The 108,664-nt window shown below is 35.7% G+C and overlaps 12 protein-coding genes and 1 pseudogene across 21 annotated transcripts; 4 read left to right on the top strand and 9 right to left on the bottom strand.

Moving 5' to 3' along the window:
• Positions 1 to 11,753: 11,753 nt before the first annotated feature.
• Positions 11,754 to 14,262, bottom strand: LOC132625132 (rust resistance kinase Lr10-like). 2 transcript variants are annotated; one of them, XM_060339950.1, is made up of 3 exons: positions 13,185 to 14,262; positions 13,064 to 13,093; positions 11,754 to 12,972 (listed from the first exon to the last, which is right to left on the bottom strand). In XM_060339950.1, the coding sequence occupies exons 1-3, from the start codon at positions 13,897 to 13,899 to the stop codon at positions 11,861 to 11,863; spliced, it is 1,857 nt and encodes a 618-aa protein (XP_060195933.1). In that variant the 5' UTR covers positions 13,900 to 14,262; the 3' UTR covers positions 11,754 to 11,860. The 2 variants fall into 2 exon arrangements, with proteins under 2 accessions (XP_060195933.1, XP_060195934.1); XM_060339951.1 differs by having other exon boundaries at positions 13,064 to 13,090.
• Positions 14,263 to 14,587: 325 nt separating this feature from the next.
• LOC132625131 (rust resistance kinase Lr10-like) lies at positions 14,588 to 18,139 on the top strand. Of its 4 annotated transcripts, none has more exons than XM_060339946.1 (4): positions 14,588 to 15,515; positions 15,623 to 15,643; positions 15,743 to 15,778; positions 16,993 to 18,139. In XM_060339946.1, exons 1-4 carry the CDS (start codon positions 14,840 to 14,842, stop codon positions 18,129 to 18,131), a joined length of 1,872 nt encoding a protein of 623 aa, XP_060195929.1. In that variant the 5' UTR covers positions 14,588 to 14,839; the 3' UTR covers positions 18,132 to 18,139. The 4 variants fall into 4 exon arrangements, with proteins under 4 accessions (XP_060195929.1, XP_060195930.1, XP_060195931.1 ...); XM_060339949.1 differs by having other exon boundaries at positions 15,398 to 15,515; positions 15,743 to 15,765; XM_060339947.1 differs by lacking the exon at positions 15,743 to 15,778.
• Positions 18,140 to 18,187: 48 nt separating this feature from the next.
• LOC132625135 (nibrin homolog) lies at positions 18,188 to 32,617 on the bottom strand (annotated as a pseudogene).
• Positions 32,618 to 33,920: 1,303 nt separating this feature from the next.
• Positions 33,921 to 37,047, top strand: LOC132623092 (protein ROOT PRIMORDIUM DEFECTIVE 1-like). 4 transcript variants are annotated; one of them, XM_060337794.1, is made up of 3 exons: positions 33,921 to 35,392; positions 35,494 to 35,556; positions 36,152 to 37,047. In XM_060337794.1, exon 1 carries the CDS (start codon positions 33,989 to 33,991, stop codon positions 35,267 to 35,269), a length of 1,281 nt encoding a protein of 426 aa, XP_060193777.1. In that variant the 5' UTR covers positions 33,921 to 33,988; the 3' UTR covers positions 35,270 to 35,392; positions 35,494 to 35,556; positions 36,152 to 37,047. The 4 variants fall into 4 exon arrangements, with proteins under 4 accessions (XP_060193777.1, XP_060193776.1, XP_060193779.1 ...); XM_060337793.1 differs by lacking the exon at positions 35,494 to 35,556; XM_060337796.1 differs by lacking the exon at positions 35,494 to 35,556 and having other exon boundaries at positions 36,056 to 37,047.
• Positions 37,048 to 38,372: 1,325 nt separating this feature from the next.
• On the bottom strand, positions 38,373 to 44,011 carry LOC132622228 (F-box/FBD/LRR-repeat protein At1g13570-like). 3 transcript variants are annotated; one of them, XM_060336794.1, is made up of 5 exons: positions 43,880 to 43,988; positions 40,235 to 40,364; positions 39,238 to 40,096; positions 38,976 to 39,140; positions 38,373 to 38,876 (listed from the first exon to the last, which is right to left on the bottom strand). In XM_060336794.1, exons 3-5 carry the CDS (start codon positions 40,063 to 40,065, stop codon positions 38,565 to 38,567), a joined length of 1,305 nt encoding a protein of 434 aa, XP_060192777.1. In that variant the 5' UTR covers positions 40,066 to 40,096; positions 40,235 to 40,364; positions 43,880 to 43,988; the 3' UTR covers positions 38,373 to 38,564. The 3 variants fall into 3 exon arrangements, with proteins under 3 accessions (XP_060192777.1, XP_060192775.1, XP_060192776.1); XM_060336792.1 differs by lacking the exon at positions 40,235 to 40,364 and having other exon boundaries at positions 43,880 to 44,011; XM_060336793.1 differs by lacking the exon at positions 43,880 to 43,988 and having other exon boundaries at positions 40,235 to 43,866.
• Positions 44,012 to 45,726: 1,715 nt separating this feature from the next.
• LOC132622254 (uncharacterized) lies at positions 45,727 to 48,894 on the bottom strand. The gene is made up of 2 exons (XM_060336829.1): positions 47,153 to 48,894; positions 45,727 to 46,204 (listed from the first exon to the last, which is right to left on the bottom strand). Exons 1-2 carry the CDS (start codon positions 47,373 to 47,375, stop codon positions 46,023 to 46,025), a joined length of 405 nt encoding a protein of 134 aa, XP_060192812.1. The 5' UTR covers positions 47,376 to 48,894; the 3' UTR covers positions 45,727 to 46,022.
• On the top strand, positions 48,884 to 51,968 carry LOC132622252 (ATP-dependent zinc metalloprotease FTSH 6, chloroplastic). Its single transcript, XM_060336828.1, has 5 exons — positions 48,884 to 49,604; positions 50,077 to 50,617; positions 50,718 to 51,031; positions 51,183 to 51,423; positions 51,520 to 51,968. The coding sequence occupies exons 1-5, from the start codon at positions 49,021 to 49,023 to the stop codon at positions 51,859 to 51,861; spliced, it is 2,022 nt and encodes a 673-aa protein (XP_060192811.1). The 5' UTR covers positions 48,884 to 49,020; the 3' UTR covers positions 51,862 to 51,968.
• Positions 51,969 to 52,935: 967 nt separating this feature from the next.
• LOC132622255 (uncharacterized) lies at positions 52,936 to 53,568 on the bottom strand. The gene has a single exon (XM_060336830.1). The coding sequence runs from the start codon at positions 53,306 to 53,308 to the stop codon at positions 53,108 to 53,110; it is 201 nt and encodes a 66-aa protein (XP_060192813.1). The 5' UTR covers positions 53,309 to 53,568; the 3' UTR covers positions 52,936 to 53,107.
• Positions 53,569 to 53,944: 376 nt separating this feature from the next.
• LOC132623193 (probable metal-nicotianamine transporter YSL7) lies at positions 53,945 to 59,319 on the bottom strand. The gene is made up of 6 exons (XM_060337920.1): positions 58,700 to 59,319; positions 56,095 to 56,258; positions 55,902 to 55,999; positions 55,676 to 55,810; positions 55,312 to 55,501; positions 53,945 to 55,216 (listed from the first exon to the last, which is right to left on the bottom strand). The coding sequence occupies exons 1-6, from the start codon at positions 59,079 to 59,081 to the stop codon at positions 54,119 to 54,121; spliced, it is 2,067 nt and encodes a 688-aa protein (XP_060193903.1). The 5' UTR covers positions 59,082 to 59,319; the 3' UTR covers positions 53,945 to 54,118.
• A 2,207-nt stretch (positions 59,320 to 61,526) lies between these two features.
• On the bottom strand, positions 61,527 to 63,347 carry LOC132623497 (F-box/kelch-repeat protein At3g23880-like). The gene has a single exon (XM_060338262.1). The coding sequence runs from the start codon at positions 63,196 to 63,198 to the stop codon at positions 61,909 to 61,911; it is 1,290 nt and encodes a 429-aa protein (XP_060194245.1). The 5' UTR covers positions 63,199 to 63,347; the 3' UTR covers positions 61,527 to 61,908.
• Positions 63,348 to 65,922: 2,575 nt separating this feature from the next.
• On the bottom strand, positions 65,923 to 69,838 carry LOC132621793 (protein LEAD-SENSITIVE 1). Its single transcript, XM_060336216.1, has 2 exons — positions 69,543 to 69,838; positions 65,923 to 66,884 (listed from the first exon to the last, which is right to left on the bottom strand). Exons 1-2 carry the CDS (start codon positions 69,670 to 69,672, stop codon positions 66,199 to 66,201), a joined length of 816 nt encoding a protein of 271 aa, XP_060192199.1. The 5' UTR covers positions 69,673 to 69,838; the 3' UTR covers positions 65,923 to 66,198.
• Positions 69,839 to 75,185: 5,347 nt separating this feature from the next.
• On the bottom strand, positions 75,186 to 76,296 carry LOC132624401 (uncharacterized). Its single transcript, XM_060339185.1, has 3 exons — positions 75,798 to 76,296; positions 75,508 to 75,737; positions 75,186 to 75,434 (listed from the first exon to the last, which is right to left on the bottom strand). The coding sequence occupies exons 1-3, from the start codon at positions 76,294 to 76,296 to the stop codon at positions 75,186 to 75,188; spliced, it is 978 nt and encodes a 325-aa protein (XP_060195168.1).
• A 20,124-nt stretch (positions 76,297 to 96,420) lies between these two features.
• LOC132621185 (uncharacterized) lies at positions 96,421 to 99,519 on the top strand. The gene is made up of 2 exons (XM_060335353.1): positions 96,421 to 99,047; positions 99,134 to 99,519. Exons 1-2 carry the CDS (start codon positions 96,625 to 96,627, stop codon positions 99,219 to 99,221), a joined length of 2,511 nt encoding a protein of 836 aa, XP_060191336.1. The 5' UTR covers positions 96,421 to 96,624; the 3' UTR covers positions 99,222 to 99,519.
• The last annotated feature ends 9,145 nt before the right edge of the window (positions 99,520 to 108,664 follow it).

The raw sequence follows: 108,664 nt of genomic DNA, 5'->3' as shown, positions 1-108,664 counted from the left end.
AAGCTGCCACAGATGAAAAACGTACATATGCAAAATTCTTAAAACACTTTTTTTCCACTTTTTTTAAATCGCTAGAATGGACATAATATTTTTTTGAAGTAATATCCACACTGGATTGACAAAAGTTCAAGAACCAAGCAACAAAGATAAATCTACGTCAATTTAAAATAATGCAAATGCAAAACAAGAAGGTGAGATTGAATTTTGTCTGAAAACTGAGATTGTTGAAGAAAAAGAAGGAGGAGGAGAAGAAGAAGAAGAAGAAGAAGAAGAAGAAGAAGAAGAAGAAGATATGAAGAAGAGAAAGAATGGCTCTGGTTGAGAAGAGGAGGAAGAAGAAGAAGAAAAAGGGGAGAATATGTAGGTTGGAAGAGGAGGAAGAAGAAATAGCGTGCAAGATTTATTTATTTTTCTGGTAAAGAAATGCTTTTATATTTGGGCCTTTGTGTACATTAAAAAACTTAGGGGTATATAAAAACTTAGCTTTTAAATGAGATTATCCTCATTAAGATAAGAGTCTCTTTTACTCAATTTTTAGAACTTAAGTCTTCATTCCTTAAATAAATAACTCAAAGATCTCTTTTAATTCCATCTCCCTTTCTCCAATTCATCTTCTTCCTCAACTCCATCCTTCTCTCGTTTTTCAGATTTCAAACCTAGGAATTCCAACTATCAACAATGGTGGATCTCGAATTTCGCCATCAACTTCTCTCTAACAGCAACCTAATCACTGTTTCAAGCTTCTATTAGCATTGTCCAAACAATATTTTCTGTTGAAGAAGTTACTCAACCAACTAGGTAGCCTCACTCACAGATCTAAAAATACAACAAGAAAATGGTGAAAATCGAAAAAATTTGGTCAATTTGCGGAAGAAGAAATGATTAAGTTTGCTCAATATATAAATCTTATTTTACTTTACAACCTATGTACTAAATTCTACTACTCACAGTGCACCGAGGCAACAGAGTGTATTGTCTCTCCTGATTCATTTTCTTTATGTATTAATTTTACTATTCACAATGCACCCATTCAATAATCTTTGAATTAACAACAAAAACAGTAGCTTGTAACTCGGGGATATTGCACAATACGATCTGCAAAAGAAATCTTAGACTGAGTTCTTGATCTTATATGTTGTCTAATGTTATGAATTTACCAGTTGAGACAATTTAGCAACTTAAACTTGACAAACTTTGGAATATAAAGTTATGTCTTAAGCAGGGGTGGATCCACAGCGTTGGGTGTGGGTTCGCGGGAACCCACAACTTTTATCCGATCCTTGTATTTATAATATAAAACCCTTCAAATATATACGAAATTTGAGCTGAGAACTCAGTAACAACAGACACTGTTAGCTGGGAACCCACAAGCTTCAAATTATGAATTCGCCTCTGGACTCTTACGCTCCGTTTGGATGGTTGTTTCCCGTGGTTCATTAATGTACAGTACAACATGGTGTTGTATTGTATTGTACTGTATTAATGAACACAATGTTTGGATAGACTGTATCGTTTGTTGTGGTTTAATAACATTTGTATTGTTTGGTTTGACTGTATGGTACTTAGTATAATAACTTATAAGTTTACTAAAATACCCTTAACTTTTAATTAGAAATTAATTTTTATATATTAATAAAACTAAGGTAAATAATAAAATAGGAACTTTAAAAAATAAGTAGGTAGTGGGTGGTAGGGTGGGGGTGAGGGGTTGTGGGGGTGGTGGAGAGGTGGGTGGTTGTGGGATGAGAGTGGGGTAGTGGGTGGTAGGGTGGGGATGAGTGGTTGTGGGGTGGGGTTGGGCAGTGTTGAGAGGTAGTGGGTGGTGGTTGGGGTGGTGGGAGTGAGTGGCAGAGGAGTGGGGTAGTTGGGGGTGGCGGTGGGTGGTAGGGCGGGGGTGGGGGTGAGTGGAGGGGGTGGGGGTGGGGGTGGGGTGGATGGTGGAGGGTGGGGTATAATGGAGAAATGAAATACGTAACCACGGAAAAACCACAAAATCCGTGGTTACAAAAATTGGGACTTTTCATGGTTATATAACCATGAGATGAACCACAATTTTACAACACCATACCACATAATTTTAAGAACAATGGAAACAAACATGGTTTCATAAAAAAACATACATTAATGAACCACGGGAAACTACCATCCAAACAGGGGGTTAAGGCCTGACTTGACTAACTTTAGAATATAAAGTTAGGCCTTAAGACCACTAACTTTATAATATAAATTTAGGTCTTAAGGCCTTATTTGACTAACTTGGAAATATAAAGTTATGTCTTAAGACCTGACTTGATTAACTTGGAATATAAAGTTATGTCTTGAGGCCTAACTTGACTAACTTTGGAATGTAAAGTTATGCCTTAAAGCCTGACTTGACTAACCTCGAAATATAAAGTTAGACCTTAAGGCCTAACTTGAGAATATCAAGTTATGCCTTAAGGCCTAACTTGAGAATATCAAGTTATGCCTTAAGGCCTAACTTGACTAAATTCAGAATATAAAGTTATGCCTTAACGCCTGACTTGACTAACTTCAGAATCTAAAGTTATGCCTTAAGGCCTGACTTGACTAACTTGAAAATCTAAAGTTATGCTTTAAGGCCTAAGTTGACTAATTTCGGAATATAAAGTTAGACCTTAAGGCCTATTCTAAAAAAAAAAAAAAGTTAGACCTTAAGGCCTGACTTGACTAACTTTGAAATCTAAAGTTATGCCTTAAGGCCTAACTTGTCTAATTTTAGAAAAATAAAGTTAGGTTTTAAGGCCTAACTTGAAAAAATTTGAAATCTAAAGTTAGGCCTTAAGGCCTAACTTGACTAACCTTGTAATCTAAATTTATGTTCTAAGGTATAACTTGACTAACTTTGAAATCTAAAGTTATGCGTCTGACTTATTAATTTCGGAATCTAAAGTTAGGCTTGCTTTAACTTGGCTAACTTTGAAATCTAAAGTTATACATTAAGGCCTGACTTGACTAATTTTGGAATCTGAAGTTATGCTTTAAGGTATAACTTGACTAACTTCTGAATTTAAAGTTAGGCTTTAAGACCTGACTTAACTAACTTTGGAATAGGCCAAACCCATCAACAGACACCTGTGGTCGTCCACTTCTTTCACTTGAGCACCTAAAGTGCCCCTTGTTCCATTTAGACACTTCAAGTCGACACTTCATGTTCCACTTAGACACTTTTTATATTATCAGTCAAGTATATAGAATGAGTGTAATACAATCACCGATGACGTGTCAAAATGGCGAATTAAGTGAAGACATGTGGCATATATACTAAAAATAATTATTAAAGAATAAAATATGAATAGAAAAATTATTTTAAAACTATTTAGTAAATTAAAAAAAGGAGCCAAAAAAAAAAACTATTTTCACCCCACCCACCTAACCCCTCCCCTCCGTCCTCCACCTCCGTTCCCCCAACCTCACCCTCTTCCTCCATGTTTTCTTTCTTTCTTTTCTCTCTCGTCCATCTTCTCTATTACTATCGAAATTTCTACTAGATTTTCTCTCTCCTAATTTTCTTACAGATTCATTTCATTTTCAACAATGATTAATTTATCAAGTAAGTAATTCTAAAGAAAAATAGCAAACCCAGATGAAAAATTATGCAAAACTCATCACACACAGTCATCTACATTATCCAAGTTGAGAGTATAGCTTTATGAATCATGAAGATATTTTGGGTTACAATTAATACTTTACAAAGTTCTTCCATATTTGGGTCCAGCAACAAGTTCTGAAAACTTCTTCAATCCAGCCATGATTCTTTCTTCTTCATCACCTCTTTCTTGTAGCAAAGAATTTGATTCACCTTAGCTAAACACATTAATCCTATTTTTGGCAACAAACTTCAAATAGTGACAAAATTGAGTCTCAAAAGGCTGAAAAGGAGGCAAAGAGAAAAGAAGAAAAAGGAACCAAAAAAAAATGGAACTAAAGCTTTCAGAAGTACTACTGTACTAATGAAAAAGGAGTTAGAAAAAGTAATTTAAAAAAAATAAAATAAAACTTGTTCGAAGGAGAGAGGGAGAGAGAAGGAAGAAGAAAAGATTAAAACAAAAAATTGTAAATTTAAGGTCCTCACGAGTCTGTTTAATGTGCAATTCACCCAAGTTGTCATGTCAGCAAAAAATGTCTAAATGACACATTCGAACTCTAACTCGGGTGTCTAAATGGAACAAGGGGCACTTTAGGTGCTCAAGTGAAAGAAGTGGATGATCACAGGTGTCTGTCGATGGGTTTGACCTTTGGAATATAAAGTTATGCCTATATGCAAAACTTCCCATTATTTACACTTCCCATTATTTACACTTACTACTTTTACCCAATAGGGCAAATCTGTTTCTGAAACAGTGCCCCTCTGCTGTATATTTGATCTGTTGAAAATTCAATTGCATAAGTCTTCATAGGCAGGTGAATTCTCCATGTTGTCCGGAGAATCCATTTGTCCACATTAGTGTGGATAATATGCAACTGTACTACTGCTGTGTCAAGATTTGTTGTCTACTTTTATTCTCTTTTACATTTTTCGGAAAATTGCTAAAGCCCAATTGTCATTACTAAAATCAGATAAGGGAAAAAATATGATAAAGTTCCAAAATTTCATGCTTAATATTTTGTCTAACCCAATTGTCATTATTAAAACTAGAGTAGATAACGAAGAAACTTCGAGAAGGGTCCAAAATTTTCATGCTTAACCAAAAATGCATAAAATAGGGGGGGGGGGGGGGGGGGGTGGGGGTCCAATTCCTACTTTATTAATGAAAAAGGGCCTTCTTGCTTATCTCTTTAGTGACGGTTTATGATAAACACAAATTTGGCCGCCTCAATAATGAACAAAAACAGTGGAAGACAAGTAAGTCAGTCCTAAAGTCTAGACGGTATGCATTAGTAAATTGACTTTTTAAACATTAAACAGATAAATAGTGCCTATGAATCATCTGGTTCAGTTCATGGATTCAGTGAACACATTTTTTTAAAAATAAGGTAATTTTATTAATAACAAGTACAAAGATGTACTGTGGATTACAAAAGTAGGGACTTTAAGCCCTCTACATGTTGAAGGATTGCGGCAAATCCAGCATGCTTACAAAAGGATTTACGATAGCAGCAACTTCATCAACTGCTAAACCTACGCGGGTGAGGACAAGAAAAAATGAAAGGAAGGCCAAAAGTTAAAGACCAGCCCATTTAAAGGCCAAAAACTAAAGACCAGCTCATTAGAACTCCAAACCGTGCAATTTTGTGCGCAAGCTTTGGAATTTGACAAGCTAGCTAGGCCGGGCCGGCTCACTACTTCAACGAGCCTTACAATAGTTAGCCCCCTACATAGGCCACCGGCCGGGCCAAGCGGCCAACCTTTAAAAAACATCTTTTAAATATGTTTTTAAATTTAAATTCTTAAGTAAAATGCTAACATAAACATTTACAAGACAATACATAATTTTGCCAATCAAATCTCAAACCACAATTAAATTATTCCAAGAATATTTGTTAAGTACTAATTATCCAATGCTTCCTATTATTAGTAATGCTTATTAGAATTTAGAACTTAGAAATTGTTATTTATATATTTTATAAATATAACATTGTATTTAAATTTTAAAACTTTGGTTTTTAAGATTTGCAATAGGAATATATGATGGGTTATGTAGACTTTGACTCTTCTTGTTATTTTTAGTACTCTAAGACCTTTTTATTTGGCCCAACCCAACCTCGCTCAAGTCTCACTGGCCGCAGGCTTACTTGAGCCGGGCTAAAAAGTTTGGGCAATTTGCACGATTTTCCTTCAAAGGCGTTGGTCTTTAAGTTTTGCCCCTAAAATTGCTGGTCTTTAATTTTTGTCTTTCGCTTAAAAAGGTGACCGAAAATATCCCAAGGTTCTGGATTCGAACCCCTGCTTAGTAAAAAAAAATTCGCAAGGCATAAGTTCATATGAAACTATGCCTATTCACTATGTAGTTACATAGAAACTATCCCGGACATGGTAAAGGTTTATATGAAACTACATAGAACCTATGCCTATAGGCATAGTTGTGAAATTAAGGTAAAACTTCATTTCGACGAACCTTTGCCGGACGAGGCATAGATTCTATGTAACTTCGCCCGAATAGGCATAAGTTCATAGAAACCTATGTCTTGCGAAATTATTATTATTTTCGACTATACTGGAGATCAAACCCATAATCTTTAGTGCAAAAAGGGTACTTTAGCTCAAAATTTTCATTAAATGAGATGTAGGGGCAAAGATTAAAGACCAGCGAATTGAGGGGAATAAATTAAAGACCAGTCCGTATTTCTTAAATGAGCTCCCAAAATTTTAGCCTAACTCCATCAAATCACGGGTTGGGTTGAGCCGGCCCAACGGGCCAAGGCCATACTGATGGCTCTAGGGCAATTTGCAAGATTTCCCTTCTCTGGGGGCGGTCTTTAATTTTTGTCCCCCAAATTGGTAGCCTTTAACTTTTACCCTTAAGGCCCAAATTCTGTCTTGCATGGGTAGATTTGCAAAATTCTGGCTTGCGATTTTTTATTTTTTATTAATTGAGCTGAGGTTCGAATCCATAACCTCGGGGTATTAGGCAAAGGACAAAACTTAAAGACCATCAATTTGAAGGCCAAAAATTAAAGACCACCCCAAATGAAGGACAATCCACGCAAAAAAAAGATGGCTCTACCCTTGCTGTCCAATTTGGTTTTATAGTGTTATCTAAGAGAGACGTTTAAGGAGAATACTCTTATGATTAAGGCTATCCAACATCATTTTTAAGGGGTGTGCAAAAAAATTAAAACACAGCAAAGAGTACCTTTCAAAGGCTTGTCCTTCAAATTTCATTATTTGTAAGAAAAGTTCTAAGGAAGTCTTTGGCGTTTACCTATCAATCATCCAGTGGGGTCTTCAATTTTCTTCTCCCCATAATTTCCAACTAGCAAACAAGGTAGTGGGACACTCATATAGTCCACAAATTCCATTATTTTGGAGATATTTAGGATACGAGGGAATCATAACCAATATTCATTTGTGTGGAAAAGTCCAACGTGGGAGTTATTGGATAATGCTACATGATGCAATTGATGCATACAGAGATATCTATAATTTTTAGAGTGTAACTTGTATAGTTTCCTTTTTGTTGCTAATATCTTGCATATGGGGATAAAAATTGTACTGATTCTTTTGTTTTGCTAATTGCTTGAGAAGATTCAGAAATAGAAGTGTTGATCTGATGCTTAATGGGCCAAGAATTCCTGACCCTAACTTCTTCCTGCACACGTAAGACTGACTTGAAATGCTTTCATTTGTCCCATCTTCGTAGGACCAAAAGTCCAAGTCTAGTAGTCTTCGATTAACGAGTGAGATGGGGCCGGGAATACCATGCTTCCGTGTTGAAAATTAGTAGCTACTAGTATTCCGTGTTGAAAATTAGTAGCTTTCCCATGTCTCTATCAATCATCTCCTTTAGTCGTGAATAGTCTCTATCAATCGTTTCCTCTAGTATTGAATATACAGGTCAAATGGACACGCTGGTTTACAATTGTACCGGGTTAAATGAATCAAATAATGAACGCGTTGTATCATAATTCGCACAATGTTTTCCTAAATTTTTCATTACCTGTTCCATTCCAAGTGATTTTATCTGCAAAAACTACATTATTAGAAATAAAATGAGATAAATGGAGTAATATTTATTCGAGATGTAATAGCTCATTCACCATCAAACCAGTTGAGTACGCAGGATTTTTTGTAAGCGGTGTCTGTTTACCCCGAATTTCGATAACAATTAAATTTATAAGTGAGGTATAGGATATATGGATGAACTTTAATCTATTAGGTTAGTTTGAAGTGCCAATGAACTTGTTTGTAGCTATATTTATATGAATTGGTGCTTGCGATATATATATATATATGATGGTGATTGATTTATGCCAAATATATTAAGTAATATTGAAAGGATAAACAAACTAATGAAGAACACCATGAGATCTGGACCAATATCTTTTGGGTGTGAGCTTTATATATTTGACTATTACAATATTGAGATATGAAAAAGAAGCTAACCTAAAAAATGGGAGGAATGTCCTCTTTATAGGTATGTCTTATGGGTCATGAATGCAATAAAAAAGCCTTTATGAATAAAAAAAACCCTAAAAAAGATAAGGTATGACCGTACGGTCTGACACCCATACGATCGTCAGTGCAAATGGCAGAATGGTTTCCTGACTCGTGACAACCTCACAACCGGTTATCTAGACCAACGGACACATTGATTTAGGCTCGGTCTAACAGGACCAACGGACACGTTGATTTAGGCTCGGTGTATCCGGACCAACCGACACGCTTTTCTTATCTTGGGTCAAATGCATCCAATACGACACCCCGGTGTGAAGAAAAGACCGAACATGCTCATGCTCATTTAGACTTATCTATATACGGTAAAAATCGGGTCAATGTGTGACCGGTGGGACCGGAGCTGGGGATAAGTCCAACTGAGCATGAGCATGTTCGATCTTTTCTTCACATCGGGGTGTCGTACCGAATGTATTTGACCCAAGATAAGAAAAACGTGTCGGTTGGTCCGGATACACCGAGCCTAAATCAACGTGTCCGTTGGTCCGGATAACCGGTTGTGAGGTTGCCACGCGTTAGAAAACCGTTCTGCCATTTGCACTGACGATCGTACAGGTGTCAGACCGTGCGGTCATACCTTATCTTTTTTAGGATTTCTTTATTCATAAAGGCTTTTTTATTGCATTCATGGCCGATAAGGCATACTTATAAATAGAGGACATTCCTCCTTTTTTTTTAGGTTAGCTTCTTTTCCATATCTCAATATTGTAATAGTCAAATATATAACGCTCACACCCAAAAGATATTGGTCCGGATCTCATGGTGTTCTTCATTAGTTTGCTTATCCTTTTAATATTACTTAATATATTTGGCATAAATCAATCACCATCATATATATATATATATATATATATATATATATCGCAAGCACCTATTCATATAAATATAGCTACAAACAAGTCCATTGGCACTTCACACTAACCTGATAGATTAAAGTTCATCTACATATCCTATACCTCACTTACAAATTTAATTGTTACCGAAATTTGGGGTAAACAATGTCGACATTTAAAGAAGTAAGATGAATGAACAAATTACTATAACAAAATCATGTTAAGAAAATAAAAAATACAATTCAAATTATATGAACAAGACATATTCAAGTACTCCCTCCGTTTCCTTTTATTATATAGTTCAACTGGTCACATGAGGCGCGGGCACTCATGCTAGAAAAATAATAATTTAATTAAAGATATATAATGATGCATTAATTATATCTTGTCGATAAGTCTTTATAATTATTAAAATTTCTTAGTCACATAATTAAATATTATTCAAAAGAAAAAATATTTATGAGGAAGAAAGTTTGAAAGAAGAATTACCAAATACAAAGGAATACAAAATCCAATATTACTTTATGATATAAAGTATGAAACATAATTACGACTCTATGAAGATCATAAATTGGAAAACATAAGCTTAGTTTTAAACGAAATTAAGGGAAAATAAACTCATTAATTGAACTTGGATAATAATCAATCTAATTCTTCATATATATTATATGCTTGAAAATATCCATTCTTAGTTAACCAAACGATAGATTTTCAAAAAATAATAATTCATCTCGACTAATAATACTATCATTCATTTTCAACACTATATGATACTAGTTAATTAGAATAAAATTACTCACAAAATCTTTTATGCAGTTTAGATAAATAAGTTAGGACAAAAAGAACCAACTATTTGAGAATCGTACTGATTCAACACGAATCAAATACGAATCATGCAATCAATAGGTTTTGATTTATTTTATTTTTTTTACTGAAAAATATGAAGTGAAAGTGCATCAAGAAACTAGTGGTATATAAGATAAAAAAATAATTAAAAAAAACAATAAATCTATCTTAATTTGATAAAATAAATAAATGAAAAGAAAAAAATATTTTTAATATAATGGACAAGTAAAAAAGAGTAATCTAATACTTCCTCCGGTTCAAAATAAGAGTCTTTCGCATACCGCTTAAGAAAATATTAATTCAAAAAAAAAAAGATATGTTGACTAAATTATACTTAATTAAAGACCTAATTGTATAGTTTCTTAATTACATAAAAATTCATTTATCTAAATAGGGGTAAATTTGAAAACAAAAATTATTTCTTGATTATGTAAGCAGACACTTATTTGATTCAAAATAAAAAGGCTAAATGAACACTTATTGTGAATCGGAAGGAATAGGGAATAGGAAGATATCCACAAAAGTTGTTATATAGTATCAACAATGCATCGTACAATTTACAAACGCTCCCACAAGGTTCAAAGTGAAAGGTGGCTGAAGCAATTGAATGAGGGCAACATGCCTTGTAGCCACGTGTAGGACCAATTAGTAATGTGAGGACAACAAAATTTTTTTATCAACACTTATATATAGTAGTAATATTTTAAAAAATATTTTTTCTTCTTATTTGTTCATTTGCTAAAATCAGTAGAGATTTTTTTTCAATTTTAAACCCTCATCATGTAATTATTTATCAAAATTTATTAGAATACTAGTAGTCGAAGTTAGATTTCCAAATCCAAATTACTAAGTATAACTTAATAAAATTAGTACTTAATAAATGATTTTTCAAAGGGAGTACAAAGTCTATACTGGACTATTAAAAGGAAATAGAGAGAATACGTGATTACAACTCAACAATTTTAAATGTAATTACAATAGTCTAATTAAAAATGTTAGTAAATATTTTTCTTTTATATAAGGCATCAACTCAAAAACTCATAATTAATTTTATTACTAAGAAAGAAGATGAAAGAATAAAATAGCAAAAAGCTTAAAGCCCATTAAAAAAGAACAGAAAAATATAAAACATGCAATTGGCTAAATTCAAACCCCTGACCACACTGCACTTAAGCATTAACTATGTGCTAAACCAGCCGTGCTAGAAGCCCTCTTTGCGTAGGAGTGTCAGCGAATATTATTTGTACCTGTTGTTAATTTTTCATGCTAACTAAATATGCATATTTAGTAATTTTTTCCGGTGAAGGGGTGTCAGCCCACGTGCATCTGTTTCTGCATCAAGCAAGACGTCAGAAACGTTAATAGAAGTGTCAATCTAATTAATACCAGCATTATCTGTCTGAATGGTTGGCCAGTCATTGACACAACCAATCGAGCCAAAAGTTTTTTGTAAATACTTATTTCTAACCACATTAGCCAAAGATCATTTGAATCCATAGCCAGTTTTCTTCATATTTCTCAATCATCAGATAGTTGGTTTCTTTAAACTTCTAGCGAAGATCATATTCCATAATTTTTCCATACATACAAGTTAAAACAAAAAATATAGAGCTTTGAGAGAGCAGCTGACTATTCTTTTGGTTGCGCATTTTTTTTCTTTTAACCCCCCTACCCACCCATTTTGGAGGATCTTTGGTGTTTTCACACTTCCCTCCGCGTGACAAAACCCTGGATCTACCGGTCGTGGGTGGAAGTGCTTTGCTAACTAAGCAACCCTCACTTGTCTTTGGTCGAGTATGATTGTTATGAAAACTACTAATTTATTACAGTAGTTCCATTATGACACGTCAGCTTATTGCTTTCCCTCTCAGAAATTCGATAAAATTTCAATGACACAGAAAAGATTTACATGGTTGCAATGCAAGGATAATACGCACAAATCAACAAACAGTCCAATTATTTATATCATTCAGCTTGCTGATCACTAATATGAAACAAAATATTTTTGCAATTCTTATACTATTTGCTTTCAATCGACTCTGAAGTGTTATTCAATTTCTAATATCACGTCTAGTTCATCACTATGAGGACTTGCATTTAACTTAGGCATATCAGTAGCCATAAAAGGATTCGGGGACAAGTTGAGATGGCTCCCATCTCCTTCCAGCATCTGAGTAACTTCTTTTATTGAAGGCCTATCAATTGGATGCCACTGAATGCACCAAAGTGCAACAATAGCTAACTTTCTCAGAATTGCACCATCCCCTTCTTCCTCTAGACGAATCTTCAATTCTTCCCGATTCTCCAAATGTCTATAAATCCATTCCAATGAATTCACTTTGCTTTGGTTATTCGTCTTAGGAACCATCTTCGTCCTACCGCCAACCATTTCTAACAAGAGCATTCCAAAGCTATAAATATCAGACTTATGAGAAACTTTACCAAAGTTTCTTGATAAAACTTCTGGTGCAATGTAGCCAATGGTTCCCCTAGCAGCAGTCATAGTGACTGCACTTTTTTCTTTTGAACACAGCTTGGCTAGGCCAAAATCACATATTTTTGGGTTCAAGTTGTGGTCTAAAAGGATGTTTTGTGGCTTGATATCGAAATGGAGGATTTGCTGATCACATCCCTGGTGAAGATACTCAATCCCTCTTGCAGTGCCAAGAGCAATATATTGAAGCTTGTTCCAGCTGATTACTGAGACACCATCGGAGCTCGAGCTCACTGGCAAAATGAACCTTTCAAGTGAATCATTTGGTAGGTATTCGTAGATCAAAGCTCGTCTGTATCCATCAGCGCAAAAACCAACCAAGCGGACCACGTTAACATGGTGGATTGTCCCAATTGTTCCGATTTCATTGATAAATTCTTCCCCTTTACCCGTGGAATCGCGTAGGACTTTTACTGCAACATAGATTTCACTGGAAAGTCTGCCTTTGTAAACAGTTCCATAACTTCCTTCTCCTAACTTCTCATTGAAATCTTCTGTTATCTTCTTGACATCAGCATAAGAATATCTAGTTGGTCTGATGGCCTTGTAGTCTTCCAAAAACCTTTCAAGTCTAACTCGACTCTCTCTTTCATTTTTACTTGTCAAATATAGCTGATAAAGTGAGAAAACAATAATGCCAACAAAAGCTGCACCTAAAATGACACCTACAACATTGAATAAGTAACATGTCATAAGTATGAAGAAAAAACAAGTGGGAATTATAGTGAGAACTTTGAAGAAATTGAGAAAACTAACCTGCAACCAAGGGCTGCTTAGTAATACCTACTACAGACAAAATAATAGTCTTTGTTAGGTGCTTTGTGATCCATATTAATGATTGAAGTGAGAAAAAAAATCTAAGACATATAAATAGTACCTTTTTGGGTCATAATTCGATTAAAACAATGAGTTTCCAATAGCTTGGTTCTATCCTTGAAACCACAATCCATTCCTTTGGACTCGCAGTTCCCACAGAGTGGTATAGGCCAATTCAGCTGCAGCTTGTTGTCACCAAATGTTGACTGTGAGTATGGGTACTGATGAATTTTTGTGCAAGGCCCAGACAAGAAGTCGTCGAGGTTAGTAGTCGAAGAAACAGCATGTACTTGGTAACCAGAAGAACCAAGACATGGAACCAAGTAACCATCATAATCTCTTGTGAATGGAACCACGTAACCACCATAATCTCTTGTGAATGGTTCAGAACAATTGAATAGGACTGTGGGATCTTCAACATATTTTAAATAAGATTCTGATAAATTCATACTTGGCAGCTTGGCTGCTATGCACCCATTAGGATCGAAAAGGTGAACTTGCCGCGAGACATAATCAATTTCCTCAACAACTAAGTGAACAGACGAGGGAAGCTCGAGGATGGTATCGTTTTTACTGTTACATCGTAGTTCAAAGCCAGGATACCCACAATGTTTTTGTTGATGACTGAGTCTGAATGGGAAATGAATGATGGGACCATCAGTTTTGCACCTAGAATCCTCACAACCCTCTAGTCTGTCTCCTAGACTAAGCAATGGACAAAATACTAAGAAAAATAAGATGGACATTTCTAAAACTCTAATTAGAGATTTACTCATGAGGCATCATTTGCATTCTTTAGTTTGATGCTGCTGCTACTATATAGGATGAGCAACATTTTCCAACTCTTTATATTGACTTTTCCACACAAATGAATATTGGTGATCTAATTTTCTTCAAAACTAAGGAACTTGCGGACTAGACCAGTCTCCCAAGTCTACCTTGTTTGGTCATTGTAAATTAATGTGAGAAGAAAAACTCAAAGCCCAAAAATCCAATGACTGATTGACAAGGGGAAAGGACATAAGAAAGGTCATAAAAACTCAAAGCCCAAAAATCCAATGACTGATTGACAAGGGGAAAGGACATAAGAAAGGTCATAAGACTGATTGACAAGGGGAAAGGACATAAGAAAGGTCATAAGACTGATTGACAAGGTCATATCCTTTAGTCATGAACACTGAAACATGACATATCCATTTCCATCATTAATAAATAGGTTAAACGGCAAAGTCTTCCTCTAGAGGGCCCTTCAAGTTGGAATTTTATCACGAAGGACCAAAGAAAAGTCTTGAAACGTGCTCCACCCGGTTCATATTATCTGTCTTTTAATACTTTTGTATATTGTTAAAAAAAACTTTTAATAGCATTAACCTTACTAGTATTTACATAGAATACTCTTTATCTACCTTAAATGTCTCACTTTATTAGCTCGACATTACTTGGACCAATACTAAAGGTAAATTAGGACAAATGTAATACATGGTAGCTTGTTTCTCTAAAGTGTCAAATATATTGAAACAAACCCAATTTTCCAAAAATTATTAAGTGGGACTAGAGGAGTAATGTTGTTAATGAAAAGTCCCCACTTCAAGTTTGAAGCATCTAGCTAGTTCACAATACTACTTAAACACCCGCGTTCATTGTAATGAAGCCTTAGTTATTTGTGTAGGTTTCAAGGGCCTCATCTCTCTATTCTTGTAATACTCACTCTTCAAAATGTGTAGGGGAACCATTCTGCTAAAATATTTCAAAATACTATACCTAATCCTTGTCATCCTTCTGCAGATTTTTCAAACATGCAGTGCTAGGAAGAGCAAACACCATTGTCCACCCTATTGTCCCCCTTCTGCTTGTGGTCATATCCGTAATATAAGTTACGCTTTCCCCTTAAAGACCGATCGAAGAGATTCCGGTTTTCTATCATTTAAATTAGCTTGTGAAGGTAACCAAACGGTTATATCGATACTCTCCAAGAAGTTGTATGTGCAAGCCATCAACTATGATAACCGGACACTTCGCCTGGTAGATCCAACTTTACAAACACAAGATATATGCTCTCTGAGACCTTGGCTTCCCTTCCCACTATACGATAGAATATTTGAGTCATCATATTATTATACCAATGGATCTCTTAAAAGAGTAGCAGAACCTATGTTCAAGTTCAACTGTCCATTTGCGATTAATAGTACTTCTACATTTGGCTGCATATTAAGGGGACACACTTTCTTAAAGATTGGAGAAATGAATGCATCTGAAGTCATTGATGGATGCAGGGCAGAATTTATAGGGCTGACCTCTTGGCCTAATATTGAAGGTGACAACAACATTTCCCTTTCTGATTTTCATCAAGCAATCAGCTATGGCTTTGAGCTCCGTTATATGGGAAGGACAAGTAAGCACTATATGCTTCAGTAACATTCTTTTTCATCCTTGCTAAATAAAATATTAGGAAAACAATGGATTCACTCACTACAATTTAATTTCATCATGTCTTTGTAGGTGTTATTGAATGGATTTCATGTGAGGACTCTAAACTTTTCATATTTTCTCTACGTAATATTAATTCTCCATTGATCTCTCATTCTAAATCTGCTAATTTTTGTATTTTAATCTAACCAGGGATCATGAGAAGATATCTACCTGTGAGTTTCATAAGTATGCTCTTTTTACTTTAGCAAGCTGTATTTATATTGATTGGTTTGCCAGAATAATTCTCGTATCTACATTCGGGCGTCAATTGGTTAACAACTTAGGATGGAGAATAGAAAAAGAGTTTTAACCTCTGTGCTTACAACATCAGGTTAAAGTAACCTACTGAAACATGTAACTATCTATAATAAACCTAATTCTGTAACCTAGAAACTAAAGTTAATGACCTACTGTGATGGTTTAATTATAAACACACCTCGAACACAAGTGAGCACAAGATGAAAATTGAATAATTCTAAATATTCTTAATTTTAGTAACTCCATTAATTGCAATCTTTGTGAAAATAGTTTTCTTCCAAGTCCTTGATATTTCAAAATAGAGCAAAGTTTAAGAAGGATGTTAATAGCAATGTCTATGAAAATATTTATTTGCAGTATTTAAGAAGTTCAATCCTTAAGATTATACGGATGTATGTTAAGAAATAGACACTGGACCTAACTCATTCCTAGGGGCGGCTCAACAGATTTGGTGGCCTAAAGCTAAAATATATTAAAAGACCCTTAAATTTTTTTTTTCATAAAATTCATTCTATAATGAGACACAAAAGAAGCACACGGCTTTGATATAGCGGCGAGAGCGCAAGGCGCGATGTGTACGTTAGGCGCAATTCATGGCATGGAACTCTCTAACATATAAAAACATGATATTTAAGTGGGAAAAAGTAGAGAGGTGAGCCTATTATCCATCGAATTTCGAACCTTGTGACACTTGCCATGGAGATTTTTTAGTTAAAAAAGATGAGACACAATAGGACTTGTTTTCTGATATATGGATCAATTAAGGACATGTATGACCTTAAGAATTATTCACTTTTTTTCAGATTTTTTTTTCATTTTTTTCAAAAATTAGTGCTTGGTCATGAAAATTTCATTTGGAATTTGAAAAACAAGAAAGACTTGTTTTTCAAGTTTTTCACCTTTTTCACAACTAAGGCAAAAGCTTCACTTGCCTGACCTTAGAGCCAGCCCTGTTCATCCCAAAAGCTAGCTGATCATGAGATGAGGATTGTTCAAGACAGATAAACATCCATTCCCTCAACTAATGTGGGAGACTTAACAATGCAATTGTCAATATTTTTTTATTTTTCCTGATCATCATTCATCTATATGTTATGTTGGCTTAAGAGGAAGTTAATTTGTATGAAATCTCAAACGTGCAGTGTATTCGACAGCAAAATTTGTAATCGGCCTTCCATTCATAATTGCATTTTTGGTGTTCAAATTCAAAAGGAGGCATTTATCAATGTACGATACGATTGAAGGCTTTTTGCAAACACAAAATAATTTCATGCCAATCAGATATAATTACTCCAACATAAAGAGAATGACCAGAGGGTTCAAACAAAAATTAGGCGAGGGAGGCTATGGCAGTGTATATAAAGGAAAGCTTCGAAGTGGAAGAGATGTAGCAGTGAAGATGTTGAGCAAGCCTAAAACTGGTGGTCAAGATTTCATGAATGAAGTAGCTACCATTGGAAGGATTCATCATGTCAATGTTGTCGGACTCGTAGGGTATTGTGTTGAGAGAACAAAGCGTGGTCTTGTATACGACTTCATGCCCAATGGATCACTTGATAAGTACATTAGTAAAGAAGGAAGTCCTCTGTTAAGTTGGCAGAGGCAGTATGACATTGTTCTTGGAGTGGCTCGAGGAATCGAATATTTGCATCGAGGTTGTGACGTACGAATTTTGCACTTTGACATCAAGCCACACAACATTCTTCTGGATGAGAATTTCATTCCAAAGATTTCTGACTTTGGGCTTGCGAAATTATATCCAACAGATAATAGCATTGTGACTCTCACAGCTGCTCGTGGAACGATTGGATACGTAGCTCCTGAGTTGATTAGTAGGAGCATTGGAGCAATCTCTTATAAAGCTGATGTTTATAGTTTTGGAATGCTGCTAATGGAAATGCTCGACTTGAAAAGAAATGTAGTTGCAGATGAAGACAATTCCAGCCAGTATTTTCCTTCTTGGGTTTATGATAAGTTGAACAAGGGCAAGGAGATAGTGGTGGATGAAGAAGCAAATGATGATGAAAAGAAGATGGCTAGAAAGATGACTTTAGTTGCGTTATGGTGCATACAAACAAATCCGGTACAACGCCCTTCAATGAGTAAAGTAGTAGAAATGCTTGAAGGTGAAGTTGTAGTGCTAGAAGTACCTCCTCAGCCTCTTCAATCTCAACCAATTGCTTTGTTTCATCAGATGGAAAGTTCCACGACGTTTTCTTCTGATTCAATGGCTTTGTTAGAAAATTCTGTTGATAATCTCGTTGAATTAAATATGTCATGATTGATTCACAGTTGATGTAATGTTTATGTGAGATGACAAATATAGCTGAACCGACGTGTTTCGGAACTGAGGCATTATCATTACTGTTTTACTAGTTATGCAAAGGGCAGTTGCAGTGAATGACTGTCCACTTTATCACAGAGAAATTTCCATTCCTTTTCTGCATTTGCTGGTAAATGTATAGCCCATTACCTGATGCAGAATGCAAATAACAACGTTATATTAGGTAATGACCTCACAACAAAAAATTTCAACTGATAATGAGCCATTTCAGCGCCTTATTATGATCCAAATAATGAACCACTATTTGTTGCCATTTTGATAAAAAGGAATTCTTTATTTCCATTCTTCTCTCCTTTTTAAAATTAATCTCTGATGAATATGAAAAGAGGGGAGCAAACTTGAGGACATATGTCAAAAATGATAATATTATTTATATGCCTCTGCTCTATATCAAAGATGCTAGGCTGCGTCAGCAAATTGATTCATACGAACAGAGCCTTTTCGAAATGGTAAGTATTTTATAATTAAATAAAAGCACCAAGAAAGTGCTGTCAAAAGAATCTACAATCTGCCCAAAAGAAAGAAAAGAAAAAAATCTTTTCCATTCTTCAGGGGATTCAATAAGATCTATAACGACTTCATCACCACTAACAAAGTTCTATTTGCACCAAAAATAAAACAAAAGTAAACAATCTATTTTGATCTTCTGAATGAAATTTCCTTCATCTCTGAAGCATCTAGCGTTTCGTTCCCTCCACAAAGCACAAAGCTGCATGTGCTTTGCATCTAAGGAAAAGAAGGTATAGTTCTTCAACTCTGTAAAGAAACTTACCATATTATCTACGAACATACAACCCAGGCAGGGAACCAGCTACACCATGTCGTCTTCCCTATGATATAGAAATAGAAGCACTGGCTTAAGAGATATATTTGCTTCAATTTTAGCTACAATAATATAAGTCATATTACTGACCTTTTCACTGATAAACAGGTCCTCAGCGACAGCTTCCATCTGTTTTCTTTTTTCCCTCTTCTTTAATGGATTCAGCAACATCCTCATTCTTACACTCAGATTCTCTGCCACCATGATCACGGACGGATCAACATCGAAGGAATATAATACGCCATAAAGACTATAAAAAACCAGAGATCGACTTAGCTGCTTACTGATATGGATACTTGGAGAACGAAATGAAGATCTCAAAGCTATTCTGGGGTAGAGCATTTGTCTACAAAATTAGGCCACAAGAACAGTAAAATTAGCATTTAAAGTGTAGCATAATAATCAAATCCACTGACCAAAGAAGAAGAGGAACCAAACCTAAAATGAAGTTGCATCAATTTAGAATTGCAGTTCATGGACAGAACTTAATATACTTTACAGAAGCAATAAAGTTACAGAGAACTTTAGAAAGCAATTTTTTTAATAAGGACCTTCACTAAGCAATATTATATCTACAGACTGATATGCTTCCTGGACTTGCAATCAAATCAAACCTAGGATTTTACTTGACCGCCTGCATATTAGACAAGTAAATGCCACATGGATTGTCATCATAGGCAATATTAGCTTTCCAGCGCTAATTTAGACAGTTAATAGGGCAAGATGAAGCTGAAACTGCTAGCTGAACTCTGATGCTGATTGAACTCTGACATTTCAGCATTAAAGGAAAAGCATGTTGAAGAAAGTAAAGTGGGAAATTTTCGCTCTCTGGTATGAATATATTTCATATAACACATTGCAATGAATACAAACCTTACAGAAGCGCTTAAAGTTTGTAACTCCACCACTTGTTGAAGAAGAGACTGGTAATGACATGATAGAATCTCTAACAATTAAATCTTGGCTATATATGATGTCCAACTTCCCATTTTCCCGCTCATCAGTGATATCTTCTTTTGCCACTGTATTATCACTTTTGACACCTAAACGCCTGATGTAACCACCTTCAGGGTCATGGATGGTAGCATCATCATGGGGTATGTGACCTCCATCACGTTTACCAGGTTTTGTTGAACCGGGAGATATGTCCCTCATGGATGCATTATCACTAGGTATAACTTTTTGAACAGAACACTTATTCTCATTATAATATTCTACAGATTCTAATTTGTGTGGAGAAGTTGTTCTCTTGCTTTCATGCTCTGAAGATTCTATTGAACAGACAGCAGCAGCAATGTGATCTGATTTTGCACTTTCTGTTTCTGCATCTGAGTCTGCAACCACTGTCTCATCTGTGGAGCATGAAGATGTCACGACCACTGCAGAGGACAATTATTTAGACATACTTGGCAGATAACATAGATTCATAACAATGCACATCTTATCAGCACTGAGTTGTACCAAAATGCCCTGATAAAGACCAGTGAATTTTCACTTCTTTTGTAATCTTTTTGCATAGACCGACTATGTTGTATGGGGCGGAGTGTTGGCCAGTTAAGGTTTCTCACGTTCAAAAGATGAAAGTTGCTGAGATGAGAATGTTGAGATGGATGTGTGGCCACACCAGGAGTGACAGAATTAGGAATGAGGATATTCGGGACAAGGTGGGAGTGGCCTCGGTGGAAGACAAGATGCGAGAAGCGAGATTGAGATGGTTTGGGCATGTGAAGAGGAGAGACACGGATGCCCCAGTGCGGAGGTTAAACCCAAGCTAGTCAATGGTTCATAATCTGTTTAACAAGCTTCAAAATAACGATCCTCTGTAAATTAGTGGTCAATACCTTAGCAATATCATGTTTTGCAGTCCAAATCTACTGGTAAAAGTTTCAAACCAAAAATTAAGAGGGGGGTGCAAGGGTTGGGAAGGAGGCATGCAAAGAAAGCCGATTGACATGTCAAACGCAAAGAAAAAGACATAAATCCTGAAGTTAAACCACACTCACCCGGTGGGGATGTGATTAGAGAAGGATCCAAGTATGCAGATAGAACCGCAGAAACCAGATCTATCTCGCTCACCGAAGGCAAGGAACTTTGGTTAGAAAAACACTTAAAGCTGCTTGATCCTGCTGGAACTACACATACCAGACGGTCATTTCCATTTTTCTCCAAGGCCTAAAAGTGAAATGAGCCAGTAAAGTTAAACAGTAATACCTACAATCTTCTGTGGCTCAATACTAAATAGTATGCATCTTGCATGCAAAACCATAAGCAAACATCTCTAGTCTCTATAATTTGCACCTTGAATGCCAAAACCATGAGCACCCCATGCACACCATGAAAAAAGGAAAAATAAAGAGAAGTTGAAACTTGGCATCAAATCATAAAAATGGGAATTTAAAGGTATGATTCAACAACCAAGACTCATGCAGTATATTTGGAGTTGTATGAATCCAAAATCTCATCCGTCTGTGTTTAGCCATTCCCATAATAGGTCATCTTCTCTCTCTATCTCTTTCTTTATCTCAGTTTTTTTTTTTTTTTTTTTTTGGGTGGATAATGACCTCTTCGCTCTTATAAGGTCACTTCTTAACTTGGTTTGTCACTCCATGTTAAGAGAGTTTCTCACCTTTCCGAGAATTAATCACTGAAACAAATTTTTAGTCTAAGTTTGCTTAGCAAGCCATTATGTCTGACTTAATAAAGCAAAAATTAGGGAAACACCCCACACGAAGTGTGGCAGCCACAGTTAGCTATCCCAAGCCTTGTGGTCAGGGTATTTTACTAAGGTGTTACTCTTTATGATTACATCCTACCCCCAGACACCCACTTGTGGGATTGCACTGTTGTTTGTGTTACTATTTATGCACCTCTGTGAGTTACCGTTAACCTTTTTCACTTTTCTATCCTCGAATCACCTCAACAACAACAACCACCCAGTGTAATCCCAAAAGAAATTACCACCACTTTGCTGACTGTTGAAGAAACCTTATATACTAAAAGTAATATATTTCTGGTACAAGTACCAAGGGTGCCATTTACCAAGTCCTATGCGAAAAGAGAAAAGGACAACAAGGATGAACTTATGTTAGTTGACAGTTTTTAATATGCTTCTTTAGGCAATTTGTATCCTCAAAATATTTGTCGTTCCCCCTTCCAACAAGCATTCTGATTTATGAACTTGACCCCCAATCCATTAAGAAATACATCATTCAAAGGGTTGTGCCATACACCTTTCTCAAACATGCTAGGATTTACCACATTAGTTCAATCTTAAGGGATGAGCAATATAGAAGATGCAGAGAGGAAAACAGAGGAAAGCGGGGAAGGGGGAGTAGGCAACAATAACACAGGCCATTAGGACAGACCATTTCAGCAGAAGAAACGTTGGCACCCCCAACTTCCAGTATGGACTGCAACCTGCCCTCAAATTTATACTGCAAGGAAAAGGGAATAATGATCTTAGTCAAGCACAAATATCTAAGTAATTACCAATCAAGTCATCTTGCATGACTTGCTTGATGTAATAGCAAAACAGTAGCAAAGACGCTGAATAAAGGCAAAGAAATCAAAACTTTCCAGCATTACTTCTGACTATCAGCTGAACTAATGGGATAACTAGTAAAGCTTATTATGCATAACTACATCACAACAAAAATCAAGATAAGCTATAGACAACTCTGAACTGAACCCACAAGACAGCAACTGGAATGCTAGAAGAACTAAGGAAACGAGCACATTGTTTTGTGGTTCCAACAAAAAAGTATATCCTTTCAAACAACACTCCCTAGACTGAGGGTCTACCACTGTCACGGACACTCCTTCCAGCATCAAGTTTGGTGCATGACTGGGTAAAACAAGCACAGCTAATCTTGTTAGCATACAAAAGAGAATGTTGTACATGGCATTTCAGAGCAGCAAAGCATAGTGTGATTAATCTTAATGCAGTACTTACGAGCTGCAGCCTGGAATATTGGTACAAACATTTTTCCCTGCAATTAGCTGAAATACATAGTTAACCAATTAGAAAATGATTTCAGATCTCAAGTTTGAATGAAAAAAAGTAATAAACAAGAGGAAAATAACTTTCTTCATGGTTGGATATTGTAAGAGCTTGATGCTACGAAATGAGGAGCTAAGGGCTAAGTTCACTTTTCTTCTGTTTTCTGAATGAATAAAGAGTATCCATTTGAACAACTCGGCAAAATGAAGTTATGAGCTCAAAATTACAAAAGGTACAAAAATGTAGGTCTCTTTTCAAAGAGTAAAGAGCCACTAAATCCACGAAAACATTTATGTCATGCACGCTTTTGAAGGTGCACCAGAAAGCTGAACTATAAAGTAAAAGTGTTTCAAGCTACATAAGGAATTAGGTTTCAAAGAATATTTGGCTTCTCTTCTATATAACCCATATAGTGCATAATCCATATAACCCATATGATGCAGAAAGATAATATTTCAGATCCTTTCTCAAAACAAAAAAGATTATATTTCAGACCACACTTGTGCTTCTTCTCTACATAGGTCCCTTTTCAAAGGGTAGGGAGCCACAAATCCAAGAGAACTTCTCTACATAGGTCCCTTCTCAAGGGGTAGGGAGCCACAAATCCAAGAAAACATTTATATCATGTACGCTTTTTAAGCTGCACCAGAAAGCTGAAACTGTAAACTAAAGTATTGCAACCTTTTTTTCTTGAAAAGGTAATAATTTTATTAACAGTTGGGGGAAACAGACTCCGTCTGCAAGACAAAAATGTAGGTCTCTTTTCAAAGAGTAAAGAGCCACTAAATCCACGAAAACATTTATGTCATGCACGCTTTTGAAGGTGCACCAGAAAGCTGAACTATAAAGTAAAGTGTTTCAAGCTACATAAGGAATTAGGTTTCAAAAAATATTTGGCTTCTCTTCTATATAACCCATATAGTGCATAATCCATATAACCCATATGATGCAGAAAGATAATATTTCAGATCCTTTCTCAAAAACAAAAAAGATTATATTTCAGACCACACTTGTGCTTCTTCTCTACATACTTGTGCTTCTTCTCTACATAGGTCCCTTTTCAAAGGGTAGGGAGCCACAAGTCCAAGAGAACTTCTCTACATAGGTCCCTTCTCAAAGGGTAGGGAGTCACAAATCCAAGAAAACATTTATATCATGTACGCTTTTTAAGCTGCACCAGAAAGCTGAAACTGTAAACTGAAGTATTGAAACCTTTTTTTCTTGATAAGGTAATAATTTTATTAACAGTTGGGGGAAACAGACCCCGTCTGCAAGCCGTGTACCAAAGAGAGAAAATACATCGAAACATGATTCTCAAAAAAGGAGACCCTGGGATTTGCTTTCTAGGTCGAGCTCGTCGCACGGGGCTTGCCTAGTGCGGGTTATCTCTCCTGTGTGGTTTGCGAGCTATTGCACAGGAGCTGGGTTTACCCTGTGCGCACCCGAAGGGTAGCGGCTGTGGGTTCCCATGTCATCAAAAAAAAAAAAAAAGGAGACCCAATCTTCTATACAAACAGGGGTCTCATGGGAACACCAAAAGCAAACTAGAAACAAAAGACTTTTTTGCAACTCTACAATATCTAGTTCAGCCCCTTCAAATGCTCTCCTATTTCGCTCTTTCCGAATAACCCACAACAATGCTAGTGGGGCAACCTTCCAAGCCGAAGGACTCCTCTTGCCCCTTCTGTAGCCCCAACTATGCAATGACTCCTTACTGTCCTTGGCATCACCTATCGCACCCCAAACCAATTAAGAACTACTCTCCACAGTCGGCTAGCCACTTGACAACTGCAACCTATGTAGGGAATTTTTAATTCCTTCAAAGAATCTTTGGCTTCTTCACCAACATAATGCATAGAGATAATACTTCAGACCACACTTGTGCTTAATCTTTGTTTTTTTTAAAAAAAAAAAAAAAAAATGAAAAAAAAAGTAACTAAACCCATTTTTTTTCCTGATGCAACAGGAACAGAGGATTATCTGATGTTACTGAACATCACAGAAATAAAATCATAACGCTACCATTGATTATATCACTCAAATTATGACGTCCAAAAATAATGATACCCACATGTTTATGATTGGATCTCTCTGGAAGATTGAATAACTATCTCAAATCTTCAGACTAACGACGGGAAAGGACAAAGATCTGACATATAAGGTAGGAAAAGCAAATCATGAAACAGTAAAATCATATTCCTCACGTTAGTAAATCTTATTTACATTCGGTTACAGTCTCACAACATTAAACTACAATTTTGATCTAGATATCAGCAACTCCAAATGCAAATAGACATGTTTGTTGGCAGATTATACTTACAAAAATCTTAGGTGATTTATACAAAGAATACCTCAACCCAACTATATTGAACCAAGGGTTTTCTAGCGACAATAGCATCAATCAGATCCTCAGTCAGTGGAAAGGAGTCATCTACAAGCACATGTGAGCAGTCCAAACTCCACTTTTTAGTTATAGTGGCGCCTGCAATGAGATTGATAATATTAGGAATACGATATCCTCTGCGCATATATATACAAATAGCGGAAAGAATTGGCACTCTGAATTTTGATATTATAATATAATCTAGGTATTCCCTGTTCCTTGTGCTTTTTCAACTTTAGACTACTATGATCAGGGCATGCTAAAATGCATGAAAGCATTCAAGATACTTTATATGTTTGTAAACGCAAATTATATAGGTATTTAATCTTTTTTGATAATATATAGGTATTTATTCTTTTAATGTAAAAACAGTAAAACAAGTAGCAAATCTGGTCTCGAGGGTTATCTATGAGGTCAAATTTTGATATTCTCTTGTAGTTTTTGGTCCTTTTGACCACAGCAACATAATGTGTGCATCGAAGACAAATATGATTCACATCAAATCTTTATTTTATTTTTGGCTTCTGAATTGTGATAATTCCGTGCATCATTTTCTCCACCGCGTAGGAAACAATCGTTTAACATTAGCAGAAGAAAAAAATTGAACAAAGACGCATCAAGAATTCAACAGATCACACTGGAAATATTATAAGCAGCCTGAAACACAAAAGTGCATAACCATCTGAACAGATATTTATGTACATAGCATAAATGATCACTCACCTATTGATGACACCTTCTTTGTAATAAGTTGATTTGTCTTTGAATGCTTTGGGGAGCAAATGAAAAATATGGGCACATAGGAGAATCTGTTTAATATAAATCATCACATTAATTTGCTGTGCCGTGGGCTTGATGGTCCACTAATTAAGAGGTACTATATAGGAGGTAAGAGTTACAATATGTAACTTTAATCACCTGTAAGTTGCATTACCAGTTCCAAAAGAAACTAGATCCCCATCCTTAAGCATTTTTTCTTTATTTGGAAACTCATGAACTTTCTCCTTTGAATCCAGATCCTTGTTGAGGAATGTACCATACTTTGAGCGGTCTTTTATACGTACTTTAGACAGAATATTCGAGGGTTTCTTCAGCGAATGATCCAAAGAAATCATCTCATCTACTAAAATCTCTGCATGGATCCTTGAAACTCCTTTATCCTTGTTGACAATGACATCACATGCTGTGAAACAAAACGTTTAAGGGCAGTACAGGTTACCTTTCAAGCGTAACACCTTAAGAGTACTATCTGAAAAATATGCACTTTCAAGTGACGGAAAGTAAGGCACAACAATGCCTCTCAAATCCCACAACATAGATGTAAAATAGCCTACAAATAGCAATGGTACAATACCGTAGATGAATTGTCGAGATTAAGATTCTCAAAAGCTTACAGAGAAAAGTGGACCTAGGATTTGAAAGTCCCGGGTGTACCACCGCCTTTAATGTAAATATGTCAATCACCATACTTTTTTTTTTGGGGGGATAGGTATGTCAATCACCATACTGACTAAATAAGAGTGTGCATTTGGTCGGTTCATCAGTTTAGGATTAATTTCGGTCTGTATTACTAGGGTAATCTTCACAAGATGAAAATAAGTCTGGTTTGTTCTCTCTTAATTCATATTTACTAAATAAATTAGAGAAAAAATGAATAAAATGACAACAAGGCAAGAAAGGGCATTTATCACTTAGATAATTTGATGAAAAGAGTTACTAAACTTCAATATGTCTTTGTTTAATTACATTAGTTGCCCTTTGAATTTTTTATATATTTCTCCATCTCAATTCGAAAGAAATTATGTTTTTCCAACAAACTGAAAAGGGGCTGTCTGTTTTGTTACATATCAATGGAGTCTTGAGTAGAATAAAGTAAAAACAAGAAAAGAATAAAAGAAAAAAAGAGATAAAAGTTTGCTTGTTTACAAGAAACAACAAAAAGAGTAACAAGAAATCAAGAAAAAAGTGAAGGCATAAATAGAGGGGTCCGGGTTGAGAAAAAAACAAGGAAAAAAAAAAAGGAAAAAGGAGAAGATGAGTCCGCTGGAGGATAAAAAATTGAAAACTTCAGTTCATGGCAACTTCAAATTCCGATACTCTAAACTCTGGTAGGATGCATAACAGACATTAACAGGCCTCCCTCTGTCAGCTATGATGGCAGGTGCCAAAGCTTTTATATATCAGTTTTTAGGTGTAAATGTGCATACATATACTGAAACTTTCTGGAGCATGAACAGGTGCCAAGGCACGCTAAGCCTCATATGTAAGTCCGCCTATGCTTACAGATCAAGAAACTGCCAAAAAAGATTATCATCTCTCACACAATCTTATCCTTCCATCACATTTCCCTCACCACTTGTCTTCGTTCTTTATGTGTATACAGAGACCCCTACCAGTTTTCCAGTTCTTCCGTTTTTTAAGTACTCCATTCATTTCTTATCTTTCTCTCACTAAGACAGCTAACAAATTTTGACTATATCAAATGTTTTGCTTCTTGATTCTTACTCGGAGACTATGTTGACTATATCAAATGTTTTGCTTCTTGATTCTTACTCGCAGAATATTACAACCCCAGCACCACAAGGTCCTATTAGCCATTAAATTTGGATCGGTAAATATCTGTCTATTTATGGCATAAGAATTATCCATTATCCATTTAGTGCTCCTGTGCTTTTCTCTCCAACTAGAACACCGTGTGAGCTGGAAACAAGAAGCTACCACCAGGAAATAGTTACATCATCACATCCAACGGTCCCCTTCCAAAACGCACTATTGACTAAACTTCAAAGAAGATGAGTCATCCATTTTGACCAATAGATAGCCAGCCACTCACCTTGTTACAAGAGTACCAGCAATTTTCACTCTTTAATATTGTCAGAAAAAACAATCAGTTAAGACACCAGTACCAAAAGGCAGATCATAGGAAAAGAGTAAAAACACCCAGTTAAGTCATTTGAGAGACTTGGCCTGATGGCAAAACTGCTGCTCTCGAATAAAAGATGTCCCACGAGAGAGAGAGAGAGAGAGAGAGAGAGAGAGAGAGAGAGAGAATTTCTTTACAAAGAACCTCTACGCAAAAGTCGATCTAATGCATTGCTCAGACAACCTGTGTCTCCTATTCCCAAGTAAAGGGAAAAAGAACAACACTTAATTTGGTGGCTCTTGGAACATCTAGAATGGAAAAAGTAGCTTTGTTTCAGATATTAGTAGCAAAGGCTCCAGGCGAGCTCTTTGAGTTCACTGCTCAATGGACTATTTAAGTCACTTCTTTTGTTGATGTTCTTCACATCATTATATTACTAAGATATTAGGATAATTAGTACTTAGTCATGGTAAGCATTGACTGCCTCCATCTTCTTTTCATACCATGGTATTTACAAGGCTTAATACATACTTTCCCCTCCGAACTTGTAACAAAATCCCTTTGACACACCCCTCTTTCACGGAAAACCTTTTACTATCCAAACTTTCCACAACTGTGTCTTTTTGATAACCAAAAATAATAATAATAATAAAAAATAAAAAAAACAAGTTAGTGTTTGATCACTTTTTTCAAACAAGTGTATGTCACACACCAATGAGTCTGTGACACGTATCATTAACTAAAAAAGGATAACATTTTAAAATTACAATTACAGCCTCATCTTCCCCATCTCCCCATCTTCATCTCCATGGCAGAAAACCACCCCCGCATTTTCTCTTTTGTCCTCCCAGAAGCCATGGCAGATAAAAATAGGAGAGATGGTAGCGGAGGAGATCATACGCATCAAACGTTTCAACTTAAAACAGCAAAAGCTACATGATTTGACAAAATGTGAGTTAGGCAGTAGCGTTGCAACAGAGTTGGGATATAAGCCAGTAATTACTTCCAAATCATTCCCTGTGAGTGCTGCCAACAATTATGACCAGAGGTTTACTTGGGGGAAGATTTTAACCCAACTCATTGCACTTTCTGGAGACCATGGGAGCTGAAAACTGGAAGATTTTATGAGAGTGCATAATTGGGAATGATTACCTTTTCGACCCACTTTATATGCACCTTTATTGATAAAATAGTAATTATCTTCACCTGTCACATAAACAACGAGCAGTGTATCGGTGCATTGACAATACCAAAAGATTAATAAGATGATAAATCAGTCAGAATTCTAGTCTAAAATGAAACCAGCCAACAAAAGTCATTAACAAAATGTGATCAACAAAAGCCATGAACGGCTTGTTTCAACTTTCCACATTAGTAAAACTAGTTCATACATGAAATTTTTTGTGTTGTAACTATGACTAAAACAATTGATTGTTTGTGCATATGTTTATTAATAGGACATAAGTGCTCAATCAATCAGCCAATTATGCCTCAAAGCCCAACTTGGGTCTTGCTATATTGATATCCATCCTGCTATATTCAGTCACGTTCGGTTCCAATACTAGCAGTTGAATTTGTCTTTTTCTTATAATGGAGGTGTCCAGACCAACTTGTGTGTACCTCAACAATTCGACTGGATACCTACTACCCCACCAGCCCAGGTGCCACGTAACTCTGCCCACGACGGCTTAGATAGTTACAAATAAATCACCTAATCTTTTTTGCCATTAATGGGATTTGAAACTGATCTCCCATGGTTTTCATCTCAATTAATTGACCATTATGCCAAACCCCAAGGTGCAATTTGTCTTTTCAAGGCAAACTTGGAGGTAAGCTACTATTTCTATAAATCATCCTACACTAAAATACAAGTCTCTAGTCAGACCAAAGAGACTCTTGTTAAACACCAAACCTAATATAAGCATAGTAACAGCAACTAAGACTTAATCCTGGTATCATTTTCTTTTATTTAATCTTTTTCTTTATTTTATGATGGTGATGCCCGAGCCAGCTTGCACACGACTCTCAACTATTCTACCGAGTATTTGCTACCTCCCACCAGCACAAATACCTACTGGTAGAGGCCACCAAGGCTTAGGCAGAGAAATAACCTGAGACATCATGGTTCTCCTTCCACTTCATTGATCACTAGGTCACACCCTTTTGAGTGCTTAATCCCAAATATCACCTACATAGATTCTATGCTTTTAAATATGCTCTAAACTTAGATAAAACCCCATTATAGGTTGTCAGTGTTAAGATAAAAAAAGGGATAATAATCAATATCAATTCTAGAAATTCCTAAGTGTCATTGCTTTCTTGGTTACTAGGTAAAGTGTACCCCCATGTGAAGAAGCCATGAGCAAATGATTTTGGCATTAACGGCAATAATTTTGAAGGAAAGAATACTACAAGTAGAGAGAAACTTGTATAGAACCTGGAAGTGGGTCAATAGGAAAAAGCCCCCAAACCATAGTCTTTAATTTTTTCTTTACGAGATTGTACACCAAAGAGGACGTTTCTAGTAACAGCGAATTGGTGGTTCAATGATCAGAAAAGTAAACACAAGTTGTATTGATACCAAAGAAATTTTGTTTAATACTTCAAGAAAGTTGAGTGCCTTTAGTGGGAAAAAGAAAACTTCATGCATTAGTATGGAGAAGGAAAAAGTAATTGTAAAGTTCCAATTTATACACTCTTTTTCCCGTCTCAATAATTAAATTTATTTTATACTCTCTTATCTTTACTTGTCTTTCTCTTAACACGTCTCTTAAAAAAAACATTAACTAAAAAAAGTAATTTAACTAAATTATTTTTATTTATTCTTTGGTCTCAATTTAATTCTACTCTTTTTCACCATATTAATCTTTTTTCATATTATTGAGTAAGCGTAATGATGAAAAAAAAATACTTCATTATGTCTTGATTATCTAAAATGACAATTATTTTGAACCGTCTATTTTAATAAAGAGAACAAGTAAAATGGACCGGGGAGGAGTAGCAGAATCCCAACATAAAATATTACGCCACATAGCCATATTTTTTGTTTATACAATATTAGACACGAAACAAAGCATTATACATATACATAATGTATCAACCTTACATAAGAATCTATAGCAGCTCATAAAAGACGTTTATACACAAATATAAGGTAAAGCGGATAATAAACTCAAAACATGAGTCATAGCGTGTAAGTATTTTTTCCCACTAGACATAGAGCTTAATTTTCCCTATTATCTATAATCAAAAAGCCCAACAAGCCTTATTAATCATTTTGGACTAAATCCAAGTTTACATCCACAGCTAATAGCAAACACGTCTCAGTCAATGTTTCAGGAGGCAGGGACACAGAGAGGCGATTTATATATGTCTCCACGAGAGTAAGCTCAAGGTATAGGTGGAAGCCCATGGGTATTTTAGTTTTTAAAATTTTATAAGATAATATAATTATAATAAATATTTTTAAATAGATAAAATTACATAAAAATAAAAATAAAATGTATATGTGTGTTTGTGTATATATATGTGTGTGTGTGTGCGGGAGGAGGTTTTACCTATTACTTAAATAGTAAGTTAGCATTGTACCTATATTTTATTTTTTCAAAATACCCCCATAATACATGACAGCACATTAAAGATGAGGGCATTTTTGTCTTCCACCCAAATCACCCAAAATTCCCCAATTCTCTATCTGCATTTACTCTCCCATCTTAACTTCCCGATTAAACTTCAGCGAGCCAAATCCTCCTCAATCTTCTTGTAGGAATATTTCAGCTAAACTTTCCGGCAACATAACAAATATTGACGTCAAGAAAAGGTCAAAATTTGGTGAGTGAAACTGCAAATTGAATTTTGCAAAATTCTCCGATGAACGATAACGGCCTAAATAGTGAATCTGTGTAAGCCCGACTCTTCCGCCTCTACCTCCAGTTTCCGCCTTTGTTCTTGCTATCCTTGACAAAGTGTGTATTGTTGGATTTGGTAAAAATAAAAAACAAAGACAAATTAAGAACCAAAAGATAAGAATTTATTCGATTTGCGACTGCATTTGTGCAATATGATTGAAGATAAATATTAAGCCAACTGGATAAAAATATATGTCTGAATTCTCTCTGAAATAATCAAATGTTGGGCACCCCGAAATCAGATGGCAAGAAAATAGAGGAAAATATCATATACATAACCTGATAAAAATTGAGAGGCACTAAATATTTAGTAGAATTTGAGAAATTGTGGATGATGAAGATTTTTCTTCTGTTGAAGCGCTATAGAGATAATATTTGGGAGCAAAAAGCAGATAGAAAATTGGACAATTTGGGTGATTCGGCTGAAAGACAAAAAAACCTCCATCTTTTATGTGTGGCATGTATTGTTGGGGCTATTTTAGAGAAGTAAAATGTGGGTACAATGTTACGCCGCTTACGACTTATAATTATACATAACATAATTTTACAAGTATAAACAGTATAATAAAATAAAAGCTAATATGAAACGCAAATCAACTCTAACGTCATAATTTTCAAGCAATGAAAGAATCACAATTTTTTAAAATAATATTACTATCATACTATTTATTTTATCTCCCTATAAGCAAATAATCAATAAATCTTATCAGTATTATAATTAAAATGTAACTCCTTTATGAATAAAAATAAAATTACTTTCAAATAGCAAAATAACAAAATTGATAATTTTGATACATAGAATAAAAGACCAATAACAAGTGAAAATGTACAATTAGCTATGCATTTTTTAAAGAAATATTAAACGATATTGACCCTCACGATGTTCTCAAATAGTAAAAAATTAAATACTACGATTGTTATTTGAGTTACACCTAATCTTTTTATTTTCATAGATGAAAAACTATTAAGTACCATTCATTTATTAAAAAATAATGAGGGTCAACTAATTAAAGAATTTAACATATAATTTTTGTAAGAACTGTTAAGCGAGGCGTGTTTAGGGGTACAGTCGGATGTTTAGGCATAAGCCTCACAGAAACTAAGCCCCGCATGTGACCCATAAAGCATTTTTCCAGTGCCTCATTCCGAGACAAGTTCTGAAACTGTCTTTTAAAACACTGATCTGATCAAGCTCCACGAAAGCTCCGTAGTGAAGAAATTGCACGGTTTGTTCTTCAAATTGGCTGGTGTCTATTTTTGCCCTCTAAATAAGTATGGTCTTTAATTTTTGCCTTTCAAAAATCTGCCTCGTAGCGCATAAGATTTGTAAGGTATCTAGTAGCTTAGTTGGTTAGTTATCTGAACTTTCATCTTATCGGTGAAGATTCAAATCCCACATGTAATCCCTTCCCCCATTTTCCCTTCTCCTACCCATATATAATAAAAAAAAATTAAAAAAAAAAGATTTGTAAGGGATCTAATGTGAGTTATTAAATGTGAAAATATAAATTTATGTTCCGCAAATAAATTACTCCCTCTGTTTCAATTTATTTGAACCTATTTCCTTTTTAATTTATGCCAAAATGAGTGAACTCTTTCCTAATTTGAAAATAAATTCACTTTATGAATGATTTACAACTACATAAATTTTCAAGGCTTATTTTGAACTACAAGTTTAAAAAGTCTCTCTTTCTTAAATGTCGTGTCCAATCAAATGAGTTCATATAAATTGAAACGGAGAGAGTATTTATTTTGAGTGGTCAAATAGTAAAGACCAGCACCAAATAGGATCAAAAGCGCAAACGACGCCCTTGTAAATGCCACTCCTCCGTCGCGAACCACCACTAGTACTACCACCAACCACCAAAACCACCTTTTACACAATAAACAATGCTGACCCATCTCCTCCAAAAGCTAAACCACCCACCACCACCATCCTCATCCGCCATAAAACCACTTCATCCGAATACGTATCTTCAAGAAACCGTGACCCAACTTACGAAAAGCTAATGGACAAATACAAAAACCTCTTTAAAGTCATCTCAATTCAAGACCTCATCCTCGGCACAACCACTAACGCCGTCTCCATCGACTTCCTCAACCGTTTATCCCAACGCCTCCATCTCAACCGTGGTGCCACTCATTTCCTCCGTAAATACCCTCACATTTTCCATATTTTCCATCATCCCACAAAACTACAACCTTATTCTACACTCACACAAACTGCACTTAATATCGCTCATCAAGAAGGTGCAGCTATTAATGCTGATTTGCAAGTTGTGGTTGACCGTTTAGTGTGTTTGTTGTCGATGTCCTTGACTAAAGAATTGCCCCTTAGAGCTATTTTTAAGGTTTTTAGGGAACTTGGGTTGCCTGATGATTTTGAGGATAGTGTAATCTTGAAAAGATCTGATCTTTTTGCGGTTCTTGATAGTAGGAATGAACCGAACACTCATGTGTTGAAACTTGTTGGGGATGCAGAGAAGGGGGATTTAGTTGCAGCTGTTGATGAGTGGAGAGTAATGGAATGTTGTAAAGAGGATTGTGGGGTTGATAGGAATGAGATTTTGTATAGTTTTAAGCATAGTTATCCACCAGGGATGAAGTTGAGGAGGAATTTTAAGACAGAGGTTAAGGAATGGCAACGGTTGAAGTATGTAGGGCCGTATGAGGCGGTGGAGATTGGAGAGAAGAGGAAGAAGAGTAAGATTGGGATAATGGAGATGGAGAAGAGGGCGGTTGGGATTGTGCACGAGTTTTTGACTTTGACAGTTGAGAAAATGGTTGAGGTAGAGAAGATTAGTCATTTTAGGAAGTGGTTTGGGATTGATTTGAATATAAGGGACTTGTTTTTGGATCATCCTGGGATATTTTATCTGTCGACGAAAGGGTATAGACATACAGTGTTTTTAAGGGAGGCTTATGAAAGGGGATGCCTGATTGAACCAAATCCAGTGTATGAAGCTAGGAGGAAGCTTCTTGATCTTGTTATTTTGGGACGACGTGGGTTGTCTAGAGGTCATTCTGAGCCAACGGGTGTGAGCCAGGGTGAAGACGGTGGTATTGAAGAGGTGAAGACTGATTCAGATGAAGATTGAATTATCGAGAGCTTGCGGCCATACCTTAAATGCAGGATGCTATGCAATTGCTAAAGGCCCTGACAGAAGGGATCATAGAAGTCGAGAAGTGTTGAACAAATTCTTAGCAAATATAAGATGGAGGTAAGGATTGAGAATACTAGTTCTATATTGTTCATTTTCTTCTGTAGACGTGAAAGCCTTCGATTCAAAAGCATATCCATTTGTTTTCATTTTACTTTCAGGAGGACCAAATGCGAGTATGTTGTGATCAATCAATCAATCAACTATGCGTCAATTCCAAACTAGTTAAGATCGGGCTATATTAATCGTCTATGACCATTCAACTCTACTTGGACCCATTTCATTACAATCTTCCAGAATGAGCAGACCGTTTTATGCTATGAAAAGACTGAACTCCCTATTCTCTTGACTTCCCATCATATTTTATAGAGGCAGAAACAAGTTAAATTATCATTTGTTTTACACTGTATGATCATATGTTTCTTTGATGTGTTATGATCAAGAAACTAATCTTACCACTTGAGGCCGGTCTAACTTAACTAAGTGAAAACCAACCCAATGCATAAAATCTGCTGCACATGAAACTCACCCAATATGAATGCATGTGTAAGGAATAAAATAAAGGCCAAAACTAAATGTTTGGCGACCCTTCAACTAATATGGTAGGATGGTATGTTGGCCGATTCGTTGAGTTGGCATATATAGCTAGTTCAAGTTGAAAGATTAATGCAAGTATTATTTGATATTATATCCATGTGCTTCCATGTTTCATTGACAGGACAGTCCTTGCAGTCATCTCTTGATTTCTCCATGTTGAAAGAAAAAAAGCTATAAGCTGTATTTCTGGTTCATTGATTTTGTCCTATTGCTGACCTTCAGGGAGCTGTGTAACATCTGCATTAGCGGAGACCATCATCAGCGAGAATAAATTATCCTCCAAGTAGTATAGAGACCTGCATTTGAGAAAAAGGCGGAGTCTCCTTTACTAATTACAATTGTAACATCGCTGCAAGACATGCTTCTTTGAAATGGATGACCTGTGCAAGTTAGCAAGTGAATGTTTAATTGATATTTTAAGAGAGTTGCTCATCTTTGGCTGAAGCAGACGCAGTAATACTTGTAGCGCACTGCTTTCTGAACTATATCTTTGGCTGAAGCAGATGCGGTAATACTTGTTGCGCACTGCTTTCTGAACTATTTCTGAACTATGTCCAACTCTGTTTGGTTGTCACAAATCTACTTAGCCAATGTAGATACCAGCTCCACTTGTAACTTCTAGAAGCTGATGTGAAGGGAGTCTGAGCATTAGTGTATCATTTTGGAAAGGGAAGTACAGATCCCGCATGATTTGTGGGGTGTGGAGCAATTCAGATGGATGCTTGAGCGTCATTGAGTATCTTACTTTGCTCACAAATAATCGCGGTCACTTAAGTATTATGCTCTGCATGTTGTGTTGTACTTTACTCTCAAATCCTAGCAGAGACAAAACCATGGGTGTTTTTGTCGATCTGCCTAAGCCTTGCTATCTTTGCCAGGAGGAGGTAGCAGGTACCGAGTGAGATAGTCGAGGTGCATGCAAGTTGATTCGGACACCACCTTTGGGTCTTTCTTCCCTCCTTGTTATATTTCCTGCATTTGATAATTGATATTCCCACTCTTCCATTCCATTTTCATGCCATGCTTTGAATTAGCATTTGTGCTTTGAGTCTCTTACATTCAGCTTTCTTATAAACCTTCAAGAGTAGCAAAATTCATGTTGCCACTTGCCAGGATAACCAACTGGTGTCCTTAAATCAAACAACCACAGATTGCATACTGTTTCTTAGGATGTCAAATAAAAGTTAAAAAATTTCTATTGAAATACATCTAAAAATATAGCCCTTCCCTTCCCTTTCAATTTACGTGAACCTATATAACTGGGCACAAAGTTTAAGAAAGAACTGAATACTTTTGAAACGTATGGTTTAAAATAAGTCATAGATATTTGTATGACTATAAATCGTCTCATAAAGTTAATTTATTTTCAAATTTATAAATGTCTTTCTTTTTTTAAATTGATAAAGAAAAAACGAATTCACATAAGTTGAACAGAAGCTGACTTTGAACACCAAATAAACTTCTTTCAACAACTCCATAGTGATACATCCCTGTAGACCATAAGAGGCACTCGAGCATTTAGACATTTTTCAAACAAGGGAGAGAACAAAATGAGAAAGATGACCCAAAATTAAACCCTAAAACCTAACTTAATGCGGAATTGACGATGGACCAAAAATGCCCTTGTAGTTTTCGAATGGTTCATTATTTATCCTAGACGGCCAAACTATTATCGAAAGGGGTATTCGTTCAATTCACATTGTTCAAGAGCATATTTGGACCAAAGTGGTAACTATCTGGGCATGACCGGGTCAAAGTATTAATGTAGTGCATATCTGTTGAATTTCTCAAAAATTAAGGATATTTTTTACGCTTCATCCTAAAATATATTCAATACAAGTATAGTCAGTAAGAAGAATGACGATAAGGTAAGATTAGATGGGATTGGAATGCCTCAATGTAGAAAATTTAGGTGTTTCAGAACAATTTTCCTAGGCAATGGTATAGTAAATGGATACATATAGGGTATCATATCATTGAAAATATGATAAAAGTATTATAAGAGTGTCCTTTCTCCAAAAAAAGAAAAGAAAGTATTATAAGGTGAGATAGGCGAATGCCTATTTTTTATGTTTTACTTTCAAGTATTGTGTCCGAAATCTACAAGGCCGATTAATCTGAATTTGCACTCATTATCTAAAGGATTTGTTGATTTTTGCTTTATGGTTGATTGGAAAATAATAGATATAAATTCGAGATATTACTCAATCAAACTTTATTAAACTCAGTTGGTCTTTTATAATAGCAAACCACTATTAAATAAAACAACAGTATGAAAATACTGCAGTGTTCATTAATATAATGAATGCGTATCATATAAAATCAAGTCTCTGGCATTTTTTAAAAGGGAAATTCTAGCGAGCAGAGAATTTAAACTGATTTTTCTTTTATAGTAACTATGCACCGGGTAAAGATTTGACACACTGCGACCCACAGCATAATATTGAAATAAACCACCATAGTAAACCAATTCATCTGTATGTCACATTACACAAATCATTCTTCCACAGGCTACTAAATATAAAAATCCCAAAACATGTAATGCACATTGTTATTACAGAACTAATCAAAACATCCATTTAGATTTGCACATGTTCCCAACATATATTCACCCAGTCTCATTGTTGTACTACGGCTAGGCAAAACGTATTTGATATTGTACATCAACATCTGCTTTAGGTGATGCATGCAAAAAATTTGATACCTTAGCGAGTATTTTTAATCTTAAGTCATGACGTTCATTAGCAGCAGATGGATATTCTAGCCTGATAAGTATTCTCAACAACACTGGAGACTTGGCTAACAAAAGCTTGATAAGTTGCATCACAGGCATTGATATTGTACCACTTTCTAGCTTAACTTCCCTGAGGTGATTAAATGTCACATCTGAGAAACGTTCCATTTTGAGACATTCAAGATCAGCACCACCATCATAATCATTCACCGCCTAAAAAAGATAACAAGTCAACTCTCAGGTTGAGGATCTAAGAAAGTGCGCAAAAGACATTAAATAAGAAAGAAAGAAAGAAAAAGTAAAAGCACCAACCCTAATTTCGAGATATTCTAAATATGGGAAGCTTCTTATCAAGCAAAGAGCACATGAGAGCTTATATGATTCCTCCAGCATAGGATCAAGCAGGTAGAAACATTTGACATGATTAAGATCAAAGGGAAGCCTTGTTGGTACTAAACTTGGTTCTTCTTCTTGGAACTAGGGAAAAACAAAATACTAAAATTAAGTTCACTCAGACCAAAAGAAGTTCCATCTGTGAAAGTGCATAAGAATGAAGTCATGAAGCAACATCTACCTCGGAATGATGGATGTGTAACGCAAGGTGCTCAAGAGCAGAACAAGACTTGAAAAGCTTTGCCAAATCAAAATTCTTTGCCTCCATGGGAGAACGAGCACCCATCAGAGCTAATTCTGTCAGAAGAGGGACGTTCTTTAGGCAGACAGACTTTATACTGCCATTGAAATCAAAGTACCTTAGCATGGGGGCATTAATATCAATTGTGTTTATAACTTCTGACATCAGTTCCTTCAGCTCCAACCGCTCAAGCAACGGGCAATGAGATATTAAACTTCCGAGCCATTCTGGAGAAATTGTGACTCTACACAGTTTCAGGCTAATTAACCAATCAAATCCTTTAAAAGCCGATGGAGGATGTATTGAACAATTATGAAGAGTTAGATGCCTCAGCTGCGAACAAGTGAAAAGTGAAGAAGACAATTTGTATAGTCCATTATACCGTGGAAAGCGAAGAAAAAGATGTTGAATGCCATTCCTAGAGACGAAATATATGAAGTTGTCAATCTCAGGACAGCTTTTCAAAATATCCATGTCGAGGGTAAACTTAGTAATGGGACCTTCATGAAGAGTCAAAAGCGGGTAGATAATCTTTATAAATTTAACTGTAGGGTATAGTAAATCCTTTTGAGTTTTCCAATGAGATACATCAACTGTGAACTCTGTACGTCTACACCAGTTATACCTCCATTTCTTCGACAAGATGCTTGTCCTTATTGCATCTTTACAAGGCAAACTCATCAGAATGACATCGATTACATTATCAGGAAGGTCGCTAAGGACGTTAGAAGGTAAACTTTGACGATGATTTCTTCCCTTAGAAGGCATCAGATGATAATAATTAACAATCACCGAGAACCTGTAGAAAATAAGCAAAAATAGAAGTGAGGAATCACCAAACTATCTGGCATATTGACAAAATCTACAAACTACTTGGACAGAACTGCTATTCACATTGTCAAATCAAAATAAGAAGTAATATTGATCATGTAGTTACTTTTGCTTTACTCAAAGATCTGGGAGCTAGATAAGTGTAGCAAAATTGTGGACGGAGAAGTTGTGATGAACAATGGAGAAGCTTTAATTGTGCAGTGATCATCTCCCTGCTGCCAACAGCCTCATAGTACCTTTATAATGTTGTTAATCTGATCAAGTTATGCTATGGAGATAATTTGGAGAACAATTTTGAGGTAATCACTGCCCGCAATTAAGATCGATCCTCCATGATTCAGTTTCGAAAAACTGATGGTGGTAATTTAGTTGCTGTCATTGCAATATTTAGCAACATATTTTCATCTGTCAAGAGTCAAGACCAATTGCCTGCTAGATGTTAAAGTTGTTCTTCTACATGCTCCTCAGCGACAGGGATCACATAATGCCAGGAGAGAGCAGTTGCTAACTAACGAATTCAGGAACAATCTCTTATTTAACGCAGTCAAGCTTGTTCTGTATCGGCTAATATTGCAGGCTGTTCAATATGTCTCGCGTTAACCTGCATGCCTACAGGGCTCCCTATAATATTTAGTGTTCTTGGGCAGCCATTATTCTAAGCATTCTTACATACACAGGTACCACAGGTTATGTATTTTGGCTATTGATTTCTTGCCATTAAACAGCAACTGATTGTCACTAAATAACAGTTGCTTCATCTCCTTCATTTTCAATATTCCAACTTGAGGACTGGGTTATTTAAGGGGGATAAATTGTTACATAGGGGTTGCGAGTTCAGCACAACCCAACAACTTTAGCACTAACTCCGTATTTAGGTTAAAAATTTCATTGAATATATAAGTATAAATAATCTATCCCGAACCCCATAAACTGTCATGTTTAAGAACTCATAAACCAAAAACTTAAAAACCTTGCTCCGCCTCTAAATTTGTAAGTCCACTCTTTTATAGTGTTGTTAGTGTTATTTAAGCCCTGTTAGTAGAGATAAGTGTTGTTAGTCTACATCACACCCAGTCTAATATATATACATAAAAAACAATTTTAACCATGTATAAACAGTGTAATTTTTCGCTATCCGAACCCCGTTGGCCCATCCTCCCTCCGCCCCTGATCACACCGCTTCTGGTGCTGCCCTAGGATACTTTGTGCACCGGGCTGCCCTTTAAAAAAAAAAATACTCCCTCGGTCCCATAATAAGTCACTTTAGCCAAAAACATTTGTCCCATAATAAGTGTCACCTTAGGAAACTAAGACATAAATTGGCTAATTTTTCCAACTCTATCCTTAGACAAAAACGACAAGTTAAAGTAACATCTAAATGACTATTGAAAAAAGCACATAGTAACTTGGTATTGTTGGATTCCCAACGTCAAAAGGTTTACTACTTGTGCATGCTCTAATCAAGAGGAAAAAATAGTTTATTTTATTATATAGGGTAAACTTCACATTTCATTATTGATTTTTTAATATGCGTGTTTTTGGCTAAGGTGACACTTATTATGGACGGAGGGAGTAAAGATTAGTTGTCATACTGAATGAAATCCTAAGTTGTCCTCTTTCTTTTCCCCCATATTTCTTTTTTTTTTCTCAGCTTTTCTCTGTTATTCTTTAGAAAAGCTCTTCTTTGAGCTCCATTTGCAACAGGATATGTAACATAGCTTAATCTTCATTATAAACTGCATTCTCATATCAAGAACACCTTGCCTTCAATACACCCTACATACATTTGTAGTTTTCAAAATAAAATAAAAAAGACTACAAAAAAAGGGTCATTTCTAACTCATATATATAAGCTTAGAAGCCTGTTTCGGCAGATTTTGAACATCAAATTAGTAGTTTTACTATTAAAATTAGCAAACCCTAAAGAGCCTATAAGTGCAGCATAATAACAATGTAAAATGAGTAGAAAAATTAAAAAGATAGAGCCTTTAGGATTATCAATGATGTCAAATACCCCTGTGTATGTGTGGCTTAACAGTTTAGGGTTTATAAGATGAAGGGGAAAGACAAAAGGTAAAAACAGTGTAGCGTGATTAGATACCTTGTAATATTAGAATTTATAATCATATTATTTACTATATATGTATGCTGTCTTTGATTTTTTTTCATCCGTCAAGAGTCAAGACCAATTGCCTGCTAGATGTTAAAGTTGTTCTTCTACATGCATCAGCGACAGGGATCACATAATGCCAGGAGAGAGCAGTTGCTAACTAACGAATTCAAGAACAATGTCTTATTTAAAGCAGTCAAGCTTGTCTGTATCGGCTAATATTGCAGGCTGTTCAATATGTCTCGCGTTACCCTGCAAGCCTACAGAGCTCCCTGTAATATTTAGTGTTTTTGGGCAGCCATTATTATGGGCGCATACACAGGTACCACAGGTTATGTATTTTGGCTATTGATCTCTTGCCATTCAACAGCAACTGATTGTCACTAAGTAACAGTTGCTTCATCTCTTTCATTTTCAATTTCAATATTCCAACTTTGAGGACAGGGTTATTTAAGGGGGATAAATTGTTACATACGGGGTTGCGAGTTCAGCAGAACCCAACAACTTTTGCACAAACCCCATATTTAGGTTAAAATTTTCACTGAATATATAAGTATAAATAATCTATCCCGAACCCAATAAACTGTCATGTTTAAGAACTCATAAACCAAAAGTTAAAACCCTTGCTCCGCCTCTAAATTTGTTAGCTCACTCTTTTGTAATGTTGTTAGTGTTATTTAAGCCCTGTTAGTAGAGATTAGTATTGTTAGTCTACATCCCACCCCTTGGGATGCAACCCTTCCCGGACCCTGCTAATGCGGGATACTTTATGCACCCGGCTACCCTTTTTTTTAAGTAGAGATTAGTGAAATCCTAAGTTGCTTTGAGCTCCATTTGCAACAGGATTAGTAACATTAGAAGCGAATATAGGATTTCTAGAACATGAGTGCGCCACTGAAAAAGGAAGAAAAAAGTGTATTAAGTGGGAATCGATCCCTAGTCTTCTAGGTAAATAACTCAACATCCAACCAAGTGCACCGATTAGTCTTTTTGTAGCATGGGTAACTGCAGATACTATTATACCAATTCTAAAAAATATATACATAAAATGCCTCTCAGGGGTTGGCCTGGTGGCAATTGGCTTGAGCCTTGGGTGCTCCCTTTCAAGGTCTCAAGTTCGAAACCCACTGAGTGCAAACAATTTCTGAGGGTCATCGGACTGGGTAAAACCCTGAATTACCCGTGGTGCACTTGCGGGAAACTCCTTGCCAAGTGCCTGTGCACCCCCGGATTAGTCGGGGCTCAAAGAGCCTCGGACACCCGGTGCTTAATAAAAAAAAATGCCTACTTTTTTTTTAAGAGATCATGGGTTCACGTGCCCCAAATATAACTTGTAAATTCGCCTCTGTAATAACATAGCTTAATGTTCATTATAAACTGCATTCTCATAGCAAGAACACCTTGCATCAATACTCCATAAATACATTTGTGGGTTCAAAATAAAAATAAAAAAGACTACAAAAAAGAAATGGTCATTTCTAACTCATATAGATAAGCTTAGAAGCCTGTTTCAGCAGATTTTGAACATCGAATTAGTAGTTTTACTATTAAAATTAGCAAACCCTAAAGAATCTACAAGTGCAGCATAACAAAAATGTAAAATGAGTAGAAAAATGAAAAAGATAGAGCCTTTAGGATTACCAATGATGTCAAATACCCTTGTGTATGTGTGGCTTAACAGTTTAGGGTTTATAAGATGAAGGGGAAAGACAAAAGGCTAAAACAGTGTAGAGTGATTAGTTACCTTGTAGTATTAGAATTTATAATCATACTATTTACCACGAGCCCGTTTCGATTGACTTATAAGTTGCTTGTAAGCTATTTTTATTTTTATTTTTAAAGTCATTTTGTGTTTAAAATAAGCTCACAAAAATAATTAGACTCATTTGACTTAACTTATGTAACGTAGCTTATAAGCCAAAAAAATAAGTTAGACTATCACAACTAATTTTTTTAGCTTATAGGCATAAATTCATCCAAACAGACTTCTTTGATTTTTTTTTTGGTTTCTCGTGTCCGATAACCGTACTAGGGCCGATTAATAAATAGAGAACCACGGCCACTAGAGTTGATTTTTTCCGTAGACTCACCACTTGGGGTCATTTGGCAGCTGGTTAGAGTTATGCAGGTATTAATTATGTAGATACATGTATTAGTTATTCTATTTTTTACCTACATAATATAATATACGTAGATTCACTCATAACTTATCCATGTAGTAGTTATGCGGGTTTTGAAATTGCAAATCAAACACTGTAATAATTTTATTCTTCATCCGTCCATTTTTTATTTGTTCTGTATACTAAAAATAGTAATGTATTTTTACTTGTCCAGCTTAAAAAATCAAGAGATATTTTACAAATTCATACCTATTTTACCTCATTATTAATTATTGGGTTGAAAAGTTTAAGAAATTTTTAGTGACAGCATAATATGTTTTATTGTTTTCATTAATTATTAGATAACATAGTAATAATTATGCATGATAACTCCCTCTATCTCATTTTAGTTGTCCTATTTCGCATTTCGAGAGTCAAATTGACTAATTTTTGGAGCTAAATTTGATTAGATTAATTTAATATTTTTAAATTATAATTTAAATATTCAAAAACTACATGAAAAGTATTACAAGTTGCAATTCTTCTAATATTAATATGGTGAAAAAAATATACTCTCTCAAAATGTTGATAAAAATTTATATAATTTGACTTTTAAAAAAGAAAGGTGGACAAATAATGAGACCGAGAGAGTAGTAAAATTATTATTATGACTCTCTTAAGGGATGTGCCAAATCAATATGGAATAAATAAAAATAGAGATTATAAATGAATAACTTACCTCCCAACTAGCTATCAAAGGCGTTATTAGCTATGCAAAATTTAGTACAACATGTAACTTACCTTGTAACTAGCTACTTAATGCAGGATCATCACCTTAAAGAAAGGGATACGTTGATGGTTGTTTTACATCAGAAAAGTTTCACCAAAACCAAAAGGAGTAAATAGAAAACGACAAGCACAGAGACATAAGAGGTCACTAGCAACTGTGGCGGCTTGATTTCTTTTACTACATATATACATGTTTGTTGCTATTACGTTATGCTGGTGAAGCCCAATGGCCTTCAACATTTCCTAAGTTGAGCAATGTCACATTTTAGGTATCGAAGAATGTGGAACTAGGAAACTTTATGGTAGACGACACTCCGACCATTCCTTCTGTCTAACACAACATTACCTGTGTGTGTTTCGTGCTTGGTTAGATCCAACTATTCCTCCACTAAGTTGGACTATTGGCAAACATATTGCATTAATTTGTTACTAATCATTAGTGGAAACGGGGCAAGAATAAATTAACAACCATTCCATTGTTAATTTAGAACATAATCGAAGACCCTCATTTTTTTTAAAACGATTGTAGTAAGAAAAAAGAATTGGATTTTTTCCGAACGATTGTAGGAAGGAAAAAAAAAATTGGACTAAATTCATTGCTATCAACTTGAACAATATATACATATACAACAAAAAGAAATTGTATACATATACTAAGATCACTCATTCTGAACATATTTGACTCTAGATCTTGGATTTGTCACTGTTTATTTTATGCAAATGATCTATATCCTGTGCCTCTACCTTAAAAGTCAGAGGTATTGCAAAAAAAAAAAAAAAAAAAAAATCTTTTGATCTGAATCCACACAGAATTATGAATCCATTTGGGAGTTTAGCATAGCACTTCTTCCATGCCCCTCTTATTTTGAAACCATAGAGAAGATACACTAAAATTACTAGTTACTGGTTTTGAATTGTTGAATTTTCTGAAGACATGCCTGAGCCCTTTCCATGACAACATCAATCCTACTCCTCTTGGTACAACCCACAGATTCCTGCAATGCCCTTTGCAGTTTCTTCTTAGGTTCTTCTGGACTACCAAAGCTTCCATTTTTCCTCTTCCTGTTACTTGATGACTCTATACAAACCTCAGAAACAACAAACTCATCAAAATCAGCATTGAAAACTAACTAGACAAATATCATACAATCATAGACAAATTCAAGAATTTAAACTAGGGACCGCAGAACACCATTACATATCATCCAGTGGTGCACACATGATTTTACCACTATTTTAAAGGCAGGATAAAACGTTTACCCCTGGCCTCTCTACCTCCCGGTTAAGGTAAGAGTAAGGTCTCCACTCTACCCTTTCCAAACCTCACTTATAGGATTACATTAGGTATGTTGTTGTTCATACAAAGTTTACCCTTGACCTTGAGGTCAAATTCCTTGACACACCTCTTTAATCTGGACAATTCTTTACACTCAACCTTTCCAAAGTGTGTCCTAAATGATTTGTGCACACCCCTCAACTATTAGTACATGCCACCTCTTACACCTACAGATACCACAGAGCTTTGTCCATCAACACTTACGTAAATGAAAAATTATTACTCCCTCCGTCTCATTTTATATGAGACTCTTTTCTTCTAATCCGTCCCAAAAAGAATGATATCTTTTCATATTTGAAAATAATTTAACTTTATGAGATTTCCACACAAATATCTAAGGCTTGTTTTGAACCACGAATTTAAAAATTCTTCCTTTTTTTTATTAAACTTCGTGTTACGGAGGGAGTACCTACTAGTATTATAAAAACTCGGTTATCATTTGAAGTGCCCATCTCCATTATTTTCATTATTATTAGGCTAAGCAATACTTATATATGAAATAGACCGCCAATGCTTAAAAACATACTAGTACAAAGCAAATATCAATTTGAAACAAGAATTGCAGAAATAAAACTAACATTGTCCCAGATACAACCCACATACACATATCTAAAGAAGGTTGTTTAAAAAACCATCTATAATCATAAACAGTACAAACAAATGACATCAAAAACAGATAGAAGTTCTAACCTTGAGTAGCAATATAGGAAGAAGAAGGAACAGGGTCAGAGTGGTGAGATTCAAGAAGAGAGATGAAGGATCTTAGTTCCAACTTGAGATATTCAAACTTGTTTGGATGCTGTGCTTCCAAAATTTCCAGTTCTTCTTTAGCTTGTTCCATTTTCCCTTTGCTTACAACTTCCAGGAAAATGGAAAGACAAAAGAAGAGTAAAAGCTGGAAAGTCGAATACATCAATAAATGAGTTTGTTTCTTCTTTTCAAAATCAAGCTCCTCGTACAGTGTCAACTGACAATAAAGCGCGACATGAAAAGGCTCTTTGTCCGTTTCTCGATATTATAAAACCTTCTTCGTGTACCCACTACTAAGTGGACTGTACATGCTACCATATCTAATTTCCGATCCTCTTAAAAATAATCTCTCTCTCCTAATTTAAATATCTTAATTTAATTAGATATCAAATTTAAAAAACAAAGTATTTTTTAAAATTTTGTAATCCTAAATTAAAAATGTTCGATATATAAAATGTTCTTTGAATTTTATGGTCATAAATTTGTCACATAGAATGTTTGAATTGTCGACTTATTTTAAATATAAAAAGAGACTTTTTTTAAGACAAATTAAAAAGAAAAGTAAGATACTTAAAATGGAACGAAAAGAGTACTTTTTTATGTTTTTCTTCGCTAGTTTCTTATATTAAAAATAATTTTTTACTTGTCTATTATAGCAAATCAAGAGAGTTTTTTTTTTAATATTATCTTTATCATTAAGTAACTATGTAAAATATTAATAGCCAAAATTAGATTTTCAAAGCATAATTAATATTTTCTTAAGAGGAGCGTCAAGTTAATATGAGTCAAATAAAAAGATGAAGGGATATATTTTTTAGGATGTGACACACTCTTTCAGTTAATTTTGTTTGATCGCTATTGCTCCTAATAGATTCATCAAAGTTTGAGTTGCTTATTTAGAAAGTTACTCAACTAACAAAACTTATCTAAGAAAATCATTTTTTATTTTGTATTGTAATGGAAAAGTAATTATGTTTTTGTCATTTAAGATCAAAGATTTTATCATTTAAGATCAAAGTCATTTTTTTTTTCATTTCACACATAGAGTGACTTAATACGCTCAAGTTATATTTTCAGCCACTTAACTAACGTGATAGTATTTTACTATTGTTTAAATCATCAATTTCATTAACGAATCCAAAACTAAAAAGTTCGATAATAATGTTAAGACTTTTTATAATATCTCAAAATGGAAAAAGTGTTATATAAATAGGAAGGGAAGAATGGATTAATATATTTAGATTTAGATGACATTAGGATCTCATTTAATAACATTAGTAGAACTGTTTAAGCATGAGAATTGAGAAGGAAGTTGTTGCGGACAAGACAAAAATCCCACGCCCAGCATATACATGGCATCTTCCTGAATAAGCTAAAAATTGCTTCTTGAACTTCAACCTTTTTGGAAGAACAAAGTCAATGTAACGGTGCCCACTAGAATTTTTCCAAACAAGAGACCACACTCTATCCAAGTGTATGGTCGTTATGGTTAAACTCGAGACTTGCATAATTTCTCTAATTACAAGCATGAACTGTTAAGAACTCTATTTCCATCACATCAATACATTATATCTTATCTCCTAATATATTACTCTAGAGCCTTCATGAATGACCAAGTACATACTACCAAAAATATCACCAAACATAATTCCAAACAAAATAGTCCTAGAATCATCTCCTTCAAATCCTATATAAACTAACTATATTAGAACATTCTTACCATCCAAAGTTGTCAACTGCCTTCAACTTCCCAAAAGTGCAAATATATAATTCACAAACACAAAAGCCTAAGCTGTAAGGAAAAGAAAATGTCACCTGCCCTTTCTTTGTCTGCCTCTCAATTTCCCCTATGCAAATCCCAAGACTTTCCTAAGGATACTCACAATCCTAAAATCTCCAATAAAGAAAAATCACCATGTCAGAAAACGCATTCAGACACCAGAATAAACAGGAGGAAGTTGTTAAGTACTAGTGGTTTGAGCCTTGTAGCAGGGACTTTGTCTAAGCCAGCAAGAGCTGAGACTGAAGCACCAGTTGAAGCGACTTCAAGTAGAATGTCATATTCAAGATTCTTGGAGTACTTGAATCAAGGTGCTGTCAAGAAAGTTGACTTGTTTGAGAATACTGCTGTTGCTGAGATATTCAATCCAGCTCTTAACAAAGTCCAGAGAGTTAAAGTTCAGTTCCCAGGATTGCCACCAGAATTGGTGAGAAAACTTAGAGACAAGGATGTAGATTTTGATGCTCATCTCCCTGAGATGAGGGTCATTGGACCCCTTCTTGATTTACTTGGGAATTTAGCTTTTCCCTTGATATTGCTTGGCTCTTTGCTGTTGAGAAGCTCTTCTTTAAATACTCCTGGAGGGCCAAACTTGCCTTTTGGATTAGGAAGGTATGCTGCAATAGAAATTCTATAAACATGATCAAGATTGAACATATGGTTGTGTTTGGTCTGAAGGAAAATGTTTTCTTGAAAAATGAGCACGTTGCTTGATTATTTTCTGAGTGTTTGACACGTAAGCAAAATAATATTGTTCCAAGTGCATTTATATGTAATCCAGGAAAACACTAAGTGGGTGGGATGGTGATTGGGAATTTGGGGATGGCGGGGGTGGGATGGTTAGGAGTGGGGGTTAGAGGCTGTTGGGTAAAAGCCAATGAGCTTGGAAGGTCACTTATAAAACTTGTTTTCCCTATAGGAATTTGTTTTCTCGGAGAATTTGTTTTGACCATTCAAATAAGAAAATTGGAAACCATCTTCCCGAAAATGTTTTCTTCCATACCAAGCACACCGTATGTTTAATGAATTGATCTTCATAACTACTAACAAGTATCAACTACGTACTTGTTTGTGAACAATGCAGGAGCAAAGCCAAATTCCAGATGGAACCAAATACAGGAGTAACATTTGATGACGTGGCTGGAGTTGATGAAGCAAAACAAGATTTTCAAGAAATTGTTGAATTCTTGAAGACCCCAGAAAAGTTTGCTGCAGTTGGGGCAAATATACCAAAGGGAGTGCTCTTAGTAGGGCCACCCGGGACAGGGAAGACATTGCTAGCTAAGGCGATCGCCGGAGAAGCAGGGGTGCCATTCTTTTCTCTATCTGGTTCAGAGTTCATTGAGATGTTTGTTGGTGTAGGAGCTTCTAGAGTTAGGGACTTGTTCAACAAGGCGAAACAAAATTCGCCTTGCATAATCTTTATTGATGAAATTGATGCTGTTGGAAGGCAGAGAGGAACTGGTATTGGTGGAGGAAATGATGAAAGAGAACAGACACTTAACCAACTTCTCACTGAATTGGATGGTTTTACGGGAAATACTGGAGTCATTGTCATTGCTGCTACTAATAGGCCTGAAATTCTTGATCAAGCTTTGCTTAGACCTGGAAGGTTTGATAGACAGGTAAGAAATGAGTTTTCACAAAAATTTGAAGCAAAAAGATTACAGTTTCCTGGATAGACTTCACTAATATTGATGTTACATTTATGTTGTAATTCACTAGGTAAGTGTTGGACTTCCTGATATAAGAGGAAGGGAAGAAATATTGAAGGTTCACAGTAACAACAAGAAGCTTGATAAAGACGTGTCTCTAAGTGTTATTGCAATGAGAACACCAGGATTCAGTGGTGCTGATCTTGCAAACCTTATGAATGAAGCTGCCATTCTAGCTGGAAGGAGAGGAAAAGATAAGATTACCTTGAAAGAGATAGATGATTCCATCGATAGAATTGTTGCTGGTATGGAAGGAACAAAGATGACAGATGGAAAGAACAAGATTTTAGTAGCATACCATGAAGTTGGACATGCTGTCAGCGCGTAAGTTAACAATCATTAAAATTGTTTTCATCAAAATTGGACTATTTTTCAGGAAGCAAATAAAGGGAGTAGTTTGCTGTTTATTTGTTTTTTCAGTTTGTTATTTGTAATCAAAAGACAAAGTACTAACAGTGAGTTCTTGTGCTTGTAGGACATTGACCCCGGGCCATGATGCAGTACAAAAAGTCACATTGATCCCTAGAGGGCAAGCTCGCGGTCTTACATGGTTCATTCCTGGTGAAGATCCAACCTTAGTCTCTAAGAAGCAACTTTTTGCTAGAATAGTGGGAGGCTTAGGAGGTAGAGCAGCAGAGGAAATAATTTTTGGTGAACCAGAGATCACTACTGGTGCAGCAACAGACTTGCAACAAATAACTCAAATAGCAAAACAGGTATTTACTTAACACATTTTCTCGTCGCACCAAATAAAAGAACATAGTCGAATGCTCACAAGTATTAACTTGTCAATGTTTCTGTATCCTGAGCAGATGGTGACAATGTTTGGGATGTCTGAGATAGGACCATGGGCGTTAATGGATCCAGCATCACAAAGTGGCGATTTGGTGATGAGAATGCTAGCGAGGAATCAAATGTCAGAGAAACTAGCAGAAGACATAGATGCATCTGTAAGGCACATAATTGAAAGAGCATATGAAATTGCCAAGAGCCACATAAGGAATAACAGAGAGGCAATCGATAAATTAGTAGACGTGCTGCTAGAAAGGGAGACTCTTACAGGAGATGAGTTCAGAGCGATACTCTCGGAATTTACTAATATCCCATCAGATAACATAAAGAGTAAACCAATTAGAGAACTGATTGAGGCCTAAGCAACGTTACTTCCAATGTACAGCTGTAGAAACTAAATACTTTCGTCAGATTTTACGTGTATAATATAGCGCAGATAGTAACATCAATGTAATATAATCTTCATTTACTTTCTGTGCAAAGATCTATCCTTTCCAATAAAAACATTTTAGTTTGCCACACACCAAATGGACACCGGTGACTACTTAGGAACCAAAAGAGAGTACGTACGTCACTTAACACTAAGAAATAAATGGAAAAGAGGAAAGAAAGTCTTAAAATAATGAGAGCAACTGCATAATTGCACCAAAATCATGCTACTATAAGTTCCAACTGATAAAATCTTTTCACAAAATAAAGCTTCTATAACAAATATACGTAGATAACAAATTAACAATATACACGGCCATCATCTTTTTTTTTTTTTTTTTCTGAAAGTGCAAAGGCAAAGATGGAAAGAAGCTCATCTCATATAGATTGGAACAGTTATTGGATGATTTAGACTCCTGGTGCAGACCATATCCAAGTTTGGACCTTTTCTTTTATAGGAATGCAATATAAGGATTCCTAAAGGAAAATAGAGAAGGGTATACTTCTAGCAACTAAAATGCTCTAATTATGGTATTTGATAGTTGATATTGTTAAGAGGAAAATATTTATGCCAGAACAGCTTAATACTATTATTGGTTTAAGTCATTTTCCACTGGAATCTTGGTAATATTCACTTTTTACTTGAGTAAAAATTACTTATAATCTTTGCTAGTTACAATTATAATCGATCATTCATAAGCTCCCTCAGCTTCACCCTTGCCCTTCATTTATACTATTTACTAAGGTTTAACTCAAGCAAATTAGTTTAAAAAAATTCGAGATTATGCTGAACTGCTGTCTATTTGGATTAGTTTTCTAGACAATATGTTTGAACAAATATACCCATATGTGGCTTCCACCATATCAGCCAAACCACAGCAATTTTCCTGTGAATATTTGAAGGGCATATTTGCGAGGAAAGACAAACTCTAAGCATTAATTTACCCCGTGAGTAAAGATTTTGGAACCAGAACAGAGTATGTAGTCTATAGATGACCAACCAAGAATTCAGAAAAGAAAACTAAACGTATTAAAAAAGAAGAACGAAGTCTTACTATAACAAGAACAGTTGCTCAGTTGCACCAAAACAATCTTTTGCCGATCATTTCATAAATCAAACTACAAAAACTTAGATTAACATATACACAGCCTTTTCCCTATGTCATATGATAGGGAAAATTATTGGATGATGAGACGCCTAGTGCAAAGGGTACAGTAATATCTGCGTTTAGTCTTGAAATAAAGAGGGAGAAAGCAGAACCTCCACTGGCTCTCCGCATCCAAGGCTTGAACCATCCCTCCACAGTAAGGACAGGCCCCTGGAGCTCCTTGTCTTTGTAACACCCTCTCATCTTCATCACATACAAACACCAAACACATCTTCAACTTATTCTTTATATACCTTCCCTTCTCTCTGATTCAAGATTAGCAGCAAACCTGTTTTTTTTTTTTTTGTTTTTTTTTTCTTCTTCTTTATAATGGGTGTCTATTGACTTGCAGGTTGACAATAAAGTAGCTTAGATCATTAGGAAGTAACTAAGATATGGCAGAACAGAACACCAATATGGGAATCTAGAAAAAGCTTAGTAATATCTAGAAGGAAGGGACTCGAGAATAAAACGTGTTGACGTATTCAATCTTTTATTTATGCTTCTGGATAGCATTCGCTTTACCTATTTGTCCTTCCAACAGTAAAGAAACAACATAATTATCAATCCAACAAAAACAAATAATAATAAATAAAGTTTATACAGAAATAAGGTAAGGTTGGCTTTTCTTTAATATCTTTTCTTCTTTCTTCAATGCTTATTTTTCAGCTTTAATAAGTAACATAGATTTGTTGGGGTCTGTAATATTATCCTTCAATCCATAGTTAAGCATTTAATGAGAATGGATAAAATACAATGAAATTTAAGAAGTATATATGCTAGTCATTGCCAAAAAAAAAAAAAAAAAGGGGGGGGGGGGGGAGGGGGGGGGTGCGGGCTTTCTGTGCTTGTACATTTTAGGGGCACATTAAGTCAACATAGCATTCCCGTTCAAATTGATCTGACATGATTTAAAACAATTGTAGCACTAGATATATACACCAACAATTTCAGTGTAAATGTGACAATACTAACAGATTTACACTGACAATACTAACAGAATAAGAGAGAATGATAAACACCTACTAGTCTAGAAGGGAGTTCAAGAACTTAAGAAACTATCGACCCTAGCGTTAGCATTCCTAGACAGAAACTTCATGCAAATGGGTGGATTCACTCCTGCCAAAGCCAGAACTGAACTGGGTAAGGTCCATATCCCATCACCACAAATCAGACCAGAAGCCACGGCAGGGCCAAATGCATCAGCCTTGGCCTTGTTAATCTTTGTCCAAACAAACAATATCAAGCTACCGAGACACATATCAATAGCAAAGTAGGAGCCAAGATAAAAGGGTATAGCCATAGCCATTGGGAGAGGAATGTACTTTGCCTTGTTCTTTCCTGCGAGATCTCTGATGCCATTGATTACAATTGCTCCTATGAAGAATACGTAGCACAGGGTGAGGCAGTTCTTCGGAAGAGCTGAGAAACCTTCAACTCCAATGATAGACATGTTACGATACACCAAGGCATAAGGGGCTGGGTATGCTGAACCTTGGGTACCTAAGTCAGGAAACGCCTTATAGAAGAGCCAAAATACACATGGCGAGATGACACAACCCATTGCTGTGCCAATAATCTGGCTTACGAACATGGACCGTGGGGAAGCTAATGTCATATAACCAGTCTTAAAATCCTGTGTTAGGTCGGATGCAGTGGAGACTATGTTCATCATGACACCACATGCGGCTAGTCCAGCAAGAACCCCTCCATGAGAAAGCCCGGCCCATGCACCAATCGTAAAGATTGCCAGCTTTCCGTAGGTGGATGCCAAAGACCAGTCAGTTAGACCACAACCATAAGCATTACAGAAGGCTAATACCGGTGCAAAAATATAAATCACGATGATATGGTACCACTTAAGTTGAGGGAAAATGTGTGGAAGTGTTATAGTAGAGATGACGGCAATGCCAACATAACCAACTATGGAAACCCATGTTGGAATTTGATCCTTGAGGAAAAGCTCTGTTCGTCGCTGGTCATCAAAAGACATGGAGGGCTCTGTAGGAGCACCAACTGGCAGGACTGCTCCTTCATTTTTACTGCGAAACTGCAAATACAAACCATATAATGTTCGTCCAAATACCTTGCAGAAATTGTAGAGACCATCACCAAGGATCATGGCTATTGCTATGAAGACCTGCAAAAGAAGAGAAGTATGGAAAATATATCTTAAGAGTTAAAACTGTGCTTCATTTTGGTCTTTCTGCTTTAAACAAATAATGAGGAGATTACCCTATAGCCCTGCAAGCCATGAAGGCTGCTGGGACTCTGATCTGCAGGGAACCAATGACCCTTTCTTTCCTGAATCAGAGGCCACATTATACCCCAAGAAAGGATAGATCCAAGTACCAAAGATATGTTGATTAGATAAGGACAAATCATCCCAACACCAACATATGTTGCTGAGAAGTCAAAGTAAAACCTGGTTGATTGGGAAAAAAAATTAAAATGTTAAATATAGGCAAAACAAAAGTTGAAAGGAGACATTGAGATGTTACTGAACCCCACACATCAACATATATCATCTCTTTCAATTGCGAAAGAGATGACTGGAACTGAACCTCTACCATGTAGGCAGTTTGGAATTAAAACCTACTTGTTCTCATATGCTTTGAGACCAAAGGTGGGGAAGCTCGCAAATCCACAGTCATCCCCAGCAGTGAAAAACCATTGGAAGAAACCCCATACGAAGCTGAAGCTGAAGAACTTTGCCAGAGTTTTTACTTGTTTCCTGTAGTGATCAATTAGAAAGAGACGATAAAATTGTAAGCATTCTATCTGTAATGCTGAAAGAAATTACTGAAGTTGTGTAACTAGCTTACTTTGCTAGCTTAGCTCCTTGTGGCGTATGGAAACTATTGATCAGGTGAGCAGTTGCAGTGCCACTTGGATAAGTCAGTTTGAAGTCTACGATCATAATCTGAAACATAATTATCAAGTTTAGTTTAGAAGAACAGAATTTAATTATAAAGAGAAGTAAAACTGATAACTCCATATCTTGAGAAAAGAAAATACCTTACGAAGAGGAACAACTGAGAAAAGGCCAAGAAAGCTAACAACGAAAAGAAACCCTATCATCCATCCCAAAGAAGGGTTCTTAATATTAAATGCATTATTAGCTTCAGTTGACTGTTTGGCAGCAACTTCACTCATCGCAAACAGATAGCTTCCAAAACCTCCTGCTCACCCAAAGTAAAAAAACAGAAGTTGAGTAAAAGAGTTATTGAACTTGAGATGCTTCTATTATTAACACCTTTTCAAATAAAGGGATGAACCATCCCGGATGAAGGGAAAATAAAAGGCTGTTGCTAACTCAATGAGCTAGTACTGTTGCGCGATAATGCAGGATTTGTGAAGGTAAAAATTCCATTATAACAGAGTTGTGTGGAGGAACAAGGCTCAAAATTGGCGAAGTTAGGCGTTAGCACCCAAATAGAGTTAAAAGTCACACTTGTTCCTGTGTATTTGATACTTCAGTAGACTTGAAATGAAAAGGAAGTCATCTTTCCAATCAAAGCTTCCTAATTTATTCTTCTAATAGCTATTCAGTATGTTATATGTTATCACCTACTTAACAATTCCGTTTACCAATACTTTGCAATAAACTCAATTTTCATGAAAGCAAATCCAATGAACTCTATTTAAATAATGAATGTATCAACAGCTGGACTTACAGGTCAGACAAAACTTGATATACGTGGCAATATTGAATTTTAAATGACATATTTCACGAATTTATTGACTTGATACAAATACTGAATGCAAAGTAAATATTTTTCCATGTTGATAGTCTGCACAATGGAAGAATGACCAATGAAGCCTGAATACCCTAACAGTGATAATATTGTGGCTTCATCTGCAGATTTTGTATAGTGGACAATTGTGGAGAATGATAGCTTTCATAATTTCGTAAATTTAAACTACATACGTAGTGTAACCAATAACATAAAAGATAATGCAGCCAATCTGCTACAACGTGTTAAATAACATCAATAGTGTAGTATAAGTAAATTCAATTAAGTATTAGCACAATTTTTCTAAATTTGCGTAAGAGTGAAGTCAGCCTAACCCAAGAAGTCAAGTAAATGACACTCCCTTTTTACTAAGCATTTAAGGGTTTGACTAGTAGATATGAGGCATCTAGAAAGCCATTTTCCCACCACTTAGATATTACTCCCTCCACTGAAAATTTGTTCTTTGCTAAAAAAAAAAAAAATCTCATGTAACTATCAAGAAAGCGACTAACAATAATAATTAGCACTTGTGTGGGAATTAATCTTTTAAGACCAAATACATGATGGCCACCCACCTAAAGTTACTCAAATTTTCATTTAGACACTTCAACTAAGTTTGTTATCTATTATTAGACATCTAATGTATGCAAAATGTGTGCAAAATGTGTGCCTATTAACACCTCAAGTGAAATGCATGATTTGCATACGTTTTTATTGGCAAAACACCAAATTAAAAAATGACACGTTGGCATCTCATTTTGAGTAAGAAAGACACGTATCTAAATGAAAAATTAGGGCAATTTGACATGCATCAATTAGGTGCATGTTTTAGTCTCACTAGAGATCTTTCCTCTTTATATATTTTTTTTTGGAGGTTGTTTGGTTGGGGAACAAGTTATACTGAGATGATTCATTGGACTAAATATTGAATATGCGAATGTATATTATAAAATATGTGCTGGCGTTCAAGGATAGAGTGTAATGATTAATAAAATGAGTTCGAAAATTATGAAATCTCATAATCAAATGTAAGGCAAAAACACTGAAGATCATTTCCTCATTGGCTTGGCACACTGACCAGTACACAGATTATAAAAATAATTTAAAAAATAAAAATAAAAAGTGGTATTTATGACTATTCTAGAAACTAGAAATACACAAACCTTTGAGCCTAAACTAGGTGGGACCACCATTTCCAAAGGGCCCACACAACTTTTCAATCGTGCCATGGTGCAGCTGCTATTGTAGTCAACACTGTGGACCCACACACAACCCACAAAGGCTTGAGCCCAAAAAGGGCCAATGAGAAATATCCGGTGGCCCAAATTAATGATTCAACATTTTCTAGTACTTTTGGCTTTATCCCAAATCTTTAACTAACTGCGATATAAATGCATGGCTTCATATACAAAAAATTACTACACTTTAATCTCTATAGTTTAGTTTTTATTTCTCCTTTAACCCCTTCTACTTTTTTGTCACTACTGCTAGCTGGATTTCAGCAAGATCTAAAATATGGAAAGCACAATTATCTGTCAGATCAAAGTATTACGAGTAATTAAACTGTAATAGAATAAATGCGTGAAAAAACAATTGAAAACACTAATTCTTCTACGTATTCAGCTTAAATGTTTGATAAAATTATCCAATTCATGTGATACTTTTTCCATTTTTTCAAATTCAACTGCATGAACTTTGACCAACATTTAATACGCATTTTTTCATCAAGTTTATATGATAAAAGTGGCAACCTACCGTACTCCCTAATTTTCAACTATCTTAAAATATTATGTTAATCTAATACAATTTAACTTTAAAATTTAATCAAATTAATTCTCAAAAAGCAAAAAGTATCAGTAACTTAGGACAAAGGGAGTAATACTTACCGCTAAATGCAATGCCGGAAGTAGCAACAACACAGGTCTGAATAACAGTGTTTTCTTGACGAGTAAAAGGTTGTTTAAGAAACCCAGATTTCTCAAGAAGTCTAGTCCAAATCTTGACAAAAAAGAACCCCAAAAGTCCAGCAGATACATTGAGTGAAGGTATAATACCAGTTGTGAGACTCAGTTTCATGACAATGAAAGTGAATAGAATTCCCAATATGAAACTCACACAAAAAGCCCTCAATGTTAACTGTTTTTGCCATGGTGGCACTTCTTTTGACTCAAATATCCTTTCCACAGAAGCTTCTTCTCCTACTTCTTCTTCTCTTTGGGTGTCATTATTTTTCTTTCTGTTTCTACTCACACTGTTGGATCTATCCATGGCCAACAAAACAAAGAAAAAAGATTTTTTTTTGGATTTGTGGGGTTCTTTTTTTCTTTGTTTTCTTGAAGCTGAGATGGGTATTTGACTGTATATTGATGACTGCTGTGGGATGTTTCAAATAAAACAGGGGACTTTTTTTCTCTGTTTTTTCTTTATATTGAAGAAGTTGATCAGAAATAGGACACTATATTGGGATGTGTCACATCAAAGGGGATATGGTAGTAGTCCTTATCAATTCCAAGTTCCGATTTGAACGCTTTATTGGGTAGAAAAGGAAGGAAAAATTGACTAGTGAATAATACAGTCTATAATACGGCTTTGCATTTGGTTGGTTAGCTGATTGGTTTTGGATACCAGGTTGCAGTTACTAATGAGCTTTGCCTTCTTGGGTACTGAATAAAAAAATATATATTAAAAAAACACACTTGCAATATTATTAGTGGTGCAAGTTTTCAGGTAGGAAACTAGCATATCTGATAGTTCAGATAGAAAACTCATGAAAAAATAAAAATTGAGTGTTTTTTACCATTATGATCTCTTAAAATAATTTCTAACAGTATAAACTTTTATTGTAATGCGACTTGGAAAAAGATAATTAAAGTTGCATTAACTGTGTAAATTTTCATTCACACTAATTTAAGTTGAATCCGTATTTATCATGTTTGTGCAAGATTCCTTCATGCACTTTTCCAGTAACAAAGTATTTCTTGAATTATGTGGTTCTTGTTTTTATTTTTGTTTTTGGGGATTGCTTAATAGGCACTATAATGATTTGTTTGATAAATATAAAAAGTGAAAATGAAGGTGTTACTTATGATTTGTTTGACCAAGCTTTTTGAAAGGCCAGAAATATTTTATTTATTTATAAGAGAATACTGATTTTAGAGATGAGTCATGTCGTTCCAAAATCATAGAAACTTTTGATATCTACTGTTGCCGGATTTAGTATATGACTGCAAGTGGGATTGCAACCATTATTTTCAACTTAGAGCACGTCTTTGCACATGTCAGATGTACTAATAAATCGACCTCATTTGAACCTACTGATTTAAAACCTAAATAAATTTGTTCTTTTAACAGCTGCACAGACATTCGATAACTTTTTACTACACTTTTTATTGTATTATTTGGTAAGTAATTATCCAAACTAAGAAGCATATGAGATATACCCGCACGTATATTTTTTTTACTGTGTGGAAAAAGTGCTTTTTAAGCTTAATGAAATTCAGGAGATCATTTTCATAATTGTCTTCAGTAAGCTGTTGAAAAGAAATGCCCCTCAAACTTCTGACACAAAGGAACAAGCAGTTGAAGTCAACTTTGGAGATTCTTGGAGAACTTAATATTGGAAATTGAGACGCAGCATCCTAATTAAGTGAATGGTTAATTTTTTAACGTAGTATTTTGTTAAGAATGCCCCCACCATTTTTTCGTAGGTTAAAGAGTTATCTAATATCTGTGTTGATAGTTATACTTTTTCTGTCCAAAAACAAGTGTCATGTCATTTTTTTCATGAAATCACTTTGATTAATTTTTAAGGCTAAATTAAATAACTAATTAATTGAATATTTTAAAATTTGAAAACTATACAAAAAGTATCATAAGTTGCAATTCTTCTAACACTAAATTATCAATATATAAAAAAATACATCTTAAAATATTGATCAGAATAGAAAAAAGTAATAAATATTTTGAGACGAAAGAAATATCATATACTAGATAGAACAATCGAGATACATGCAAATTGATCAATATATACATCATCTCCCATGAAGAAAAAAAAAATGCATTAACTGGTGATGCCGTAACGTGATCAATAGCGCTGACTTAGATCCTAAAATTGGGCAATGTGAAGTGAAACGTAAGACATTGGAAGGCATATTATACAATCATCATGTCATATGCAAGTAACATGATTTTGGCCCATTCCATGGAGAGGGACAGCTCTTGTGAGTACGTAAATATAGAGTTTTTTGTGTGTGCGCGCTGCAGAAAACATATTTTAGATATTTAAAAGTAAATTTTAGATATTTATGAATTATTTTATACGAAATAAAATGCGAAATAAGAAATACATGAATTAGTAATGCCTACATGGATTTAAATGTTTAAAGATAAAATGTCCTTCTACTTCATAGATAACAATATCTTCATTATTCACCACGTAGACAACCTAGCTTTGCATTATAATCATCCCAAAACTTACTTACGGAGATTATATAATTATTCTTTTAATTAGTAAATGAAACTTAAACTCCTAAACAAACTTATATTCATCTGTGAACTCTTTTAAGGTAAAAAAGAATGCCGCTACTATAAGTAAATTGCAATGAAAGCAGAAGTTATTTTAAGAAATGTATGTCAAATAAAAAAAATCTAAAAGGTAGAATTTAGGCAAAAACTATCAATTACGTTTAAGCAGAGCTTTAACATGAACGTGGCTTATGTTACCAAACATCTCAGAAAATATATTTCTGAATCTCCCCCAATGTGGCAATGCAATTCCAAACCTTGTCAACGTATGCCTAAACATGACCAAAAATGTGGTCGACTGATCTAACCCTCCATATAAACTAATGTACAAAAAACAATTTAACCTAAATGTCCAAAAAAAATTCGACTTTAAAGAAAAGTACAATTGAACTACCTTCTCTCTTTCCCTATCGAGAAATACAATAGTAATTCTTAATACAACACCAATGCGATAACGTTTCCTTAACTATTTATTCAACAATCTAATAAAAATCACTAAATACATCAAAGCTTAATTTACCATGTAAACTAAGCTGAATTCGAAATCTCATCAAAGGTAAATTTGGGTAACTCAAAAAAGTAAAGGATCAAAATCCAAAAACTTTGACAAATCAACCTCCTTTACAACATCAACTCCTCCATTCACAGGTACTAAGCTCTCCGAATAACTATAAGCTTGAAATGGTGCACGAAGCTCATGATTTTCAATAATCTCAAAATCTCCTGTAGTAACATCATATAAAAATAACTTTGTCTCACCTTTTGTATAAACATATTCTCCATTTTCATCATAACACATTTCTTTCCTCTCTTGTGCAACTAATGCCTTAGAATTCTCCCAAAATCCAGCTTCTAATAAAAACCCTTCAATAGGTTCAACTTTAAGCATTCTACTCCAAGTCCTTAATTCCTCATTTAACACCCATATATCAAATCCATTATTCAGCCATATATCAACTTTTTCAAGATTGGTAGAATAAATCAAAGCCAAAGATTCATTTAAATTGAAAAGTCTCAATGTTGTTGCTTCCCTAATTAGGTCAACCACAATGCCATGATGTTCAATAGGTGGCAAGATAAAAGTCAACTCCTCACCAGTCATTTCCAAAGAAACAACAACACTACACATTTCTTCGTTTCTAACTTCAACTCCTACCCAATAGGCCACACCTTTTACTACAATCATTCCGGGTGCCATTGGTTTCCAAAATGGGCGTATCACTTGTAAAACACGTCCATCACTTGCTATTTTTCTCCAAGAATTCGTGCTCAGCATGTAAACTTCAACTTCGTACTTCCTCCTTGACATAGCAACGTTCAGAAGTCGAACAATCATGTAGTCATCGTTTCCGGGGTGATAACCAAACCCTAAGTCTGTTACAGTGAGTTTACCTAGGCTTGAGACATTTGGGGATTTTGGAATTGGCTTGAATGTTTTAATGGCTGGATTCCATATAACAATCGCGACGCCATTATGGTTAATTAAATTCAAGCAGACTAAGCCATTGGCAGAGCCCACAATTCTTGTCTTTTCGGAAGTCACACCAAATGGCACGTCGAAATGTAGAGGTGGTGGAATAACATGGCGAGGTTTTGTTAGAGAATTGATTAAACGTACCGTGACTTCAAGAGTGTTGTGATGGCGACCCATAATTAGGAGATCAGGTGGCTTTTCTTGTGTAGTTTTTGCATGTTGTTTGGAGATAAAATTAGGGTTCTTGATCAAAGAACTAAAGGGTTTAGATACAGATTTAAAACGTGACAAAGATTTCACTGGAAGTCTCAAAAGAATATCGATGACAATGTCCCCTGGAAGAAAGGGACAAAACATCGTTTCTTGACCAAATTGGTCCGAATTCATTATTATGATTAGACAAAACAATGAAAAATTGGAGTTTTAAAGCTAAATCATTTGTAATAACAATATGGGAAGGATGTAAAGAGATGTTTATTATGTTATGCTTATGCATGTTCAAGATAAATCATTGTTTGGTCTATGTTAATTTCTTGAACTCGTGGGGCATACCATAATCTAAAAGCCAAGTAATTAGGATGTTAATATCCATTAACCTTTAATAATTCTTTGGTTAGTATCTCTTGACCTTTTGCGGCATTCAATAGTATTAGGAAGTTGCTGAATTTTTGCATCATTCATCCTATTTAATGGATAACATTAAGCTTAAAAATTAAAAAGTAGTTGAGATTATCTAGTGACTAATACAGGATCAGAAGATTAGGAGATTTTGAGGCTGAAATTAGGGAAGAAATTAGGATTAAGGGAATTTATAACAGCAGTTTTCTTCGCTGCGTTATGATTTTACTCCAGTTTCAGTTTCTATGATATTTTACTGTGTATTTAACCTTCACATGCATAAAATTAAATTACCTGCTATTAAATATTTTTATCCTACTTGTGTCAACATCAATTGTTGGCCTAGTTATTTAGAAGTTATATATATATATATATATATATATATATATATATATATATATATATATATACTAATTGATTTTGGGAAACACCAAATCAATCACAAAAACGCGGAATTAAAGGATAACAAGAAATTGGGATGAGAATTGAAGAAAAGGGGATGAGAAATAGAGGATAAAAGCTAGACTCTAATGATAATGAATCTATGGACAAACTTAAGTATATGAAACCTAAATCCTTCCAATTGGATTCAATTAATAGAACCTAAGTTATTTGAAATCAAGGCAAGAGATATTCAAATGAAATCCACAAATGAACAACTCTTCATGAAATCAATGGAAATGAGGTTCAAAACCAACAATGAAATCCGTCAAACAAACTATCACTCATTTAGAGTATTCAATACATAATTCATCCAAACTCCCTAATCAAATGAAAGACAAGCTATATATACAAGCTAAGCAAAGAAGACTAATAGGAAATTACAATGCTACCCTTAATGAAGTAAGAACCTTGTTTGGCTAGTCTTCTTAGTGTAGTCTTCAATTCAAGGATTGATCTTCAATGGTCAAACACGTCTTCCTTGCATAGATGACCCTCTAATCGACCTTGCATGCATGACCTTCTTGCAAGCATAACCCTCCTTGCCTAAAGTAACCACTTGCACAAATAGCCCTTTGCGCAAATAGCCCTCCAAGCTATCTTCCAAGTCTTGCGGACAAGGACCTCGAGCTCTAAATCTTCCAACCAAGCAATCTCTCAAACCTTGTAGGATTCCACCTCTATGAAGCTTGTAGAGACTTGGCTCTCATCATTGATCATCATCAAGTGTGTAGTGTGGAAATACACACTTGAGGCCCTTTGAAACGCTCCAAATGTGGTGAATAAGCTCCAATGAAGATCATAGACTCTAAGTTGAGCTCCATCACGAATCATAGGCTCTATAAATGCACCCGAGTCAATGAAAACCATATCATAAATATATATATATATATATATATGAGTTCATCGACAAGTAAAATACTTTTACGGAAGACAACTTAAGAAAAGTCCAGATATCATACATTCGAGAGTGATCCCAATGAGGAGCAATATTAGTGTGTGACTCAATATTACTGCAACAAACAATTTACGATTCTGTTCCATTTTTTAATCATGTGCTAGAAGTCCCCAATCGGAAGTGGGGTGTGAATTCAATCTCCTTATACTGACGTGGAAAATAGTCACTGAGTTAGACTTAGTTTCATTTCTTCACATCATGTTGTGTTATTTCATCAATGAGTTCTTCTTTTTTCATTCTTTGAATCATGTTGCATGCTGTTGTATTTTCTTCTTAATGGTACCGGTTGAATGAAACTTGTTTGATGTCCCTCAAAGCTAAATAGAACAAAAAAGGAAAACAAAGAAAAAAATGTAACATTTAAAATGTAAGAAGAAACAGAAGGCTGGGAAAAGGGCTGAACAAACCAAGAGTTTTTCAAATGCTCCGGCGCCAATGTAAAAATCGACGTTAGGCAGTGATAAAAGTTTAGTGGAATGTTTTTGGATTGTTTTGTAATTTTCTACTCGAGTTAAATATTGTAGAGCAGATTACTCTTGCTTTCCTCTCATATGGACGTTAAGAAGGCTATAACTGCTGGTAGTACCATTTTCTTTGCTTTTAATTCTGACCTTTAGATGTTATAACTATTGCTATTAAAAAAGTCATTAACTTCTGCTGAAATAAATGTTTAGTTTGTACGACGGGACATTTCTTCAGTACTAGTAGGCAGAGTCATTCTTTTTTCCCTTCGGTTTAGAGTCATGCTTTACTAACTAGATTGTTGGTCGATGGGATTGACAATATATAATTGACTTTGCTTTGCGACAAATGAGATCAGTACATTTCCTGATTTCTGGTTTGTGTTTTGTTTCCTGAAACACAAAACAATTGATTTTCTAAACGCAAAAAAAAAAAAGATTTGTTTCCTTGTCAATATTGCCTTTAAACAAGCATTACTTCTCACTTAATAATTTCTTTCATAGAAAATCAGAAGCATATCATTACAGTCGACAAAATTCCCTTTACAAGCAAAAGGTAGAAAAATATATTCAAATTCTGGTTTCCTTTTTCTTTAACCAATGAAACTACGTATTTCTAGAGAGTATTTGAAATTAATAAGAAAGATCTCTGAGATTTTTTCCACCTTAATCTTTTTAACACACACTACATTCATTCGAAACATGGAACATTGTCATAAACAATTTACAATCACATCAAGGCATTCACTTGATGGAAGAATGAACACAAGACCGGTTAAAATGACCAATGTTTCAATAATAACCAAACCTGTGTCACAAAAAGCAATGACGACAACAACACCTACAACATTGATGTATGTTGTAGTACCCTACCTGAGATCCATATAAATGAAGTCCACTTACATAGAACTACGACCCCTTTTCCTTTGATGTATCAGTAGTAGTAGCAGCAGGCTCAGACTCTGGAAGGCCAGGGCATGGGATAAGTCTCTCAACAGGGATTTTCATGACATCACGACGTACACCAATATCAGAAACAAACCGGCTGATACAGTAAACACCATAACCCACAGCCGCCAGACCAGAAACACCTGTAGTTAGAAAGCGCAGTGGTGATGAAACAATAGCTGTTGTGGCAGCTAAAAAGGATGACGCCTGCCCACTCCGGCCTACACTGATATTTGTAAAGACTAGCAAACCGGTCTTGCAGTAGATTGCAAAATCCTCACAGTTGTTCTTGAATATGTTGTAAGCCCCAAAACCGTTCTGAAGGAGGAATTTAGCACGGTGAAGGACGTGCTCCGGTGGATCAGAAGGGGCAAGAGTGCATGTTCCTCCTCGAGTTTTAGCAATAAAAAGGGCTGGGGAGACACCATACTGAAAAAGATAGAGTTCACCCCCAGAAAGAAAACATTCCAGGCATGATGAGATAACACCTTCAGTCCTTGATTGATCACCGCATCTAGGACATGGGGAGTCAGAGGGATGTGAAGGAGATGAGCTGAATATGAAACGGTCTAAAACTGTTCCAGTTCCAATCTCTTGACCTGCAGCTCGAGTAAAATGGATAACCATACCATCGCCAACATATATACCTGAAAGGTTCAGAGCATAGTTCAGATTGGATTCTAAAATTGTTAATTATTGTTTTAACTATTTTTTCTGAAAATTAAACTTGCCATGTCATTAAACCTCACGGGAAAATATAAAACCCAGTGAAGATGACTATCGAAGCTAATTAGGTAAAATATAGTGAGTTTTGAAGACAAAAAAAGATAGATGACTTTGATGGCCAATTACTCAAGACTGAGTGACCATCTGAGCAATCAACTCTACAACAACGTTATGACAACATGCTAGGAAAGGAACAAAAATGCACTTGCCACTCACACCTCTATAGCATCTTAATCTCACCCACCCCCACCCCCACCCCCAGGAACTATAGTTGCTTTGGATCTTTTTGTCTCATAACAATTTTCTGAGCATCTGACTTGTCATGCTTGGTGCAAATATTTCCTTCTCTTTCAATATTTTTACAACTATTAATGCAATGACTTCCTAACAGTTATCAGTAATACAAGTCAACATTATCTGAAATTTTGACAACTTATCACCTGAGACCAAATGCATAGACCATTAGACCTTATGTGATGTTTAGCAATCCAAATTGTCAAAGTTGTACAAATTGGACACATTTAGGTGATTTTGTCAAAACCAAAAAGGCTTCATAAAATATTCAAAACCAGACGCTAGTCTTTAGCTGCTTGTCCTTACAAGAAGTTGAGATCCTCGGGACTAAAGTCATCCTTATTTATATTTATCCAAAACTAAAAGCAAGTCTTTTTCTTCAACCCACTAGACTGACGCTAAGCAATATAACCTCTTAAAGCAATCTTTTCAACTTGAGGTAAGGTGAGTCCACAACACAATGCAGGTGTCGGAGACTGGATGCTAACATAGAATGCTAAGTTCATTATTTAAAAAAAAAAAAAAAAAAAACCAACAGAATCCCCCTGCCATAATTTATTGACGTAAAATGGATTTCCTCAAAGACCATAATACTTAACAAAAAGAAGAATACCCAATATAACTTCTCGTCTTTTTCCCCCTCATCCGGTTCACAGTAATTTAATATACAACGATGACTGAATTGTCAAATATAAAGTTCCATAAAGGCGTAAGAGTCAAACCCAAATGAGAACACACACACATAAACTCTGAAGTCCTAAATTGGTCATATTCAACTCAGGTATTCCACTACATGAGTTTTGAGGTATATCAAAGCTCATAACAGCCATAATTAGCAAATCTAGACGTAAAGTCACTTCTTATCCAGCTGATATTCCTGCTAATTGCCAAGTCAAATTGTCTCGTTTAATCAGCTCCAAAATATACTTTCTGAATATCATCAACCAAATATTGAAGCTATATCTTCCATGAAAGACACAAACTTTAATCAACATTCAATCCAACAGGTAAACTCCAAGATTCTAATAAGATACAAAAAAGTTCCTTCCCATTCTATTAACTTCACTAACGAATCTATAATTTATCAAAATTACTCAATTATCATAAAAATTGAAATTTGACCCAAAAACTTGTGGCACCCTTTCCTTTTTAATCCGTCCCAAAATAACGTCGTATATCTATAATTAGAAACAATTTAACTTTCAAATTCCTCTTTTACCCTTAAAATGAAATGATTTACAACAACATACCCAGTATAATCCCACAAGGTGGGGTCTGGGAGGGTAGAGTGTACGCAGACCTTACCCCTACCTTCGGAGGTAAGGAGGCTTTTTCCGATAGACCCTCGGCTCAAGTAAAATAAAATGATTCAAAGCCACACAAATATTTAAAATTTGTTTTAGACCACAAATTTCAAAAGTCCTCTCTTCTGTCTTAAACTTTATGTCGAGTCAAACGGTGCACACATAAATTGGGACGGAGGGAATATAAAGATCAAAACGTAGATAAGAACAGAAATTAGAAACTTGGAGTAAAACAAAAGGATTTCATTTTAATCAAACATTAAATCCAATTGGTAAACTCCAAGATTCCACTAACCCAATTTCACATTTCCTAAACGACACAAAGAAAATGTATCCTTCCTACTATATTAGCTTTCCTAACGAATCTGATACTTATCATAATTACTCAATAACATACCCAGTGTAATCCCACAAGTGAGGTCTGGAGAGGGTAGCATATACGCAGACTTTACCTCTACCTTTGTTTGTGGAGAGGTTATTTCCAATAGACCCTCGACTCAACAGCAACAACATACCCAGTGTGGTCTGAGAAGGGTAGGATGTGCGCAAAGACCATCAGCTCAACAACAACAACATCAACATACCCAGTATGGTCTCACAAGTGGGGTCTGGTAAGGGCAGGATGTAAGCAGACCATACCTTTTATGGCGGAGCCAGGGTGTGCAAATTTTCTTCTTACTTGTGTTACGGGTGTGCAAAATTACATATATAATCATTGTAACTAATATTGAACCTATGTACACCGCGTATTTTTCCATGAAGGGTGTGCACCTGACCGCCCAGGCGTTTATCTTTAACTTTGTGGGGGTAGAGAGGCTGTTTCCGATACACCGCGGGCTCAAAAGAACATATATTAGCAGCACATTTAAAAGGAACCAAAAAAAAAACATAATCAAATCGAAATTTGAACCCACTTGTATAAAAGGTAGAAATGTAGCTAAATAAATACAAATAGAAATCAAAGGGTATTCCAGTTATGACCGTGATGAGCGTAGAGGTAAGCGTTTCTCCAAGAATAGATGTGATCACCAGGCTTGAGATCGTCCTTAGGGATCTTATTTGATAGGATTCCGGCCATCTCTGGCACCGACCACCGCCCTGATTCCGCCATCACTGGATGCTTTGCTTAGTTTCTACGAATTAGATTTGCTTCTTTTGTCTATATTGGCATTATTAGTTAACTTTGAAAAGGAGACTACTTAACTATTTGTGGTGGGCCTCTTTCTTATCCAAGGCCTTTACTCACTCCCCCCTTCTCTTTTGGTTTATTCAACACTACACTTCCATCTATTTTATTTTAGTTTATTAGCATAGAGTCCTAAAACCGGGAAGATTTTTGACGGACATTAGCTAACTTCTTTCTACCTAAAAAATGAATGTAAAAAAATTACCTCTTTTCTTTTCTTTTTCCCATTCAATGTTCGGTATTTACGTTGAAGATCGACTATGTCAGCATTTACAGGGCCCATTTATTGAAAGGCGGTGTTCCAACCTGATTTTTTTCATTCTCATGGCTCAAACCCGAGACCTTTAATTAACAGTGGAGAGACTCCAATCATCTCACCGCAGTACATATTGGTTTAGCTAACTCATGTAACGTACCAAAGACATTTTAAAATTTCAAAATCTTTATTTTGTCATGTTATTTTTATAAGACCATAATAATATAAGGTTAAGTCATTTTATTATTATTATTGTGCTAGAGTTATTAAACTTTTTTATAACGGGAAATTCATTCAACTGATCTAAGTATCACAAAAGTTATCTATTTTTTAAATCAAAAAGTCACTCGACTCGACCTAAATATTACATAGAGTCATCGGGTAGAAAATAAAAGAGTTATTTTTTATGATACTTAGACAAATCTGGATGATTTTTTTTGTTATCAAAAACGTCATATAGTGACTTTTTGTGATACTTAGACAAAGTTCTGTGATTTTTTGTGACAAAAATCAGTTTGCTAACTTTATGTGATACTTTTGTAAAATTAAATTTTTTTTGGTTACAAGAATTGATTTAGTGAATTATGTGTAATAAAATAAAAGTTGAAAGTTGAATGATCATCCATAAAATTATGTAATGATAATATATAAAGTTAATTTTTTTTAACAATATAAGAAGCTTAAAATTAAAACTTTTCTAATATGAAAAACTCTTAATTTTTATAGAGCCAACAAAAAAGAAAGAGTCATTAAAGCAGATTGAGCATTACATTTTATTAAAGATATTGTATCAGAAATAATTAACCAATTGCTATTAACCTTTTTCTTATAAGTTTAGAAAACAATTAACTATGCTTTCTTTATAGAAAGATAGCACACAATTTAAGCTTGTTGCAATTGTACAAACAAAAAGAATATAATATAGGAGTATATTGTCTTTCAAATGCGAAAACAAGGAATAAGTATTTATAGGTGTAAAAGTAAATAACATTTTAAATATTTGGGCTTATGTATTTATTTTCTTGAAAGAAATTAATATGAAGATTAAAATTTATTTAGCAATGGATAAAACTCGTGAGATAATCATCTTTGAACCCATAACGTCGCAAATCAAAATAAAAAATGTGTGTATTGTTGAAATTAGTATTCAAATATTATTCTCGTCTTTAAAAGTTATGCAATTATAAACTTAGTAGCAGAACTTCAATCTTCACGCATTTCTCCTCCTTTTTGTTCCTCATCCTCCTCTTCCTTCTCCATACAGACTTGCAAGATCAAATCATCCAGCCAAAGACAAAACAACCAGGACAAGGAAAAAACAAAAAACAATGATGTTGTTTCTAAGATTGATGTAGTTTTTTTTTACTTTAGATATCATTATTTTGCTCTAATTACCGAATTCTCTTGAAAAGTTGATTTTAATACAAGTTCTTTCATTAAATTGTATATTTAATACTTCAAGTAACTTGCCAAATTGATGATAGTAGCGTGGGTGACTATTCGGATCGATATATGTGCTTTTGTGATATTAAATTTCAAATTGAGGGTGTTGTTGTCATTTCATAAATAATTTCATATACCAATACATACGTGGCTCGTATTATTGTATCCACCGCATACTCATCTTTATCGAATCTCCTGAGTTCTGCTCCTCTTTTTTCAATTATAAAAGCTAAAATATGATCTCGTATTTTAGTTCTAGGTAAAAAAAAAAAACTTACCAAGAAAGAAAAGTTTCGCCGGAAAATATTACATAAAGAGTTATCTTTCCTATTCAATACGTTGAGGGGGTATTATTTTCAACCTTAAGGGCATGTTTGGAAAGCCACTCAGGTAATTGAAATTGGGTGTAATTGAGTGTAATCACACAGTTTGATCTATTTGTTTGACCAAGTAATTACATAATTATGTGGGAATTGCTGTAATTACACTGCTCCTCTTTGTGAACTTTTTGTCCTTCATTAAAGGGAAAAATATTCAAAACACACTCAAACTATGGCCAAAATTGCCATAACACACGTCAACTTTGCGGGGGTCCTATGACCCCCCTGGACTTATTTTTTGTGTATTATTTACGCTTTCAACCGGTGACCTGGACTAGCAAGTGAAGCTACTCTCCTTCAGCGCGTAAGAGAAGATAAAAACTATATGGACCAGTGTATATTTGCCACATGGCCGTCCAAATAACGTTTTTAGTTCCCCAAATCCAATATCAAACCCCCACAACCGGCTAGATCTTGTTATATTTTTCCACATTGAGTTTTTCCCCAAATTTTGTGGTAAATTCTTCTCTTTATGTTTCAATTCTTACCCAAGATTGGATTCTTACAATTTCTTTCCCCAAATTTCTGATTAAAAATCCGAGTTAGCTATGGAAGAAACAAGATTGGATTTGAATAAGCTTTGTATGGACAATGAAGATCCAATGTTGAATGCGGAGGTGCGATGCAGTCATAGTGTGTTGCTTCCATTGAAGACTTCCTGGTCCGACAACAATTCCGGAAGAAGATATTGGTCTTGCCCCTACTATGGTTCGAAGAAGTGTAAGTTTTTTCGATGGAGGGATCTTTCCAAAGTTGATGAAAGATCGAAATACATTATTCCAAAGTTGGTGAACAAAATGAAGGAGATGCACGGAGAATTAGCTTCAAAAGAGAAGAAAATTAAGGAGATAGAAGAAGGATGTGAAAGTTCTGAAATTGCCGAGATGTTGAAAGAGATTGAAATGGAAGAACAATCTTCCTCAAGTGATAAGAAAATGAAGGAGATGGAAGAACAGTCAAGTGTGATTAATCTGGGAGAAATTGAAAATGCAAAAGAGATAAAATCGAAAAAGAAGGGGATCAACAACTTTAGCTCTAATTTGATTTTCACATTTTGTATCTTGTTTTGTTTTGCTAGTTGGATCAGTTGGTTAATGCGAGGAAATGCTTCAACTTGTCATGACCATTTGCCTTAGTGTTTCTTGTATTTTTGAAGTTGAATGGTTTAGTTTTGTGCTTAATGTTAGGTAGGCAGTGCTTGGAAAAATGTTTTTTGTGTTGTGGTTAATGTTAGTTAAGAACTACTTTTCCCTTTTCTTTTGTCTTGTGGTTAATGTATGTTAGGAAATCCTTTTTAGTTTTCTTTATTTTGTGTTTAATGTAAGTTCGAAGTTGATGAATGAAATCCCTTTAATTTAGAAAGCAAAGGTGTTATATGTGCTCCGACATAAACCTTGCTTAAATTGAAAACACGAAGACCTAGTCTAATCTATTTCTATGATCTCCTGTTATTTACAACAAGGAAGTGTATCCGGTCCCTAGCAGTGTCACAGGCCTTGAAACACAGTACATCCCCTGTCCTGAATCCGTTAGCATCTATAAATTCTTTCCATCCTTGATAGAGGCGCGTATGAGCACCAACTTTGTATTTCATTTTGTACGCACCTCTTTCAGAAATTACAACAGCTTCACGATCATCGTCTAGGAGAAATTCAGGAATGCTACTTGGAAGGATCTGCGGAAAAACATGTGATTAATAAAACTAAAATAACAAATAAACTAGATGAACACTTACGAAATCATCCTTTTCGTCGTATGATTTGGTCAATTTTTTCTCAAAATAAGCTACCATTTTCGAATTAAGGCTCATGTTAGAGGCTGTGTAGAATGCTATTTCATAGTATTAGAGTGTGAGTGAAAGCCTATATTTATAATGTGTTTTGCAATAAATTACCCACTACTTAACCCCCAACCACCTTAGTTGTTGTTGACCACCTTTAAATCCGGTCAAAAGCTTGACCACATTTAGTGAGCAACATTAATTTCATTCAAAATGCTTGACCAGATTTGGTAAGCAACATTAATGTAGTTCAAATGCCTGACCAGATTTCACTTGGTCCATAAACTGCACATTTCAAAAAGAAACAGTTGCATCAACATAGGTTGCACATTCTGGACATTAGAAATGTGCACCAACAATTTCAAAAAGAAACAGACATTCTGGACATTAAACATGTGCACCAATCAACTGTTGAAAGAGACAGAACTTACTAATAAAAACAGACCTTGGTATATATAAACAATTGCACCAATATAAGTTTGTACAAAAGTAGTGCATCACATTCATGATAACACAACATTCAAGTGCAGTAGCATAATGTCACAAAACAAGCATCTAAACCACAACTACTTTAGTTTGTTTATGATGCTTGTGAAGTACTTCTGGGCCTTGCGCTTGCTGTTGGTGATGCTTCAGAAGTACTCCTTGGCCTCGCACTAGCTTTTGCTGGTGCATCAGAAGTTAATGGATTTTTCCTTAGCCTTCTCCTAGATCTTGTTGGTGCTTCAGAAGTTGGAGTTGCCTTTCTTGGCCTTCCCCTAGCTCTTGCAGGTGCAGCACTTGATTCAGCAAAGCTTGGCTGAGATGCTACAGCAATATCTGGTCGATTACCATAGTTTGTTCTACCAGAATCCTACCAAAAACAGTAGTGTCAAATCAAAACCATTACTACAAAGAGTATAAAAAACAGAGTTTACTTTAAAAGCTCATACTTTCAAAGGACGACCTCTTTTATTATGGTTTTTATCATGAAAAATGCTGCAAGTCATGTCAACTCCTTTTCTTGACAACTTACCATAACTTTTTAACTCAGTGGCTTCTCTTCTCCTGACCTTCTTTGGTCTGCTTGGCATAGGCTTTATAGACTCATGCCACATTTTCATATTGGTGATTGGTTGAAGAAAATGACAATAAGTCCTCAAGTAGGTCTCCTTATTGTAGCAGCTATCAACAAACACAATGGGTTCATACTTCTTATATAATATGGCAGCAAGGGCATGTTGACATGGTATTCCCTTGAGCATCCAGGCCCTACAACTGCAAGTTCTATTTCTTAAATCAACAGTATGTTGATATGGCCCATCACTAATTTCAAACCCTCTCTCACCATTGAAATCAATATTACATTCCATTGACTTTTTACGTTGATTTCTAGTACCCTCAGTGCTATTAGAGATATTTTGGTTAACCATGTTTTTGGAAATTGACTCAACCTATTCTAGTCATTACCTTCACTCTAATCTCTTCAAGCATAGTGATAATGATTTTATGCCTTGGTCCTAAAATCCAGGCATTGAAGCTCTCAGACATATTATTGTCCGCACTATCACATTTAATGTCAGTTCTAAAGTATAGTTTACTACCAAGTTTCAGGTGGGTAGTACAGTAAATCTGCAACACTATCCTTACCATCCTTGGCAGTACCAAGCTGTTTCATTTTGTCCAGATTTATCTTCATCTCTCCTTCAAAGATGCTTTTTGCACACTTCCAGAATTGGTTCCTTCTTTGAAGACCTCTCCATCCTTTTGTCCAGTTAGCTAGGATGTGTCTTGCACACATCCTGTGCTCCACCAGTGGTAAAAATTCTTTCATAGTTGATTGAAGCCCCTACAATTTTGAGAAACAATTATATATGAATGGACAGAAACTAAATGAAGAAAAATAAAAGTGATTGTCATACTTTTTGCATGTCTGATATCATTGTGTAATTGTTGCCATCTCCCATTCCCAAATCAGCTATCAACAATTTCAAAAACCATGTCCAAGTGTTCTTATTCTCATATTCCACTATAGCCCAAGCAATAGGCAACATTTGATTATTAGCATCCTTAGCAATAGCAGCCAACAGCTGTCCTTTGGCTATTCCCTTTAAGAAACAACCATCCAAACCAATACATTTCCTACAACCACCTAAAAAGCATTTTTTCAAAGCATCAAAGCAAATATAAAAACTTTCAAACACCAACCTACCACTTTCACCAGAGTCATCAACCTTAACAATACAAGTACTCCCAGGATTAGTTCTCAACATTTCATCCCTATAGTTAAATATTCTTCTAAACTCTAACACATGATCACCCATGATTTCTTGGAGTACTTTAGCTCTAGCTCTTCCGGCAGTGGTTTTTCCAACATGTATGTTAAGTTCTTCCCTAATCAACTGCTGAAACTTGAAAATCCTAATGTTTGGCTGTTCTGTAATTCTATTCTTGTAATGCTTGGACAAGAACTTAGCATTGGACATGTAATTTTTAGTAGTCTTGACACACCTATGTTTAGGATTGTAGGTTTTGATCATGAAATCATTAGTCTTCTTGTCAAGACTTGCATATAGTAGCCATGGGCAGCCATCTCTACACCTCACCCTAACCTTTTTGGGCTCATTGACAAATTTCTCTAACTGCGCACCCCTTTGAAGTGCATATTTTGTAACAGCATCCCTAAACTCATTCACATCCTCAAAAACCATCCCCAACTCAAACAGTATTGTCAAAAATTATCCTTCTCCTAGCTTTTCTAGACCCTGACTCATCATCTGTATCTGATTCAACACTATATGCATCAGAACTGACATACACTGGCTCATCCCCAGCAACCTTACCTTTTAAGCTTGTATTAGGAGTAGCAGTTTCATCAAAGCCCAGATCTGGACCAACTTCACCAACAAGAATTTATCCAGGGTCATTTGGTATCCTTTCTCTTCTTTTCCTTCTCTGATATGACCTCCTTTCAGCCCTCAAATTTATGCACTCTTCATGAACATCATCACTTTCATGTTCAGCATCATGTTCATTAAATAGTTAGGTTGGTCAGACTCAGAACTATCATCAGTGGACTGGTCAGATTCAAGAATAGGAAATTTACTACTTAATGGGTCTTTAGAAGTAGCAGTTTCAGCAGGTGCTGCAGTTTCAGTAGCTGCTGGTCTTTATTAAAAGCAAACCCATCCCCTTCTTGGATACCCCCGTCCCTTTCTTCATTAAAAACAACCAAAGATTTCTCATTGGGGCTAGTGTGTTCCAAAAAATCAATGGGACCATCTACATTATCTAAATTATCAACCATGTGACAGATATAGATTTCAATAGTATCCCCATTTTCAAAACTTTGTGAAATTTCCAAAATGTCCGTATCAGTTTGGATTTCTACAACACTGTCACTATTAGGTCTCCTAACACAAAATGAACAACTTGTAGTATACCCTAATTCTTTAATATAATCCCTTAGTTCAAAAAAGGACATTCTGTCCACATCAATATCCAAAAACTCTGTTATTTGTCCACCCTCATACTTTGGTTGCCCACTACTAACATCCAAAACCCCACCATGATACCATCTCAATGTTACTAATACAAACCCACTCATACCTGAAATTACAATTCAATAATAGTACAAACAATCAGTACCACACATATACAATAACAATAGATGGTCAACAACAATCACAACCCCACACATACATCAAATAACAACAATTAAATTCAGACTTGTGACAATACAAGGCCAAACAATGTATAAAATCAGATTTTGGGGTGAAAATAAATTGGACGCACTTACAACAGTAATACTACACAACATAAGATTACACATCTCTTAACCCCAATAACCCCAATTTAAACTAGGAAAAACCCATAATTTTTCAACAAACCCTAGAAATTCATACAACAATGTCACAAATCCTATATAATATAGAAAAAAATAAACTTTACGCGTCCAATACAGACAAAGAACATGACTAGCCTGGTATTTTTTCAGTTCACTAAAAGCTTGACACAACCTTGAAGATAAATCGATGATTTCGGATCAAAATCCACCGCGATGTTACCACCTAAACTTAGTTTAACTATGATTCATGCTGATTTGCAGAATAAAATGATATTTGAGTGATTAAAATGGCAGAAATCGAGGGGAAGGTGAGAGAGAATTTTGGATTTCAAATTTTGGAAAGCAAAATAATGAAAATGACCCGTCTGGTTTTAACTTTATGAGCACGTGCATACACTCAAACTTGTTTGAGTGACTTTGTCCGGTTGAAAGAGAAAATAATACACAAAAAATAAGTCCAGGGGGGTCATAGGACCCCCGCAAAGTTGAGGTGTGTTATGACAATTTTGACCATAGTTTGAGTGTGTTTTGAATACTTTTCCCTTCATTAAAAGACTCTAGAGAAAATTGCTATTTACTATTTTCCTTAAATTATTATTTAATTATCTTTATAATATGAATCTTTTTTTTACTTTGACAAATATCTTTTTGAAAAAATAAAAACTCATCGTTATTTTTGGCAAATTAACAACTACCCTAGGAGGCAAACCAAGGAAGACACTAATTATTATTTTGGTACATATGATGCCTATAAAAGGAGGCTCAGATATATTTTGATGATACATTGATACAACTTTCAACCTAATATACATACAAAAGTCATGCCGGTTAGTATCTACTAGTAAACTATGCCTGTGCGATGCATGAAGCCCAACATGATTAATCTGATTACTCATTTTAGTTAGTCTTTATGGTTTGTATATTTTGCAAATGTAACTGCAATTCGCTATAGTGAGTCTTCATATTTTGTTTTCTTTTCTTTTTAATTTCCCCCTTAATTTTCTCAATTGTTGTTAAAATTTGTCTTATTTTGGTTATTTTTGCCTCTTTTTATATTTAGTAAGTTGACAATTCAAATATCCTACATGCCAAGTTTATAATCACAAGATTCAAAAGATATTTTATTATATTATACACATTTTTAATTTAAAACCACAAGATTCAAAAGTCTATCTTATTTCTTAAACTCCATGTCTAGTCAAACGTAGACACTTAAATTGAGACAGATGGAGTATATGCCAAATGAAGGAAATGAAAGGACAATTGAGATATTGTGGACACGTGGGGACTTAAAAAGTAAACACACAAGATGTAGTATTAATGTTAAACTTCTAAAATGTGCAGATGTTAGTCCTAGTTTATAGTACAAATTCAGTTGCTTTTTGTGCAACTTATTGTTACTATGTTCGTCCACCTTGGGCGTTTGTTGTTAAATAAAAAAAAAATATCTTATTTTGGTTATGTTCGCCTCTTTTTATATTATATTATTCACATTTTTAATTTAGAGCCACAAGATTTGAAAGTCTATCTTTATTTCTTAAACTCCGTGTTTAGTCAAACGTAGGCACTTAAATTGAGACAGAGCGAGTATATGCCAAAAAAAGGAAATGAAAGGACAATTCAAACACTGCGGACTCGTGGGAACTTAAAAAGTAAATACACAAGAGGTAGAATTAATGTTCAACTTCTGAATTCAGTTGCTTTTTGTACAACTTATTGTTACTATATCTGTCCACCTTGGGAGTTTATTATACATAAGAAAAACATAGAATAGAAAAATAGACATATTTTTAGTAATGTGGCCAAGTAATATGGGACGAAAGAAGCACCTCATTTATTAATTCTTAAAGAACGTGAAAAGTCAAGTATAGTAATGTGGCCAAGTAATATGAGACAAATGGAGTACTTTATTAATTCTTAAAGCCAAGTAATATGGGACGGAGGGAGTACTTTATTTATTAATTCTTAAAGAACATAAAAGTCAAAAGTGAATAAATAAAAGTGCACGGAGGGAATAAATGTATCGGAAAATTAAAATTGAATCTTTTTATACAAAACGTGTCCATTCATCATTAATGAAATTGGCAAAATTTATAGTACAATCTAACGTGTCCTTCACCAGTGAAATAGGGTACAACATGGAATGCTCTATGTACAATTTGTTAATGCTGTGTTGGTCCTCCTTTGTCACTTATATATAATAGAAATAATATATATAATATAGAATAGAATATAATAGAAATAGATGGGTACAACATGGAATGCTCTATGTACAATTTGTTAATGCTATGTTGGTCCTCCTTTGACACTTATATATAATAGAAATTTTACCTCTTTCTTTCTATTACTCAATTTTTGTTCTTTATTCTTTTATCTTTTTAGGACAAATCTATTTTTTCTTTGTTTAATAAATCGTAGTTGTCAATATTCATAAATCCCCAGGCATGACCTGAAATCTGCTATCATTTAATGTGCTCCAATATTGATGTTCATCAATTTATGCAGATGATAATTCAAATTCATCAAATTATTTTGCACGATGTAACACTATTTTACGAGGTACGTCATAATAGAATTGTTTTTCAGTTTGCCCTAGGTCTTTTTCATTCCTAATGTTACTCCATGTGCTCTAACATTAAAGAATTGGACTTTTTTTTTTGTGTTATTGAGTTCGTGAATGATAAGAATACACAAGTTATGAATATCAAATTCCTTTAAATTAATAATTACTTACTCCGAACTCCCAAAGTTGAAAAATTCTGTTTACTCTTGTAGAGATCAGGGAGAATAAAACGTGAAACGAAAAGCTTTAATTGTTGAATCAACCAATTGTCGTTTTATTTATTAAAAATAAATTATTGCTTTATGTGATGTGGTGCTTAGATAGACCTTATATAATATAAATCTTTTTCATAATTAATGGACGACTGTCTATTCTAATACCATCTTGATTGTGTGCTCTGTTACAGAGCACTTTTTTACTTAATTATATATATGCAACATATTTAATGATGATATATATATAGTTGTTCTTTTGCAGTTTTTTGTGATGAGAAAGATGAAAGGAAGGAGGTTACAATTGTAATAACTGTCGCAGGAGTCTTTTTCGTATCCAAGTTCGTTTTGAAGAAAAATACACTCATAATACTAATAAACATGAATACTTCATATTGCAAAACGCAACTTCGACAAAATTTTTAATGTTGGACTGCATAATTTCAACAATATGTTTTCTTACATGACTAACGATAGATTGAACTTTTAAGATGAGTATTTAATGTCATCAACAAGAACTTGGTAACTATAGGTCAATCAATTGTATTGACAAAAAGGAACATATACCAAAACATCATCTATGAAGAGATATTAGGTGAAATGCAATTACATAACATATTATTATTTCATACTATAAAATAAGTACAACTACAAATACTATATATCTTTATAGATTTTGAAGGCATCCACATTTTTATACAATTTTTTCATCTATGTAGTAAGTATATCTTTACCGTTTAAATGAATGTTATATTTATCCTAACGCCAGTTGCTATTTCACATAATTTAATCTTTTTGCACATTTTTTTTTTAAAATCTTTAATTTGTCTTAGTGTGACATAGAAGGAGTTTCAATCTTAGACACAAAGTAGTCAAAGCAACAGAAGAAAAATACCAACATATTCAGTGCGGTCCTACAAATGAGGTCCGGAAAGAGTAGAAAGTATGTATACCTTACACTACCTTCATGGGGTAGAGAGGCGAGACGATTTCCAATAGACCTTCGGCTCAAAAGAACATATATTAGCACACATTTAAAAGGAACAAAAAACATCAACTGGAGATAGAATTCAGGCCATCTCCGGCACCGACCACCGGCGTGATTCCGACGCCATCACTTCCCTTTTTCGAGATGTGACGCGTTACTTAATCTCTACGTATTAGATTAGATTTGATTCCCTGTGTATTTGGATTATTAACTTTGAAAAATACTTAACTATTTACGGTGGGCCTCTTTCTTATCCAACCGTTTACTTAGCTCACTTCTCTTTTGGACAAAAATAATAATTTATTCAACAGTATATTCCTATCTATTTATTTTATTAAGGATATTTAATTAGCATAGAGTCTTAAAAAAAAAAAAAAAAGGAAGATATTTGAGGGATACATTAGCTAACTTTTTTTTTTTGTTACCTAATTTGATATCCACATTGAAGCCTGACTATATTCGATTCCCAATATAATCTTTTTCATTCTCAGAACTCGACATAACCCATGTTAGTTTAGCTAACTTATGTAACATACTAAAGACATTTTAAAATTTCAAAAACTTTATTTTGTCATGTCATTTTATAGGACCATCATAATAGGTTAGTTTTATAGATAGTCCTTTAATTTTTTTATTTTACTGTGCTAGAGTTATTAAACTTTTTTATAATGGAAAAAATCATTTAACTGACCTAAGTATCACAAAAGTTATCTTTTTTTAAATTAAAAAGTCACTCAACTTGGCCTAAATATTATAGAGAGTCATCGGGGAGAAATAAAAGAGTTATTTTTTATGATACTTAGGCAAATCTGGATGATTTTTTTGTTACCAAAAAAGTCATAAGTCCCTTTTAGGAGTCAGTTCCTTATATGATCACTCAACTTAAGGAAATTGCCTACTAAAGTCATTTATCTTTTCTTTGTTCCTCATATAGTCACTGAAGTTTATGCATTTGCCTTATAAAGTAACAAGGGTCAAAAGTCACTTTGAAAATAAAAGAGAAAGGGCCAAAGTAGTCCCTTAAGTTTGGACTTTGAGTTAAAACGTCCCTTATTTTTTTAACACCGAAAAATAACTGTCCTCGAACTATTTTTCACTTTTTTACTTCATAAATTAGATTGTGTTCGTCATATAGGTAAGTATATAGATTATAAAAAAAATCATAATATTTAAAAGTACAAAGAAATGAAGAGTGTTAACGTAGAGCGTAAAATAGGTACTAAAATTTTTAAATGAGATAAAAGGAGGAACAACTATTGTTCGAAGTTGCGAGAGCTGTTGAATTTTTTTATCAGGGTTGTAGGGGAAAATAATTTTCACCAAAATAATATTACAAGATTGAAAAAATAATATTTGAAGTACACAATGATGATATAGGATCTCCTTATTTCACGTGATATCGAATGACTTATATTATTATGATGATATCCTTCTATATATATCTATGTGTTTTTCTTTACAAAAACGCTTTATGATTAATTTTTACATATGATTTTTTTCCTATTAGGACCTAGTTTTTTTGTTTGAAGGAATTCATCGTCTTCCTTATTAATTATGAATGTCCTGACAATAATTTGTACCATAGAAGAAACTAACAACTAATTTAAACTATTTTATCAAAATAAAGATTACTCATAAAATGAATAAATAGAAAACATTATTTTATTGTTGAACTCCTAAGTTTCCAACCAAATAAACTATATACATGCTATTTCACATTGTTTTTTTAGTAGTGATAAAACGAAAAAGTTTTTTTTCATTTCGAAAGTTATTAGTCACAATTTTTTGTGTGTTTCGTTACTTTTAATATCACAACTAAAGTTGAACTAAAATTGTACTATTTTGTATCATTAAAAGGTTCTTAATTTTTAACGTTAAACAATAAGACTATTTTAGTAGAAAACGCAAACATAAGGAACTACTTTGACCCTTTTTCTTTTATTTGCAAAGTGAGTTTTAGCCCTTGTTACTTTGTAAGGCAAATGTATAAATTTCAATGACCATATGAGGAATAAAGGATAGATAAATGACTTTACTAGATAATTTGCTTAAGTTGAGTGACCATTTGAGGAATTCACTCTGCCTTTTTGAGATAGTTAGGAAAAGTTCGGAAAAGTTCTAGGTCATTTTGTTGACTTTATGTGATACTTATGCAACGTTAATTTTTTTTTTGTTACAAGAATTGATTTAGTGATGTGTATAATAAAAGTTGAATGATCATCCATAAAATTATGTAATGATAGTATATAAAGTTAATTGTTATTAACAATATAAGAAGCTTAAAATTTAAAACTTTTCAAATATGAAAAACTCTTAATTTTTATAGGGCCAAGTAAAAATGAAAGAGTCATTAAAGCAGATGGAGCATTACATTTTATTGAAGATATTGTATCAGAAATAACTAACCAATTGCTATTAACCTTTTTCTTATAAGTTTTAGAAAACAATTAACGATGCTTTTCTTTAAAGAAAGATAGCGCACAATTTAAGCTCGTTGCAATTGTACAAACAAAAAAATATAATATAGGAGTATATTGTTTTTCCAATGTGAAAACAAGGAATAAGTATCTATAGGTGTAAAAGTAAATAATATTTTAAATATTTGGGCTTATGGATTTATTTTCTTGAAGGAATTAATATGAAGATTGAAACTAGTTTAGTAATGGATAAGCTCGTGAGATAATCATCTTTGAACCCATAACGTCACAAATCAAAATAAAAATGTGTGCAGCGTGTATTGTTGGAATTAGTATTCAATTATTATTCTCGTCTTTAAAAGTTATTAAATTATAAACTTAGTAGCAGCACTTCTATCTTCACGCATTTCTCTTTCTTTTTCTTTCCTCCTATTCCTTCTCCATACAGACGCGCAAGATCAAATCATCCAGCCAAAGACAAAACAACTAGGACAAGGAAAAAACAAAAGACAATGATGTTGTTTCTAAGATTGATGTAGTTTTTTTACTATAGATATCTTTATTTTGCTCTAATTACTGAATTCTTTTGAAAAGTTGATTTTAGTACAAGTTCTTTCATTAAGTTGTATATTTAATACAACCAGATTCTATCTTCGCTTTGTGTACAGGCATGGGTGGAGCCAATGTAGGAGTTATGAGTTCGGCAGAACCCGATAACTTTGGCTTAGATCTTGTATTTGTACTTAAAAAAAAATAATATGTGCAATAATCTATTCAAAATTCAGTAAGCAAAAAGAATTGTGGTCCAGTCCTCGTTCACTAAAAATCATATACACGTGTAGACACATGTCACACGTTTCTTGAATATGTTTGTGTGCATTATAAAGTTAAATATTTTTCATTGAGCAAATTGTTCATATATTTTTTTTCACAATCCTTACGCGATTTCACTCTTTGATGTCTTGAATTAACTTAAGAAATTGATAATTACAGGAAAAAGATACATTTTTAGGTGGGACCCTTATGGGTATAATCAGGGGCGGAGGGAGGAAGGGCCAAGGGTGTCATGACCCAATTCGTGAATCGTGATGGCACACACTGTCCCCCAGGTAGGCGAATCATTCCCAAATCATTTTAGTCATTTATAAGAATTATGCGGAAATAAACAATGATTTAGCTAATAGATTCAAATTATAAAAATGATAAGTGCGGAAGCAATAATAACTCCAAAATCTGGTCTGGACTACTACAAGAGCCACTATCGCATATATACAAGTCTGATAGGAAGTATAAATCTCAATTATCAATACTGTCTCAAAAATACAAAGTGGACAGTTAAATACAAAGAAGAGTTTTCGGATTGCGGATCTAGCCCAAAAGCTCACCCTGGAATGTCTGTCAAGTAGACTCAAATCACTTTCGAGGACGGGAACTGGAACTAGTAACAGACTCTGCACTCAAAGAAGAGTACAACAAGAATAGCATCAGTACAATCAACAAGTACTGGTAGGTATCATAGGCCGACAACAATTAGTTCACACATATGAGGAAAGAAATCAACAAGTAGGCGGATAAGCAATCAAGCATACTCACAAATCACATTATCATAATAATCAAGGACTTCCACCCACACATACGTCATACAGAAACTCACTTTCCAAGTCATAAGCCTAGGTGAAGCTTTAAAACCACAAGTCTGTCGAGTCTCAATAATATCAAATCGATAATCACAAATCTAAGTTCTGAACCTAGGCAGAGTCACTAATCTACAATCTGGTCCAGTCTATAATCAGATCTATGCCACAACAATGGTACAAACAAACTATACCAAATCATAAATAAATAGTCATATGATGATGCAAGATAAAATGTAATGATGTGCAATGCAATACAATGCAATGCACTAGCCAAATACATCAAACATGTACACACATGCTAAAGGCATTGATCGCACAATAGTCATGACCCGTGGGGACCCCTGGCGTCCATGTACCACTCGCTCCGGAACAGACCTCGGATCACAAGTTCACACAATAGGTCACATCTTCATCCCCTGTCAAATGTGCCTTATACACATCACAAGATAGGTAACATCCTTATCCCTTGACAGATGTGCCTTATATATATTGTATGTAAGATAAGTATTCAAATATGGTTCAAGTATAGAAACCCCAATTTAGAACATTACCACATATGTAAGCATGAGGAATGAGAATGAATGCATAGTACTCAACCATGGAATGAATCGACGAACCAGTTCAATCAGCATAGAGAGTCTATAACACCCTTTACTTCCAAATATAGCAAGTACACCTCACAACTAAGTTTTGTATCACTAAAGTGCTCCATTTTCTCACTAGTCATTATCAGTATCAAGTCATAATTCGATATCAATATACATGTAAAATGAGAATGTATGCCATGCATGATATCATCATCAACAGTTAATCATAATCAAGATTTCAACCGTGTATTGTCATAATTATACAACACGATTCAGGCCTAATCTCATCACTCTTCCTTTCTCCGATGATAAATGACACAACAAGAGAGAAATTAGTGTAACACGTATCACAACACAACAATTAAGGCAACAAGCCTAATCACAACAACAGAGCAACAAGCCACAATCAACAACAACCAACCTAATAGAATTCCATCCCTACTCCATACCCGAAGTCCTAGCATGCTTTCCCCGTTAACATCTAACTCCCACATATGTTTCACAAGTTGGAGTCTAACAGAAAGGTAAGTTGTAACCTACCTCGATGTCGAGCTGGTGCCACGAACCGCCAAATCTAAGTCTTTCCCCTCCGAAGTGCCTCAGATTGCTCGTATTCTAACAATTAGCAATGCTAAGTAAGCATATGACTGCAATAAACCAACTAATTAGAAGAAGAATCAGTTCGGGAAAAGTTAATCAAAATACCCCTAACGAGTCACGATGGCAAAACAGGAAATTAAGGGTGAAGTTACCTTACCCAAATTCTCATTAGTCAATATCCTTAATCACATGAAGTTCTAATCCCAAATGGTACCTCAATTTCAACAAATCAACCAAAAAAACCAAACTAGTAAGAACCCTTATTTCTAGGATGTGATTTAAGAATTCAAAAGAAGATTCAAGCCCAGAAGCAAATAATCGTTTGATTAAGTATTAGAAATCAGAATTTACCCAACTCAAATTTATTGAGAGAGGTATAATGTCACGACCCGACTAGGGGCCATGACGGGTACCCGGAACTAACCATCGAGCACCATTCCTTTTACTACTCATCATACTTATCCTACATTCGTTTATTACTCTCACACTTCTAGTCAAAGGGGAAAACCATTTTCACTTTCAAGCATATCTACATTTATATACATAAGTCCTTCGGCTATCAAAATAATATATATATATATATATATATATATATATATATATATATATATATATATATATATACAATGAGGAAAATCATGAGACCATATTACCCCCACATACGTATCCACGAGCCTCTACTAGAGTACTAGACATATATATATATATATATATATATATATATATATATATATATATATATATATATATATATATATATATATATATATATATATATATATACAATGAGGAAAATCATAAGACCATATTACCCCCACATACGTATCCACGAGCCTCTACTAGAGTACTAGACATAAGGACGAGACAGGACCCCGTCGTGCTCAAATATGTACGCAAAACAATAAATCAAATAGCACTTCCGAAATAATGGAGTGCTCTCGTAAATCTGCTGGTTAGCTCCTATGAATCTGGGTCGTCTCCCTGTCTACCTGTGGGCATGAACATAGCGTCCGAAGAGAAAGGACGTCAGTACGAGCATTGTACTGAGTATGTAAGGCATAAACAATAATAACATATCAATAAAACAAGGAGACATCAAGTGAGGAACAACCTGTAACTGACTCTCACTTAAGACTGAAATAATGCATGCTAACTTACTTCATAAACGTCATCATATCATGTATGCATATATATATATATATATATATATATATATATATATATATATATATATAAGCTGCCGGACCATATAGGTGCAGTGTGATCATCATTAGCCCGCGTCCTATATATATATAAGTTGCCTGACCATATAGGTGCGGTGTGATCATCATTAGCCCGCGTCCGGGGTAACCATCTCATGCCGCCCACTAGTGATGTCAACCCATGCCATCTGGACCTGGTGTATACGCTGCCCGCCTTAGCGGTGTCTGCCCGGCCATATAGGCGCGGTGTAATATCATCATCATAGACTTATCATGAATCATATATAAAACTCGAAGACAGACTATAACTCTATCGGGGTGATGTAAGGTCGTGAACCCCCGATTCCATTATGGAGTATTCATAAGCATTCTGCCTCACCTTGAAGGAACTAGCATTGTAACGTGAGTGTAACACAATGAACAATATCAAAGGATCGTAATTAGGATCATTAGCCTCATAGAAATAGAAATACCATATCATGGATTTTGGAATCTTTAAACTTAAACTCATCATTATCATTATCATACTCATAACGTATCTCTTATCTTTATCTCATATAGGGCTCTTTATGAACATAGACTCATAATTCCCGGTGTCACGACCCAGCTAGGGGCCGTGACGGGTACCCGGGGCTAGCCACCGAGCACCACTCGTTCTAATACTCATCTTACTCATTTAATGCCCTTTTACCAATTTTATACACGAATTGTAGGAAAATCATATTTTATATAGAAACATAAATACTTATATACATTTTCCTCTCAGCCATCAAAATAATATATACATAATAATAACATCTTGTGAGACCATCTGACCCACACTGCGTATCTACGAGCCTCTACTGACATACTAAACATATAGACGGAACAAGACTCCGTCGTGCCCAAAATATGCATATATACCAAAAGAAGAATCATAAGCACATCCGGACAATGGAGTGCTCTCAATCAGCTGACAGCTACTAAGGGTCTGAACCAAGCTCACCTCCCTGTCTACCTGTGGGCATGAACACAGCGTCCAAAGAAAACGGACGTCAGTACGAACATTGTACTGAGTATGAGAGGCATAAATAATAAAGAAAGACAGTGTTAATATAATGTGAACATCAATATGAAACATCTGAATCTGAATGACAATCATAAAAGAAGTAATGCATGTTGTCTTACTCATACTCATCATAATTTCATATATGCATAATATGCAAGCTGCCCGTCCATATCGGAACGGTGTAATAATCAATAACATTATCCAGCGTCCAGGCCTCCCGCGTCCGGGGTACCATCTCATGCCGCCCACTAGTGGTGTCTGCCCATGCCCAAAAGGGTCATGGTGTATCCGTATAGCTGCCCGCCGTAGCGGTGACTGCCCGGCCAACTAGGCACGGTGTAATGCAAGTATGACATGCTTATCGTAAAATACTTATAATATAATACTTTTCAAAATATGCTTATCTCATCATAATACATGCATGAAGCTCATGATCAACTGTACTCTATCGGGGTAACGTAAGGTCGTGATCCCCCGATTTCATTATGGAGCAATTACTAACATTCTGCCTCACCATGAAGGAATTAGTACATAAGGTGAGTGTAAGAAATAAATAGCATCATTATCAATATGGCATCATCATATCATATCTCTTATCTCTTATCTTATATAGACATTTATGGACTTAGGCTTCTAGCTTTCTGGAAAATAGGAACCCATGAAGAGGAAAAGAACTTATGCTATAGGATTCATGCCATTAGAAAGAAAGGACTAGCCTCACATACCTTTGTCGTTTAGCTATGTTGTCGTTCACTTTCCCTCCCCCAATGTCACATCGTTACCTTCACGGGAGAATTTGTATTAACATTAGTTAATCGACTATAAGAACACGTCGTAAATTCTAGAGAAAATTGGGCAGCATTTCCCCTGTAAACTTAACAATCCTCGAAATTCCAACTTAGCCAAACATCAATCAAAATACCAACAACAACAATACCAACAATTTCATATCAAACTAGGATTAAATCCATTCTTAAATTACTCCCAAAACAGCCCAACATGCATTCGGATGCCAATGCTTGTATACACTTCTTTATTTCCGTATATCCATTGTTATATCCCGCGTTTTGTGAAATTGGATAATTCAAGACAATCGCGGGAAGGCGGCATGCAAGGCCACATTTTATCTTGTTTGGCACATGAGTTGCGTATGGAAAATTTAGAAGAGAAAATAGTGAGAAAGGTCAAGAGCAAAAAAGGGGATCCGAGGTATGACTCATGGAAATATGGAGAAACACGAAGGGCAAAATTGGAAGTTGGGCAAATTATTTTCAAGAATTACAAGGACTAGCCCAAAATATAATTGGGCTTAAATTTTTAAAGCAAAAGAGAAGCCCAACCGGCCATGCCAAGCAAAAAATGGCCCAAGCCCAAATTTTCTTTTAATTAAACCATGTGGAAATAAATAAAAGGGTGATAAACACCTCATATTTTCATCTTTATCACATAGAAGGATCAAGAAGCTTGAAGAGAAGACCAACAAAGGGGGCATTTCGGCCATACAAAAATTTCCAAGAAAAAAATGACAAAAATTCCTTCAAAAATTATTTCTAACTAAGTAGGGGGTGCTTAACAATATGGAGTGTTTATTGGAGCAAGAACAATACAAATACTTATAAGTTGGAAGTGTAGTCAAGTGAAGAAGTGGAGAAGAAGCAAGGTGAGAACTTATGCCCTTTTTTTTCATGTTATGAATAATTATGCATGTTGTTGTGTGCAAAGTGAGTGAAATTTGTGAAGAATAGGGAAGTGGGGGTGGAGGCCGTGAGGTGTGGTGCATGATTGTGTGTGTAGAAATTATGTGTTAATCATTTTATCTAATGTTTAGTTATTATTGTTATGAATGCCATGTTGATGATGAAAGTTGAATGACTCTACTAAGGTTGAAGCCGTGTAGGTGTGCTTGATGTTAGGCCGTGTATAAGGCATGTATAATCGTGTGTATGTGTTGAATTGTGAAGGAATAAGGGGCAAGTTGAATTTAATATTTTAGTTGTTGTGTTGTAGATCTTATATTGCAAATAAAGACTCAATAAGTTTGGTGAAGTATTGGTGATTGGAAGTTTGTGTAAGTTGGAAATAATGCTCTTGCATGGATAGTATGTAATGGTATTGGTATAATGTTGTTGGAATATATATATATATATATATATTTATGAAGTTGTTATTGTGCTCGTTGGAGTCGGAAGGTGTTGACGATAGTAGGAAATCGATATAATGTACTTTGAATGGAATATGTGAATTACTAGTGTGGTTGTTGAATTATGTTAGTAGTTTGGCCGGGTTTGAATTCCCGGATTGTGCTTGATGAGAATTTGACTAAGTTAAATGTCGAGGATGATGTATTTACAGAGGAAGTGCTGCCGAAATTTCGGTAGCCAAGTACTCCCTTAGGATTTCAACACTAAGTATTCTAATAAGAAGTTTTGGTAAACTTGACCAATTTGCAGATTTTGACGAGATTGTGTCGTGAATTCGGAGTAGCAAAGGACGCGAAAAGAGGTATGTAAGGCTTCACCCTTCTTTCTATGGCATGTCTTAACTAAAAGAAGTCGGGTACGAGCCTCGGGAACACCCCTGATCCCCGGTATCCGCACTTAAAGTTTTCAACTTTTCATTCAATTGAATTGAAGTAGAAAGTGTGCAAAATGATGGAATGACCTTCTAGACCCCTATAACTTGCCTAAGTGGGACCCGATCACCCCAAGACTCATACAAGTAATGCTATGACACGTAATATGGGTAGATGGTATACGCTACCTCGTCCGGCCCGAGGTGGGCCCGTTGCTCTCGGATTTTCCTATAGTCTTGGTTAACGTGCTTGAAGTGCATCCAAAGGGGGGCCTTCGATCTCGATTCCGTCACCAAGCAATAAGTGCTATGACCACTCCAACGGGAGTGCCCCTATGATGATAATGATAATGACAATGTCGGGTAAGGGAATGTAGCTATGATAAGTACGACCAAAACGACCCTATGACTAAGCCAAGTACCTTATGTAAACATGAAAGCGACAAACTAATTTTTAAATCGTATTTATATTTTCTAGTTATAACTTTATTTTCTAAGATTCCAAAACCCATGACTGTCCTCTAAAATGCCTACGATGTCATTTTTGGTTACCGTAACCCTATTCTCCGTTGATAGTCTCACTTTAGAATACTCGTTCCTTCAAGGTGAGACAAAGCTATCACTAACATTCCGTAAAGTAATCGGAGATCATCGACCTTATGTCACTCCGATGGACACATGAGTTTCCTTGGCTCTCTTGTGTGCCCATATGATATATGTATATAAAACGGGTATACGTGTATGGATATGTATATATATATATACGATGAAGTAATTGTATATGAGACATGTATATGCGTAAAAGATAAGTAAATGTATATGTATATGTATATGGGGAAAAAGGGAAGGGCCACTGTTATATCACCACCTGATTCAGCTGGATTCCATCCTGGACGCGGGATGCCCGGACGCGGGATATGGGATGAGCCGTACGCGGCGTCTGTATATATATATATATATATATATATATATATATATATGTAATGTGTGATACATATGTGATGTACTATGTTGGGTCATCGTTGGGGAGGGGGTTGGGAGAGCCGATTGTACTCGGCGTCTGTAAATGTGAATGAAAGATACTGTTTACCGAATTGTACTGTTTTCTATATACGTGAATAAGGGACACCGAGGGGTGGGTAGGGAGAGCCGATTGTATTCGGCGTCTGTAAATGTGAGCAAAAGATACCGTTACTGAACGTACTGTTTTATTTCTGTACACGAGGAAAAGTAATATGAAAATGTTGATTACTATGCCTATGAAAAGAAACGTTTCAAGGATGGAAAGGCAAATCTACATGACAGCCGGCCCGAAAAGGGGCCTCCCTATGTACAGGTTAAGTTCTTGCCTCGTTATACGCGCTATGACTCTGTGATATTATTATTGATCGTACTTTATGTTACTGCTTGAACTGTTTTCCATGCCTTACATAATCGGTACATTATTCGTACTGACGTCCCTTCTTGTGGACGCTGCGTTCATGCCGCGCAGGTCAGCAGGTACACGGACCGGGTTTCTAGGGCTCTATCTGCAGCATTGTACAGCGCTCCAGTCGTTCCGGAGCCTCATATCATTGGTACTATTTTGTGTATGTATTTTCGGGCACGACCGTACTCGGCCCTTTCTATGTATAAATGTACTATGTCTAGAGGCTCGTAGACAGATATATACAGTCAGCTATATACAGTTTAATGTATTGTATTCTGAATGGTTCGCGTTCCGGTGTAGCGCGATATTAGAAAGTTAACTGCTAACGTTAACGTTTAAAAAAAAATAAAAAAAATATGGCACTGTTTATACAGGATAGCTAAGGGGCGCTCGGTACAGGTATCGGGTGCTCGTCACGGCCCCTAGTCGGGTCGTGACATCCATAATATAACAACAACAACTACAGCCAATCCTCCAATATTCCAGCCCTCAAAACAGTCCATAACGACCATAAAACAGTCCCCAAAATATCATCGCAAAACAGCCACAAAAATTACATAAAACATCCCCAAATATCGGGACAAAACAGCCCGGTATACGCTTTGTATACAATATCTTTATACACTTTATTCTCTCAAATTCAAGAACAACAACTTATCAACAACATCAACAACAATATCAACAACCTCATATAGCAATATAAGCACCTAGAAATCTCTCAAAGTTCCAATCAAAAACAACCCTCAAGGCAACCATATGAACCAACTAATCTATGACTTCATAACATAATTCCCTTCACTTTAAACTAGGGAATTCTCCCATGAATAACTTAATTAACAATAATAGAGTATATTACATACCTTATTGCCCAGAAAACTCAACTAAAATCCTATCTCCAAGCTTCAATAATCAGCCACACATCAAGCACCAAATACTATAATCCTTTCCTAACTAGTTTCCAATTTCCTAAGATGAAATCTTGCTTTGATTTGGAGGAATTCAACTTGAAAGATTTAGAGAGTTTTTAGGAAGGTTTGGGAGGGTTTAGAGAGAGTTTAGAGTGAGAGAGAGAGGTAGAAAATGAAAAAAAAATCAGTTTTTTTTCGTTTTTTTTAGTCTCTGATTTTTACTGTTCACCGGTACTGTTCATCCGCGTCTACTGTTCACCCGCAGAATTATTTCATGGACTCAATTTTTTTTTCTGAGGTGTAACACCCGGAATGTAAGAAAGTCATGGAGAGATAGGGATAATCAAGTCATGAGAATCATGCCTTAGAAAAGAAGGGACTAGCCTTACATACCTTTTCGTTTAGCTACTTTTTCACTTGAACGTTCCCCTCCAATATTCGCGTTTCTACCTTCAAGAGAGTTCGTACTAATATTAGATAATCAATAACATAAGCATGCTTGAACTAAGGCTAGAGAAAATTGGGCAACATCTCCTTTGTTTATACAACTTTCTCCATATCATGTATCAACTCCCAAACATCAATAATAACATTTATCATATCATAATCAACAATCTTCATTCACCCTACATTATTCAAGTCTCCCAATTTCCTTTCCAAATCATCCATAACCATGGCCATAATGCAACATTACATTCATCCTCATATAATGTTTCTCCCATGTTCTTAATATCATTTATAACATAATTATAATCACAACATGTCAAGAATCATGATTCATATTAAGCTACTACTTAACAATGTCACTATTCTCATGTTCGTAACCCATTTTCTATTTCCCTCCATAATCCAAGTCTTTCAACCCCTCAACACTCTAAATAACATGAATTGATCATAAAACTTACCTTTGATTGAGTAGGAATGGGTTTTGGATAGAAATACTCCTCTTGAAGAAAACCCTAGCTTCAACTTCCAAGAGATTTCTTGACTCTAGCAACCCCAAAGAGCTTCCTTGCACTTGATTCGCTTGAATTTATGATATGAACCTTTGATTTCCCTTGTATTCTTGAAAATGAAATGTATGGAATGTTCTAGAGACTTGGAGAGAAGTGGAGAAGTGAGGAGAATGAAAATAATGAAGTGAGAACACATTTAAATACTTGGAAATACTCAGCCCGTCGGGACTTATATGGACCACTTATACGGTCCGTATAACATTGTACGGTTCGTATAAGTGTCTGTAGTTCATCATCATGGAAAACCTCCTTCCTGCTGGGTTATACGGACCCTTATATGGACCGTATAAAGTTATACGAACCGTATAAGTGGTCGTATAACTCCACTTTTCCTAAATTGTTTCCGTCATTTCGTTTGATCTCCAATCCTTATGAAACCTTCTTAACACTTGTTTAACACTTCATTAGAAATCTAAGCAGCGCTATAACTCTTCTTTAAGACATCATTAAATTGCCATTAGCTCGGTACTTTACGGAACTTTTCCAAAACACGACATATACTTTGCCTTTCTTAAGGAACTTTCTCCTCTTACTTCCAATGTCTTTGAAATCTTAATTAGAATCGTTAAGTAACCTTTCTTACTTATAGAAACATCGTATTCGTCTCACCCTGCGTTAGTCTATCTATCATACGACGACATGAAATTTTTCAAGGTGTAACATTTAAAATCAAACTTAGGGTTTATAGACCCTTCTTCCCCAAAATTCATACAAGAACTGCCATGGAAGCTTAAGTAGAAAAGGAATACAAGATTAGGGAGCTGAGAACTTACCCCCAAGATGCCTCCACCAAGATGTTCTTCAAGAATCACCCTAATTGCTCTTAGTATAAGGTTCTTAGGTGTAGGGAACTAATGATTCAGACTTAGGAATTTAAAATAAGAACTGATCCCGTCATCTCGCTACGGCGATCGAAAGGTTCGCCCTAGTGGTAAGACTTCCCGCCACGGCGGAACTTCATTAAAAGGCAGACACTCGCCATAGCGGGCATGACTCCGCCATGACGGGCGCTACTGTGCTCGCCATGGCGAGAACACCAGACACTAGATACCAGATTTTCTGTTTTTTCACAAAGTCCATCCCAAAATCCCGAGGCCTCCCGGACATAAAACAGATATGCGCACACACTTAAAAACACGCTACGAACTCACCCGTGGCCTCAGAATTCCCAACGGAGGTCTAATTGACCAAGTCAACCCCCAAACGGCTAGAATCAAGTTTCCAATCAAGTACCCAAAACGCACCCAAATGCCCCGAGAACCAAACCAACCACCCCACCAAGTCATAATCGACCCTCCAGACCTTACGGAATCGACGGAATTCTGAAAAAGGTCCGTTTACCCAAAAGTCAACTATTGGTCAAACACTTTTTACTTTGAGGCTCTATTTCACATAAGTCATCATACAACTCGCTCGACTACCTCGGGAACCATACCACACATCCCCGCAGGTCAAAATCTTACTAATAGGGCTCGGGGAAGGGTCAATTATTCTTTCATATTTTGAACCCCTTTGTAAAAATTCTGACTCCGTCAGTGGGTATAATGGTAGTTTTAATACATTAATCCTATTTAATTAAATAAATATACTACTACTATGTAAGGCTGTCACATCACTTTTTAAGTGAGAATTTTATAAAATTCGTCCAAAGTAATTTTTATGACAAGACAATTTTTATGTAACAAAAAAAGAAAAATAATTTATGTATATTAAATGAAAATGAAAAGTTTGAGGATGAGTCATGAAATTTACTACTTTATCACTTGGCTTTATTTCCGTAGCTTCCAAGTCACAATACATGTAATCTTCCAATCAGAATCCTACTATGACTCAATTTCCATATGCTCCAAATTATGTTATGACTCAATTTCCATAACTTTTAACGATTTCTCGAAAGACCCTAAACCTACAAAAAGTCTTTGCCGATAAAAAATTCATCATTCTACTACTACTTCACTCTTCAATTTCTCAGTTCCACACACCAAAAAAAAAATTAAAAAAAAAATCAAGAACCATGTTGAAAGACTTGTTTCATAAAAGGCTTAGTACCTTTTACAACAGTTTGATTTTCCATAAACAAGATTTATGGTGTAACTCTGATGTTGTTGTAATCAATTCACAACAAGAAAAAAACCCAAATTCTCAATCATGTAAATTCTATTTATGGCTTGTTGGTGAAGAACTTAATGATACAACAACAATCTTTACTCCTACTGCTATATACTTTTTTTGTACCCAAAAAAACTATTCCAAGATTCGTTCTTTATGTTGTTCTGCAACTTTTATGAACAAAATCCCTGTTTCTGTTCAATTAAAAGCCAAGAACGATGATGGGTTTGTGTTAATTGATTCAACGATACGTAACGCTAAGGAAATTCGTAATAAAAAGGTGTTTTTTGATGGTCTTGATGATGATCGGAGTTACCCTTTTGTTGTTGGTTATATAGAAGGTGAGTATCCTAAGTCTAAGCTTTTTTGGAGTTGTGTTAATGATTTAGAACCTAAAAAGTTTAAAGCTGTTACTGTGAATTATGGTCTTAGTAAGATGATTAATACTGCTGCTAAACAAACTTTTGGTGTTGAACTGTCTGATGAGGAGTTAAAACCACTTGAAATCCCTCCTAAGCATATTTTTACACCTCATGTTATTGAAGAAAAAATGAAGGATAAGCGTGAGAGTAATTTGTGGAGTGATCATGATGAACAGATGTTTTTGCAGTTCTTGGAAAAGGGTAATGATCAATCTGCTTTGTTGGAGAAAGAAAAGAGCAATCTTGAATCGAAATTCGAACGTATAGGGTTGGGGGAAAAGGGGAGGAGCAATTTGGATTCCAAATTTGAGAAAACTAAGTTCCTCTGGGGTGAGGAAAATTTTAAACCCGTGTCAAGTAAATCACCGATGAGCAGCAGGGTGAACGAAACTGTTTCGTTGATGGGGAATCTTGATCTGTCACTGTCCTTTTCTTCGTCTAGTGGAAAACTGGACAAGTTAAGGGCAGAAAACATACATAGTGATTCGCTGTTTAAGTTTGGAGGAAATTTGGTGGATCGTAAAGAAGACAATTCAAAGGCAGGAAACAAGAATTGTGATCAGGTGTTTAAGTTTGGGGCAAGTAGTTTGGGTGCTAAAGAGGACAAGTCAAAGGAAATAAGCAAAAATGGTGATCAGGTGTTTAAGTTTGGGGCAAGTAAATTGGACGGTAAAGACAGCAAGGCAATGGAAGGTAACAAAAATGTTGATCAGCTGTTTAAGTTTGAAGAAGGAAAGAAAGATGATGCCCAGAAGTTTAAGGTTGGAGGAAAGCGGGGCAGGAACCATCAGCCCCAATTGAAGGAGGAGAAGCTGCTTACGGAGAGATTGACAGCCTTTTACTCGAGCTGGAGGGAATACAAAGAAGAGCAATGGGGAAAAGCAGATGTTTTGGTGATTAGTACTGAATCAGTGGGGCTACGTGAGACCTTGTCTCCTCCTATATCCTCTAGCTTCTTAGTGTGGTTGCTTGATGATGAGTTTCCTGAAACCACCGCGGTTTTTACCAACAGTGGAATAGAATTTCTTTGCACCAAGGAAAGTTTCTCCAAGCTTCGTACAGTTGGAATTCGTATGACAATGGTTGCTAAGGTTACTGTTTCTGTCCAACTGAAGAAACGAGGAGAGCAGTGTGCAGATTGGTTAAAAAAGACTCTGTGCCAGGTGAATATTGCCACTAAGTCTGGAGCAAACCGGTGCCCCCTTGTTGTTGGATGTATTTTCGGGGAGTCTATGGTGATGGAGGCTCTTTCACACTCCAAAATGTTCGAAGTTGTATATGTACACAATTCCTTAACCAATCCGCTTGGACTGTTACCTAAGCAATTTCAGATGTTGTCTTTGGGAACTTTGGATGGTGCAAAAACTGCAAATGCAGTATTATTTTCTGAGTTCGCCAAAATGAAGTCGATGGATAATAAATCTTATTTGACAAATACATCTGAAGAAGACAAGTCATTGCTGGAGAAGAAGGGTGATACATCGTCTTCGTTGCTTACTGACAGTAGAGTGGATAACGGAGGACCAGTTGAGCAAACCAAACCTGAAGAAAACAAGGTATTTGAGGAGGACAATTCATCAAGAAAACTTGCAGATAAGATGATGTTGCTTGAGATAAAGGATATGGAAACCTCTATCACAGAGGACGTTTCAGAAGAAAAGCTATTGGCTGAGGAACAAAATATGCCGTCTAACCCTGAAAATAGCCCCTTATTGCAAGTGAAGGAGTGTGGCGAGCCAGCTGGTGTTACGGATGCTGCATCAGAAAGTTCTTTACCAGATGATAACAATGGCAGCACGAGGAAGGACTCTGTTGGTTCTGATCGCGAAGATGATGATTGGACATTAGTTGAGATGGAGTATGATGGGCAAGAAACCGAAGTACTTGAGAAATTCAGCTGGAAAAGGTATTGATAACACATTGTCTCATCTTTCTTTTTTTCCACTTCTTCTGTTGTAGACACTAATAACTCTTTGTTCATGTTTTATATAGGTGGTTGATGGATAAAACAGGAAAATCATTGGGTCCTAAAGACGAGGTGTCTGATGAAGCACCTTCAAAGAGGACTAAGGCTGATTAATAATACATATCTGCAGTCGTTTCTCTGTTTGATTAACAGCTAGCCAACAGTAGTAGTGCACATGAATGCTCTTAGTTTTCTCGGTCAATAATTTTCGTTGCTTTTCTCAGAACTTCATGACTTGTCTTTAAATATGGTTGCATCGTGTTAGCGATATGTGCCTTCTTTTGGCTCATGATGTTTATATTTGCTCAGAACCTCTGATACATTATTCGCCATCTAATTCTATGTTTTGAACTGAACCAACTGATTATCAGGCAGTAACTGATTATCTGAAACAAGCCTTGCTTTTGATTTTTATGTTATATTTGTGGGGCATGGATATCTAAATACTTGCAGATAACAGTGTAAAATAATCTAAAAGCATTAGGCTAAGAAGTTGCTTGCTACTGAGTTTATCTTTATGATACTTATGGGAGGAAGTCGAGATTAGTGACTATATTTTAGTGTAAAATAATCTAAAACTTTTTATAATCTAAAACTTTTTATTTCTCTAAACAAAGTAGAGAAATTTTTAATGGATATGAATAAATGTTTTATGCATGGAGAACATTTGTTTAGAGAAATGGACATTATGTTTTATGCATGGAGAACATTTGTTTAGAGAAATGGACATTATATTTTAGTACAGGTAAAGAGTAAAAGTAGATAATGAATTTTACTGCAAAAACTGTAGTGCAGTCTCAAAAGTTTTTCTGCACAAATACATCCTCTATATTATTTTATGTTGAATCACTTACTATTATCACATTTCTGTGTCTACATCTGAAAAGTTACAGGGACATGAAAGTCGAATCAATCCATTTGTTGTTGCATTTCTGATCATCAAGTGAATACCTATTACCTGTGCTTATTTATTTAGTTTTTGCTTTTGAGTTATGTTTCGTTGTTGAGAACGTATTACATGCTATGCATTAGTATAATATTATTATATTTGTTTAGTGGTTATTATGTTTTTAAAGAACATTAAAAAGCTATAAATGGTGCATCATTATATTGATTATCACTATCAACTGCTTACTCCATCCAATATTTTCTACTTCTGTCAAATTTATGGGACCATTGATAAGTCCGCTCTTGTCCGTATTATGGAGAAAAGATAAACAAGTGTGAGGCAAATTATTTAATTCGTCTTTTTCCCGAACAAAAATGCAAACAACATTATAGAGATATCTATAATTTCAGTGACTCTTCCGTACGGAAGGTCCTCTTTTCATAGAAGAACAAATATGACATAATGGGCGGAGCTAGCCCTTTGGGCGTGAGTTCGGCCGAATCTAGTAGCTTTTATTCGAATCATATATTTGTATTAAACTTTTGTCAGATATGTACAAATTATTTGTTGTAGAATATTCAAAATAATATAATGGAGTAAATCTGTTCAAGATAAATTTAATAAATTTAAAGAGAGAAATAGATGTCAAAGGAAAATACGGGACAAAAAGGCAAGACGCTTCCAAAAAACTATCTTTAGGATATTAATTTCCCCCACACCGTGCAAGTGGTTAATGGGAAAGTCTATCCACCGGATACAATGCCCACTTTAGAAATTAAAGTTGCACTCTTTGATTTCTTCTATCACAAGAACTCAACCCAAAAAATGAAGGATTTGGAGGAAGAAAATAAAGAAGGAAAGACAAAATATATTTTCATTTAGGAAGATGTCACAATGTTTTCGCAGAGGAGAGACATCCGTTATTTCAAATTATGGCTTCTGCCATAATGTCTATTTTACAGGCAAAGTTTCTTACTCCTCCCAATGGTTACAACCATTAATTTAAAAGGATACACCTCTTCAGAAAGGAAGCAACTAATCACTTTAATTCTTCTTATTAATTAGATACTACTTATTATTATTATTAAATAATACTTAATAATATATAATATTATTAATTAAGAATCCAGTAACTTTAAAGAATTAGAACCCAGAACCCATAAGCTTCGAATTCTGGCTCCGCCACATAACTCTATGAGACATTCCCATCAAATAATTGAAATCTATGGCCTCGAGCCTTAGTTGGAAAAAAACTCGTGACTTAAAAGATTGGACGATAAAACTTGCCCACCTAAAAAAAAAAAGGTGAATAAAGCAAAGATAGGCGTGTCAAAAATAATTTAAAGTCACCCGTATTTCATTGTCCAAAGCGTTTTTAACGAATGACCTAAAAAATGTGCAACATTTGGGAAGCATAAGCATAAAGCACTAATTATTTAATTGAACCAAACATTTTAGTTTTAAGGATATTTTTCTCTTTAGTTGGTTAATCTTCATATTGCTAATATACGTATTATTATTTCACATTTTATCTCACATAAAATAACATAATTATCGCATTACTTGATACAAATATTATTTAATACCACAAATCATCCACTGTACTTCTGCGGAAATCACTTTTTCTTATATGACCAACTAAACGTCGTATTATCTTATGTGCTAGCTGGAGGAATTATGCTACAATTAACCAAAGGAATATTAAATTTTAAATTAATTAATAGTACTATTCCCAGATGGAGTTTACTATGTTAACATTGTTATTGGGCATATAAAAGTTGACAAAATTAAAAGATATTTTTATCAATATTCACTAATCACGCCTTTGATTTTTGACAAGACCCATGTCACACTGCTAAGTAGGCGTTTGGACATGTGGTTTGAAATCATAGTTTGAAACCATGAGATGAAATCAGCGTTTGGACATGCATTTCATCTCATGGTTTCAAACCATGGTTTCAAAAAATTTAAATATAAAACTTGACCCATAAGTTTGTATTTTATAAAAAAAAAGACCCATAAATTGTTAAATATTTTTAACAATTACTCCCGCCAACCATTTACCTGCCTCATTAACTTCCACCAACCTTTATTTATGTCTATCATGTAGGAGGATTATATTAAAGAGTAGGTACATTACTATTCATGTTTTTATTGAACTAAAGTTTGATCAATTGATGTTATATTTTTTAGAAAAGCCTTCTAGTAGCGTATTAATTTTGTTATGAACTATGACTTGCTCATTTGGTAAGATTGTATAAGAATTGAGAATGTTTTGATAGTTTTCATAACTTGTGGGATTTTTATGTTTATAAGAAAAAAATACAACTTAAGATATCCAAATTACATGTCCAAACATGATTTCAAATCAAGGTTTGAAACCATGAATTTGAAACCATGTCCAAACGGCTCTTAAGGTCTCGTTTGGACATGGTTTGAAACCATGGTTTGAAAACATGGTTTCAAATCATAGTTTCAAACCATGTTTGGACATGCAATTTGGATATTTTAAGTTGTATTTTCTCTTATAGACATAAAAACCCCACAAATTGTGAAAACTATCAAAACATTCTCAATTCTTATACAATCTTACCAAATGAGCAAGTCATAGTTCATAACAAAATTAGTACATTACTAGAAGACCTTTCTAAAAAATACAACATCAATTAATCAAACTTTAGTTCAATAAAAATGAAAATTTAATATGAATAGTGATGTAACTACTCTTTAATATAATCCTCCCACATAAATTAAAGGTTGGTAGACATAAATAAAGGTTGGTGGAAGTTAATGAAATTGGAAAATGATTGATGGGGGTAATTGTTAAAAATATCTTTTAAAAATATCTACCAACTTATGGGTCTGTTTTAACAATATATAAACTTATGGGTTAAATTTTATATTTAAAAAAGTTGAAACCATAGTTTCAAATCATGAGTGAAAACGCATGTCCAAACACTGGTTTGGGGTCATGATTTCAAAACATGGTTTGCAATAGCATGGCCAAACGCCTACTAAGTACCAACTAATTCATAGAGTGATATTAGTTCCCACATTTTCGTTTTCCTTATTTATTCAAATTTCTACTTATATAGAAGCATGGGTTTGGTGTCGGGATCCTCGACATTGGTGTTTACCCCGAATTTGGATAATCAATTATATTTGTGAGTAGGTATAGGATATGTGGTTAAGCCTCAATCTTTTTGGCGAAAAAAAGATATGTATGATATGATATGAAGAGAGCAATAATGACCAGAGATTCGCTATAGATTTATGTGTATACTAATATATGAGTATCACTCGATTGAACAAATTTAAGAGATGAACACAACAAATTCGGATCATAATACGATATTGAGAGAGATTTGTATATATTTTTTGCTATTACAAGAGTTTTTGAGATGAAGAAGCCAACCCCTCAAAAGTGGGCAGTGACCCTTATTTATAGTGTTGCTCTATGGGCTTCATACAATATGAGAAACTAAAAAATAAAGAAAAAACTCTGAAATTGATTAGGTTAGGTTAGGTTGGCCGTACGGTCTGACACCCGTACGATTGACAGTTGAACATGGCAGGACGTTATCGACGCGTGGCAGTCGCGCAACGAATCTCCTGGACCAACGGCCACGATCAAACGGACTAACGGCCACAATCAAACGGAGGAACGACCATGATCAACTCGGCTATGGGAAAATCGGACCGAACAATATTCTTCCCTTTCCTCGGCTCAAGCATTCCTCCGATCTAGAAAGCAAATCTCCATACCTGTGATGATCTCTTTCTACCCTCGGTCACCGGTCTCACCGGCCTAACATATATTCGATTTTTACCGTATACAGATAGTCCCCACACTTCCCGGACTGTAGATTTATCGGAGTAACGGGAAGTGGATGAATAAAAAATCGGTGGTTCCGAATGCCCGTTCTTATCTTCTCATTTGGCGGGAACAGTTGCGTCACGTCTTGTCTGTCATCAGCCACGTGTCTCATCCCGGGCGGTCAGCTCTGACAACCGCCGAAACGCACGTCGCTTCAAGTCGTTTCTCATTAATTATGGGACACGTGGCGCTTCCCGGTTGGCTGGGAATTGTAACCGCCCAGATTTCATGCCTATATAACGTCTTTTATCCCCCCATTCGAACATTTTTACCTCTTCAATCCATTCCTCTGTTTTCCAGTTCTTCATTTCCTCTCCATTTCACTTCTTCACTTGCCTTTCAACTCACATATCTTGTCAATTCGCTGCCTATATTACGTAAAAAGGAACGATTCTGCCAACTTCTCTACTTTAACCATTTTTGTTGAGTAGGCTGCTACTTCTTCCTCTCGTTTTCTGCCATTTTTGATTTTCTGTCTGTTCTCTTACTCCACCTTTTAACTTCTCTTTCGAATTTTGACAAATCTTTCCTCGTAATCTCCAAATGTCTGCTAACACTGAAACCACTTCCCATGATATTCCCTCGGTTTCGTCTCAAGGAACCGAGCCAACTTCTCCACCTAAGGCAAAAAGCACCTTTGAGCCCACTGCCTCGGACATTATACTGGCCAAACCTAACTTCAATAAAGATTTTGAGGTCGAAAAACCTTCTCCGGTATCCGATAGAGGGTTTGATGTGAGACGATATCTCTCATCCATTACCGAGGGAAAGCTCGACTTAGTCCGGGCTGATTGTGGGTGGGACACCCGTTCAGTTCAAGTTTTTGCCCCCGGGCCAAGCGAATCAGTCACTGACCATCGGCAAGGTTTTTTATACATTTATACTTACCCTTTCACTCTCAAGCTCGACCCCCCGGTCGATCCGGTCATCTTATACATGTGCCGGACCTATAACGTAACCTTGGCACAGATTGGTCCGATTGTTTGGAGGGTCGTGGCCTGCCTCCGGCTGTTGGCCAATAATGCCGGGAAGGAGCTCATGCTGGCCCACTTGATACACTTATATTTCCCGAGGCTATTCTGGAGTGGCGTAATAAAACTCGCAAAGCATAGCCGGAATCCATTTTTCTCAAAAATGGACGAAGATAGAGACAGGGGCTGGTTGGAGCGATATGTCCGGGTGCGAACCTCGGACATTATCCCGGACAACTTCATGCCTTTTCCGGAAAGGTGGAATAATAATCGTAAGTCTGAATTCTTTTAATAATCGCTTGTGTGTTTTGTCGAACTTTAGTTTTTCCACCTTCTCACTATTCTTCTTGTCTATGTTAGCCGTGGGTTGGATGCCTCCGGTCGTCAGGGATCTCAACGAATGGGTTGCTGCTCTCCTTAGCCAACATACCCACGACAATCGGACGTAGGGACACCTGTCACGTGGCCGATGGGTCGCCCAGACCCACGGTAATACTCGGCTTATATTCGTATTCATTGCATCTTCTACCCTTCTGTAACACTTCGATTTTCAGGTTTACCTAAGGGCTCGGGGGATCCAAGGCCGGAGTTAGCAGCAGAACCAGCAACGTTGGCACCTGAGTTCGATTCAGCGGGTGCCTTTCGTATCCTTGCTGCCGCCGCCAAGAGAAAATGGCCCTCGGACAGAGGTCAAAAACCAAAATAACGAGCGAGGAGTGTCATTAGGACATTAAGGGATGAAGCAGAGCCCGAGCTCTTTGTTCGAAGCATCAGTGCGGCCCATTCCATGGCTGCCATCCCGGAGGAGGGTATCACCGTTTCACCCCTTCCTTCAGCCAGGGAAAGATCCTCTGTTCCGGCATTACACACAGGTGCGGAAGAAATTCTTTACCCGACTCCTCTAAGGTCGATTGAATTCGTCGATATTTCAGGTGAACCTTCTTCTGAGGAAACCCCCCTTCAAATGACAAGAAAATTCCGGGGGGGGGGGGGGGGGGGGGAGGGGGGCAGTTGCCGCCGAAGCTGGTCAAAGAACTGAGTCGGTCCCGGAGACCGAAGTCCCCACAGATGTGGGTCCGCTGCCCGACTATGGGACTGCCGCACCTTCGGAGATCCCTGCCTTTGCCGACGCTGCTGAGGTCCCTCCAAGTTCTCCCACTCCGGCTTCAAGGTCGGATGAGTTTGAGGATATGTTCTCGGGTACTCCTCCCGCTACCTCGGGTTACGAGGGCGGCTAATCGGGCCACCGAATCTGGTGCCAGGGACAGCTTGGTGCGCATCTTTCCGGCCCCAAGCGTGGAACCGAGAAGGACAAAATCGGCTACGATCACCGTTCCCGAGGATTGCAGCTTTTTTTTTGGCCCGATGGGCGTGGCAAGCTATCTGAGGCCCCTTGTCTCGGACAAGCGAAAGATGAACGGGGTCCCTATGCAGTGCCTCATTAACGAGGGTATGCACGCGGGCAACCGATAAGTTTATCAGCCATCCTTGCATAATTTCACTGAGAACTTTAGTCTTGTTTGTTCAAGTTTTTAACTTCTTCATTTGCAGAGTGTGGTGCTCGTCAACGAGGCTTTCATCTGTGCCCAGCAAGAGATGGACGATCTCAAGGGCCAGTTGGATGCTCAAAGCCGAGAGACAGAGAAATTTTTGCACCTTCTGCCGGTGAAGGAGGATGAGTTGAACCAGGCAGTTACCCTTTCCAACCTTCAACCCGAGCTCGACGCAATAAAGGCCGAAAATCGTCAATTAAAGGGTGAGCTGGCCGAGATGGCCGAATATAACCGGAGGCTCAAAGCGGACAAGATATTGATGTGCCGTGAATTTTAGCACATTTTATGCTTTTGTAACTAGACATGTTGCTTGATTTTAAGTGTTTTTACATTGTTTCTTATGTTATTTTTGTGTTTTATAGGGTTGATTAACTAAGGATCGGAAATGAGAAGTAATGCTGAAAAAACGGACAAATTGGAGCTAAGCGACGCTCCGTAACTCATGTTACGGACCGTAACAGGGTCCGTAACTCATGTTACGGTCCGTACCTTTGAACCGTAACAGGGCCTGAATTTCCAGAAAGTTTTCATTGAAACCATCAGTGTTACGGTGGAGTGTTACGGTCCGTAACATGTCACCGTAACATGAGCTAAATTTCCAGAGAGTTTCAATAAAACCTTCAGTGTTACGGTCCGTAACTCATGTTACGGTCCGTAACCCTTCACCGTAACATCATCCAAAATTCCAGAGAGTTGCCAAGTAATTGTCACCACTTACGCTTCAGAAGGACGGACCGTAACACAGGGTACGGTCCGTCGCATGGTGGCCGTAACGTCAAAGTGGTCAAATGACGAAATGAAGGACGGACCGTAACCTGAGTTACGGTCCGTAACAATGCGGCGTAAGGGCATTTTTGTCCAGAAACTTGGCGCGATTTTTGGCTCTATAAATACATAATGTAGGGTTTTAATTCATCATTCAGATTTTATTTTAGAGGCATAAACCCTAGGTTTTTAATCTTGAAGTGGTTGGAGCATTTAAGGCAACAACTTCACTCTCATTCCATCTTGTATTAGTATTGTAAGTGTATTATGTTAATCTTTAAGCTTTTTCTGTCAAGAAACATTATGAGTAGCTAATTTCAATTCTAAGGTTGTGAATCCCATGATTGGTATTATGTGAATGGGTTTCTATTATTGATATATGCATAATGGTTGTTGTTATTTATTCTATCTTTGAGTTGTAACGTTGGGTAATGATTGCAAGCATTAGCCGAAGCCATTATATTGACTTTTCTTGGGAAAGAGAGTCAATATTGGTAAGATTGAATAACAATGACTCGAGGCGTTAACCCTCGTTTAATAGACTAACTTAGGAATAAGAATAAGTCTAAATTGGCATCATTGGTCGCTCTTCGATTGTAACTCTTTTATATTCGGAAGAATCATAAAGAGGAAATACTGCTTAACTGTTGGGAAACATTAAGAAGTCTTTAAGAGACCAAGTGCATATTCATAGAACAACCATTAGAAGTATATCACTTTGAAACCTGAAGCATAATATCTAATCAAATTGGGGAACACAACCTTACTCTCTCTCTCACACATTAATTACATTTTAAGTCAAAGTATTAAATTATATTATTCAACAATCAATTCAAACTATCCGGAATAGGATTAAAGCATTTAAAGACCGGTATCGCATACGATTAGTACTCTTTTCTCTCCATATTCCCTGTGGGATTCGACCCCAACCTTGTTGGGTTACTATATTTGACAACGTCCGCTTTACGCCATTAATAGGTGTAATTTGAGCGTATCAGATATGCTTTAGCCGAGACAACACTCATTTATCCTCAAGGCTTGGTGAGTTTGAAACCACCATCGCTTAACTCCGGGAGGAGCTGGACTCTGTCAAGTTCGATGCTACGAGCATGGCCGAGAGGCATCGGCAGCTTGAATCCGAGAATGCCCGGTACAAAGAGCGCATGAGGGTGCCCGAGGAGAAGACGGAGAAGAGGGCCAAGATATAAGTTGATCTAAGATCCGAGCTCGAAGAGACAGCTGATGCTAATGACACTCTCAAGGCCGAGCTCGAGTCGGCCACCCAAATGCAAAATGTCCTCGGAGAGGCTCGGGATGTTCTGGCGGCAAGTTAGCCCAGGCCGAGGCCGATTTGGAAGAGGCTCTAAAGAGCGTGGAGGTCGCCGAGGCTCATGCTACCATTGCTGCTGAATATGAAAAATAGAAGTCTCGGAGGATCACCCTTGAGCAAGCCGAGCATGGCTTTACGAATCTTCCGGCCCTGATTCTCGAGGCTAAAAAAG

The sequence above is a fragment of the Lycium barbarum genome, chromosome 12 (assembly GCF_019175385.1).
Source record: "Lycium barbarum isolate Lr01 chromosome 12, ASM1917538v2, whole genome shotgun sequence".
Taxonomy (NCBI): domain Eukaryota; kingdom Viridiplantae; phylum Streptophyta; class Magnoliopsida; order Solanales; family Solanaceae; genus Lycium; species Lycium barbarum.
This window is presented reverse-complemented; position numbering and strand designations above follow the sequence as displayed.

Coding starts and splice junctions, on each gene's coding strand:
- LOC132625131 (XM_060339946.1), top strand. CDS start 14,840: ATGTGTAGGGGAACCATTCTGCTAAAATATTTCAAAATACTATACCTA. Junction 15,516..15,622: donor CCGTTATATGGGAAGGACAA/GTAAGCACTATA, acceptor ATGTCTTTGTAG/GTGTTATTGAATGGATTTCA. Junction 15,779..16,992: donor TCTACCTGTGAGTTTCATAA/GTATGCTCTTTT, acceptor TCAAACGTGCAG/TGTATTCGACAGCAAAATTT.
- LOC132621793 (XM_060336216.1), bottom strand. CDS start 69,672: ATGGCGGAATCAGGGCGGTGGTCGGTGCCAGAGATGGCCGGAATCCTA. Junction 66,885..69,542: donor TTACCTCTACGCTCATCACG/GTCATAACTGGA, acceptor TGAACCTTTCAG/GTATATATGTTGGCGATGGT.
- LOC132621185 (XM_060335353.1), top strand. CDS start 96,625: ATGTTGAAAGACTTGTTTCATAAAAGGCTTAGTACCTTTTACAACAGT. Junction 99,048..99,133: donor GAGAAATTCAGCTGGAAAAG/GTATTGATAACA, acceptor TGTTTTATATAG/GTGGTTGATGGATAAAACAG.
- LOC132623193 (XM_060337920.1), bottom strand. CDS start 59,081: ATGGATAGATCCAACAGTGTGAGTAGAAACAGAAAGAAAAATAATGAC. Junction 56,259..58,699: donor TTCCGGCATTGCATTTAGCG/GTAAGTATTACT, acceptor TTGGGTGAGCAG/GAGGTTTTGGAAGCTATCTG. Junction 55,502..55,675: donor CTCAAAGCATATGAGAACAA/GTAGGTTTTAAT, acceptor CCAATCAACCAG/GTTTTACTTTGACTTCTCAG.
- LOC132622254 (XM_060336829.1), bottom strand. CDS start 47,375: ATGTATTCGACTTTCCAGCTTTTACTCTTCTTTTGTCTTTCCATTTTC. Junction 46,205..47,152: donor TTCCTATATTGCTACTCAAG/GTTAGAACTTCT, acceptor AGGTTTGTATAG/AGTCATCAAGTAACAGGAAG.
- LOC132625132 (XM_060339950.1), bottom strand. CDS start 13,899: ATGAGTAAATCTCTAATTAGAGTTTTAGAAATGTCCATCTTATTTTTC. Junction 13,094..13,184: donor TCGAATTATGACCCAAAAAG/GTACTATTTATA, acceptor TTTTGTCTGTAG/TAGGTATTACTAAGCAGCCC. Junction 12,973..13,063: donor TAAGCAGCCCTTGGTTGCAG/GTTAGTTTTCTC, acceptor TCAATGTTGTAG/GTGTCATTTTAGGTGCAGCT.
- LOC132623497 (XM_060338262.1), bottom strand. CDS start 63,198: ATGAATTCGGACCAATTTGGTCAAGAAACGATGTTTTGTCCCTTTCTT.
- LOC132622252 (XM_060336828.1), top strand. CDS start 49,021: ATGTCACCTGCCCTTTCTTTGTCTGCCTCTCAATTTCCCCTATGCAAA. Junction 50,618..50,717: donor CTGGAAGGTTTGATAGACAG/GTAAGAAATGAG, acceptor GTAATTCACTAG/GTAAGTGTTGGACTTCCTGA. Junction 51,424..51,519: donor TAACTCAAATAGCAAAACAG/GTATTTACTTAA, acceptor TATCCTGAGCAG/ATGGTGACAATGTTTGGGAT.
- LOC132622228 (XM_060336792.1), bottom strand. CDS start 40,065: ATGCCTTCTAAGGGAAGAAATCATCGTCAAAGTTTACCTTCTAACGTC. Junction 39,141..39,237: donor TACACATCCATCATTCCGAG/GTAGATGTTGCT, acceptor GTTTTTCCCTAG/TTCCAAGAAGAAGAACCAAG. Junction 38,877..38,975: donor TAGAATATCTCGAAATTAGG/GTTGGTGCTTTT, acceptor TATCTTTTTTAG/GCGGTGAATGATTATGATGG.
- LOC132623092 (XM_060337793.1), top strand. CDS start 33,989: ATGCCACTCCTCCGTCGCGAACCACCACTAGTACTACCACCAACCACC.
- LOC132624401 (XM_060339185.1), bottom strand. CDS start 76,296: ATGGTTTTTGAGGATGTGAATGAGTTTAGGGATGCTGTTACAAAATAT. Junction 75,738..75,797: donor TGATGACTCTGGTGAAAGTG/GTAGGTTGGTGT, acceptor AATGCTTTTTAG/GTGGTTGTAGGAAATGTATT. Junction 75,435..75,507: donor TGATATCAGACATGCAAAAA/GTATGACAATCA, acceptor TCAAAATTGTAG/GGGCTTCAATCAACTATGAA.
- LOC132622255 (XM_060336830.1), bottom strand. CDS start 53,308: ATGTGTTTGGTGTTTGTATGTGATGAAGATGAGAGGGTGTTACAAAGA.